This window comes from Scardinius erythrophthalmus, assembly GCF_964197995.2.
Source record: "Scardinius erythrophthalmus genome assembly, chromosome: 1".
Taxonomy (NCBI): domain Eukaryota; kingdom Metazoa; phylum Chordata; class Actinopteri; order Cypriniformes; family Leuciscidae; genus Scardinius; species Scardinius erythrophthalmus.
Window position 1 is genome coordinate 13,962,853 of NC_138221.1, and position 144,179 is coordinate 14,107,031.

Genomic DNA, 144,179 nt, shown 5'->3' on the forward strand with positions numbered 1-144,179 from the left:
GTTTAAACCAATGAGCATGCTTTTGATCAGCGCAGTCGGTGGAGAGCAACTGCGCTAGACTGCAGAATCCGACACGTGCGCCTTGCGCTCGCAAGATATTTTTGACATACGTCAGCATGACATTAGAGCAAGGCGGACCGCACTCGGACACTTTTCTAACCGGCATGCATCTCGCACTGATCACCGGTGATCGCTTCTGCGCAGATTTTGCTCATCTCAAACAAGCCTTTTTTTTTTTTTTTTGCAGATCATCTCCCCCTACCAATCTGCAGTTCAGTCAATGAAGCTCCACCCACAGCAGTCACATTGACAATGAAGCCCCGCCCACAGCAATTACATCATCAGTGAAGCTCCTCCCACAGTAATTCCCCAATAAATGCTGTAAATTCCCATCAGCTGCAAGTGAAGACAAGCATCAGAGCATCAGGAAGAGCTGAAATCTGCAAAGACTGAGTTTATTAAAGAGGACAGTGAGAACATGAGTGATCCAGAACCCTGCAGAATGAAACACACTGAAGATCCTGAAGAACAAAGAGGTTGGTGTTTATTCTTCATTCATTCATGATGCTGAAGAACATTCATGTTAGAAACATTCAAGCACTTCATCACTTTTAAATAAACAGTTCAAGTATCGAACAGGAACTGAATTTTAAACAAATGTTCAGTAGTGGGAGGTTTGAGAAACTTTCATATTGATTGTCAACATGAGGTCAAACTAAGAATAATTTTAGCTCTGGTTCACTTTTCTTTTTCTTTTTTTTTGCAACTATGTTGGAATATACCAAATGTTTTATGAATTATGAATTTCAAAAACCAAATGTATTAACCAAATGTTGGATATTTCTCAGTATAGTTTCAACATTTTAGCAATAAACTTTTTAGCTAATTTTTTTGTTGTTGCAATAAACAGTAAAATTTATCAAGTAAATTAACTTTTCAAAATGGCTGACAGGGTTGTGAGCTTAAGCAAAATATGATTCATAGTTACTGTTAAAGTTGTATTTTCCATAAATTATAGAAGTTATTCTAATTATATTTCCTTAAAAAATAACTTTGAAAGAGAGCAGAGCGGGAAATGAGTTTGCCAAACTCGAACTGGAACACAGGGAAACTCACTTTATTTAACTTTATTTAATTAATAAAAAATAAAAAAAATAAAAACAGAAAAATGGTAATATTTTATAGCAGTTGTCTACTTTAATGTTCTTTCACTTAATTTATTTTCTCTTGTATTATTTTGATGAATAATAATATTTTTGTTTCACTTCAGACCTGATGGAGGAGAGCGAGGAGAGAGAAGAACTGAGTGAAGTGAAGGAGGAGAGAGAAGAACTGAGTGAAGTGGAGGAGGAGAGTGAAGAACTGAGTGAAGTGAAGGAGGAGAGTGAAGAACTGAGTGAAGTGAAGGAGGAGAGTGAAGAACTGAGTGAAGTGGAGGAGGAACATCATGTCAAACCTGGAGAAAAACCTTTGAGTCGCTCAAAGACTAAAAATACATTTTTAAAGAAAAGAAAAGACAAATCTTTCACCTGTACTCAGTGTGGAAAGAGATTTACACGCAAACAACACACTGAGATTCACATGAGGATCCACACTGGAGAAAAGCCTTGCGCATGTGATCAGTGCGGGAAGAGTTTCACACAATCATCATACCTTAAGATTCACATGAGGATCCACACCGGAGAGAAGCCGTTCACATGTGATCAATGCGGGATGGATTTCACACAAAAACAACATCTTAAGTCTCACATGAGGATCCACACGGGAGAAAAGCCTTGCGCATGTGATCAATGCGGCAAAACATTTCTCTGTGCATCAGCCCTGAAAACACACCTGACAGTTCATACGAAGGAGAAGTCGCATTCATGTTCTGTGTGTGGAAAGAGTTTTTCACTGCTGCAAAATTTAAAAGTACATCAGAAAACACACACTGGTGTGAGAGAGTACATGTGCTTTGAGTGTGAGAAGACTTTTACTAGAGCGGACAGTTTAAAACTGCACCAGAGAATTCACACAGGAGAAAAACCTTACAAGTGTTCACACTGTGACAAGAGATTCAGTCAGTCAGGACATCTGAAAACCCATGAGAGGATCCACAGCAGAGAGAAGCCGCACACGTGTGATCAGTGTGGAGAGATTTTCTCTTTTAAAAGTCACCTGAAGCGACACATGAAGATCCATGCAGTGGAGAAACCGGATCACCATGATCCATGTGGAGAGAGGTTCCTTCAGTTGTCTTCAGCGACTCACTCAAATGGAAAACAATCACAGTCTAAGATCACAGTAAGTAGTTCATCTTTATGTGCTGAGCATTAAAGTCTCTTCTGTGTAAGTTAGTTTCCTAACAGCCATGATGAGCAACAGGACATCTTGGTGATTGCTTGCTATTGGATTCACATTTCACATTATTATGAGGCACTGAGTTATTATTATAAGAAAGTATCGGTTTCACTTTATTTTGATGGTCCCTTATTCTGTTGACTATAAGTAGCGTCGCACCTACATGTCTATTAACTCTCATTAGAGTGTTAGTAGAGTATTAGTAGACTGGTAGGGTTAGGGTTAGAATAAGATGACATGTAGTTGCAAAGTTACTTATAGTCAGTAGTGTCTGTTGGAGGAGCATCACAATAAAGAGTTAGTAGATATTAAGCAGACACTGTTTTAATACTCTAATGAAAGTTAGTTGACATGTAGTTACAAAGCTACTTATAGTCAACAGAATGTTCAAAAGGGACCATCAAAATAAAGTGTTACCAAAGTATCTCATCATTACATAAAATTTTCATTATGAGAAAGTATCTCATTATTATGACATGTTGATGCTCACCAGATTTACATTGTTTCATGACCAAACTTGGGACTTATAACACAAATCATCTTCATGACATTAAAGGAACAATTCGACTTTTTGGGACTTTAGCTTATTCACCGTATCCCCCAGAGTTAGATAAGTCCATACATACCTTTTACATCTCTGTGCGTGCTGTAAGTCTGTCTGACGCACCCACCGCTAGCCTAGCTTAGCACAAAGACTGGATGTAAATGGCTACAGCTAGCATACTAATCCCAATAAGTGACAAAATAATGCCAACATTTTCCAATTTACATGTTGTGATTTGTATAGTCACAGCATGTACGAATAACAAGGTCATATGAGACAGCCATTTTATAAACATTTAAATACTGGGAACTATTTTCTCAGAAGGCGAAGCACTGCTACTTGGGCTGAGTGATTAGCGCAGCACCCGAGAAGCGCGCGGTGAGGAGCAGAGAGTTCGCACAGAGTTGGAGTAATAGAGTCAGCAATTACTAGATAGTAAATGCAAAGTTTACAATCATGGGTGTTTGCTGTATTGTAAAGAGCTGCGACAATAAACAGGGGAGACCAGGTAATACCATGATGTTTCATAGAATTCCAACCAAAAACGCTGACCTGATGAATCAATGGCTACTTGCTCTGGATTTAACGTTAGATCCAAACACACCTGTAGACACCATCAAGGACTATCACGTTTGCTCAGAACTTTACACTGAGGACGACTATTTTGAAAAAATGGAATTTGCCACACGGACCATGAAACGTGTGCTGAAGGATACGGCCATCCCATCGATAGTAAAGACAGGACAAAGTGTATCACCTGCGGCTGCGGTAAGTTTTCCGTTATGTTTTTAGATGACTAGCCTACTGTTACAGTGCCATTAGCTAGATGTAATGTAACCTTAGTGACACTACAATTACAGTTGTTCCCGGGCTCCATGTATCCACTGTAATGTTAGTATTGTGTCGTCACAAACGCGCTCTATCGCCCCAGTAACGTAACAAATAAGCGGCGGGGGGGATGAGCAGTTTTCATTTTTGAGAAAATCCTCTGACAATTCCTCAAAGTCAGCCATGATCACGAATCATGTTCGCTAGTTAGTCACGTTGGTTTTGTTGACGGAACGGCGCTTCTCGGGTGCTGCGCTAATCACTCCGCCCAAGTAGCAGTGCTTCGCCTTGTGAGAATATAGTTCCCAGTATTTAAACGTTTAAAAAATGGCTGTGTCTCATATGACCTAGTTATTTGTACACACTGTGACTATACAAATCACAACATATAAATAGGAAAATGTTGGCGTTATTTTGTCACTTATTGGGATGAGTATGCTAGCTGTAGCCATTTACATCCAATCTTTGTGCTAAGCTAGGCTAGCGGTGGGTGCGTCAAACAGACTTGCAGCACGCACGGGGATTAAAAAGGGATGTATGGACTTTGGGGGATACGGTGAATAAGCTAAAGTCCCAAAAAGTCGAACTGTTCCTTTAAAATAGATCATAATCGTGCACAGCAGTTGTTGACCAGATTTGATGAGATTAAAATAACTATTGAACTCATCAGTGATCTTGACTTTGAGCTTCACTTATCATTTCACGTTTGTCTCTCATTTGATTTAATGTTTATTTTAGACGTGATGGACGCGAACAAGAAAGGAAAAACAGAAGCCAAAATATCTGTCACTGCTTCAGGTCTCCTGCCCTCAGTGTAAAAAACACTTCACATGTAATTCAAGTCTGAAGATTCACATTCACATGAGAGTTCACACTGGGAAGAACTTTCGCTCTGAAACCACATCTTCTCATTCTGAAGAAAGACCATTTAACTGTGATCAGTGTGGTAAACTGTTTCATTGGGCGTCAGTCCTGAAGTCCTTTACTACAGATGATGAACTGAAACAGTGCCAGAAAATTCACACTGGAAAAAAAATAAAAAAATAAACATTTTGAAGGTAAAAGTTCAGGAGCTGAAGAAGAAGCCATAACACTTTTAAGAGAGACATGAATCATTGTTTTTTATCAGAACATCTAGTTTCTCTTCCACTTCTACTCTTCCACGCAAACACAAGATATAATTTCATGTACCTTTGAATCTGGACACTTTACTTCTCTTCTTCTCTTGACATGCTTTGGCTCCTATAAGTCAGTAAAGAGAGAGATCTGTCTCATTTGCTTTCACTTGTACATAATGTTTGTAATTGCGTCATGTAATGATTGATTAAACTTTATAATTTTTATCCAACACCTAATTTTTATTGTCTGTTTTTTTTTTTTTTTTTTTTTTTTTTTTTCTGGTGATTCTGTTTAAATCAGGAATAATTCTAGATCTGAAAGTCATGAAACATCCTGATATGATTGCTTTTTGAGCTTTCCATGTTTTAATTTTCTCAAAATTGAATGGCTAATTAATTATATTTCACCGGCACATGACTGGGACGTTTCACCCTTGATATCCAGTATCATATATACATTTCAAAGAGTTTGTTCTAGTCAGTTTTATGTTTCATTCACACCATGAGGCTTCATGAAGTCAGAACAATTACTATGAACTTAAAGGTTAAAAAAAAGGTTGGGAACCACTGATCCATGTGATAAATTGATAATTTGTGATAAATAACGGTTTTGTCTTTCACTAGAGCCGTTTTACAGGCTTTTATCATGTATCCTGACTCAAATAATGTGTTTCTAACAGCAAACACTCAGAATAAAGTGAGATGATCTGCTGATGATCCTGAATGGCTTGTTGAATGAGTGTTGATAGTCTGAGGCTCATCAATATGAACAGATCTGCTGAAAACACTCTTTATTTCATGACAATAGTTCCTGTTTTCACCTCATTTATTATGCTGATGTCTTTAGATCTCCTGTGAATTGACACTTAAAGCTAATTTCATTGGTGTCAGCAGACTGAGGGAATTTGATAATTACAAATACAAATGTATTTTTTTGGTCAAATGCTTTTCTTACAGTTCTTTACTACTTTCTAGATATTTGCAATTCTATATTTAAATAAAGAAACGGAATTATATTAGAAATAGAAAATAAAAATGTGTGAAATTGCATATATATTAACGACAGACAGACAGATAGATACATTATTAATTGTGCCAATTAGCATATGGATACAAGACAAATAGTCTAGAGTATACAGCAAAAAAAAAAAAAAAAAAAAAATATATATATATATATATATATATATATATATATATATATATATATATATATATATATATATATATATATATATATATATATATACACTCACCTAAAGGATTATTAGGAACACCATACTAATACTGTGTTTGACCCCCTTTCGCCTTCAGAACTGCCTTAATTCTCCGTGGCATTGATTCAACAAGCTGCTGAAAGCATTCTTTAGAAATGTTGGCCCATATTGATAGGATAGCATCTTGCAGTTGATGGAGATTTGTGGGATGCACATCCAGGGCACGAAGCTCCGGTTCCACCACATCCCAAAGATGCTCTATTGGGTTCAGATCTGGTGACTGTGGGGGCCATTTTAGTACAGTGAACTCATTGTCATGTTCAAGAAACCAATTTGAAATGATTCGAGCTTTGTGACATGGTGCATTATCCTGCTGGAAGTAGCCATCAGAGGATGGGTACATGGTGGTCATAAAGGGATGGACATGGTCAGAAACAATGCTCAGGTAAGCCGTGGCATTTAAACGATGCCCAATTGGCACTAAGGGGCCTAAAGTGTGCCAAGAAAACATCCCCCACACCATTACACCACCACCACCAGCCTGCACAGTGGTAACAAGGCATGATGGATCCATGTTCTCATTCTGTTTATGCCAAATTCGGACTCTACCATCTGAATGTCTCAACAGAAATCGAGACTCATCAGACCAGGCAACATTTTTCCAGTCTTCAACTGTCCAATTTTGGTGAGCTCGTGCAAATTGTAGCCTCTTTTTCCTATTTGTAGTGGAGATGAGTGGTACCCGGTGGGGTCTTCTGCTGTTGTAGCCCATCCGCCTCAAGGTTGTGCGTGTTGTGGCTTCACAAATGCTTTGCTGCATACCTCGGTTATAACGAGTGGTTATTTCAGTCAAAGTTGCTCTTCTATCAGCTTGAATCAGTCGGCCCATTCTCCTCTGACCTCTAGCATCAACAAGGCATTTTCGCCCACAGGACTGCCACATACTGGATGTTTTTCCCTTTTCACACCATTCTTTGTAAACCCTAGAAATGGTTGTGCGTGCAAATCCCAGTAACTGAGCAGATTGTGAAATACTCAGACCGGCCCGTCTGGCACCAACAACCATGCTACGCTCAAAATTGCTTAAATCACCTTTCTTTCCCATTCTGACATTCAGTTTGGAGTTCAGGAGATTGTCTTGACCAGGACCACACCCCTAAATGCATTGAAGCAACTGCCATGTTATTGGTTGATTAGATAATTGCATTAATGAGAAATTGAACAGGCGTTCCTACAAATCCTTTAGGTGAGTGTGTGTGTATATATATATATATATATATATATATATATATATATATAATTTTCAGCTGCTGCCATGTTCTTTTAATGCCTGCAGGGTTGCATCTTAAGGATCATAGTGCAGACCCAAAAATACTCATTGTCATTTTAAATAACATATTGATGTAATGTATGTCCTTGGAAAAGGTATGATTGGTGTATGATTTTTGTCTAAGGTAGAGTTAGCTTGCGACCTCCTTGTGAGACTTTGACGCTGGCTCTACCAATTTAACTGCAAACTATTCTTTAGTAAATTTTTACTTATTTGATTGAACTTCACGACTCCTGGTCTTCTTTCATCATAGCTGGTCTTTGGTCTTATAACTGTACCCTCCTTACAGTACAATGGGATGGTTCCCAACACAAACGTCTGTGTCCTCGTCTGATTCAGAGATTTCGTCCAGGAGAAATAGGCATCGTTGAAATTCTTTGCTGCAGACGGGTCCCACCTCCTGGAAAAATGAGGAATGAGTGTATGTTCCTCTACAAATATATGGGATTTTTACATCATTATAAGCAGGATCTGTAACACTGAAATAATGAGGGAATAATGCATGACCATTCAAAAACATGACTGGGTTTCTAATGAAGTGTCCCTTTAAGTTTTAAGTGGTCATTGATCCTAAATGCCTGATTGTTTTTTTGTTTTGTTTTTTGTTCTTAATACAATCCTTTACCTCCTTTATAATATAAGGCTTATTATTGGGAAGACTTTTATATTCCGTTTTGGGATCACTGCGTCAGAACAGAATTGTATGTAATCTGTGGTAACTTCTGAGGAAAGGTCCAGGCTTCGCTCACTAGAGAAATGTCCCAGTCTGTGCATAAAAACAGTCTTTCAGTGCGTCTACGCTGTCTTCTGACCATACATCGATAGATTTAACCAGGGGGTTGTTGACCAGCTACCAGTTGTTGACCTGTTTGGTTGCAGCTCAAACAGCTTAGGGCTGTCTTGGAAATAGGGATCAAGTGAACAGTATTATGGTCAGAAATTTGACAGAGGTGATAATATGCCGCTGTAGTTATTTAGCTGTAGTGGAATGTGGTTTTGACATTTTATTTATGTCATTTTGTGAGAAATTACAGTATTTTCTTTCACTAGAGCAGTTTAACAGGCTTTTATCATGTATCCTGACTCAAATAATGTGTTTCTAACAGCAAACACTCAGAATAAAGTGAGATGATCTGCTGATGATCCTGAATGGCTTGTTGAATGAGTGTTGATAGTCTGAGGCTCATCAATATTAACAGATCTGCTGAAAACACTCTTTATTTCATGACAATAGTTCCTGTTTTCACCTCATTTATTATGCTGATGTCTTCAGATCTCCTGTAAATTGACACTTAAAGCTCATTTCATTGGTGTCAGCAGACTGAGTGGATTTGTTGGTTACAAATATTACTTTTATTTTTTGTTCAAATGCTTTTCTTACAATTCTTTACTACTTTCTAGATATTTGCCCTTATTAAAATAAAGAAACAGAATAATATTAGAAATAAAAATGTGTGAAATTGCATATATTGTTCTTCCAGTTTCACCTCTGATATTATAACAAATAGTTATTACTAACTACAAATGACACATTCAACAGTGTAATTAGATTAATGTAATAATGACTATCTTTAGAAAGTATTGGTCTACTTATTACTAATTACTAAATCACATAAACCTCAACCACTTGAACAATACAAGGAGAGACAAGAAACTGCGCTTTTAATGCTTTCACATAAACAATATACAATTGCATGAATTATTCTTGAACTGACCAAAGTGTGTAGAGGGAGAAGGCTACATTAAAAATATACCTTTTAAAAATGTATGTTAAATATACAGAATTGTTCTATAGTCTAATGCAATTACATCAGATTTTACTTTAAATTACAGAAGAATTAAGAGTAATCCCTTTAATTAAATAACAGTATCTAGATTACTTGCTAATTAATTACACCCAACACTGTATAACTAATTAAAATGTAAACGTACGCATTGACTCGAGCAACTATTTTCTCCCTATTTAACTCTCTGTCCTTCACTGCTGGAGCTGATATGTAAAAAATAATAATAATGTTCGTAGTCTCCATATGCTTGCAGAAGCTCATCCAGTTCTGCTGGTGAGAAATATGAAGACCTCTTTTTGTCTGGCGCTGTTGCCATGGTGACTCAATATCTGCGCTCCATTGATAATGGCTTTTTATAGTTGAAAATATATTTTAAACATTAAAATAGACAGTTTACTTGCATTTAATGCGTTTTTTTTTTTTTTTTTTTTTACATAAAAATAAACTTATTTACTGATATATTTTTGGTTTTGGCAGATCATCTCCAACCAAACTGCAGGTCAGTCAGTGAAGCTCCTCCCACAGCAATTGCATCATCAGTGAAGCTCCTCCCACTGTAATTCTCCAATAAATGTTGTAAATTCCCATCAGCTGCAAGTGAAGACGAGCATCAGAGCATCAGGAAGAGCTGAAATCTGCAAAGACTGAGTTTATTAAAGAGGACAGTGAGAACATGAGTGATCCAGAACCCTGCAGAATGAAACACACTGAAGATCCTGAAGAACAAAGAGGTTGGTGTTTATTCTTCATTCATTCATGATGCTGAAGAACATCACTTTTAGATAAACAGTTCAACTATGAAATGGTACAGATTTTCAACAAATGTTCAGTAGAGGGAGGTTGATATTGTCAAATGTTCTAAGTTGCACGGGTCCCACACTTGAAAGCGGTTCCTTACTTCTGAATTGAACACTGGGTTCCACTCACAAGAATGAGACGTAAGTTGCCTTTTCTCAATTTATTGTAGTATTTTCAGTAGGTGAAAAACCTTTAAAACCACACACAACAAAGCAGTGTAAATATTTACAGCAATGCACATGAATTGAACCACCACAATTTCACAATGTACATAATTTATACCGGTTTAATTTAGTAAGCGTTTGCACAATACTATTTATTTTTATTAAAACTATTTTACACCATAGCAAATAAGTTTTCAAAGAGCTAGCTTTTATCACCAGATTTGTATTTCATTTGAAGGGAATTTAACCATGTTTACCATACTAAATATCCTAACAAATGAATTGATTTCACATTAAGACAGTGAATTTTAGACAGAACATTAATTTTAGCAAACTGAATATATTAATCATTTCTTGATAATATACTTTTTTTAATGATTGTTAACAATACTAGGCGTTTAGGTTCAGCAATTTAAACACTAACCTAATCACAGATACCAAAATAACAATGATAAATACCCAAGTCCATAACACGCACATTTACACGAAGCCACCAAACGCAGTTATTAGTGCTTAGATAGCGCAACGCAAACATTTCCTCTTACCGGCAGTCTCTTCAGAATCAAAACCATTTTTGTCATCAAACCAAGTATAATTTTAGCTCTGTTTTATATTTGGTTTGCAAGTTTTTGAGATTTTTAGTTTCTTTAGAAGAAACTGCAGCGCTGTTTCACACAGACACGGCAGAACATACACACTTCATATTTCAACAGCAGTCTTTTTGAGCTTTAATATTCACAGTCACTAGTCTGTATCTATATCTGATTATTTGTACAGACCTACTTTTGATTTATTCATCCCACAATTCTGTGACGTTCTGTTTTTATACAGTAAGTTCATTAGTGACTGGATTCTGTGATTCTGCATCTCGGGAATCAAATGCTCAACATGGTATTTGCAGTATTAAAGAGAGTTAGTTTTGTGAGTTATTTATTGTTGTGTTATAAAGTTGTTAATATTAGTGTAAGAAGGGTATGTATTTAATAGCAGCCCGCTCTCTACACACTCTACATAGCGCTCTTCATGGCCATTGAATAGATACATCAGCTGTTTCAGCAACGCACCGGTAAAATATAATGTAAAGAGTTTAATAGTATAATCAAATGTCTATTTAAACTATGATATAAATGACCAATAATTAATTGGCGTTCCCACTTGAACTGGAACGCAACGAAACTTGTGTTTCTGGTGTCCAACGTTCACATGAGAATGAATGGGAGTCATTGGGATTAAAAGTCTAGTGTGACAGGACTGTAATAATTAAATTGTTTTAAGTAAAATAAATTACATTTTACATTAGATAATTGTGTCATTGATCAAATATATTTAATAGTTCTTTCTACAGAAACATGGGATTTGTGTCTATAATCTTAAAAAAATATATTATTATCAATGTACCTCATTTATGAAAAGTACTTTTTGTTATTACATCAGAGCTCTTTTTATGTCCTTTCACTTCATATTCCTCTCTTTGAATTATTTTTGTTGTACTGAAAAGGAAATAACTCTTTCTCTTTCATGTCAGACGTGATGGAGAGTGAAGAACTGAGTGAAGTGGAGGAGGAACATCATGTCAAACCTGGAGAAAAACCTTTGAGTCGCTCAAAGACTAAACAGACATTTTTAAAGAAAAGAAGAGCCAAGAAATCTTTCACCTGCACTCAGTGTGGAAAGAGTTTCACAACCAAACAAAGTCTTGAGACCCACATGAGGATCCACACTGGAGAGAAGCCATTTAAGTGTGATCAGTGTGGGAAGAGATTCACAGACAAAAAAAATCTTCAGATTCACATGAGAGTTCATACAGGAGAGAGACCGCACACGTGTGATCAGTGCGGAAAGAGCTTTAAACAAAAAGTACATCTTGATGTTCACATGAAGATCCACACTGGAGAGAAGTCATATGCATGCAATCAGTGTGGAAAGAGTTTTACAACCAAACGAAATCTTGAGATCCACATGAGGATCCACACTGGAGAAAAGCTGTACGCATGTGATCAGTGTGGAAAGAGTTACTCAGAAAAACAAACTCTTGACGTTCACATGAGAATTCACACTGGAGAGAAACCATTCATGTGTGATCAGTGTGAAAAGAGATTCTCAAACAAAAAATATCTTAAGCTTCACATGAGAGTTCATACAGGAGAGAGACCGGTCACGTGTGATCAGTGCGGGAAGAGCTTCACTCAAAAAACTAACCTTGAGAGACACATGAGGATCCACACTGGAGAAAAGCCGTACGCATGTGATCAGTGTGAAAAGAGATTCACAGACAAACAAAAACTTCAGATTCACACGAGAGTTCATACAGGAGAGAAGCCGTTCACTTGTGATCAATGCGGCAAAACATTTCTTTGTACATCACACCTGAAGTCACACCTGAAGGCAGTTCATACGAAGGAGAAGTCACATTCATGTTCTGTATGTGGAAAGAGTTTTTCAGTGCTTTCATATTTACATAAACATCAGAAAATTCACACTGGTGTGAGAGAGTACATGTGCTTTGAGTGTGAGAAGACTTTTATTACAGCTGCACATTTAAAACTGCATCAGGGGATTCACACTGGAGAAAAACCTTACAAGTGTTCACACTGTGACAAGAGATTCAGTCGATCAGCAGATCTGAAAAGACATGAGAAGATCCACAGCAGAGAGAAGCCGCACACGTCTCTCTTGTGTAAGTTAGATTCCTAACAGCCATGATCAGAGCCGGACAGTAACGGAGTACATTTACTTGAGTACAGTACTTAAGTACAATTTTGAGGGATCTGTACTTTACTCGAGTATCATTTTTGGGGAGTATTCATGACTTTACTCAAGTACATTTGAGAGGCAAATATTGTACTCTTTACTCCACTACATTTCTATCCATAACCGTGAGTACCCGTTACTTCTAAAAAAAAAAAAAAAAATCTCGGAAACCCTCAATTTGTTGTTTCCCTCTCAAACGTGATTGGATTGTGCAGGCGCCACTGATTGGGACAGCCTATCAGCAATCACCATCAGCTTTCCGCCAAAGTCAACTCCATGGTCAGATTTAGATGAGAGACGAAACCATGGACGAAACAATGGATGAAGACGCAGCAGGTCCATCCCGGGAATGTGCCAATCTGTGGCCCCACCTCGCCAGACTATTTAAATTTTCTGAACAAGTTAATGATAGTTTTCGCTTCAAGTGTTTACCAAAATTGAACTTGTTTTAGCGCCCGCCAAAGTGTCGCTCGCTCGTACAGTTCGTTTTGCTTTTGTCCAGTCCGGCGCCTCATACACATGCGCCCTGTCACAAGAGCAGCAGTTCATCTACTTTACTCACCGATCAAATAAGACTTTGGCGGGACAAAAATTCACTTTGGCGGGCGCTAAAACAAGTTCAATGCAGGAAAATTCATTAATTTAACTGAGTAGTAGGCTACATAACCATGCACTCGCACAAATGCGACCACATAAAATTTTAACTCGCACATTCTCAAAAAATGGTCACAGTCTAGAATCCTGTGATTTGATTGATAAAAAAAAGAGAAACTCACATGTACACACAATTGTAAGCTGAATTTTCTTTTCTGATATTACACATTAATGTAAGCTGAGCATTTGCTTTGATGTTCTTGAGTATGCGGTGTGTTTAACACAGTCAGGTTCAAATGTGGGTGCAAAAAATCCATTTGCCATTTGCGTTGCCATTGTGCTATTGCCTTGTGGGCAAGTGAGAAATGTTAAATAAAGCAACATGGTAAAAAGATGAAAATGACTTGATTTTACTTTCAATTCCTTTACATTCTCCAAGGTATTAACTTTAACATTTTTCATAACTCCATGTAGGACGTTTCTGTACATAAATGTAAGCACTGTGGCAGTTACGCAATATTTAGAAAATGTATTCTTGATACTCAAGTACTTTTAAAAACAAGTACTTCAGTACTTTTACTTAAGTAGACATCTGACTGTTGTACTTTTACTTGTACTTGAGTAAAATTTAGCAAGGGGTATCTGTACTTTTACTCAAGTAATGGAGCTGTGTACTCTGTCCGCCGGACATCTTGGTGGTTGCTTGCTATTGGATTCACATTTTTTACATTATTATGAGATACTGAGTTATAATTATAAGAAAGTATCTCATTATTATGAGATATTAACAGGGTTCCAACAGGTTTCTTCAAGTTAAATTCAAGTCTTTTTAAGACATTAAGACCATTTATATAAAAAATTAATACCTATTTCACGTCCCTACCAGCAAAGAAAAACAAAATCCTTGAACTTGTTTTCATATATTTTTCAAATGTGGAATGGGTAAAAGATAAGCCAAGCAGGTGTGAAAAATAAAAACATTTCAGTAGGCCACAAGAAAGTTTGCCGAACAATGTTAAGTTGTTTTTTAACATTAGCTAGCTACTTATTCCATGTTGGGAATATGGGGAACTGAGAGACTCCTGAACAATAAACATCGAAAATCAGAACTCAACAATAAATTCAATTAAGAAACACAGTCAACTCCTTAGCTCTTCACTCAGGGCAGCAATCTCTTTATCAAGGATAGCCAGTTCCGTCAACTTCTCCTTATGGCCTCTCCGCAGGAGGTTGGATCTGGAGATCAGGTCAACCATCTTGCTTCCTGCCTCCTTTCAGCCTCCGCAGCCAGCCTGTCCGCATCCCTAGCCAGACCCTTACACACCTCTTGTATGCGTCTCCTCTTCACCTTTAGCTCCTGAAGACAGTCCTATGACTCTTTACTCTTAAGAGCCTGGGATTTTGCCTCCCTTTTCTTTCTCTCTGTGTCAAGATGGGCACGATATCTGGTCCTAGCTTTTGATACACTCTCGAGTAGCGCTTTACTGAGTGGAACCTAGGTATAGGATTGGGAAAAGAGAACCAGAGACAGTGACAAACTCAAGAAGCCAACTATGTTGATTCTGTCAACTTTTAAGTCAACAGCATTTTACTAGTCCAGGCAGGGGTCATTCTTACCTGGGTAACACCTGTTTGTTGTGTGATATCACACACCAGCCTCCGTGTGACCACAGTGTCCTCTTGAATATTATCTGACTACACCTCTTTGTTGATAGAGAATCCACGTTCAACCGTAGCTTGGCCGTGGGAAAGGATGAGCAGCGTCTTGCAGAAGCCCCACAGCTCTGGATAAGGTTCCATGGCACTCCTCAGGAAGATGTCCAGCCTCTTCTGCATGGGAGGAAAGGAGAGGAAGCCCTTACTCCTGCTCTCCAAGGATAGGAAACTGTCAAATTGCTGCAGTATGACATCCCCTATGACAAAACAGATGAGAAAAAATATGCATGGAAAAAAAAAAGAAGAAAGAATTAGGCTATAGGGCATTACCAGCCAATGATTTGCCTTTCTTATTCCTACCCACAGAAGTATCAGTTAGCTGTTTGTCCTGGAGAAACCTCTGAACAAGCCCTTTCATGTGCTTCCTGCATCTTTCTGGGTCTCTGTGCATTACTGATGGATCCAGGCACACCATCTGCCTAACAGTCAGATACTAGAGGGGGCTCTTGTCCTACACTTTCCTAATGATGCTACACAGTCCCTGTATGCCCTCTCTCCTGAACTCTAGCACCCTGAGCTCTGCACCTTTAATGCTCTAGAGAGAGGTAGCCATGAATATAGAACATGTCTTCAATGACCTGGTTCAGCCTAACCATTTGTAAAATGACCTTTTAAAGGAGAACTCCGGTCAATTTTAACATTGAGCTCATTGAACACGAGTGAATCTGACTGCAGTAGATGTGAAAGATATGTATAAAAATTATGTTATTTAAGCCAGCGCAAATACCTGTGTTTACATCCTGTTTTCGGTTGAAGTCCAAAGTAATCGATTGCCGCGTTCATGCGCATAGGTTTAGTTACCTATGATCACAACGAGAAAAAGTGATCTGATGGTGTTGGTTGTGATTTTACAATAATTATTTCACAATTATTTGACCTGAATCTTTGAACTCATATAGAGCCACATTTCTGAATTAGGTTTACTTTATTAATTATAGCATGCTTTGACTTTTCGGTGTGCACAGTAATTTAAGTCCAATAAGGTATTTATGACTATTTTTCACATCCTTAAAGGGGGGGTACAATGGTGTTTCATGTATTCAGAGTTGTTTACACTGTTAAAGAGATGGATTCTCATGCTAAACATGGGCAAAGTTTTAAAAAATATATTTTGGACGAATAACGGAGAATTTCTGTGCCGAAAATCTTACTTCCGGGTTGGTGCAAGTTTCGGCTGTTTTTTTTCCGACCGTGGATCTAATGATGTAGATCAGAGTGGAACTCCTTATATGAGCATTTCTCTCGAAAAGCTCGCCCGCGCACACGTCGACCAGAGGAGAGCGAGACCGCGCACATCAACGCGCTTCAACAGGAAATCATCGGCAGCCAGCGCTGCATAGGATTTGTTCAAGAATGTCTCCAAAAAAGTGTGTTTTTGGATGTGAGTGAAAGCTTACCGTGTTCAGCTTCCCAAAGAACCCAGTGTTACAGGAACAGTGGATGCAGTTTGTTTTTCCAGGGCAGCAAGTGTAGGAAGTGCGGTTATGTGTTCTGGTCATTTCAGTGACAATGACGAATGTTTTATTAACAAGGCCCAGGTTGACGCTGGATTTGCAAATCGTTTACTATTGAAACGTGGAGTGGTCCCAGTGATAAAAGACCCCATTCATGTAAGTACAACTGGATCAGATTTCTGTCTTTTGCTGGAAAGAAACCGCTTGACTCTATAGCTCCGCCTCCAGGACCTCGGCTTTTTCCGGAGAGAATCGGAAAGCTGTATTTTTCTTTTATAAATATAATAAAACTAAACACTTTTTGGATATATTAAGGATGCACTACTACTCTATAGGTACTCAAGATTAAAATGAGATTAGGTGAAACTGTGCATGTTATGTACCCTTTAAATTTAGGTTCTAAAGCCAATAATTTAAGTAAACATTTTATTATTATGTTTAACTCTATATTTTACTTGTTCGTTCAGAGGTTAATGTCACTTAGAGTTTCCCATTAACGCGGATCTCATGGGCACAAACTCTGACTCAGAGGTTAGGGCTGCTCGATTATGCAAAAATCATAATCACGATTATTCTGGTCAATATTGAAATCACGGTTGTTTAACGCGATTATTGGTGGGGTCCTCAAAACAGTTACAGAAGACAAGTAAACAGTCAGCAATACAATAAGAACAAATAAACTAATTACAAACAAAACCGAAAAAAATACAATAGAACAAAAATACAAATTAAATAAATAGTGCTTTAGGTTTTTCAGAAAGATGAACTCCGATAACATCAAAATCAAAACAAAAATGTGTCACTGAGCACAAAACCAAGCATCTGCAATGACCATCCCAGTCCCTGACCTGAACCCTATAGAAGAGCAGAGGGCTGAACTGAAGTGAAGAAGCGCCAACATGGATCCGGGAATCTGAAGGATCTGGAGAGATCCTGTATGGAGGAATGGTCTCTGATCTCTAGTCAGGTGTTCTTCAAACTCATCAGGCATTATAGGAGAAGACTCAGAGCTGTTCTCTCTGAAAATAGGAGGTTGCAAAATGTATTTAATAAAGGGGGCAAATAATTGTTCCCAACATGTTTTGGAGAAAATTGAATTACTTCAGTGAAAGGTTAGATTTTTACTAGCTTTTTTTAATTTTTAAGATTTATTTTTTACAGCCATCTTTCATCATATTTACCAAGGGGGCAAATAATTCTGACCAGCACTGTGTATATACAGTATATAATGTGATAATCTGTATGTGTACATATCTCTTTTATAATTATAATTACACAATTACTTTGTTTTGAAAGAAAAGTTGTGGCAATGTACTGTCAGTTAAACTTCAAACTACTTTATTGGCATTAATGTTTCATAATATATAATACACAAAAAGAACTATCATAGAGGAATGATTAAAATAAGTCATATGTAAGGTGCCATTGATGTTTACAGTAATTTTGCAATATACACAGTGAAGTAAAGTGCAGCAGAACGTGAAAATAAACTTTAGATAAATTACCATGTGCAGGACTGAATTTATTTAGATTTTTCAGTGGATTTATCATTGTGTAAATGTGTATTCTAGTGAGGACTTTAATTTTGAAAAGCAGTCACTGACAACCTCTTTGTTCAGCAAGCAGGAAGTACTAGTAGTACTGCAATAGTTCAGCTAAATGTGGTAGCTGTGTGCATTACCTTTCTTTTCATCTGATAGACGCAATGTCTGTAAGTACACAGTGTTACATTTATTGTGTGATACATTTGAGAAGGTTATTTGATATTAAGATATATATTTTCTTAGTTTAATTATCCTTGCGTTATTGTCAATCTGTAATTTTCCAATTTCATATTTAGTGATTGTATCTTTTGTACATTTATACAGTTGAATACATAAATAATATTGTACATAAGTACATAATTGTATAAGTTGTATGATCGTTTTCAGTTTAAGTTTTCAGGGGGAAATCTGCGTGCATATGGTGACGCAAAAGTGTGTGAAATTCAATGTAGTTTGCACTCCAGGCGGCAATGTGAAGCACTGATCGGTGCCTTCACTGTCTAGCAGACTTTTGCGTTCTTACCGTTAGCTATATGGAAACGCGACGGTGGAGCGTTTTTAACCCTTGTGTTATGTTGCTGGTCAATTTGACCCGTTTAGATTTTATAGTTGCTGGAAATACTGGTTTACTTATGTTGTTTTTTTCTTGATATTTTGTGACTTTTTTTGCATTTATCATCATGAACATGCATGCAAAGTTTCAACATGCTGGTGTTTTACTGTTCCTTTCGTGATGTTTGACCCGCATATTTTAATGCTCTAACTGTACGGACCCAAAATAATAATATTTCTTGGTTATACTTTATTTTATTTTTTTACTACCTTATGAAGCAAAAAAAAAAAAAAAAAAAAGGTTTTCCACACTTATTTCAATACAGAAAAATATTTTGTCAGCCACAGATGGTAAAAATGACCTATCATTTCTTTTTTCAAGCTACCTGAAATAATATTAAATCTTTTTTTTTTATATATATTTTGTGACTTTTTTGCATTTATCTTCATGAACATGCATGCAAAGTTTCAGCATGCTGGTGTTTTTTTTTTTTGACATATACAAACAAAATTACTATTACGTTTGTGATGTTCGCAGGTCAATTTGACCGCCATAGGGTATTCAAAAGCAACTGTACAGACACAACATAAAAACATTTATTTTATGTATGTCAGGGCATCAACTCCAGTTCTAAAGTGTAAGTGTATCTAAAAGTGCTCTAACCCAAACCAAACACACTTGAAAAAGCTAAATCATGGTGTTCAGAATTAATTGCAAATTACAAATGAAAATCTTTGACAGACGCAGATAGTAAAATAAGCTCTCATTTATATATTCAATATATCTGAAATATCTTGAGACTTCAAAAATTTGCTCAGATTAATTGATTAATTGTTCAGTTATGATGTTCTAAGCAAAAAAAAAAAAGTATATTCAAATATATATAAATATAATGTATACTCAAAACAGTTTTAGAAAATGGTTAAAAAACATTTTCATTAAATCATATCTTCAGATATATATTTTTGGGAATATTTGACAAATGTTGATATTAAAAGTTTACAGTTTGTACCTGAATCTTTGTTGTTTTTCATAGTGTGATTTTTGAGGAATTGTATTGAATCCAATGCGGGTCAATTTGACCCGGACCATAAGGGGAGTGCACAGAATTCCAACATAACAGAAGGGTTAAGATTTCCACTCTGGAGGGTGGTTTCACTTTTTTGCATTTTTAAGCCCCAAAAAAACGCCGTCGCCGTCTAAACGAAAGGCATATCTGATAAAATATTTTTACGTTTTCACCCACAAGCCTTCTTGTGTTCTCCTGGTTAATTCGGTCCGAGAGTAGAGATAAAACCCCAAGGCACAAAGGTCAAATGCTTTTCTTACATTTCTTTACTACTTTCTAGCTATTTGCCCTTATTTAAATAAAGAAACAGAATAATATTAGAAATAAATAAAAATGTGTGAAATTGCATATATTGTTTAACGATAGACAGACAGATACATCATTAATTGTGGCAATTAGCATATGGATAAAAGACAAAAAGAGTATACAGCCAAAAAAAAATAAAAAATTAGTAGGGGTGTAACGATTCATCAACTACATCGATGTATCGATTTATATTCTTAATGATCCAACTACATCGATCTGTGCTTCTCGCAAGTTATATCGATCTAGACATACATCGATCTAACATCGTTTTAAAAGGTAATGAATCGATTGTATCGATACTAGGAAATAACGCATTGGATTTAAGCACGTCAGACTTTATAAGGATGTTTTTTTCTTAGCACTTTTAATGATAAAGGCGTTAAAAGTTACTCGATTCAGTCTGCCTATCTGTGACGTGATTGCCATGCGTGACGCATCTTTCCCTCAGAAAAACGGACTTTCCTGTCCTCTCAACCGCTATACTGCAGTAGCGCGCACTCTTCCATTGCACACGCAAATGCAGCGGCGCGCGCTGCAGGCTTATATCGTTCACTAGCCTATATATAAAGCACAAAATAAACTACAAGCATGTAACGTCGTTACGTTTTAAATTAGAAAAAAAAACGTGTTGTCCAGATTCAGTATTTGTGGTTAGATGATGTTGTCAGGCTATATGTCCGTGTCATTATTCTATCATTATATATTCGCATAATTAATTGATAGCCTACCTGATTCCCTTTCAATAATTTTTGGCTAAAAAGTCACTGAATCGATTTCAAGTCACTGAATCGTTTCGGATCGCATCGTTCTAAATGAACCAATATCGTCCTTGAATCGTATCGACAATTATAAATCGCGATACGAATCGAATCGTTGTTAAAACGAATCGTTACACCCCTAATATTTAGGCATATTTAGAACAAAAATCATTTGATGACATATTCAAACATTGTATTCAGGGCTTGACATTGACACCCGCCAACCCGCCAAATGCGGGTGGATTTTGCTCATGGCGGCTCATGTTGCTTAATTTTTACACAAGTATATCTGTTACGCTAACATTATTTAACCTATGTTTTGAATTTGTTTAAAAAATATTTGTTAAACATTAAAATGGATAGTTTACCTGCATTGAATGTGTTTTTCTATGTATTTAAAATCACTTTTAAATTTTATTTGATATGGACACTAACATTTGACATCTGGTCTTTGACCCTATAAAAATAAACTTGTTTGAGATGCGCCTTGCCTCGCCTAAAATGTATGCGAGAGTAGGAGCGGCTGCAGTGAGAGGAGGAGTGAAAAAAGCGCAGGCTAGCCGGACAGATCTCTCTTCTCGCAGAGGATCTGACACCTGTGAGATCAAAGGTGGATATCACGGGATTCACGCTCGTGCACATATCGTGTTGCTAATAAACTGGATGTAATTCAAGCTCTGTTGCTTTTATATGAAAATAAATAAAATGAACAAGACACCCATAGTACTTATTTAATTCCATTCCAAATACATGTTTATCAATATTTTTTTCTTTAATACAGACATATGTGTTTTTATTTATTTTTTTTTTTATAAAAATTTAATTGCATAACCCATAGAGATTGCACTAGTTTGGGAATATTCACACATAACATATGCACATAAAACATGAGATCAGAGTTTTAAAATCAAACATTTTAAAAGAGAACAATACATCACGGTTGTTTAAACCAATGTGTTTTGGTTCCCTCCCGGGGACCAAAACACCTGCTATAGGGGACCGTAAGGGGCCGGTGCTAAGTGGATCGGGAGGCAGTCTAAGGCGGGGGCCTAGACAGCCCGATCCCTGGACGCGGAATCTAGTTCTAGGGACATGGAACATCACCTCTCTGGCGGGGAAGGAGCCTGAGATTGTGCGTGAGGTTCAGAGATTCCAACTAGAGATAGTTGGGATCACCTCTACGCACGGCTTGGGCTCTGGAACCACACTCCTCGAGAGAGGATGGACTCTTCACCACTCTGGAGTTGCCCAAGGGGAGAGGCGGCTGGTGTTGGTTTGCTTATAGCCCCCCAGCTCAGCCGCCATGTGATGGAGTTCACCCCGGTGAACGAGAGGGTCGTTTCCCTGCGCCTTCGGGTCGGGGATAGGTCTCTCACTGTCTTTTGTGCTTACGGGCCGAACGGCAGTGCAGAGTACCCGGCCTTCTTGGAGTCTCTGGGAGGGATGCTGGAAAGTGCTCCGACTGGGGACTCCGTCGCTCTACTGGGGGACTTCAACGCCCACGTGGGCAGCGACAGTGGCACCTGGAGGGGCGTGATTGGGAGGAACGGCCCCCCTGATCTGAACCCGAGTGGTGTTCTGTTATTGGACTTCTGTGCTAGTTACAGCTTGTCCATAACGGACACCATGTTCAAGCATAAGGGTGTCCATCAGTGCACAGGGCACCAGGACACCTTAGGCCGGAGGTCGATGATCGACTTTGTGGTCGTTTCATCCGATCTCCGGCCGTATGTCTTGGACACTGGTATTCATCCCTCCTGGGATGGTGCTGCTCTTCTCTCTAGTAATATGGCTCATAGTCTTAGAGCTCAAACATGACAAATTGGGCACCAGGTCAGGAAGCAGACAGACTGGCTAAACCAACCGTCTGCTAGCGGCCTCGCGTCACCAAGGTCAGATAAATCCTATCACATAGAGCCTCTTTCACCTAGCTATCATCATATAGAGACTGTGTCTGTTCCCCGAATTTGGAAATCCAAAAAATGTTTAAACCTATCTAAGGTTAAAAATTTAATTGATGTTCAACAAATAAATAACAGCTATAATACAGATGAGCAAATGCTAAAGCTTGGGTTACTGAATATTCGATCGCTTACTTCAAAAGCACTCATTGTTAATGATATGATTTCAGATAATAACCTAGATGTGCTGTGTTTGACAGAAACCTGGCTAAAACCAAACGATTACATTACTTTAAATGAGTCCACCCTGCAAGATTACTGTTATAAACATGAGCCTCGTCTGAAACGCAAAGGGGGTGGTGTTGCTGTAATCTATAGTAATAGTTTCAAAACCACAAAGAAATCAAGTTTCGAATATAATTCTTTTGAAGTGTTAGTGCTTAATGTAAAAATATATAGTATAAATCATAAATCATGTTTGAGATTTGTGCTGGCTACTGTATACTGGCCACCGGTGCACCATACAGACTTTATCAAAGAATTTGCGGACTTTCTATCATAGTTAGTATTGGCTGCATATAAACTCAATTGTTGGTGATTTTAATATACACATCGATAATGAAAAAGATGCATTGGGTTTGGCATTTAAAGACATTGAAAACTCAATTGGAGTTAGACAACACGTGTCAGGACCTACTCATCGTCGTAATCATACTCTAGATCTAATATTATCACACGGAATAGATGTGGATGCCGTTGAAATTCTGCAGCAGAGCGATGACATCTCAGATCATTATCTAGTCTCGTGTAAATTACATTTAGCCAAGGCTGCAAAGCCGACTCTGTGTTACAAATATGTTAGACCTATCACTTCTGCCACTAAAGATCGCTTTATTAATAATCTTCCTGATCAGTTTCATCATTTTAGCATCCCGGATAGCTTAGAAAAAATTGATATTGCAACAGAAACTTTTAACTCTCTCTTTTCCAGCACTTTAGACACAGTTGCTCCTTTGCGCTTAAAGAAGATTAAAGAAAATAATCCAACGCCGTGGTACAACGAGCACACTCAGGCCATTAAGAGAGCAGCCAGAAAAATGGAACAAAACTGGAAGAAAACAAAACTAGAGGTATTTCGCATTTCACATTTCATGGAAAGAGAGCTCGATTGCATACAGAGAGGCTTTAAAAGCTGCTAGATCTGCTTATTTTTCAACCCTATTAGAAGAAAATAAACATAATCCTAGGTATTTATTTGAAACAGTGGCTAAACTAACGAAAAAGAAAGCTTCAAACACAGAAGTTTCCAGCACAGCAGTAACGACTTTATGAACTTCTTCACTTATAAGATTGATAATATCAGGGAGAAAATTATAACTATGCAACCGTCTACTACAGTATCGCATCAGGCAGTGCATTGTAGTCTCCCTGAGGAAAAATTTGATTCATTCGTTGCTATAGGAGAGGAAGAATTTACTAAACTCGTTAAATCATCTAAATCGACAACATGTATGTTAGACCCTATACCGACTAAGCTACTGAAAGAGATGCTTCCAGAGGTCATAGATAGGCCTGTCACGATAACAAATTTTGCTGGACGATAAATTGTCCAAGAAATTATCGCGATAAACGATAATATTGTCGTACTGAGACCATTTTCATTTAATATAATTATAATGGCATAATCAGAGCCGGATTAACGCAAAGGCAAACTAGGCACGTGCCTAGGGCCCGATTGGCGGGATGGGGCCCAGACAGAGGGACAAAAAAAAAAAAAGTCCTATCTACAATTTATTTCAATATTTATTAGTTAACTAAAAATAGTGACGATGTTTATCTTAACCATAGACTGTTACATTACTGCAGTTAAACCAATGAATGTGTCCGTTACAAAGCGGGTGCCGGCTTCTGAAAGTACAGGTATGTGTAACGAACGCATCCATCAGGTGCTGCGAGGCAAAAGCCTAATAAGCACACAAAGAAGCACTGCTCAAAATGCAGGTGTGTGAGTTGTCGTCATCTATTTTGGAGTGATTGCAATGTATTCTAAATATAAACTTGTACTGTAGATCAGCGTCATTTCTGGAAAAATCATTCACCGCTTTATTACGAGTTTAAAAGAGCGCGAGCGTCATTAACGTGCCCAGACGCGACGCTTTGAATTTGCGCGTACAATGAATAACATAGCTGACTAGTAAAAAAGCTACAAAATTAAAAGACAAGACGTCTGTATTCTAAGTTAAAAAGCCAACACACTACAATATTTTTAAATGTTTCAAATAAAGGATCTCATATCTATGGGTCTATCTTCTAAATTCTGCTGCTGATTAGATTCCTGACATTACGCCAATAATATCAGTTTATATATTTTTTTTCTGCTCAGTAGCGATCGTGTTTTTCTCTTCCACTTGATTTGTGTATAACATATTTAAGGTAGCAATGCAATATAAAGCACATATGCTCATCTACTGAAGTGTGATTCTGGAACTGTGAATAAATTGAACAAAACAGCAAAATAACAACAACAACAACAACAATAACATCTTCATTAAACAAAAAAGAGATTACCTTAGATAAAGTTTGATTAATATGTACATACAGTACCGGTAAAAGTCTGGACCCATTACTATTTTTAATGTTTTTGATTATTATGCTCTACAAGCCTGCATTTATTTGATCAAAAATACAGAAAAAAAAGAAACAGGAATATTCAGCAAGGATGTGTTAAATATATAAAAAGTGATAGTGAAGACTTTTTTAAAACAACTTTTTAATAATCAAAAATCCTGAAAAAAAGTATCACAGGTTATAAAATAAATATTAAGCACCATTTCTAACATTTGATAATAAATCAGAATATTATAAAGTTTTCTGAAGGATCACGTGACACTAAATTCAGCTTTGCATCACAGAAATATAACGTATAGTAAAATAGAAAACCATTATTTTAAATTTTAATAATATTTCACTATATTATTTTTTCTGTATTTTTGATCAAATAAATCCAGGCGTGATGAGCATAAGAGACTTCTTTCAAAAACATTAAAAATAGTAATGTGTCCAAACTTATGTAGTACTGTGTAAGTAAAAATATACTGCTTTTAAAATTAAATGTTGTATAAAAAGGTTAGGAATCATATTTGTTTCAAGTGTTTTTTTATTGGGGGTGGGGGGCCTCCAACATGAATTTTGCCTAGGGCCTCCTAATGTCTAGAACCGGCCCTGGGCATAATAATGCAGGTACACCTTTTCAACGATCTATAAACTTTTATTTCTAAAGAATATTAAACATTGAAAACGGAAAACATTTTAAATATCCAAAAAAATGAACAAAACAACCAAAAACAATGAAAGCAATGGACTCTTAGTGTCTGTTAACAAAATAAATGTCTGTTAATAAAAAAAAAATGAAACAAAATTGCACTTCAAAAAATATTAAATATTAGGCTTTAGACATTATTAAATAGTGATACATTCCATAACAGGCAAAACTGACAGTTAGGACCTTTGTAAACAAATAAAAAAAGCCTCAACAAGCCATATCACCCAAATTTTGCACTGTTACTCCTGTTACTTTGTCAAGTGATTGTGTACTGTCGGGAAGACAGAGACGCACTTTATTGCGTGCATGCTACGCACTGAAAATACTTGGTTAGGATTAGGGGTGAGGAGTGCGTGCGTATTACACGCCATAAAGAGTGTATCATATGCACGCAAAAACTATTTTTGGCATATAAATGGCACGAGAAATAACATTTGTGGTATAGATATGCATTTTCATGTGATTGGGCTCGCTGTCGCAACTCACAACTAGCGTCTTCTCTCTCTCCCGGCAGTAGCCGCAAACAGTCCCGCGGCCGCCGGCGCTTTCCCATACAAAGACCATGTGACTGACAAGCGCCGCCTTCCCACACAAAGACCATGCAACTGACAACAAGAGGGTTCACTCCTCCTATACGCTAAAGAACCGAGCGAGAGTGGTCATCCAGTCTCTTTGGTAGAGAGAGAGAGACGAGGAAAACAAACAAGCATGCAAATGGAATTATCGCGGCCGGAAAAATTATCGAGCTCATTTTTTTTATCGTGCGATTAATCGACTTATCGACTATCGCGACAGGCCTAGTCATAGATCCTCTTCTTAATATCATTAATTCGTCTTTGTCTCTAGGATACGTACCAAAAAACTTTAAGCTGGCTATGATTAAACCGCTTGTTAAAAAACTGCAACTTGATCTTTCAGAATTAGTCAATTACAGGCCGGTCTCGAATCTACTTTTCTGTCAAAGATACTAGAAAAGGCAGTATCTTCACAACTGTGTTCCTTTCTAGAAAGAAATGATATCTGCGAGGATTTTCAGTCCGGATTCAGACCATACCATAGTACTGAGACTGCACTCGTTAGAGTCACAAATGATTTGCTTTTATCATCCGATCGTGATTGTATCTCGCTATTAGTGTTACTCGATCTTAGTGCTGCGTTTGACACCATCGACCACAACATTCTTTTAAATATACTAGAAAACCATGTTGGCATTAGTGGATTTGCACTAGCATGGTTTAAATCATTCTTATCTGACCGTTATCAGTTTGTAGCAGTAAATGAAGAGATGTCTTATCGATCACAAGTTCAGTATGGCGTACCACAAGGCTCAGTACTAGGACCGCTGCTGTTCACTCTGTACATGCTACCATTAGGAGATATCATTAGGAAACATGGAATTAGCTTCCACTGTTATGCTGACGATACTCAGCTCTATATTTCTTCAAAACCTAACGAAACTTACCAATTCACTAAATTAACAGAATGCATAGCTGATATAAAATATTGGATGACTCGTAATTTCCTACTTCTAAATTCTGAAAAAACAGAGATTCTAATTATTGGACAAAAAACGTCCTCACGTAATAACCTAGAATACTGTCTAACACTTGATGGCTGCTCTGTTAAGTCTTCGTCGTCGGTTAGGAACCTGGGTGTGCTCTTTGATACCAATCTTTCATTTGAAAGTCACGTGTCTAGTATCTGTAAAACTGCATTTTTCCATCTTAAAAATATATCTAAATTACGTCATATGCTCTCATTGCCAAATGCGGAACAATTAGTTCATGCTTTCATGACATCAAGGCTAGATTATTGTAATGCTCTACTGGGTGGTTGCCCTGCACGCTTAATAAACAAACTACAGCTAGTTCAAAACGCAGCAGGAAGTATGGCCATATTAGCCCAGTTCTGTCAAAACTGCACTGGCTCCCTATTAAACATCGCATCAATTTTAAAATATTGCTGATTACTTACAAAGCACTAAATGGTTTAGCTCCACAGTACTTGAGCGAGCTCTTAATGCATTATACTCCTTCACGTCTATTGCAATCTCAAAATTCCAGCCAGTTGATAATACCTAGAATATCAAAATCGACTGCTGGCGGTAGATCCTTCTCCTATTTAGCACCAAAACTTTGAAACAGTCTTCCTAACGTTGTCCGGGAAGCAGACACACTCTGTCAGTTCAAATCAAGATTAAAAACACATCTCTTTGACATAGCTTTCACATAATACATTATAGACTTCTATAATTCAATATTAGGCTGCATAGATTAGGTCAGCTGTAACCGGGAACACTTCCCATAAATCCTGATGTACTTGTTACATCATGAGAAGAATGGCATCTACGCTAATTTTAGTGTCTGTGTTTATCCCGAGGTTTTCCCGCAGCCTGCCGGATCCAGGCCGTTTCCAGATCTGACGAAGGCCCTTCGCCTGGACCGATGACAACGCAGTGCTGAAGTGCCAACTAGTCTCTCCCTATGGAGGATCCCTCTCCCACTCTACAGATAAAGCGTCGTCGGGAAAACTCAATTTGCGTATCTACCCCGAATTGATAAAATAAAATAAAATTCTGAATTAAAACTATAAGGAAACACCAGTAATTTGTTTAGGCTTGGTTTGTAGGGAATTCCAAACCTGCACACATATATTCAAACACACATAACTATTTAACCCGTTCTTAATGCGCATCTGAACGCCATCAGCGTTTCTCACAGGATCGCGTTTAAAGTTTGTGTAGAGAGAATGGTGTCGTCTTGGCGGCCCCTAATTTAATAACAAATGATCGTTGCGACGGAAGCGAATCAATCAAAACCAACTTTAGCTGGAAAATAACTTTATTAAAGAACCGCTATAAAGCCAAAACAATCTTACGTTAAATTATACATTTATCTCTGTAAAGCTGCTTTGAGACAATCTACATTGTTAAAAGCGCTATATAAATGAAGATGACTTGACTTGACTTGACACTCGGGTGAAGAGAGGGGTGGAGCTGTCAGCTGATCACCACCTGGTGGTGAGTTGGATCCGATGGCAGGGGAGGAAGCTGGACAGACTCGGCAGACCCAAACCTACTGTGAGGGTCTGTTGGGAACGTTTGGCCGAATCTCCTGTCAGAGAGATCTTCAACTCCCACCTCCGGCAGAGCTTCGACCAGATCCCGAGGGAGTCTGGAGATATTGAGTCCGAGTGGACCATGTTCTCCACCTCCATTGTCAACGCGGCCACTCGGAGCTGTGGCCGTAAGGTCTCCGGTGCCTGTCGAGGCGGCAATCCCCGAACCCGGTGGTGGACACTGGAAGTAAGGGATGCCGTCAAGCTGAAGAAGGAGTCCTATCGGGCCTGGCTGGCTTGTGGGACTCCTGAGGCAGCTGATGGGTACCGACGGGCCAAGTGGAATGCAGCCCGGGTGGTTGTGGAGGCAAAAACTCGGGCCTGGGAGGAGTTCGGTGAGGCCATGGAGAAGGACTATCGGTCGGCCTCGAAGAGATTCTGGCAAACCGTCTGGCGCCTCAGGAGGGGGAAGCAGTGCCCTACCAACGCTGTTTACAGTGGAGGTGGGCAGCTGTTGACCTCGACTGGGGATATTACCGGACTGTGGAAGGAATACTTCGAGGATCTCCTCAATCCCGCCGTCACGTCTTCCATTGAGGAAGCAGAGGCTGAGGGCTCGGAGGCGGACTCGTCCATCACCCAAGCTGAAGTCCACCCTGAGTACCTCAAGTCTCTGGATGTTGTGGGGCTGTCTTGGCTGACACGCCTGCAGCATCGTGTGGCGGTCGGGGACAGTGCCTTTGGACTGGCAGACCTCTTTTCAAGAAGGGGGACCAGAGGGTGTGCTCCAACTATAAGGGGATCACACTTCTCAGCCTCCCTGGGAAAGTCTATGCCAGGGTACTGGAGAGGAGAATCCGGCCGATAGTAGAACCTCGGATTCAGTAGGAACAGTGTGGTTTTCGTCCCGGTCGTGGAACACTGGACCAGCTCTATACCCTCTACAGGGTGCTGGAGGGCTCATGGGAGTTTGCCCAACCAATCCACATGTGCTTTGTGGATTTGGAGAAGGCATTCGACTGTTTCCCTCGCGGCATCTTGTGGAGGGTGCTCTGGGAGTATGGGGTTCGGGGTTCTTTGCTAAGGGCTATCCGGTCCCTGTACGACCGGAGCAGGAGCTTGGTTCGCATTGCCGGCAGTAAGTCAGACTTGATCCCGGTGCATGTTGGACGCCGGCAGGGCTGCCCTTTGTCGCCGGTTCTGTTCATAATTTTTATGGACAGAATTTCTAGGCGCAGCCAGGGGCCGGAGGGGGTCAGGTTTGGGGACCACACGATTTCATCTCTGCTCTTTGCGGATGATGTTGTCGTGCTGGCCTCATCAAACCAGGACCTCCAGCATGCACTGGGACGGTTTGAAGCCGAGTGTGAAGCGGCTGTGATGAGAATCAGCACCTCCAAATCCGAGGCCAAGGTTCTCAGTCGGAAAAGGATGGTTTACCCGCTTCAAGGTTGGTGGAGAGCTCCTGCCTCAAGTGGTGGAGTACAAGTATCTTGGGGTCTTGTTCACGAGTGAGGGAAGGATGGAACGGGAGATTGACAGGCGGATTGGTGCAGCTTCTGCAGTAATGCGGTCCCTGTACCGGTTTGAAGCCGAGTGTGAAGCGGCTGTGATGAGAATCAGCACCTCCAAATCCGAGGCCAAGGTTCTCAGTCGGAAAAGGATGGTTTACCCGCTTCAAGGTTGGTGGAGAGCTCCTGCCTCAAGTGGTGGAGTACAAGTATCTTGGGGTCTTGTTCACGAGTGAGGGAAGGATGGAACGGGAGATTGACAGGCGGATTGGTGCAGCTTCTGCAGTAATGCGGTCCCTGTACCGGTCTGTAGTGGTGAAGAAGGAGCTGAGCCGCAAGGCGAGGCTCTCGATTTACCAGTCAATCTACGTTCCTACTCTCACCTATGGTCATGTGCTGTGGGAAAGCGGCCGAAATGAGCTTACTCCGCAGGGTGGCTGGGCGATCCCTTAGAGATAGGGTGAGAAGCTCGGTCACTCGGGAGGAGCTCAGAGTAGAGCCGCTGCCCCTCCACATCGAGAGGGGTCAGTTGAGGTGGCTCGGGCATCTTTTCCGGATGCCTCCTGGACGCCTTCCCGGGAAGGTGTTCCGGTCATGTCCCACCGGGAGGAGACCCTGGGGAAGACCTAGGACACGCTGGGGAGACTATGTCTCCCGGCTGGCCTGGGAACGCTTCGGTGTCCCCCAGGAAGAGCTGGAGGAAGTGTCTAGGGAGAGGGAAGTCTGGGCATACGTCAGCATGACATCAGAGCAAGGCGGACCGCACTCGGACACATTTCTAACCGGCATGCATCTCGCGCTGATCACCGGTGATCGGTTCTGCGCAGATTTTGCTCATCTCAAACAAGCCTATTTTTGTTTTGTTTTTTTTGCAGATCATCTCCTCCTACCAATCTGCAGTTCAGTCAATGAAGCTCCGCCCACAGCAGTCACATGGACAATGAAGCTCCGCCCACAAAAATTCCATCATCAGTGAAGCTCTTCCCACAACAATTCCCCAATAAATGCTTTAAATTCCCATCAGCTACAAGTGAAGACGAGCATCAGAGCATCAGGAAGAGCTGAAATCTGCAAAGACTGAGTTTATTAAAGAGGACAGTGAGAACATGAGTGATCCAGAACCCTGCTGAATGAAACACACTGAAGATCCTGAAGAACAAAGAGGTTGGTGTTTATTCTTCATTCATTCATGATGCTGAAGAACATTCATGTTAGAAACATTCAAGCACTTCATCACTTTTAGATAAACAGTTCAAGTATTGAATAGGAACTGAATTTTCAACAAATGGTCAGTAGAGGGAGGTTTGAGAAACTTTCATATTGATTGTCAACATGAGGTCAAACTAAGTATAATTTTAGCTCTGGTTCACTTTTTTTTTTTTTTGCAACTATGTTGGAATATACCAAATGTTTTATGAATTATGAATTTCAAAAACCAAATGTATTACCCAAATGTTGGATATTTTTCAGTATAGTTTCAACATTTTAGCAATAAACTTTTTAGCAATATTTTTTTTGTTGTTGCAATAAACAGTAAACTTTATCAAGCAGATTAACTTTCCAGAATGGCTGACAGGGTTGTGAGCATAACTTAAGCAAAATATGATTCATAGTTACTGATAAAGTTCTATGTCCCATAAATCATAGACGTTATTCTAATTATATTTCCTTAAAAAATGACTTTGATAGAGAGCAGAGTGGGAAATGAGTTTGCCAAACTCGAACTGGAACACAGGGAAACTTGTATTTTTTTATTTATTTAACTTATTTAATTAATAATAAAAAATAAATAAAAAACAGCAAAATGGGAATATTTTATAGCAGTTGTCTACTTTAATGTTCTTTCACTTAATTTCTTTTCTCTTGTATTATTTTGATGAATAATAATATTTTTGTTTCACTTCAGACCTGATGGAAGTGAAGGAGGAGAGTGAAGAACTGAGTGAAGTGAAGGAGGAGAGTGAAGAACTGAGTGAAGTGGAGGAGGAACATCATGTCAAACCTGGAGAAAAACCTTTGAGTCGCTCAAAGACTAAAAAGACATTTTTAAAGAAAAGAAAAGACAAGAAATCTTTCACCTGCACTCAGTGTGGAAAGAGTTTCACAGTCAAACAAAGACTTGATGTTCACATGAGAGTTCACACTGGAGAGAGGCCGTTCACATGTGATCAGTGTGAAAAGAGTTTCTCAAGCAAACAACACATTGAGATTCACATGAGAGTTCACACTGGAGAAAAGCCTTGCACATGCGATCAGTGTGGGAAGAGTTTCACACAATCATCATACCTTAAGATTCACATGAGAATCCACACTAGAGAAAAGCCGTTCACATGTGATCAATGCGGGATGGACTTCACACAAAAACAACATCTTAAGTTTCACATGATGATCCACACGGGAGAAAAGCCTTGCGTATGCTTTCAGTGCGGGAAGAGTTTCACACAATCATCATCCCTTAATGTTCACATGAGGATCCACACCGGAGAGAAGCCGTTCACATGTAATCAGTGTGGCAAAACATTTCTCTGTGCATCAAACCTGAAGACACACCTGACAGTTCATACGAAGGAGAAGCCGCATTCATGTTCTGTGTGTGGAAAGAGTTTTTCATCGCTGCCATATTTAAAAGTACATCAGAAAATGCACACTGGTGTGAGAGAGTACATGTGCTTTGAGTGTGAGTCGACTTTTATTACAGCGGGCAGTTTAAAACAGCACCAGATTATTCACACTGGAGAAAAACCTTACAAGTGTTCACACTGTGACAAGAGATTCAGTCAGTCAAGAAGTCTGAAAAGACATGAGAGGACCCACAGCAGAGAGAAGCCGCACACGTGTGATCAGTGTGGAGAGATTTTCTCTTTTAAAAGTCACCTGAAGCGACACATGAAGATCCATGCAGTGGAGAAACCGGATCACCATGATCCATGTGGAGAGAGGTTCCTTCAGTTATCTTCAGTTACTCACTCAAATGGAAAACAACGTGACGTGAACAAGAAAGGAAAAACAGAAGCCGAAAAATCTGTCACCTCTTCAGGTCACCTGCCCTCAGTGTAAAAAACGCACATGAGAGTTCACACTGGGAACTAGTGGCTCAGGCTTTCGCTCTGAAATCACTTCTGCTTCTCTTTATGTAGAAAGACCATTTAACTGTGATCAGTGTGGTAAACAGTTTCATTGGGCGTCAGTCCTGAAGAAACACCTGAAGATTCATACAAAGGAGAAGATTCATTCGTAATATTACAGCAGAAAAGACATGGCAGTGTGTGTTTCAGTGCTGAAGTCCTTTACTACAGAAGATGAATTGAAAGAGTTTAAAAGTTTTAAATAGCCTACATTACTTACAGTTTGCGTCGTCGTTGTTGAGCCCAGAATAGTCCACACGGCCTTATCTTGTACAAAAGTTTTCTGGCAAAGCCAGCATCATACTGCGATTGTTCTCAACTGTCACTCATCCTTGAAATGTGGAGAACACACGCTTGAATTAACACTGCCGTGACTGGGACGTCCGCAAAAAAATAAACTGCATCCATCTTCCCTTGACGTCTGGATCTTTCAGCAGCATATATTATTCAAACATGTTGTTTGTCCACAGCCAGGAACAACAGCACATCTGCGTGATATTGCAATCCTCTTGTAAACAAACCCACTCGCTGCACGTCGACTGAACAACACATGTGAAGCGCGTGACAGTTGCGATGATGAAATGAGGCTGCGCTTGAAGCGTAGCTGTCTACGCTGGATGCGATCATATGCAAACGACTGATACGTCACTTCGTACCGTGACGTCACTTCTTACCATGGATCCAGAAAAGGCTGTATTTAGAGCTTGATTAAATAATTGATTTGTTTATAATGGGGAGGACGTCTTAAGCTATGAAACTTGCAGGACGTTTTAATGGTACAAAGACCTCTTATATACCAAAAGATCAAGGCAAATTTGGTTTCTCATGTCATGACCCATTTAAAATCACAAATGATTTACTCTTAGCTTCTGACCAAGGCTGTATCTCAATATTATTTTTACTTGATCTTAGTGCTGCGTTCGAATACTATAGATCATACAATACTTTTAGATTGACTACAAAATTATACTGGTGTTCAAGGACAAGCATTAAGCTGGATCAGATCATACCTATCTGACCGATACCATTTTGTCTATTTAAATGGAGAAAAATCGATCATAACTCCAGTAAACTATGGAGTGCCGCAGGGATCTGTGTTAGGCCCTCTATTATTCTCAATATATATGCTGCCACTTGGAAATATTATAAGGAAACATGGAATTAGTTTCCATTGTTATGGTGATGACACTCAAATCTATATTTCATCTTGGCCGGATGAAAACGCTAAATTATCTAAATTGACAGAGTGTGTTAAAGATATAAAAGATTGGATGACGCGCAATTTTCTTTTATTAAATCCAGACAAGACAGAGGTACTAATCATCGGTTTTAAAAAAAAACGCCAACAAAACCTCTCACAATACAACTTTAACATAGTAGGATGTCCTGTTACTTTATCCTCTACAGTAAAAGACCTGGGTGTTATACTAGACTGTAACCTGTCATTTGAAAATCATATTTCGTATGTTACAAAAACTGCCTTTTTCCACCTTAGAAACATTGCTAAGCTACGTAATATGCTATCAGTTTCTAATGCAGAAAAGTTAGTTCATGCGTTCATGACCTCGAGACTAAATTACTGTAATGCTTTATTAGCTGGTTGTCCTGCATCCTCAATAAACAAGCTACAGTTAGTCCAAAATGCCGCCGCTAGAGTTCTTACTAGATCAAGAAAATTTGACCATATAACACCAATTTTATCATCACTACATTGGTTACCTATAAAGTTCCGTATTAATTACAAGGTATTGCTACTGACTTATAAAGCCCTAAACGGCTTAGCTCCAGTTTATTTAACGGATCTTCTATCGCCCTATAATCCATCGTGCTCTTTAAGATCACTAAATTCGAGGCTTTTGGTCATACCTAGGATATCCAGATCCACCAAAGGAGGGAGAGCATTTTCACATTTAGCTCCAAAACTCTGGAATAGCCTTCCTGATACTGTTCGTTGCTCAGACTCGCTCTCCCAGTTTAAAACTAGATTAAAGACGCATCTCTTCAGCCAGGCATTCATATAATACTTTTAATCTTACAGTTAATTCCGGTCTCTAGTTCATAAACGCCAGAGGAGAACTGGCCCCCGACTGAGCCTGGGTACTCCCAAGGTTTTTTTTCTCCATTAGGTCACCTGATGGAGTTTTTCGGTTCCTTGCCACTGTTGCCTTTGGCTTGCTCAGTTGGGGATACTTAATTTAATTTAATTAATCAATCAACAATTGATCAGCATTACCAAACGTGGACGTTTTACACTAGAAACAAACATTGATGTACTATTTTAATTTAATACTGTGAAGCTGCTTTGATACAATCTGTATTGTGAAAAGCGCTATATAAATAAAGTTGACTTGACTTGACTATATGACAACCGCGACAGCGACTACAAAAACAGGTATTTCTGTTTTACATTAAGCGGCATCTAATGTCAGGGAATGAATTTGCATGTTCACTCGACTCATCGTCAGTGAAAATCGCTTGGGTGTGAACACAAAAAACGCGTTGAAAAACGCTGGTGAATAACGCGCGCCGATATTCGTCCCAGTGTGTACGGCCCTTAAGGGTATCTGTTGGTTACAAATATGTAAATTTTTCAATAGCCTACATTATTTGTGCTATTTTCTGTATTTTCAGAATACTATATTTTAATTAGCGGTGGGAATCTTTAGGCACCTCACGAATCCGATCCGATTCTGAGAGTCACGATCTGATTACTTTTTTTCTAATTAATTAGTTTACCAGCTTTTTATTTATTTAACCACATGTGTAATTATTAGTACTTTTTAAAATAATTACAATTGAAATTTTAATTGAAATTAATTAATTTAGCTTGAAAGCATTAAAGCAAGTAGTAAATAATAAAGAGGAACAAATAAACATATTACGTACTTTTAGTATGCAAGATTATCTAAACGTTTTCCAGTCAAGATCTTTGAGTGATTTTTCTCTTTCTCAGCTTTACTGTTGTTTGATTGTTACTATGACATCATGGACAGCAGGAGATATTCACTAATGCACTAATGCAATATAAGATGTGGTTTGTCTGTTTTATCCCTTAAAGGTATAGCGGAGGATTTTTTCACTTCCGGGTGGAATGCCTATACTATTGGTCCTCCTAATTGAATTAATCAAACTTTTCAAAAAGTGGAGAGGGCGGGTCTTATCTAAAATTCGGAAAGATCCTCCGCTATACCTTTAAGACATAACTGACTGTCTTTCACTAATTTCGCGTCAGAAATCATTTTGAGATTTAGTCGGACACTTTCTGATTCCCGTAGTAACCGCTCACGTGGTGTTTGCATACTTTATCACAGCTGAAGTGAAATAAATGCAATATTTGCCAAATAATACACGGATGTTTCAGAGACATTTTCATTCAATACTTTATGTACTGCTTCATACAGCGTCTGTTTGAACAAGAATAAAGTTCAACATAAGCTACTCTCAATGAAGTGGAGTCTACGTTTTTTAAGCAGTTTTAATTTGATAACATCTTGTGAAAAGGGGCATAATAGGTCCCCTTTAAAGGGTAACTAAACCCTAAACCAACTTTTTTTAGTTAATGATCTGTAAGAATGGGGCTTTATTAGTGCTGTTCATTGATTCAAGTCATTTGTTTGACATTTGTGTTGAAAGTATTTTAATTTTACTAAATAGGGTGTAAAAACGTCTGAGTGCTGCCCTCCTCAGGTTGAACAGTGGCTACTGCAGTTGAATTTTCCTATTGGAAGTTGTGTTACACTCTGATGTCAGAGGGTACCAGCTAACCACGCCCTTGCCTGCAGAGAGATATGTCTCAGATGCACGCCCCCTCTCCACTGGGCTCTGCCTACTTTTCCAGCATTTTTCAAATATTGCCAGTGGGTGGAGTCAGGCTCTGACCAGGGGTTTAGTTACCCTTTAATAATTAAAGTTTTTTTTGTAAAATAAACGAAATATCAGTCTAAAAGTTGGTGTCAGAATTATGACACTGTTGTATTTTTTTATGTTAAAATTACGTAAGATAATTGTGTCGTTGATCAACTATATTTAATAGTTCTCACTATAGAAACATGGTATTTGTGCCTATAATGCTTTGAAAAATAATAATTGGAATATCAATGTAGGCCTACCTCATTTGTCATGAACATTTTCAGGGATGTATAATTGATTTATAAAAATGCATAAAAGTGGTTGTAATATTTTATAGCAGTTGCTTTCTGCTATTACATCAGATCTCACCTTTATGTCCGTTCCAGGGTTTCCGTTGTCCGGTAATTGCCGGACATTGGCCGGAAAAAAAATTAAATGTCCGACAAAATTAAATCTCTCCGGTCAAATTGTCAGATTAAAATTGCCTAACACCGTGTCCTAACTAACTACATGAGACGCGACGCCGCGACACGCGATAAAAGGTATCTTTTCCATGTTAATCAGAGTTTTTGTCCTAACCAGACGCGACGGCGACATGCGACATTTCTAATTTAGAAACGGTTTCTATTTTCCTGCGACGTCGCGCTGGAACATCAAACACAAAGTGTGGCAAACTGGCAATGATAATCTCTGGTACTGTTTATGTGCTTTATTTAATGTTAAAAGCGTGAAATGTGACTTTGAATATCATTTAGTGCTCCAGCTTTGTAGCTGTAAAAGCAACAATGAATATAATTCACCTCAGATCTTGAAATTAAACAAATGGAAACATGAACGTTAAAACTGTGAACAAACAGGTGTGTTATTTGACAAAGAATGTTTTAGTAACTCAGTAGCCTATGTATTTTTTTAATGGTGTAATATTTGTGAATGTTATGTAGCTACTTATTCATTTTCTTAGGAGTGCCGTCAAGTTTACGCTCTAGTCGGTAGTCGGTTAAAAAAAAATTAATTGCAGATTTTCTTCCCTCAAATCTAAAGCATGCTCACACTACAAGGTTTGAAAATCGCGGTGCACCACACACTACAAAATGTTATTAAGATTATTGTGCCAGAGGAAGCGCCTCACGTGATCTCACGCAACAGATCTGAAGTGGAAAAGCATGGAAACATATGGGATATGCATTGCCATGCCCATGACACACACACACACGCACGCACATACAGTAGCCTACACACGCACAGAGTGAACCTCTGCACTTGAGCACTTTGAACCTACCGGTACTTTAAGTTAAGAGCTTAGATTGGGCCCAAAAAAATCAAGCCCGACCCTACCCGAGCATGTTGTGTACGAGCCCGGCCCGCCACGCCACGCCACGACACGACACGACACGACACAACACAACACGTTTAAGATTTGAGGGAAGAAAATCTGCAAAGATTCTCCTTAAGTGTGTGCTGTAACCAGATTTCAAAATCGGTTAGGATTTTAAAACTCCTGTAGTGTGAGCCAGGCATTAGCCATCTCATTCCAAGATCTTTTTGTGTGAAGTGAACAAATCACTCACACTCAATTTTTCATAACTGTCAAGAACCAGCAAAAGTAATGATTATGAATATGTAAAATATTGCAATGAGACATTTTAGTTGTCTATTAATAAACAAGTGTTTTCTGTGTCGGCTGCAAAGATGAAGTCTGACTCGCAATCTTCACAGTAGTGAACGCGCCGGAGAGAGATACCATACGGATTACATCGTTTTATTTTGTTTTGAAGGGTTCTGTTTAAAAGTAAAGATTTCTGTAGATAATATATATATATATATATATATATATATATATATATATATATATATATATATATATATATATTTATTTTTTTTTTATTTTTTTTTTTTTTTTTAGGTGTGTGAGGCGAGTAGGCTACCTTATACGTTAAATTTCGGTTCATGGATGATAGCTTAACGTTAGCTCCAGTTCAGGCGCTGGCGCCTCCATGTCTTGATTAGGCCTATTTATTGTCTGCTATATTTAATTTTTATTTATTAAATCGAGAAAATTTGATAATGAAACACTGATTAAAATTAAGATACAATTAATACAAAACGAAATTCGTTTTAAAGAAAGGCTTTGTCTGTCATTCTGACAATGTCCAAGGAGGTTCCACTGGATATATACGAAGAGTTCAGATGCAAAAGTGCCATCTGAAATTTTCTTCTAGAATGATCATTTTTATCAAGCTCGTATATTTAAGTTCAGCAATTTCACTTAAATGGCAATGAAAATAACCTATTAAAGGAAATTCACTAAAAAACAAAAAAAACAAAAACATTTTGAAGGCAAAAGTTCAAGAGCTGAAGAAGAGGACATAACACTTTTAAAAGAGACATGAATCTGATATTATTTTAACTCGTTATTCATTGTTTTTCATCTGAACATCTAGTTTCTCAAACTCAAGATATACTTTCATGTATCTTTGAAACTGGACGCTTTTCTTCTCTTCTTCTCTTGAGATGCTTTGGCTCTTATAAGTCAGTAAAGAGAGAGATCTGTCCATTCTCCTTCAGTTTTACTTAATGTTTGTAATTGCATCATGCAATGATTGATTAAACGTTATAATTTTTATCAACACCTCATTTTTACCTCTATTTTCTGTTGATTCTGCTTGAATCAGGAATAATTTGAGATCTGAAAGTTATGAAGTAGCCTGATATGATTGCTTTTTGAGCTTTCCATGTTTAATTTTCTCAAAATAGCTTTTAAATGCATAATAAATTATATTTATATTTATGACTGACACTGAATGAGATTGCTGTCTGTCTACATTATTAACAGTTCAGTGAAGTTGGCAATTCACATATTCGAACTTCCCGGATCAATAACTCATAAAACACAAATTTCAGTTATTTACAATCACAGTAACATAGACAATGAGCTACAACCTAAATTTCCTAAAAATGACCTTTATAATATAAATTGATCTCTATGAGCAGGCGGTTGAGAGAGTCTCTGCAAAGTGCAATCTAACCCAAAAAACGTTAAATAGTCATTAATTTCAATAAAAATCTCAGGCTTCTTCAGTTGGTGCTGTTGTGGTTTCAATCTTTTTGGGAAATCACTTCTCAGAGATCTTTGATTCCAGAAATATTAGATTTTATTTCACAAACAAAGCCGAACAGGTCCTGCAGAAAGACGCTCCAGCTCAGTGGCAGCTTCTCACGTATATACCTACATCCCTTCCAAAAATGGTAATACATTCTATAGATATTTTGAGAAATATTTTGTACCATGTGACATTACTGAAATAGAATTCTCTGTTGCATCAACATTCTGGCCCTTCAGGCTTCCAAAGTAAAACCCAAAGACAAACACAGAAAGGAAATAATAGTGTACAAATATATAGCTAAATTACTTATTTTCGCAATAATAAAATCTTCAACAGTGCGCGCCCGTGATGCTTTGGAGGCCGATCGCGCCGTCTCTTCCCTCATTGAGTTTCAGTGTCAAGTCTTCTGAGGTGAGGAGAGCAGTTCACAGTATTTCTCATATTTACACAACCATCACACACACTTTATACAGTTTGATTAAGCGACAGGCTCATTTCTGTATTGTTTTCATCGATCACAGCGATACTTGTGCGTCTTTTCTGGGGTCTTCCTTCTGAAATAAACATTTAGTGCAGCAGCAGCGAGCATGAGGAGAATATGTTGAGTTCATTCAGACCTGAGCGAGTTTGTGTTCGTTTGTGTGATTGTCTCTGTTTGGAGTGAGAACTGTTACTGAATATCAAGTCAAGAGTTTGAGATCTGTGAGGGGAATTGATAGGAATCGATCCCAAGTGTTGCTGTTGCCTTTTTCATGTTTACCTTTATTTCTTTGTCGACATTTATCTTTGGCAGATTACATTTACTCATTAAAATTGACTTTATATTGCCCCTGTATGAGTAACGAACTAGGGAAATTTCAAATCTATATATCCATGGGAATATAGATACATTTTATTGAAGTTTGACACCAGAAACGTTACATTTTCTTTTAATTTTAAGAGTATTATGATCATTGTCAGTTTCTGTACATACAAATCTGTAACATGTTAATGATTGAATTACTTATTGCAATTAATAGTTATTATAAAGTCAAACTAATTTTAAATGTACATATTATAGTTTTGTAGTTATTTGCCTGTAGAGGTTCACAAAGATTGGTTATTTAATTATTTTGTTCTATTATTGATGATTTATCCATGTTAACACAGTATTGTTTTTCATTAGAGCAGTTTAACAGTCTTTTATCATGTATCCTGACTCAAATAATGTGTTTCTAACAGCAAACACTCAGAATAAAGTGAGATGATCTGCTGATGATCCTGAATGGCTTGTTGAATGAGTGTTGATAGTCTGAGGCTCATCAATATTAACAGATCTGCTGAAAACACTCTTTATTTCATGACAATAGTTCCTGTTTTCACCTCATTTATTATGCTGATGTCTTCAGATCTCCTGTAAATTTACACTTAAAGCTCATTTCATTGGTGTCAGCAGACTGAGGGTAATTGATGATTATACATTTATTTCTGAGTTTAACAGTTTTTCTTATCATTATTTTTTATTTGGACGAATTTACATTAAAATATTAATGTTTTTCTTTATTTCTGCATATTGTAGAATATTTTTCTTGATTATTAACTGGAGTAAGTGAAATCTATGAGAATATTATCAAAGACATTGTACTATTATATCTGGCTCAGGGCAGAAGCATAATAAAAACAAATGTATTGATTACCTTTGAGTATATATGTTTGATACTGGACTCTGGAGTTGCTTTTGCAAAAGCACTCGACTTAGTTAGATTGAATAATTTCTTGGATAGTAACGTTTTTTTTTTTTGGGGGGGGGGGGCATTTTTAATGAAGTGACAGACTCCACAACAATATTCCTATATTTGAATGAAGAAGGAGCATAATTTTTGGGTTATGAATTGAATGAGTATCAGTTACTTTATGATAGACAAAAAGACTTTTTTACAGATGTGTATTTAGTTTAAAAACACTCACTAACTGATATATTTTTTGTATAATATTATTTCAATTTTAATATAATTAAATTTTTATATTTTGGAAGATAAGCTCCTCCCACATCAGTCACATCATCAATGAAGCTCCTCCCACAGCAATTCTCCAATAAATGCTGTAAATTCCCATCAGCTACAAGTGAAGACGAGCATCAGAGCATCAGGAAGAGCTGAAATCTGCAAAGACTGAGTTTATTAAAGAGGACAGTGAGAACATGAGTGATCCAGAACCCTGCAGAATGAAACACACTGAAGATCCTGAAGAACAAAGAGGTTGGTGTTTATTCTTCATTCATTCATGATGCTGAAGAACATTCATGTTAGAAACATTCAAGCACTTCATCACTTTTAGATAAACAGTTAAACTATGAAATGGTACAGATTTTCAACAAATGGTCAGTAGAGGGAGGTTGGAGAAATTTGTATATTGATTGTCAACATCAGATCAAATTATCTCCCTTATTTACACTTATTTTATATCTGGTTCGCTTTTTTTTGCTACTGTTTTAGCAAAATGTCAGACACCTTCTAATATAGTTTACAACATTGTGTTTAAATACAGTGTATATATTTTAGATTATTATTTTTTAAGCAGCAAACAGCAAAATATCAAGTAAGTGAACTTTCCAGAATGGCTGACAGAATTGTAATTAAATTACTTTGTGCACCGATAAGACAGAGCATGCAGAAAACCTCCTTCCACACCATTGGATTCAGACGTTGGGACAATTGTTTTACCTTGTTAAAAAATCCTAACAAATACTGAGAAATAATTTTATTTGCACACCACTAGGCACTATTGTATAAATGTTAATATTACATTAAATAGTACACAAAGTAATTGTGTCATTAATCAAATATATTTAATATTTCTCACTTTTGTGTCTATAATGTCTTAAAAATAATAATTGAAATATCAATATACCTCATTCATGCACTTAATTAATAAAAACCATATTATTTATCATAATATTTTATAGCAATTGTCTACTGGAACTTTCTGCCATTACATCAGGGCTCACTTTCATATTTTTCTCTTTGAATTATTGATGTGCTGCAAATTTGATTATATCTTTTTCTTTCTTGTCAGACCCGATGGAAGTGAAGGAGGAGAGTGAAGAACTGAGTGAAGTGAAGGAGGAGAGTGGAGAACTGAGTGAAGTGAAGGAGGAGAGTGAAGAACTGAGTGAAGTGAAGGAGGAGAGAGAAGAACTGAGAGAAGTGAAGGAGGAAAGAGAAGAACTGAGTGAAGTGGAGGAGGAACATCATGTCAAACCTGGAGAAAAACTTTTGAGTCACTCAAAGACTAAAATGGCCCTTTTAAACAAAAGAGGAGCCAAGAAATCTTTCACCTGCACTCAGTGTGGAAAGAGTTTATCAAGCAAACAAGGTCTTGAGATTCACTTGAGAGTTCACACTGGAGAGAAGCCGTTCACATGTGATCAATGCGGGAAGAGCTTCGCTCAAAAACAACATCTGAACAAACACAAGAGGATCCACACTGGAGAGAAGTCACATATGTGTGTTCAGTGTGGAAACAGTTTCAGAATCAAAGATAGTCTTGTGCGTCACATGAGGATCCACACCGGAGAGAAGCCGTTCACATGTGATCAATGCGGCAAAACCTTTGTCTGTGCATCAAACCTGAAGACACACCTGACAGTTCATACGAAGGAGAAGCCGCATTCATGTTCTGTGTGTGGGAAGAGTTTTTCACTTCTGCCATATTTACAAAGACATCAGAAAATCCACACTGGTGTGAGAGAGTACATATGCTTTGAGTGTGAGAAGACTTTTACTAGAGTGGACAGTTTAAAACTGCACCAGAGAATTCACACTGGAGAAAAACCTTACAAGTGTTCACACTGTGACAAGAGATTCAGTCTGTCATCACATCTGAAAACACATGAGAGGATCCACACTGGAGAAAAACCTTACAAGTGTTCACACTGCGGCAAGAGATTTAATGATTTAAAAAGTCTGAAATCACATGCGAGGATTCACACTGGAGAAAAGCCGCACATGTGTGTTCACTGCAGAACTAGTTTCAGACACAAATCAACTCTTAAGCGTCACATGAGAGTTCACACTGGGTAGAAGTGGCTCAGGCTTTCGCTCTGAAATCACTTCTGCTTCTCATTATGAAGAAACACCATTTAACTGTGATCAGTGCAGTAAACAGTTTCATTGGGCGTCAGTCCTGAAGAAACACCTGAAGATTCACACAAAGGAGAAGATTCATTAGTAATATTACTGCAGAAAAGACACAGCGGTGTGTGTTTCAGTGCTGAAGTCCTTTACTACAGAAGATGCACTGAAAGAGTGCCAGAAAATTCACATTGGAGAAGAAGGTCATAACACTTTTAAGAGAGACATGAATCTGATGTAAATGTTTAACTCGTTCTTCATTGTTTTTCATCAGAACATCTAGTTTGTCTTCCACTTCAACTCTTCAATACAAATACAAGATAAATTTCCATGTATCTTTGAAACTTTTCTTCTCTTTTTCTCCTTCTCTTGATGTGCTTTGGCTCTTATAAGTCAGTAAAGAGAGAGATCTGTATCATTCTCCTTCACTTTTACTTAATGTTTGTATTTGCTTCATGTAATTATTGATTAAACTCTTTACTCTCTTTACTCAAACGCTGTTTTGCCCAAGTGTATGTCGTATTTATCAATCTTTCACTTCCTCGAGTAATCTGCGCCTTTCTACGCCTTTCTCCGCCCCCTACCACAATTTATGAACGTCCACAACTGAACGGCCTACATACAAGTGCAGTTGAATGAAGTTAACTGATGACAACATTAAAAAGAATCAAACGTTTAGCGATCATGAAATAATACAATAAATACATGATAAGATGTCAACAAGCAGGGAGATAATGAAGATCAGTAGTTCTACTCAAACTACTTGTGCACGTAGGCTATGGAAGATTGGTCAAATCTAGCAAGTAGGAAAGTTTAAGTGGGTGACGTGAAAATTTGTAGTGAATGCACCTAGAGAGAAATGCACATAAATACATAATCATAGAGTAGCCTTTTTCTTTTTGTTTTGAATTATTTAGTTTGAAGACATTTCAAGCTTTGTGTATTTGATGTATTTATCATGTGTGTGTGAGGCATACGCTGAGTTTCATTAAGTTAGGAGGATGAGATGCGCTCCAGCTGACGTGCAATGCAAGTCACCGCTCGGGCGCCTCCATGATTAGTGTCTGTTATATTTGCTTCTCTTACTTATTAAATCTAGGCAATTGGTTGATGAAAAATGTATTAAAATTAAGATACAATTTATAGAAAACGAAATTCACTTTAAAGAAAGGTTTTCTACTAAACAAAACTTAATGAAGTGGTCAACATCATGTCTGACCCACTCCATATCCATCTCTTGATATAATGCATCCTATCTTACTCGTGCTGTTCACTTTTCATATTCAACATAGATGGAAAAAAATAACATTATAATATTTTAAGGCGAGACACGGCAGGCAAAAACATCGATTTTCATGCAGTGGTCAATTTTGAGGTTTTGGGCTAGTTTACTCCTTCAATATGTGTTCTTTCAAGCTGCTATAAAGAAAATGTTGAAAATGTACATTAAGATGTTTATTTTATTACATTTTGTTTACTTGCGGCTGTACGTTTCTCCCGAATTTACCAGGAAGTTAGCATTACAACGCGACACGCCGAGCTCCGTCTGTTTACTGAAGTCTGTCATGACCGGTATCACTGTGAAGCTCTGAGTCTCCTGCACAACGCTATGTAACCCAACTATGGGCATTTCCTTTCTATCAGTAACCAATCGTGAATGTCCAAAGGGGGATTTAAAGCTAACGACGATTTCTCATTTAGAGCTATTTAAATCTTTAACTGCCGTTTTCTCAAAATGAGTTTTTGTCATTCTCCAGTAGAAACATCTCAGCCTATGTAGCACCTGTGTACACCAAACTTTCCAGTTATACACTTAGCAGTATTCTGAAGATATTTTCAGAGGGATTTGTTAATAAATCATTCCTGGCCTGATTTATGTGACATTTTAATAAAAAAAATATGGTGAAAATCTATGTTTTATGGCTATGGACAGTATATTTTGATTTTATAGGTAATGAAAGTATATATCCTGAAATCCCTCTGAGTTTTTATTTTCATCTTGTGTGTAAACTAAATGAAAAAATATTTTTTCATCTGGCTTTATCATATGTTCAGATCTATCTACCGAAAATATATGCAAAATCGTGCATATTTAATGAGATAATGCCTAATTTGCATAATTAAACATACAAACTTCTAAAACTTGTAATACATTTTTTTTATATACTTGTGAAAGTAATCAACTGAGGAAGTTTCATGGTGATATCTATTATTTAAAAATGTTACCCTATTCACCTGTAGTGTCTCGCCTTAACAAATATGATACTAAATGAGATTATTTAATGGCTATAACAGTATAGTAGGCCTATAGATTTGTATAGTAACAGTATAGTAGGCCCTTGTGATTTGTAAGAGCACTCTTCCCTTTGATTAGCCTAATTTTGATTTTAGTAAAGACAAGAACAGCTTAATAAAAAATATATTGAGGGGCAGCGCTAGGGCTGGTTTTTAGTAAAGCCCCGAATATTTTGTTCAATTGTCTTTCTCACTGAGCAAAGCAATTAATCAGAAAAACAAATGTGAATAAGATTACAGCGGTCGCGATTACCTAATCATGAACAGTGCATATTAGCCTACATTTTTATTTTTATTTTTCCCTTAGCATTGAAGGTACTTTTGACGTGCTTTTGCAGCGTTGAGCATTGTAGCCAATCACAGACATGTCTGTTGATCACATCGGCCAATCAGAGGCGTTTAAATGAGTCGCTGTGCTGAAGATGTGTTTTGCGCGAGCTCACCGAGTTCACGTTCGCAAACCTGTCATTATTATTGGCAATAAACTTAAGATGCAAATAAGAGATTCACTTGATATTATTATTGATGCTGCTCTGATGCACTACATTACGCAACGCTCTGTTTGTTGTTAGGAAGACTAAAAGTTCAGCGGTCTAGCTCATCAATGTCAAAATGATTAAATAAGTTAACGAATGACTGGTAAATTGTAAGTATAATTTTTTTTTATATTTGACTGTTTTACAATAGAAAAGTTCAACTACCGAGTCAAGCAACGTATATTTTGGGCTTCGTGTGCACATCTAAACGATAAAATATGTCAAAATGGCTGTCTTGGAGATTCACTTAAACAGTTTATTCACTTAAAGTGTAAGTTGCAGGTTAAATTTTTCACGAAGTAATGCGATGTGTTTATTAAACATAAAGATAAGAACCGCCCACCATTGTTTTTTATACCAAAATGCTGATATAATATGCAAAGTTGGCACTTTTAACAGTGGTTTTAACCGCTTCCGCTCCCTTCCACTAGATGGGGCGTGACGTCATAAAAGGAACTCACTAGTAGAGTTACAGCTATATTCGCCTTACATAACTTCAGAAAAGTTGGTTGTATGTTTTATTTGATAAAAAAAAATATGGATAAAATAACTCAACTGTAAACATACTCGTGTGTGCTGACTTCAAGGGGACCGTGATCCTGTCCGAAATGAGAATACGCTATTCGTAAAACAAAAGGGTTCAGGCACGTCAGATCAGCCGGTCGCAGGTCGAGCTGTTCCACTAAACTCCAGAACGCGTTCACCTCACGGCAGCACACACTCTCCACTGCTGATAGCCCACACAAACACAGTGATGGGGACATCGATCTCTCTTTTTCTCTTCTGACAATAAACATCGCTAATTAAATCGTGAGAAGTTGATAACGCGTGGATTGAGGAAGGGTATTACATGACGTTTGAGGCGTCGATGAGACTAGCGATTGGTGCCTATGCAGAGTGTGCATCTCTAACGTTGCAGGCTTGCAGCTCTGATTTGGACTGACTTACTGTAAGTAAATAATGTCTTTAGTCGTTGTCCCTCCTTGCTATTCTACATGACGGCAATATTTTGAAAAGACTAGCTTGTTCCGTTATATTATCCGGGTTAAGTTTGCACCAGACTAGCTCTAACGTAGCTAACGTTACTCACCTGGCCAACCCTCCACTCATTCTCCTCACACCAAGCATTAATAACTCTTTGATTGCCATGGCTCCCCTCTCTCACGCCTGACCAGTTAAAAATTCTAGGGCTGTGGTCCATAAAGAATTTGATGGTTTCCCACTTCCTCAGTCGTTCTCCAAATAGCCATAATACAGTAGGAATCTAGCAGAGTATGGGTTGCGAGTTCCTCTTGTGACGTCATCACCCAGTAACTGAAAAAACACGCTACCTTTGAAGAAACCCCAATAAATGTTATTTTAACGCATTTTAAGACAGAAATAATTAAATATATACATATAGAGCACTTTAATTTACACATTAATTGGCTGTGGTGGTTAACCTGCAACTTACACTTTAAACACAGTTTATGTCTTAAATGGACGTAAATAGTTGGGAGAAAATATGATGCGTAATAATGATTAGATCTGCATTTGGTCTTAAAGGGGTAGCAGTCTAATAAACCTGCTGACGATTGCTCCATTAATGTGAATCAAACAACAAAAGCAAAGAGAAAATCAGTCGCAGCTCTTGAATTAATAATTTTGGCTTTTATAAGCTTTAATCTATCTATGATAAACTATGCAGTGTTGTTTTAAATCTGACTTTATTAGATGTCTTTTTAGCCCATTTTACTCCCGAACAGTAATGCCGACATTACTGAAATTAAAGCACTGGGTATATAATTTGTATATTTGTTTAATTCTATACTTTTTTTGTTTGACCACGTGTTTGTACTTTGTTTTTGATGTCCTATGTCTTCTGAATATAAAACACAAAAGCCTGCACCCTTCTGCATAACATGCATGTTTTATTTGTTTTGTTAAAGCATTGCTTTTTCTTTTGCTATAGATATTTATTTTCATTTCAAAATATAAAGCAATATTAAATGTGTTCATAATAGTTTTTTCCCCCTTTTTTTTATATAACAAAAAGAACCGATAAGAATACCGTTAAAGTACCGGATCGATAAGGAGTATTGGTAAGAGTAGTAATACCGTTAAAACCTTAACGATACACATCCCTATTGGCAGCAACGAATTAAAAGTTATGGCCAATTTAACTGTGATTTAAATTCAGTATATATACTTCTGCCATATGTTGCCACCAGAGCCATAGAGAGAGAAGAGTTGCGACACTCGTTGAACTCACTAGCGGGGTGGTCACGTGGTTCATGTAAGCCTGTAAAGTTCCACACACAGGTCGCGCTGTCATGTTCTTCTATCGGGACTGACAGCAGCGATTGCGAAATTTAATGGTAAATATAAATAAAACACATACACAAGTCCTTGTTTGACTATTATTGCATATTTTTAAATGTCAGTTTTACATTTGGAGTGGTAGGGTGACAACTGAAAGCTATATAGCCTATATACGGTAAGTATTACTTAGATACGTTTTGGAGGGAAAGCTTCACGTTCGTGTTAGCATCGGTAGAACAGAGAGGGATTAAGAAAGCAGGGTAGCTAGGGTGACCACCATCAAACAAACCAAATGTGGGATGATGTTGAACATTTTTCCAACACTAAAACATAAACCACCCCTGTGTTTCTGCACCCTTCCGACTGATTACCTTTATAGTTTTATTATTATTATTATATAATGTCTAACTTAATAAAAACATTTGAATTCTGCCTTTCAGCTGATAAAAATTCTTTGTTCTTCAGTCCTTTCCAGAAAACACCATTAGCCTACATCACAATGTAACATAACATGTCTTTATTTGACATGTCATTTAAATTCAGCATCACTGAGCCCAAAGGCAGCGGCATCATGCAGATCACCATTTTATAAACAGATCTGACCAAGTCCAATTAAAATCCAACAAAATAAACAATGAACAAATAAAATATAAAACAACATGAAATTAGATCATTGACAGTCTTATATATTAAGAATATATTAAACCAAAAACTTTCATATTTTTAGAAAGGATGTGAATTAAAACCACCACAACAAGTTGATAAATTCTGTTGAATTAAATAGTTTAATTTAATTAATTATTAATTATTTAACATTATTTTATTTAATGTTTTCCTGACAGGAAACACGTGGAACGAATCACCGCTCCACATTTTGATTGACAGCTGTCACAACCTACCAGTGACCATGTTTACTCCTTTCCTTTCAACCATTGTATAGGATTTTAAAAAAGGCTGTTGTATTTGTACTTCTGATGAAGCGCTGTTAAATAGCCTATAGGTGAAAAAATACACTGCAAAAAGAAGAAATAAAATGCTTTCTTAAAAAGGCAAAAGAATGCATGCACGTTTTCTTAATATAATAATTAAAAACCAATAGACGGATGAAAATGCGGGACATATTCTCAATATGCGGCGTGTGGGACAACGCAAAGCAGGGCGGGTGGTCACCCTAAGAGTAGCTAGCAACAGTCCATTCAGCATTTAGTGTCCAGTCCTTTTCTTCTGATGAGGCATGAGTTGACCACAAACCAAGATAATTTTAAGACTAACCCATACACAAAGTATCAAATATATGTAAGAACAACAACTCATTACGCTTGGATGAATGAATGCAATAGTATTTTTTTTTATTAAACAACGAGTGAGACAACAAGAAAAAGACAACAAGAAAAAGTGTATGGTCATCAAGTTTATGAATTTCAGGAGAAGTTGAAGAACATCACAACCACTCTCTGTGATGTTCAATGGTGTCATGTTCATTGGTTACAACTAATATTTTATAGATCAGTGGTCATACCATGGTTTGCTGTGCAGCTTTTGGATGCTCCAATCCTTCTGAGAAGGGTTACCAAATGTATGGCTTCCCCAAAGACCAAGAGCGCAGGAAAAAATGGATGGCAATGGTCAGCCGTCAAAACCTGCAAATGACAGGGTCCAGCTACAGAAAACTATGTCATGTAAGAAATGTTCACACAGGTGACATCATTTACTAGCATTTCAAAGGGCATCATATTTGTAAATGTAGAGAATTATGACTTTTCAATGATATTTGAAGTACAATGGAAACTGACCTTACAAGCCTACCATACCATGCTGTGCCAACCATATTCATTCACCGGCCTAAGCCGAAGAGAAGGAAATCCCCTTCAGTGAGGGTGCCTCCAGCACCAATCAAAACTACAATGGACCACACATATTACAAAATAAATTCGGTATAGTACATGCAGCGAACAATATTCTCCATTTCATATAATTCAATGATTATTCATATTAGTAAACCCAGCTTCAAAACAACCAGTGGACAGGGATTCTCCGAGGATTTGCATACAAAATGTTAGGGGTGTAACAATATATAATGTCACAATATATTGCAAGACAAAAATGCAACAATATGTATCGTGGCTAGTTCACCCAAAATAAAAATTACCCTGTGAGAAAAAAATTGAACCTTACTGGTTGCCATGGATGTATTTGGCCTCTCCATTCCCGGCACACCGTCCACAGCCTCCAGTCTCCTCTCATTTCAGCAGCCATCGCCAGCACCAGCCGCCACCACATGCAGCAGAGCACATATCAGTAGACAAGCGCTGTATTGTAAGTCAATGCGTTTCCCTACTCATAGAAGAAATTAGTCACACTGTTTAATAAACATTTTATTCAACCTTAATGATCCTATAGAAGATTTCAGGCAGTTTCTCTTTTTTTTTTTAATAAAATATTTTACAGTCTTTTATTTCACTTTGTGAAAAGTTTCTGGCTTTGTTCAGGCAAAGATGCACCTTACACTTTTCACAGTAGACATGTGAGAAGAGATTGTTGGTGCAGTGCTTGCATATGTCAGGTCTCCCATGTTGGAAAATGATCAATGCCACCCCATCTTACATAAAAAAAAAAAAAAAAAAAAAAAAAAATCACACTGCAGCTTGGCCATTTATGGGATGTTGTTGGATTGATTTATTGAAAGAATATGAAAGTATTTTAAGATGGCATTTCAGGCATTAATTAAATCATCAAAATAGTGTGTGGCAGGGACGTGCACAGGGGGGTTGCTCAGGTTGCCTGGGCAACTGCCCATATGCCCTTCTCGACTCACGTTGCCCTTCCGAGGGGGAAAAAAATCAATAAATAAAAAGTACAATGGATGCAGAATTTCACGTAGGCCTAGATTAAAAAAAAATCGCAAAGCCTCATTCAATTCCATTCGGGCACCGAAAGTGAAAGTCACTAGGGGAAGGGCAAACTCTGTTTACGTGGCTGCAGCGCTGCACGCGACCGGCACCTGAGCTGAGCCTGCATGAGCGGCCCTAGAAGGAGATTGTTGTCGGAAAAGGTGAGTTTGTGATGTATAACAAACGAATGATCATCATCAGGGTTCCAGACTGCGACCATTTTTTGAGAATGTGCGAGTTTTATGTGGTCACATTTGTGCGAGTGCATGGTCATGTACTACTCAGTTAAATTCACGCATGAATTTTCCTGCATTGAACTTGTTTTAGCGCCCGCCAAAGTGAATTTTTGTCCCGCCAAAGTCTTATTTGATCGGTGAGTAATGTAGATGAACTGCTGCGCCTGTGACGGCGCATGTTTAACTGAAAGAACAAGCAGAGAGAGAGACCCGATTGCGCGCGCGCACTCTCTCTCTTCGGAGCCAGGCGAAAGTGTAAACAAGACTTCACCGTCTCCAAACTAAGCGCTGTCTTGCTCTCTCTCCCTCACACATATTAATCAAAATTAATCGATACGGTGGTAAAAGGTCGGAAGACCAAAAGTTTCATGTGGAGCATTCGGAGATTTGTTTTCCTGAATTACCGCTGGGTGTGAATTGTGCTAAATAAGTTTCCTTATCTTCTCTGAAAAGTGTTCTGGACATTCAGCTGACATAAAACAACACTTTAATTAAACGAAAAAAACTATCCAGTGATGAAATGTTTTCTGTGTTGACAGAAATCTTGAATGTCCATGTCCTAACTGCTGGGATAATCACACAACGCGCATGACACGTCCAATTCGCGAACCAATGACTCATTTGAACCGATTCATTTTAATGAATGGCTAAAACAACTGATCTTTCCAACAGTGAACTCAGGAGACGTCTGAATCGGTGTATAACTAATCAGTAACACTTTACAATAAGGTTCTATTTATTACATAAATTACATAAAAAGTACAGTTTGCTTACTCAAGCTTAAGCTTTAACCCTTTGATGCGCAAGCTATGGAAACCCCTTCTAATGCACAACATGGGTCTAAAAAGACCCGTATTCATTTCCTATGTTATTTCATGCATGGCTGGACTTTTTTTTTTTTTTTTTTATCTTTTGAGATCAATTTATTTAAGCATTTAATATTCCATGATCTATAAATTCCATGATTTATAAATATTAAAAATGTCTTGTTTTCAATTACCAAAAATTATTATTTGAATTTTTTCTAGGTTTTGTGTTACTCTATCAAATTTACTTATCAAGCATGATAAAACAAAAGAATAAAGACAACATTTTGTCAAATTAATCATTTTAGCAGTCATTTAGACAACACATTTAACACTTGAAATGTTTATTTGCCACTTTCTCTAACATAGCAATCACCAAAGGTGTAAAGTCCAGGTTCAGAAAGTAAAGGTCCTCCTCAGTATTTTGTTCCAATCACCTGAATTAGCCTAATTACACCACCTAATTAGCAGTTTTTCAGCCAGTAGGTAGAACTAATTAGTGAAATCAGCTGTCTGAGGTCATGGGTGGAATAATATGGCAGGACTTTCTGACCCCTGGACTATACACCTCTGGCATTCACATATCAAAGATAACTGATAACACTGAAATTGAACTGTGTAACTGTATTGAATTGTGGTGAATGTGATCAAATAAAAGAAAATACAACAAACAAAATAAAATCACACTGGTACAGCGGCATCTCAAATTGCCATCTTGGTGCTTACATGCCTCACAAATGACAAATGACACCTAAACTCTTAAAACATTGAATCATTTCAGCATATGAAGGATTATGAACTGTTAGGCCTTCTACATGTAAATAAGCTTTAAAATATAATCTTTTTTTTTTAGTGTAGCTAACATTAGCTAGCTAGAATATGTTCCCAGCTAGCTAGTTAATAGTATTGGACATGTTTCTCCTTCTCACAAGTAATTTCTCAGTAGGATTACAAGGTCAAGGTAACCATAGCCTAATATTCAAATATTATGTCCATCTTTTACAAAATATAAAATATTTTCTGTGGTTAAAATAAAATAAGACTTGCATCAAATATACAAAAGCAGCTGTGTTGAGTTGTGAAATGTGTGGCAGGTGAATAGTATTCTGCAGTAAATCTTCCTACTTGCAAAAATGTGCAAATATCAAAGGTTTATATATGGGTCTTTTTAGACCAATGTATGTAAAAAAATTTTAGAGATACAAAAACTGTGTTTGTTTATAAAGTAAGAAAGGAAACATAAACATAATGATTTGTGGAAATCAAAAACAAGATATTTAATGAATACATGGAATAACAAATGATAAAATACAAATATTTTAAAGATTCAGCAAAGAAACACTCAGCCATCACTGAAATAACATAGGAAATGAATACGGGTCTTTTTAGACCCATGTTGCGCATTAGAAGGGTTGTGATACAAAAACGATTTTTATTCGAAAAGAAAGAAATGAAAAATTTCAATTAGGATTTTCAATAATCTAAAACAAGTTAATTGAGGAATAGCTGGAATACTGAATGATGAAATTAATTTTTTGCAAAGATATAGAAAATGAAAACTCAGTCGGGTCTTTTTAGACCCATGTTGTGCATCAAAGGGTTAAAATAAATAAAACCACTTGTTTTTTTGAAAAGCATATGACTACATTTTTTCCACACAGTGCTATCAAGAAGAACCGTTAAAGAATCGGATCGATAATCAGAATCGTCAGTGGCATTATTATTGATAAAATCTGTGTTATTATTAGTAGTAGTTAAGGTGATTGAGTGCTGTATTTCAGTGTTTTACTTCTTTGTGTATATATATTTTAATAAAGACCCTGTTATTCTCAGTCCTTCATATAGCCCATATGGGGGGGGGGGGGGTGGGGGGGCTTTTTTCAGGTCAGAGCAACTGCCCCTCAAAATTCCTGTGCACGTCCCTGGTGTGTGGTTGTATTGTGGTGGGAAATATGTAGATTTCATTACAGAAATGTTACATGAAAGTTCAGGGATAAAGCACCCATAAACCTGCAGTATCAAATTTGATACACGCATTTTTTGCTTGATTAAACTGTAATATAGATCATGAATTGTTAGGTAATTATGTATTGTTTCATTACAGAAACTATTCATTTGAAATTAGTAACAATAGAAATGTTATTCTTACTGTAACTTCTTGAAAATGAGCAAAGGTTTTCCTGCAAATCGCGTGTGGATGTTTTAATGACGACGACCATATTAAATATATTAAAGGCCAAAAAAAGCTTTTTAGGCCGTGGGCCAAGTCTGTTTTTCTCCTTTAGTTTTCGATTTGATAGATCTCCTCCAGGGAACTGGTTCATTTTTTATAATTAGCTATATAAATTGTTGAGCACATTACTGCTTGTTTCCAACGTCAATTGTTGCACATTAAAAATATAACGTAGATATAATCTCGCTAGCTAACCACAAAATGTTAGCCGATTCAATCAGTCGTCTACCAAGATAAAAAAAATATATAGAATTAAGTTTTGCATATACAAATAAGATAAGTATGCATCATAAAGGGCCTCTGATAAAATATAGACAGTGGACCATTCAACATTGTTAGTAATTTAATAAACTTACCTCAGAAGTTAGCCTACTCCACGGCCAGCAATGGAAATCTCCACGCGTTGAATGAATTGTTTCGAACTTCCGGGAACTTTACGAGGCTGCATACCCCGGAAGTAGGCGGCAAAAAGCTTTACAACGGAGTCCTATGGGAGTGTCGCCACTCTGTTTTCTCTACCACTCTGGTTGCCACCCCTCAAAAATTCCTGCCCCCCTCTCGCCACCCCATAAATATTTTTCTAGATCCGCCCCTGATTATAGGAGAAGACTCAGAGCTGTTCTCTCTGAAAATAGGAGGTTGCAAAATGTATTTAATAAAAGGGGGCAAATAATTGTTCCCAACGTGTTTTGGAGAAAATTGAATTACTTCAGTGAAAGGTTAGATTTTTACTAGTTTTTTTTAATAAGATTTATTTTTTACAGCCATCTTTCATCATATTTACCAAGGGGGCAAATAATTCTGACCAGCACTGTGTATATATAATGTGATAATCTGTATGTGTATATATCTCTTTTATAATTATAATTACACAATTACTTTGTTTTGAAAGAAAAGTTGTGGCAATGTACTGTCAGTTAAACTTCAAACTACTTTATTGGCATTAATGTTTCATAATATATAATACACAAAAATAACTATCACAGAGGAATGATTAAAATAAGTCATATGTAAGGTGCCATTGATGTTCACAGTAATTTTGCAATTTACAGTGAAGTAAAGTGCAGCAGAATGTGAAAATAAACTTTAAATAAAATACCATGTGCAGGACTGAATTTAGATTTTCAGTGGATATATCATTGTGTAAATGTGTATTCTAGTGAGGACTTTAATTTTGAAAAGCAGTCACTGACGACCTCTTAGCTCAGGAAGCAGGAAGTACTAGTAGTACTGCAATAGTTCAGCAAAATGTGGTAGCTGTGTGACATCTCTAAACATTACCTTTCTTTTCATCTGTTAGACGCAATGTCTGTAAGTACACAGTGTTACATTTATTGTGTGATACATTTGAGAAGGTTATTTGATATTAAGATGTATATTTTCTTAGTTTAATTATCCTTGCGTTATTGTCAGTCTGTAATTTTCCAATTTCATATTTAGTGATTGTAAATTTTGTACATTTCTACAGTTGAATACATAAAAAATATTGTATAAGTACATAATTGTACATAAGTGGTATGGTCGTTTTCAGTTTCTGCAGATTTTAATGATATAATTACTTTATTGTAATGAATATATTTATCATAAAACCTTTAAATATAGCAGTTTAACAGTCTTTTATCATGATCCTGACTCAAATAATGTGTTTCTAACAGCAAACACTCAGAATAAAGTGAGATGATCTGCTGATGATCCTGAATGGCTTGTTGAATGAGTGTTGATAGTCTGAGGCTCATCAATATTAACAGATCTGCTGAAAATACTCTTTATTTCATGACAATAGTTACTGTTTTCACCTCATTTATTATGCTGATGTCTTCAGATCTCCTGTAAATTGACACTTAAAGCTCATTGCATTGGTGTCAGCAGACTGAGGGTAATTGTTGGCTTTTAGATGTTTGTTTTTTAATTACAGTTCTTTGCTACTTTTCTAGATATCTGCCATTATTTTAACGAATAAACAGAATAATGTTAGAATTAGAAATAAAAATTGCTGTATGATAGACAGACAGATATAAATGCTCTCTCTCGCTCTCTCTCTCTATAAATATTTATTTCTTTTTTATAATTTTTGTTTTCAGTCATATTTAGAACGAGAATCATTTGATGACATATTCAAACACTGTATATTAGGATCATAGTGCAGCCCCAAAATACTCGTTCATTTTCATTTTAAAGGTGCTGTATGTAGGATCCAGCGGCCTCTAGCGGTGATGTTTCAGATTGCAACAACAGCGCTCGTGCGCGTGCTCAGGGTGCGATTTGCCGGGGGGGATGCGTGGGATTTCCCCCTTTCTGGTCAATGTATCCCTGCCTCTGCTTAATTATTTTTATCCCCGGTGGGGATAAATTTATCCCCCCCTCAAAGTGATCAGTGCTACTACACTAGTGGCGAGGCGGATCACAAAACTTATCACGGATCCGTGGTTTGATTAAAGTCCATTTTATTTTGAAATGCGCTACTTTGACTGCAGGCTCCGCAGCCTCTATTACCACTCTGAAGACTTGCTCAATGTCCCGCCCACGGCGCTATATGATTGGTTACACCTCACGAGTAATAGCCTATCAACACTTGCGAGACGGTTGCAGGTCTTTTTTTACGCCGCATATTCAGCATATTACTGAAGCGGGAATAAAAATCACAATCTGATTATCTGTTTCTATGATGACAAGCAGGGTTAGTGTCCCAGTCACACCACTGAGAATGGCCGAAGTTACACATACGGTGTTTTACTCAATTGAGACTAAACGCAAAGATTTTTTGATTACTCACTCACTCTTGAGTTTCTGGCGCGAGTGATTTCAATGTTAAGTCAATGTAAAGACGCGTTTACGCGCGTCTAGAGGTCCTGCGGCGCGGTAGACGCGAAGCCCGAATGAGGCGAATTGACTTTGTCGGCCCTGCCCGACACGTTAACTGTAATCATGAGCCCGAGCCCGATTTAAACCCGACCAGAGAGAGAAGTTTTACACACATTTTTTTTTTTAATACGTGGGCCGTTATAACCAGGTGGCGCCAGGGAAGTTGAGATGAAGCAAAGATGAAGTTGACGATCGCCATCTCCGTAGTGAATGCACATATAGGCTATATGGAGAAATGCATGAATTACATCAGAGTGTTGCCTATTTCTTTTCGTTTTAAATTGTTTCGTTTAAAGACATTTCAAGTTTTCTTTAGATATATTTCTTAATATTCTCTGTGAGGCATACACTGAGTTTCGGTTAATTTATGATGATATGCGCTCTAGTTAACGTGCAGTGCAAGTGACCGGGGCGCGCGGGCGCCTCCATGATTATAGCCTATAGCCCTATTCGGACGGGACTAGTTTCACAGGGGGACGTTAGAGAAATACCTGTTTCACAGACGTACTTTGAGATTTTAATCCTGTCCGAATCTGCCATGCCTGTCTTTTTCCCAAACGACCTCTGTAAAAATTCCAGAGCAAATTACCTACTGTTTTTCGTCAAACTCGGCGGTCCTCAGAGAAATCTAATCCCGTCCGAATGCGAATGTCTGTGATTACCGGACATTTTTTTTCCAAAACGCTTTTTCTTATGTGTTTTGGTCAACGTGAACTGCCATACAATCTCTCACTATCGCGCCGGTATTCAAGTTTCTGCTTTTTGCGCACCGATAATGGATGTAAATGTGTTTGGTAGCCTACACTGCGAAGAAAAAATTAAATAAAAAATGAAATCAACAAGAAGAGCCAAATCACGTAAACTGTTAAGACTGGCTACTGTAATATCAGTTTCAGGTAAGATTACTTTCATTTCTGCACTTAATTACATAACGTGTAAATTATATTTAACGTGTAAGTTAAAACTTTTTATTCCGGTGGGTTTATTATAAGAACCCAGTTCTATAAAATCATGATGATAAATCTATGTTTAGTTTTTTTTTTATACTACAATTTTTATAAAAGGTTTACAAAACACTAAATACGTTAGGACGTTTTACTTTATATTTCAAAGTGCTTAATTTTAAAAGTACTTAATTTCAAATGACCATACGCAATCCACGCATTCTGAACACGTGATCTTCTGCAATGCCCACATGTAAAACAGACACTCCTACCTCGGTAATAAACACGGAGATGTTAGTCCCGTCTGAATCCGTACATGAAATCACAGACGTAGGTTGATAAGAATTGTAACTCAAACGTCGTTTGGAAAACTAGTCCCGTCCGAATAGGGCTTATGTCTGCTATATTTGCTTCTTAAATACATGCAATTCGTTGATGAAAAATGTATTAAAATTAAGATACAATTTATACAAAACGAAATTCACTTTAAAGAAAGGCTTTCTACAAAACAAAACTTAATGAAGTGGTCAAAATCATGTCTGACCCACTCCAAGTCTCCCGATATAGCCTACTGCAAATCCTATCTTCGTGCTGTTCACTTTTCATAATCAACATAGATAAAAAAAAAACAACAACATTATAATATTTTAACAAATATGAAACTAAATTTATTTAGGCCTATTTATTTATTTATTAAATTTATTATTTAATGGCTATAACACATAGTAGGCCTACAGAATCTCTGTACAAATTTCTGCACATTCATTTACTGCTTCTGAATTTTGCACACATAAGTTGAAAGGCATTTGTTTGTGCATAGTAAAACATATCTGCAACATTTATCAAGTTCACGGATAATTGTGCGTGCATTTATTAATTATTATCTTAATTAATAATGCAACAAGGACAAATCATGTAAACTGCCTTGTTTGTTTATTCAGAATGAAATGGATCGCAAATGGATCCGAATGAAGAAACGTAAAAAAAAAAAAAAAAAAAAAAAACGTGAACAAGGAAGAACACGAAAATGAACATGAATGAACTTTGGATGAACTTTGGATGGCCTAGGAGGAGTAGGCCTAGTAGGCTACAACTCTAATTCAACAAGGTTTTAGAATATAGAATATTTTTTAAACAAAATAAATATTTTTAAAGTTTATTATCCCGGGCCCGGTGTGATGCGAGCGAGTGGAGGGGACGCTGAACATGACAAGTGACGTGTTGCATTTTGTAACACAAGTGCTGGATCAAGGGCCCGGCCCGGGTCGGGTCAAGTTCGGCTCGGGCAGAGAATCTAAGCTCTGATTTATCTGATTCTGTCCATTAGCTTTGATCCATGTACGGCTTTTCAGAATGTCACCAAGTAGCCTACAAATATTTATGTAATTTTTCAGCGCGAAAACTCTAGCTAGCTAGCTGGGAACAATGAAAAGGGTCCAGAGCAGCAAATGCAGTGAATGAAGTTCATGTTCTCATGGTTTATTTTTATGAATAAAAATGTTTCAAAACATCCCCCCCTCTGTTTTTTTCACAAATCGCACCCTGCGCGTGCTCAAACTCAAGAGCGCGAACTCACTACCGGCGGCCACACTGAGACTTTCAACACAACGGAGAAAGCATCACACAACATGCTGGAAACTCTTGTAAACTCCCACTGCAACATTACCATAATAGGCTACTTTTATCAGCTTGACGTAGAACAAATGCTCCATGCTCGTACCATGATAACGTTACATTGACTGTATTTTGCCGACATGTGGTGTTATCTAGCATTATTTCACTAACTATTCATGTATCTTTCACAATCAGCAATGTCAACATAGGTCAATGAATGAAAACGAAAACGGTTAGTCAACTAGACTGGACAATTTCAGTGTAACAATAAGACAGTAGGAAGTAATATTACTGTACTGTACATGTCTGGAAATGTGTATTATAAACAATATGATAGTAGTGGGATGAGTGACGTTAGACAGTAGATCTAGTACATAAAATAAAAGTTACATCCTAAAGCACCTGCTTTTTGTTATCATGGAACAGTCTTTTGTATTCATTTCATGTCTTATGTATGTTATATTTTACCTTGCTATTTCAAAACGGAGGTCTCTCCATAATTCAAACGCTCTGCCGATGTTGATCCGTGTTTTCGTCCTGAGTCGATCCGATTGACGTTTGGCCTGACGAGCTTCAGCAGATATATATATATATATATATATATTTGGAGTTTGTGTTGGAGTCTGTGTTGTGCTGGAGGCAGGTCGTTTTTTGGTGTTATCAGACTCCATGTCGTTAGCTGCAGTGCAGTTGCAATAGACTGTAGGCTCGGGAGCGCGCATGCACGTCACATCCGGTGGATTTCGCAGAAAATCCGACCCGGAGACTTCACATAAAAATAGGATTACTGGCCTTCAGAGGTAATAGCAAAACACGAAAAGTGGATCAATGTAATGTGTGATTACAACCCCTTCACAGACGGCCAATAAAAAAAGGATTCATTTTATAAAAAAAGTTACATACAGAACCTTTAAGTCTTTATACTTATCCTTCTCCCACTATCTTATCCCAATATTCTTCAAACCACTTATTTGTCAGCAAGAAGCTTTTAATCATTTGAAAAATAATGACATTTAGTCTGATCTCTTCAGAAAATAGTCAGAATAATTATGTTGTTATATTTTTACATACAGATGTTACACTGAATGATGATCCAAAATTATTTATACTAAATTCTGACATTTTGTCTCCACAAAAGTTATTTGAACATATACATTACATATACATTACATTGTATACATTACACTTGCATTTACTGTTTTCTATGTATACAAAATCACTTTTGTAAATTTAATATCAATCAGACACTAAAATTAAATATCTGGTCTTTGACCCTATTAAAACAAACTCAGTAACTGATATTTTTTTGATTTTGGCAGATCAGCTCCTCCCACAGCAATTACATCATCAGTGAAGCCCCTCCTACTTCAGTCACGTGATCAGTGAAGCTCCTCCCACAGTAATTCTCCAATAATTGCTGAAGTTGGTCTTTATTCTTCATTCATTGAAACCAGCTTCACCTGCCGTATTAATTGTCAACATCAAACCAAATATAATTTTAGCTCTGTTTTATATCTGATTTGCAAGTTTTTGCAGCCATGTTACAGAAATGTTGGACATTTCTTAATATAGTTTTTTTTATTAATTTTTTAAGCAATAAACAGTAAACTGTATCAAGTAAATTAAATTTCCAGAATGGCTGACAGGGTTGTAAGCGTTACTTAAGCAATATCTGATTTAAGTTGTATTAAGTCAAGTCAAGTCAAGTTTATTTATATAGTGTTTTTCACAATACAGATTGTATCAAAGCAGCTTCACAGTATTAAATTAAAATAATACATCAATGTTTGTTTCTAGTGGAAAACGTCCACGTTTGGCAATGCTGATCAATAGTATTGTTGATTGATTAATTAAATTAAGTATCCCCAACTGAGCAAGCCAAAGGCAACAGTGGCAAGGAACCGAAAAACTCCATCAGGTGACCTAATGGAGAAAAAAAACCTTGGGAGAACCCAGGCTCAGTCGGGGGCCAGTTCTCCTCTGGCGTTTATGAAGTAGAGACCGGATTTAACTGTAAGATTAAAAGTATTATATGATTATTATATGCCTGGCTGAAGAGATGCGTCTTTAATCTAGTTTTAAACTGGGAGAGCGAGTCTGAGCAACGAACAGTATCAGGAAGGCTATTCCAGAGTTTTGGAGCTAAATGTGAAAATGCTCTCCCTCCTTTGGTGGACTTTGAATTTAGTGATCTTAAAGAGCGTGATGGATTATAGGGCGATAGAAGATTGGTTAAATAGACTGGAGCTAAGCCGTTTAGGGCTTTATAAGTCAGTAGCAATACCTTGTAATTAATACGGAACTTTATAGGTAACCAATGTAGTGATGTTAACATTGGTGTTATATGATCATATTTTCTTGATCTAGTAAGAACTCTAGCGGCGGCATTTTGGACTAACTGTAGCTTGTTTATTGAGGATGCAGGACAACCGGCTAATAAAGCATTACAGTAATCTAGTCTCGAGGTCATGAATGCATGAACTAACTTTTCTGCATCAGAAATAGATAGCATGTTACGTAGCTTAGCAATGTTTCTAAGGTGGAAAAAGGCTGTTCTTGTAACATATGAAATATGATTTTCAAAAGACAGGTTGCAGTCTAGTATAACACCCAGGTCTTTTACTCTAGAGGATAAAGTAACAGGACATCCTACTATGTTAAAGTTGTGGTGTGAGAGGTTTTGTGGGCGTTTTTTTAAACCGATGATTAGTACCTCTGTCTTGTCTGGATTTAATAAAAGAAAATTACACGTCATCCAATTTTTTATATCTTTAACACACTCTGTCAATTTGGATAATTTAGCATTTTCATCTGGCCGTGATGAAATTTTAGATTTGAGTGTCATCAGCATAACAATGTAAACTAATTCCATGTTTCTAGGGCTAGTCCGAATACCATTTTTTGAGCTTCGTAGCTTCGGTAGTAATGAACAGCGAATAATCGAAGCTTCGGAGAGAGGGTGCTGAACATATTCTTCTCTCTAATAAAGGCAGGAACCTCTATGTGTCTGTATGTCCGTTTGAATTTTGATTATTTCGAGAACTGTTCATCAAATCGACTTCACAAGAGAGTGCAGTGTCGCATTTGGTGCAATATAGATGGACACGAGACGTGACACGTTCAGAATTAATAAACAGTAAACTACAGAACAGCACGAGCGGGAAGCGGCGCACCTCACGCGGGCAGGGCTTATATACTCCGAGAACGGACACTGCACTAGTGATATAAAACGCACACACACAGGTCTGTTAACTTAAGCAATACTTAAGGTGGTCTAATATTTTTCTGACTAACAAATTACTGACACAATAAAGGGTAGATTTAAATAAAGAAAAACGAAATTTAAATAAAGGAAAAAATGAAATTTAAATAAAGAAAAATGAAATTAAGTTAAATTATTTTCCACAATGTCAAAGCAACACAGCTTAACCCAAAACACAAGCTCAGGCATGCACTTCGGTCCATACAAACTCCGCTGTTCTGCGTTCTAGCTGGAGAACAGTCCTGTTGCTGGAACAGGCGTCGGTTCTATTTCTAGCATGCACGCGTTTTCCGCGTGGCTCGAGCCGCACCTGAGTGTCTCACACAGGCAGTGTGCAAACTCCAACCTGTTAACATGGGAGCCAAAAAACGGACACGCCACTCAGCTGAGACGCTCACACCACGCAGCCAGTGTGTCGCCGGCCTTATTCAAGCGCGAATGAGAACCATTTTGCGGGGGATCCCAGGTGTGCAAAAAAAAAAAAAAAAAAGAATATTTGAATGTCAAATGATCAAATCGAATACCAACCCACCGAACGAATATGCGAATATTCGGGTCCAGCCCTACATGTTTCCTTATAATATTTCCAAGTGGCAGCATATATATTGAGAATAACAAAGGGCCTAACACAGATCCCTGCGGCACTCCATAGTTTACTGGAGTTATGATAGATTTTTCTCCATTTAAATATACAAAATGGTAGCGGTCAGATAAGTAAACCAGCTTAATGCCTGTCCATGAACACCAGTGTAGTTTTGTAGTCGATCTAAGAGTATTGTGTGATCTATAGTGTCGAACGCAGCACTAAGATCGAGTAAAACTAGTATTGAGATACAGCCTTGGTCAGAAGCTGGAAGTAAATCATTTGTAATTTTAACAAGCGCAGTTTCTGTGCTATGATGCAGTCTGAATGCTGACTGAAACTTGTTATTTTCTTGAAAGAAAGAGCACAATTGAGCGGACACAACTTTTTCTTGTATTTTAGACATAAAAGGTATATTTGAAATGGGTCTGTTATTTGCTAGATTATTATGATCTAATTGTGGTTTCTTAATAAGCGGTTTTATAACTGCCAGTGACATACATATTTATAACGTCTTTCCACGCGATTCTAAAGACCTCTAAATTAGTTTGTTTCCATTTACGCTCTAAATTACGAGTTTCTCTCTTGATAACATGCATAGTATTGTTATACCATGGTGCTTTAGTTTTCTCTCTAACCTTTCTTAATCTAATTGGTGCAACAATGTTTAATGTACTAGAGAAAATGGTGCTCATAGTGCTAGTCATTTCCTCTAGTTCATCTGTTTGTTTGGGTTCACTAATCAGCTGAGTTAGATCAGGTAAGCTATTTGAGAATCTATCTATAGTGGTTGGAAGGATTGTTCTGCCTGGTCGATAACGCGGCGCAACGTGACAAATTTCAGCAGTACGTAGTATGCAAGTGACCATGTAATGATCAGTGACTTCATCACTTTGTGGTATAATATCTATATCGGTTGGATTGGTTCCATGTGATATAATTAAATCCAGCATATGATTAAGCCGATGAGTGGGACCAGTGACGTTTTGCCTGACCCCAAATGAGTTTAATAAAACTGTAAAGCAGCCCCTAACGCATCATTTGTGTTATCGACGTGTATGTTAAAATCTCCAACAATTAATGCTTTATCGACATTGACCAATAGATCTGACAGAAAGTCTGCAAACTCTTTTAGGAAATCAGCGTAAGGCCCAGGCGGTCTATATACGGTAGCCAAGGCTAGAGATAATAGGGATTTCTTTCTTACATCTAAGAGAGTAACATTTAGCACAATTACTTCAAACGAATTAAACCTGTGACCTGTTTTCTGAGTAACATTAAGAATATCTCTATAGATTGTTGCAACACCGCCGCCAGAATATCTCAGAAAGTGCACTATCGCGCTGCGCTGGACTTCCCGTATCAGCTCTGCTTATGAAGCCGCGGTCTAATCCTGTTAACATGAAATAAGCCGGCTACGAGCAGGTTTAAGTTTGCGCACATGTTGCTATGACAGCAAGTCCAGGATGAGCGTCGAAGAACCAAACAATCCAAGATCATGCCAAATCGCCAACAATCAAATCCAGCTAAGTGAGTTAGCGCCGTACGAAGAACGGACCCCAGGAATGTGTGTGGAGTTTGGAGCTTATTTTGAGTCTCTGTTGTTGAATTTGGCAATCAGCATCATCTTAACATTGTCCTCGCTTAGGCTTCGTCTGTGCTGTGTCAGAAGAGAAGAATAGTGGGGAAAAAAGTCTCTCCACATCCACTGAAGTAGTGGGGAGATGAAGGTACAGTGGGGCAAGTGTTGGCATTCGATCTTCCCTTGCAGCCCACCACTCCACTGCACTAACCTCGCCTGCACCACTCTTGTCCATACAGGTGTAACGATGTCACTCCTCTGCAGACACCTTGCTCAAAGCAGGGACATATCAGGTTTTAAGCCAGATACCTTGGCTGGATCAAAGATTGGGAGGGCTTTAAATAGTTCAGTGGAAGGATGTCTCTCCATCACAGCCTGAAGCTTGGTAGAACATTAGCCGCTTTCCAACCGGAGGAACCTTTTCACAGTTCCTAGAACTATTGGCTGAAGTACCCGGATGTCGGCGTGTTCACACCGCAGGAACTAGGAACGATTTTAGTTCTAGGAACTCCATTTGGAGGAACTAATTTAGGTCCTACTTCAGAGTAGGGTCTAAACCAGCACCAAAGGAACTACCCGTGACGTTAGTGTACACTGATTGACCGAACACACGTGGAACACCAGCCATTTTTAAAACAGCTATCGTAAACACACAGATTACAGCCTATTTACTCCAGAAACTAGATACAAACATGGAAAACAGTGATAGGTGGATCTCTAAACCTTTATGCTGAAGTGAAAATCCAACACAACTTTGAGGGGACCAAGTCAAACATGATTATGTATTTCTGCTCAGCTAGCAACATTGGACATCAACCACACGGCATAGGCTAATAACCTTTTTTTCATATACTGTCTACTTTCTATAACAGTTCTATCTAATAACAGATCGCTAACTAATAAACACAGAGAATGCGTTGCATGCTCTGTCGTTCTCAGCGCCACCAAAATAAAGGTCCGTCGCGCCGTCACAATAAAAGTCACCGTGCTTGCGTCATTCCCTTACCCCTCCTACCAGTTCCTATGGCCACTTGGTCAGTGCGAACGCAAACAGCAAAACCGAGTTTCGGGGGAGAGTAGTTCCTAGAACTGTTTAGAAGTGGACAGTTCCTAGAACTAAGTTCCTGTAACTACTTTGTCGGAAAGCGGCTATTGTGCCAATGCTTCTTTAAACATCTCAGAACAAGTGTACCGCTCATCGTCATTTAACTCCTTCATCTGCTCTCTGGTGCGGGGACACCAGTCCTCAGCCTCTGCGGTGCGCCCATACTCAAACAACATGTTGAGGTCCTCTAGCTGACTGAAGATGGTGGCAGCCACGGGTCTGGAGGTTTCTTCAAGCTTGACCAGGGTGGCAAAGTATATCAGAGCTATGCTCAACAATAGCCGCTTTCCGACCAAGTAGTTACAGGAACTTAGTTATAGGAACTGTCCATTTCTAAACAGTTCTAGGAACTACTCTCCCCCAAACTCGGTTTCACTGCTTGCGTTCGCACTGGCCAAGTGGCCATACTGTAGGAACTGGTAGGAGGGGTAAGGGAGTGACGCAAGCACGGCGACTTTTATTTTGACGGAGTGACGGACCTTTATTTTGGCGGCGCTGAGAATGCCAGAGCAAACAATGCTCGCATTCTCTGTGTTCATTAGTTAGCGATCTGTCTAACAGTACTGTTTAACATGTTATTAGATAGAACTGTTATAGAAAGTAGACATTATATGAAAAAAAGGTTATTAGCCTATGCCGTGTGGTTGATGTCCTGTGTTGCTAGCTGAGCAGAAATACATAATAATGTTTGACTTGGTCCCCTCAAAGTTGCGTTGGATTTTCTCTTCAGCATAAAGGTTTAGAGACCCATCTATTACTGTTTTCCATGTTTGTATAGTTAGTTTATGGAGTAAATATGAAGAGTTCAGATGCAAAAACCTCTAAATGCCATCTGAAATTTTCTTCTAGAATGATAATTTTTATCAAGCTTGTATATTTAAGTTCAATAATTTCACTTAAATGGCAATTAATAGGTAATTTTCATTGCCATTTAAGTGAAATTACTGAACTTAAATATACGAGCTTCATAAAAATGATCATTCTAGGAGGAAATTTCAGATGGCATTTAGAGGTTTTTGCATCTGAACTCTTCATATATAGGCTATAATCTGTGTGTTTACATTCTAGCTGTTTTAAAAATGGCGGGTGCTGGTGTTCCGCGTGCGTTCGGTCATTTTTATTAATTCAAATAATTATTTGGCGTTCCAACTTGGACTGGAATGCAACGAAACTTGTGTTTCTGGTTTCCCACATTCACATGCGAATGAATGGGAGTCATTGGAATTAAAAGTCTAGTGTGACTGGACTGTAATAATGAAATAGTTTTAAGTAAAATAAATTACATTTTACATTAGATGATTGTGTCAATAATCAAATATATTTAAGTTATTTCTACAGAAATTTGTGTCTATAATGTTTTAAAATAATTATCATCAATGTACCTAATTTATGGAAAGTACTTTTTGTTATTACATCAGAGTTCTTTTTTATGTTCTTTCACTTCATATTCATTATTTTTCTTGTGCTCAAAATGAAATAACCGTTTCTCTTTGATTTCAGACCTGATGGAGAGTGAAGAACTGAGTGAAGTGAAGGAGGAGAGTGAAGAACTGAGTGAAGTGAAGGAGGAGAGTGAAGAACTGAGTGAAGTGATGGAGGAGAGTGAAGAACTGAGTGAAGTGATGGAGGAGAGTGAAGAACTGAGTGAAGTGAAGGAGGAGAGAGAAGAACTGAGTGAAGTGAAGGAGGAGAGTGAAGAAATGAGTGAAGTGAAGGAGGAGAGCGAAGAACTGAGTGAAGCGAAGGAGGAGAGTGAAGAACTGAGAGAAGTGAAGGAGGAGAGAGAAGAACTGAGCGAAGTGAAGGAGGAGAGTGAAGAACTGAGTGAAGCGAAGGAGGAGAGTGAAGAACTGAGAGAAGTGAAGGAGGAGAGTGAAGAACTGAGTGAAGTGAAAGAGGAGAGTGAAGAACTGAGTGAAGTGAAGGAGGAGAGTGAAGAACTGAGTGAAGTGAAGGAGGAGAGAGAAGAACTGAGTGAAGTGATGGAGGAGAGTGAAGAACTGAGTGAAGTGATGGAGGAGAGTGAAGAACTGAGTGAAGTGAAGGAGGAGAGAGAAGAACTGAGTGAAGTGAAGGAGGAGAGTGAAGAAATGAGTGAAGTGAAGGAGGAGAGCGAAGAACTGAGTGAAGCGAAGGAGGAGAGTGAAGAACTGAGAGAAGTGAAGGAGGAGAGAGAAGAACTGAGTGAAGTGAAGGAGGAGAGTGAAGAACTGAGTGAAGCGAAGGAGGAGAGTGAAGAACTGAGAGAAGTGAAGGAGGAGAGAGAAGAACTGAGTGAAGTGAAGGAGGAGAGTGAAGAACTGAGTGAAGTGAAAGAGGAGAGTGAAGAACTGAGTGAAGTGAAGGAGGAGAGTGAAGAACTGAGTGAAGTGATGGAGGAGAGTGAAGAACTGAGTGAAGTGAAGGAGGAGAGAGAAGAACTGAGTGAAGTGAAGGAGGAGAGTGAAGAAATGAGTGAAGTGAAGGAGGAGAGCGAAGAACTGAGTGAAGCGAAGGAGGAGAGTGAAGAACTGAGAGAAGTGAAGGAGGAGAGAGAAGAACTGAGTGAAGTAAGGGAGGAGAGTGAAGAACTGAGTGAAGCGAAGGAGGAGAGTGAAGAACTGAGTGAAGCGAAGGAGGAGAGTGAAGAACTGAGTGAAGTGAAGGAGGAGAGTGAAGAACTGAGTGAAGAACTGAGAGAAGTGAAAGAGGAGAGTGAAGAACTGAGTGAAGTAAATGAGGAGAGTGAAGAACTAAGTGAAGTGAAGGAGGAGAGTGAAGAACTGAGTGAAGTGATGGAGGAGAGTGCAGAACTGAGTGAAGTGGAGGAGGAGAGAGAAGAACTGAGTGAAGCGAAGGAGGAGAGTGAAGAACTGAGTGAAGTGAAGGAGGAGAGAGAAGAACTGAGTGAAGTGATGGAGGAGAGTGAAGAACTGAGTGAAGTGAAGGAGGAGAGTGAAGATGTGAGTCGCTCAAGGACTAGAAAGACACTTTTAAAGAAAAGAAGAGCCAATAAATCTTTCACCTGCACTCAGTGTGGAAAGAGTTTATCAACCAAACAAAGTCTTGAGACCCACATGAGGATCCACACTGGAGAGAAGCCGTTTAAGTGTGATCAGTGTGGAAAGAGATTCAGATGCAAAGAAAATCTTCAGATTCACATGAGAGTTCACACTGGCGAAAGGCCACACGCATGTGATCAGTGTGGAAAGAGTTTCAAACAATCATCATCCCTCAATGTTCACATGAGGATCCACACTGGAGAGAAGTCATATGCCTGCAATCAGTGTGGAAAGAGTTTTACAACCAAAGGAAATCTTGAGCATCACATGAGGATCCACACTGGAGAGAAGTCATATGCCTGCAATCAGTGTGGAAAGAGTTTTACAACCAAAGGAAATCTTGAGCATCACATGAGGATCCACACTGGAGAAAAGCCGTACGCATGTGATCAATGCAAAAAGAGTTACTCAGATAAACACACTCTTAATCTTCACATGAGAATTCACACTGGAGAGAAACCATTCATGTGTGATCAGTGTGAAAAGAGATTCTCAAACAAAAAATATCTTAAGCTTCACATGAGAGTTCACACCGGAGAGAGACTGATCACGTGTGATCAGTGCGGGAAGAGCTTCACACAAAAAACTAACTTCAAGATCCACATGAGGATCCACACTGGAGAGAAGCCGTTCTCATGTGATCAGTGTGGAAAGAGATTCTCAGGCAAACAAAAACTTCAGATTCACACGAGAGTTCATACAGGTGAGAAGCCGTTCATATGTGATCAATGTGGCAAAACATTTCTTTGTATATCACACCTGAAGACACACCTGACAGTTCATACGAAGGAGAAGCCGCATTCATGTTCTGTGTGTGGAAAGAGTTTTTCAGTGCGGTCAAATTTACATAGACATGAGAAAATTCACACTGGTGTGAGAGAGCACATGTGTTTTGAGTGTGGGAAGTCTTTTATTACAGCTGAACATTTAAAACAGCACCAGGGGATCCACACTGGAGAAAAACCTTATAAGTGTTTACACTGTGACAAGACATTCATTAACTCATCATATCTAAAAACGCATGGGAGGATTCACACTGGAGAGAAACCTTACAAGTGTTCACACTGTGACAAGAGATTCAGTCGATCAGCAGATTTGAAAAGACATGAGAGGATCCACAGCAGAGAGAAGCCATTCACGTCTTTATGTGCTGAGCATTAAAGTCTCTCCTGTGTAAGTCAGTTTCCTAACAGCCATGATGAGCAACATGGCATCTTGGTGGTGGCATGCTATCTTATTACATTTTTTACATTATTATGATATACTGTGTTATAATTATAAGAAAGTATCTCATTACTATGTAAAATTCTTATTACAAGAAAGTATCTCATTATTATTAGAACATTTCTCATTATGATGACTATACTTTGTCCCACGGACATCATGTGACTGAAAGTTTTTAAACACAGGACAAGATGTAAATCTCCTTTATGTGAGAGCACTTTCCAATTAAATCCTTGAATCCTTGATCTTGACATTTGCAGATATTTTGATATTGCAGAATAGGAATTATGGGAGGCAGTTTGTCATCAAATATGGGAGAGTAGGCACGTCATCAGAGTCATCCGGTGGGCTCCCTCTTTTTATGTTTCATTGATGAACCCACCACATCACAGGAGGGCTCAACGGTGATACCTGGCGTCCCAGTGATGTTGGCCTGTTCCTGGTAACTTTTACAAATCCAACATCGCAATTGCAACTTTATTTCACGCAATTCTGACTTTATATCTCGCAATTCTGAGAAATAAAGTCAGAATTGCGAGATGTAAACTCGCAATTGTGAGATAAAAAGTCACAATTATCTTTTAAAATGTTTTATTCTGTAGCCGAAACAAAGTTTCCATACCTCCTGGCCTCTTCCTCCCATCCATCCTCCCTGACGCGTACCGTTACGGTAGGGCCGGCCCAGCTATCGGTAGGCGCCGGCGGTGCCGCGGTAGCCTATCTGAGAAAACAGCTGTGTCCCAATGTGAAGGCTGCATCCTTCGAAGGACTGAAGACTTCAAGGATGCAGCCTATGCGTCCTCCGAAGGACGCACCATGTAGCCTCCATAGGATTTCCTAATTGCACAGCCAGGTGTTCCCGATTACCGCTCCTGGCAACGGTGCGAGAGTATGCTGCCATCCTGACAATTCATTTGATATACTATGGAGCCAGAACTGGCTATTGTCATTTTTATGTTTTATATTTTAATGAAGGACATGGCATTAAGGATGTTTCAGGTCATACTTTCGGCTTAGCTGAAGATTCAAATGTTCATTTATATCTTACCTTGATGCGATTTTGTAGGCTAGTGTATTCTTTTTATTATGCACATAAATGGACCATGGTAAATATATTTACACAGGTTTTTAACCCCATTTGAATATAAAAAGTCCAGTGCGAATGTTTCTCCCGCTCTTCATCGGGAGTTTTTCGCCAATGTGGTATTAGTGGTTATTAAAAGTACTTATTAAAAGTATTTATTCCATGAGTCAGCCCTACAAACCTGTTGGTAGACAACTTAGTGGATAGTGAAAATATGCAGTTAAACACTCTGGAGAGCATCCCAGATGATGTCCCACCAGCAGAAGCCTTACCAGGGTCTCTATTGTGGAGCTCATCCCGGTCAAGCAGCAACACCAGGGTCTCCCACTCAGCTGAATAAAAGTCTACATAATTTTTCTTATTTTATGTACTGTAAATTTAAATGTTAATGTTGATTTTGAAATGTTTAACGTATGTTGTAAATAGTTGGGTGGAAAAAAAGGTATAGAATAATTTGTTTAATGTAGAAATTGACTATCATCACAAAAATAAATAATGTCCAGAGCAATGAATTCTCTTTTATTTACACATTTAAAGTTGCATAAAAATAAATAAATGTACAGATTTTTTTCCTTTTAAAAAATATAGGTGAAAAAAAGTTAAACAAGAATATAGATGTATATTTCTCAATAATTCTTTCAAGAAGAGAAAGCCTGTCCATTCTCTCCCTACTCTCCAGTGCTCTCCTCGCCTCTGCAGTCCCATGTCTTCTCTAATCAAGTAAAAAAACTCATCATCTCTGTCTCGCCTTCTTCGTGGTGCTGGTGCGGATGCTGCCCCTGGCTCCTCCTCTTCTTGGTCACACACTGCTGAACTCAGCCCTGGTCTGTCCTCAGGGATTGAGGCAATGAGGACAGAGGGGATGGTGCAATGTCTCTGTCCCAACACCTCATCTATGACGACAAACCAGGGCCAAGTTTCAGCAGTGGGTTTCCCACTCACACCCTCTCCTGTCCCAGGACACGTGCAATCTAAGGCAGAGCAAATTAACCATGGCTTGTTAACAACAACAGCACAATACATTTCAGCAAAGATGTGTGCATTATTATATATAATTAGACCCATATAAAAATGGGTCTGGGGTATGTAGCTCCCATACAGGCACAAAATAATATATGTGCCTGTATGGGAGATACATTCTACAGACCCATTTTTCCCTGAATTGTTCTAAAAAAGCAGAAAAGGGTACTAAACACAGGGGTGCAATCTTAAGTGCATTGTTAACACTGCAAAATATGCTTAATATTTCTGTAGGCCTATAGTCAAATTTGGTTAAAAAACAAATTTGGGGGTTGGTTGTTTTAGGCTTTGGGTGTGGGTGCACTTAGGTTTTAAAAACAAACCAGGGAGCATGGACTTGGATAAAACAAATGAAATATGCAAGCTTTGTCACGCTGCTATAAAATATTCAGGTAACACAACCAATTTACGAACGCCCCTCGTCAGACGCCATGCAGAAATGACATTGAAAGAGAAGCAACCGAAACCTGGCGACCAGAAGCAGACTACACTGGATAACAAACTTCCATCTAACTCAGCTCGAGCTCTAAAACTAACGGAGTCGTTGGTTTTTTCATTTGTCATGATTTGCGCCCCTAAAGAGTTGTTGAAAACCGTGGTTTGAGGTATATGGTAAACACAATGGAGCCTCGCTATGTGATCCCGACTCGCAAATACAATCCCGAGGTAGCTGTGCCCAGGATGTATGAAGAGGTGAAGCAAGTTGTAAATACATCTCTTGGCTCAGCAGAAAGAGTGGCCCTTACATGCGACGGCTGGACATCGAGGGCGACTGAATCGTATGTTACGATCACGGCACACCACATCAATGAGGACTGGGAACTGATTTCTCATGTTTTGCAGATGAGCCATACTAGCAGTAACATCGCCGAGGTGTTGGAAGATGCATTAGAGGAATGGGACATAAAAAGCAAGGACCCCGCCATCGTCACAGACAATGTGTCAAACATGACCTTTGCAGCGCAGCTAGCTGGTATGCTAAATATTTTTAGTTTTGCAGCGTGTACTGCAACTAACACCAGTCGCCCGTTTGCTGGGAAGAGTGAGAAGAATAACCAACTTTTTCAGACGCAGAACCAGAGCCAGCCATGTACTGTGTGAAAAACAAAAACTGCTAAATCTGCCTCACCCACAAACTGCTCACTGACGTAGTTACCAGATGGAACAGTGCACATGACATCCTAGAACAGCAGCCAGCCATCCATGCTGACCTCCTCTCAGCTGACGGGAGGAAGGAACATAACAGCTGCTGAAGAAGTTGTCACTGCTATGAAGCCCATTAAGGTAGCTACACCAGTCATGTCAGAAGAGACCACTCCAACACTTTGATGATCTACAAAACAGTCCAACTAATTCCAACTTGACAAAGGAAATCAAATCTGGCATGTGCCAGGATCTCAACAAGAGGTACTTGAACAAGGAGGCGCTTTATGTGGCCGCAGCTTTGGATCCGAGGTTTAACCCTTAAAGACCGATATAGCCGCCCGCGGCATAAAATAACAATTGTTCTAAAATGCTTAATATCTTTTGAGTCGCTAATCCAATCTGTATGCTTTAAAATGCACCGTAAAGATCTCAGCTGTCCCGTGTTATCACGGTTGTCTCTATTGGTTATTCAGTGGCTCCATAGTGCCGGTTATTGTGTCATCAAAATCTGCAGCAGTGATTCGTCAAGGAAACCCATGTGGTTTCTCTGATGGTGAAGTCTCCATTCCCCGGGCCTCGGCCCCTGCCTCGACAGGATGTCTGCTCCCCGATTCAGATACCCCGGGAGATAAATCGCTCTCAAAGACAGAAGTTTCCCCTGGGACCATAGAAGAATCTGGCGAGCTAGCCTTTATAATGGGCCCGACCGCAGACCCCCCTGATGGTTTATGTAAGAGATGTATGCACACAAAAAAAATAATTTCACATGGTGGCCCCTCAGGTCTGGGAGGAAGTGTTTCAGAGCCTGAAACACGGCCAACATTTCTAGATGAGAGATGATGGTCCTGCCACAGACCCTGAGCTGGGCGACCACTCATGATCGCCCCCCAACCTGTGAGAGAGGCATCTGTTGTTAGCGTTACACGACGACAAGGAGCTCCCAACACAGGACCTTGGGAAAGGGACCAACGATCTTCCCACATAATCTGGGCGCGAAGACACTGTCGCAAACTCATGATCATGAGGAGCGGATTTCCCCTTGGGGAGAATCCCTTGGTTCTGAGCCACCACTGAAGCAGTATCATGTGCAATAGGCCAAAAGGAATAACGTTGGACGCTGCTGCCATAAGACCTAACAGTCTCTGGAACTGTTTCACAGTGAGTAACTGGCCTAGCTTGATCTGATTTACTGTAGCGAGAATCGAAGCAATACGAGCATGGGAAAGTTGTGCCTGCATCGTCGTCGAATCCCACACCACACCGAGAAAAGTGGATCTCTGTACTGGAGAAAGCACACTCTTCTTGGCGTTGAGCCTCAACCCCAATTTCTTGATGTGAGCGAGAACGACATCTCGATGCCGAACCGCCTGAGACTGCGATTGAGCTAAAATCAACCAATCGTCGATGTAATTTAGAGTGAGCATCTTGAACTTGAGCTTCCCTACAGTGCGATTTAACAGACGCAGATCTAAGGTCGGACATAACCCCCCGTCTTTCTTTGGAAACAATGATGTACTGGCTGTAATAACCTGACTCCCTGCTGGGAGGAGGAACCCGCTCTATAGCTCCTTTTTCCAGAAGAGTCATAACCTCCTGTTTCATTAACAGAGCCTGCTCGGGGCCCACCACAGTGGGAAGAACCCCTCTGAATCGAGGCAGATGAGACCTGAACTGTATAGCGTAACCTCTTTCGATCGTGTGCAGGACCCACTGAGACACATTGGGAAGATTTTTCTACTCCACTAGAAAATCTACTAAGGAAACCAGCCTCTCGAGGCTGACCTCTGGTTGAATATTCTGCGTGACAGACACAGCGCCATTTAACGGAGCACCGGCAGGGAACAACTGGTCTGAGCACTCCAGAGCCCTCCTTGGAGGGGACGAGCATCCCACGGCAAAACACTCGCCGGGCCCTTCTACGCCCTGTTTCGGCAGGGTTAGTAGAACAGACCCCTGAGGGCACTGAGAGAGACAGGGCACCTTTAAAGGAGGTGAACACAAGTCTCTCTCGATGGCGATAATGACTGTCCTCAGATCAGCCCTACCCCGCGAAGGTCGCGTCTGAGAGCGACCTGACTCGTCCCTCCAGTTTCTTTGTGGAGGAGCACGAGACACGACGCCCTGCTTTTGCTGCGCTCTCTTAGCTGAAGTACTCGGCGGCTAGGACTGCCCTCGCTCAGCATCCCCAGGAATTCTAACTTTAAGGGGAATAAATTTATGAAAAGCAGCCGCATGCTTTTTCTCCTCTTGAAATCTCTCTGTGACAGAATGTAAAGTGTCACCAAAGAGACCTGTAAGCGACATAGGAGCATTTAACAGAAAAGACTTGTCTTTTTCTTTCATAGAGGTCTGACTCAACCATAAATGCCTCTCCGTGGCCACCAGGGCTGCCATAGAACGGCCGATAGATTTTTCCGTCTCCTTAGAGGCCCGGAGAGTGAGGTCTGCTGACTGCCTTAGCTCATTTATGGTTTCAATAGAGATCTGCCCCCCCCCCCCCTCGCTAGCTTCTTTAAGCAGATCGGCCTGATAAGCCTGCATAATAGCCACAGTATGCAGGCAAGCGGCCGCCTGGCCCGCCGCCGAGTAAGCCTTCCCCACCAGCACGGATGTATTTCTTAATGGTCTGGTGGGAAGAGCCGGTGCTTTAAGCGACGATGCCGATTCGAGAGAAAGATAGCTCGCAAGCGTCTCCTCCGCCTTCGGCATCGTCACATAACCATACGCTTTAGCTCCCATAATGTTACCATAAGCGTTAGATTGATTGGTGTAAATTCTGCTAGATACAGGTCTGGCCCAAGTCTTCGACACCTCAGTGTGAAGATTTGGGAAAAAGGGTAAACACCGGCGAGAAGGCTGTGTGCGTGATGGCATAAATCTTTCATCTAATTTGCTTTTAGGTCTAGACTCCTGCCTATCAACTGGCCAATCGATGCTGAGTTTTTCAACAGCACGGGACAAAACATTGATAAGCTCATCTTCAGCATGAGGCTGGAGTGACGAGTCTCCAGTCTCCTGAGTTCCAACACTTTCAATATCCAGCTCCTCAGAACTGGATAACTGAAGCTTTTGAACCTCATGTGCCTCAGCCTGGGCGGAAGTAACTGCAGTGCGTGCTTCCAAACCCGGGACAGAGGCACTGGATCTCATCGGTGAAAGCTGAGATAGGGCGGGGCCCGTCTCAACATCCTCAGTAAGATCCATCTGCGAACCCCACAACGAACGTCTCCACACTGCCTCGACAGAAGCAGGACCCAAGCCGCGGGGAGCGTGCAGCGCACCGCCCTCCTCGAAGAGCAATCGCCGGAGCGCAATGTTCTTAGGGGAAAACGCTCGCAATGAGCCCCCTCGAGAGCTGACTGGGCATGCTGCTTTCCCAAACAAGCAACACATAGTTGTTGTGAATCCCCACCTGTGATGTAACGTGTACAGGGGGGAACACACTTTCTATAATGCAGCTCCCTCATCACTTTTTCTTTCTCTTGGCTCATTTTTGTTTTTTTAATATATATGGGGATATATATAGTGAAAACTCCTGCCTAGCAACAACTAGAAACAGACAAACACGAAATAGACAGTTTTCAAACACACACGAGCGCTGCTGAAGTACCAGAGGCTGTTTTGCTTGTGGATTCAGGGGTGCTTTATAGTTTCCTGGTCGGTGACGTTCCGTCTCGCCATTGACTGATTTCATTGATGCTTCAGACGCACTGCGCTGAAGGTGTTCCCACCGCGTTACCATGCAGCGGTAGTTCCCTTCAGGGGAACTTTGGTTTTCATGGTAATTTTTTTTTACCAAAATATATAAACATATACAAATATATAATTCTTTTAAAAGTATTTAAATGGTGGCTGTCATTTAACATATTTATTCAAACATACATTAAATATTGAAGAACAGGATAAGTAAAAAATAATAATAATGATGATAATATTGAATACAGTGCGTGTATTTAGCAAAATGTACTTCTCTAATATGGGATGAAAATAGTATCTAAACGATTAACACGTGCAAGCACACTTATCAATGAACTTGGTACATGTTGCAGAAATGTTTTATCCATGCCTTTCAACTTGCGTGTGCAAAATGCAAAATTTAATGAATGTGTAGCAATTTGTACAAATAGAGACATTTTTGTGAATACAAATGTTTTCCTTTGTATTAGTGTATCATAATTTGCGCGTTTAACAAAGAAGATGTGCATGTGTGGATCAGATGACACGCGTGCATTCATTGACGTCTTTTCTGAGTCGATCTCATTTGATTCATTTGGATTTTGAGACTTTCTTTTCGCGGTTTTTAAGCATTTCACAACCCACACACAAACAACTACAAATGAATAGGCCTGGTGCTAATTATTAATGTGTGCACAACTACCCATCTATTTGACAAATTCACAAATGTGCGTCACTACATTTAAACTAATACAATACAACTTGTGTGTGCAAAATCCAAAATCACATGAATGTGCAGCATTTTGTACAAATAGAGACATAGTTGTTAATACAAAACTTCAATTTTGTATTAATGTAGGTCAGAATTTGTGCATGCAACAAGTAAGATGTGTATTTGTGGATGAGGTGACATGCGTGCATTCATTGAATCGTTTCTGAGTCGATCATATTTGATTCATTTGGATTTTGAGACTTTCATTTCACGGGTTTAGCCTTGCATGATCCACACACAGATGTCTGAGAAAACCTGCAACCACTAGATGGTAGTATTCTGCTAAAACAGACAATGGCAGTGTAATCAAGCGTTCTTCCCCATTTAAGACTCTTAATGTGAGTGATATTGAAGCACCAAATTTAGTACACAATATAGGCCTAAACTTATTAATAAAGCATACTTTATAGAGGCAAACAGATTGCATCAGATTATGGACAACACCCATAGAAAACCATTATAAAACGCTTAACGTGCAATAGCGCGTTGCATGTTCAGTAAGGTGTATTGGCTACTGAGTTTAAATATCACCGTCATTACTGCATTGACGTTAAGCTTTTTCTTTATAATATGCTCTATGGGAGGAAAACTATATAGCCTACAGACAAGAGCCTATATGAACGCGACGCGCGACGTTTCACGTTAAGAGGTTAAGATTAAGAGATTCAGGTCAAATGATTGTGACATAATGATTATGAAAAACATAACCAACACCATCAGATCATCTTTTCTCTTTGTTCATCTGGCTGTTATAATTTAGATACAGCAGCCAAACAAAATCTAAAGTAAACGATTTAAGGGTCAAGAGGCCAACTAAAACAAACACCGATCACCATAATGGCGACTTCAATTTTTGCTTTTAAAATTACAATTTTCTCCTTCAGTGTTTCTGCTTGTAAACATCAGGAGTCTTCAATGTTGGGCAATAAAAAATAAAGAGTTATCAATTCATCTTTGACGTCTGTCTGTTATTTAGATATTTTTGTTGAAACAATTTTCATTTGTAAATTTTACTCATTTTAAATGGTTAACTTTTAAGGAATTAATTTGATTAATTATTACTCAATTCTAATTTGTTTAATTTAATTAATAATATTTCTTGTAATCTGTGGCCACAATTTTATTGAGGAAATATTTCTGGTATTTCACGATTATTCTGGTCAATATTGAAATCATGGTTGTTTAACGCGATTATTGGTGGGGTCCTCAAAACAGAAGACAAGTAAACAGTCAGCAAAACAATAAGAACAAATAAACTAATTACAAACAAAACCGAAAAAAAAGACAATAGAACAAAAAGACAAATTAAATAAATAGTGCTTTAGATTTTTCAGACTGATGAACTCGGATAACATCAAAATCAAAACAAAAATGTGTCACTGAGCACAAAACCAAGCATCTGCAATGACCATCCCAGTCCCAGACCTGAACCCTATAGAAGAGCAGAGGGCTGAACTGAAGAGAAGAAGCGCCAACATGGATCCGGGAATCTGAAGGATCTGGAGAGATCCTGTATGGAGGAATGGTCTCTGATCTCTAGTCAGGTGTTCTTCAAACTCATCAGGCATTATAGGAGAAGACTCAGAGCTGTTCTCTCTGAAAATAGGAGGTTGCAAAATGCATTTAATAAAAGGGGGCAAATAATTGTTCCCAACGTGTTTTGGAGAAAATTGAATTACCGTACTGCAGTGAAAGGTTAGATTTTTACTAGTTTTTTTTAATAAGATTTATTTTTTATAGCCATCTTTCATCATATTTACCAAGGGGGCAAATAATTCTGACCAGCACTGTGTATATACAGTATATAATGTGATAATCTGTATGTATACATATCTCTTTTATAATTATAATTACACAATTACTTTGTTTTGAAAGAAAAGTTGTGGCAATGTACTGTCAGTTAAACTTCAAACTACTTTATTGGCATTAATGTTTCATAATATATAATACACAAAAAGAACTATCACAGAGGAATTATTAAAATAAGTCATATGTAAGGTGCCATTGATGTTTACAGTAATTTTGCAATATACACAGTGAAGTAAAGTGCAGCAGAACGTGAAAATAAACTTTAGATAAAATACCATGTTCAAAGGATTTATCATTGTGTAAATGTGTATTCTAGTGAGGACTTTAATTTTGAAAAGCAGTCACTGACGACCTCTTAGCTCAGGAAGCAGGAAGTACTAGTAGTACTGCAATAGTTCAGCAAAATGTGGTAGCTGTGTGACATCTCTAAACATTACCTTTCTTTTCATCTGTTAGACGCAATGTCTGTAAGTACACAGTGTTACATTTATTGTGTGATACATTTGAGAAGGTTATTTGATATTAAGATGTATATTTTCTTAGTTTAATTATCCTTGCGTTATTGTCAGTCTGTAATTTTCCAATTTCATATTTAGTGATTGTAAATTTTGTACATTTCTACAGTTGAATACATAAAAAATATTGTATAAGTACATAAATCTACATTAGTCGTATGGTCGTTTTCAGTTTCTGTAGATTTTAATGATATAATTACTTTATTGTAATGAATATATTTATCATAAAACCCTTAAATAGGCTAGAGCAGTTTAACAGGCTTTTATCATGTATCCTGACTCAAATAATGTGTTTCTAACAGCAAACACTCAGAATAAAGTGAGATGATCTGCTGATGATCCTTAATGCCGGGTGGTGATGGCGCAGTGGATAAGACACATGCCTTTGGTGTGAGAGACCCGGGTTCAAATCCACTGTGAGACACCAATGTGTCCCTGAGCAAGACACTTAACCCCTAGTTGTTCCAGAGGCGTGCGACCTCTGACATGTATAGCAATTGTAAGTCGCTTTGGATAAAAGCGTCAGCTAAATGAATAAATGTAAATGTAAATGAATGGCTTGTTGAATGCGTGTTGATAGTCTGAGGCTCATCAATATTAACAGATCTGCTGAAAACACTCTTTATTTCATGACAATAGTTCCTGTTTTCACCTCATTTATTATGCTGATGTCTTCAGATCTCCTGTACATTGACACTTAAAGCTCATTGCATTGGTGTCAGCAGACTGAGGGGATTTGTTGGCTTTTAGATCTTTGTTTTTTAATTACAGTTCTTTGCTACTTTTCTAGATATCTGCCATTATTTTAACGAATAAACAGAATAATGTTAGAATTAGAAATAAAAATTGCTGTATGATTGACAGACAGATATAAATGCTCTCTCTCGCTCTCTCTATAAATATTTATTTATTTTTATAATTTTTATTTTCAGTCATATTTAGAACGAGAATCATTTGATGACATATTCAAACACTGTATATTAGGATCATAGTGCAGCCCCAAAGTACTCGTTCATTTTCATTTTAAGTCTTTATACTTATCCTTCTCCCACTATCTTATCCCAATATTCTTCAAACCACTTATTTGTCAGCAAGAAGCTTTAAATCATTTAAAAAATAATGACATTTAGTCTGATCTCTTCAGAAAATAGTCAGAATAATTATGTTGTTATATTTTTACATACAGATGTTACACTGAATGATGATCCAAAATTATTTATACTAAATTCTGACATTTTGTCTCCACAAAAGTTATTTGAACATATACATTACAATGTATACATTACACTTGCTATTTAATTACATACTGTTTTCTATGTATACAAAATCACTTTTGTAAATTTAATATCAATCAGACACTAAAATTAAATATCTGGTCTTTGACCCTATTAAAACAAACTCAGTAACTGATATTTTTTTATTTTGGCAGATCAGCTCCTCCCACAGCAATTACATCATCAGTGAAGCCCCTCCTACTTCAGTCCCATGATCAGTGAAGCTCCTCCCACAGTAATTCTCCAATAATTGCTGCGGTTGGTCTTTATTCTTCATTCATTGAAACCAGCTTAATCTGCCGTATTAATTGTCAACATCAAACCAAATATAATTTTAGCTCTGTTTTATATCTGGTTTGCAAGTTTTTGCAGCCATGTTACAGAAATGTTGGACATTTCTTAATATAGTTTACACTTTTTTTGTTAATTTTTTAAAGCAATAAACAGTAAACTGTATCAAGTAAATTAAATTTCCAGAATGGCTGACAGGGTTGTAAGCGTAACTTAAGCAATATCTGATTTAAGTTGTATTAAGTCAAGTCAAGTCAAGTTAGCTTCACAGTATTAAATTAAAATAATACATCAATGTTTGTTTCTAGTGGAAAACGTCCACGTTTGGTTAATGCTGATCAATAGTCAGGGCTCCAGACTAACTTTTTTCACCTCCGTCCTGAAACCGTCCTGTAAAACAATTTGAACCGTCCTAAAGTGAATGTCAACCGTCCCAAAATAAACATGTTGTTTCTGTACTTTGTTATTATCATCTATAGTTGTTAGTTGTAAGTCACATAAAAAAACACCATTAAAATGTTTATGATATATATTATTATTATATTTATTTAGCTCCATTCAAAGTAGTTATCTGTAAACAGGTAAAAAACTGATTTAATAAAAAATAACAGGAGTTAAATGTTTTTTTGTATTCATGCAGGACAAATCTTTTATTTTTTTCCTTTTAATTTTTTTACATATACGAAAATTACATATACGAGAAAAATACATACAGCTCAAAACGTTGAGCTCACAAAACATGAGTTGGTTGGATTAAACAATATAAATACTGGTAACTACATATCTCAAAGTGGTACTGTATTATTAAGAGAAAGAGCTTTAAAAAGTGTAATATGACTTCTCTAGAACACAGAATTTGGGGGAATTTCTGTGTCTCCGTCTCAGTCTTTGAACTGTGGTCTTCGTGCCCTTAAGCCATTACTCCACCTCTTGGTCACTGCTTTCACAGAGTCATAGTGTTGTGCAAGAGGGCCATGAACAGAGATTTGAAGGAGGCTGTTGAGCATCTCATTGGACAGGCAGGACCTCCAGTCTGACTTGATTCTCTTCATGCTGGAGAAGCCACGCTCACAGCAAGAGGAGCTCATGGGGAGGACAAGGCTGATCTCTGCTACCACCTGCATGTGCTGAAACTGGCCATCCCTTCCAATGGCACCCTGAATCAGCTGCTGCCACAGCACCTGGGAATCGAGGTGCCTGTAGTGACGGGAAACAAGAATCTTAAGTTCAAGCCACTCTCGCCTAGCTGCCTCCATGGATTCAAAGTCCTCACATGTCTCAAGTATGGGATGGAAATGCTCCATGAAGGCATTCATCTCAGCTGTGCCAAATGTTGCCAGATCAGTAGTGTCTTCTGGCCAGTTGGACAGGTCAAAGAGTGTGGAGGTTGCCTTCAGAACGCCGGTCTCCAGACTTTTGAAACGCTCTGACACAAACTCACAGAAGCTGTTGGTGAGGCGAAGCTTGAGGTTTTTGAAGTTGTCGTCGTCAGCATTGGTCCTGCTGATCTTGACACCCTGCCAGGTACTTCCAGCCCCAACCTCATCCATGAACTGGTGTAGCCTTGGGCCTGGGTTTGTCTACAGTTTAAAAAGAAGAAAAGAGATAAAAAACATTTAAGTCATTTGAATTACTAAAAGGACCTATGCAAATGTTGAGCTGTGACAATATTACATAGAATTATGTTATTATAAAATAGTTAAATATGTATGTATATGGGTCAATGACAAATAGGGATTTACACCTGACATTTAGCACCTAATAATGCCAAATCTAAAAAAGAATTCTCACCTGCATGGCCACAAGAGCCAGGGATGTTGTCTGCAGTCCATCCGAGACCATCTGCAACGTGAGGCCTTCTTGCTGGAACAGGAGGCTGAGGTGCTTCAGTTCTTGCAAGACATCCAGCATGAGGTGGATGAATAGCAGCATATTGTACTGTTTCAGGGTGTGCTGCACAAGCTTTGCTCTCCCCTTCATGGCTGCACTTGCTTCCCTGTCATTAGGGTCACTGGCATGGTTCTCAAAGTGTACCAAGATGGGCCTGTAGTTCCTCATCAATGCCTCCAATGCATGCGACATGTGTGGTAGCCAGCGAGTACCTTCAATGTTGCCTGGCCTCACAATGGAGATCTCCATCGCCTTGCTGATCTCCTGAAGCTCCCGTGAGGCCTTCGCAGAGCAGGTGTAGTGCTTGTGGATGGCAGGTAGTGTTTGCTTAATGTCTTGCAGCTGAGGAACCTGTTTGACACAGTCTAGAGCAGCTAGCTCTAGACAATGAGCCACACACCAGATTGAGACAAGGGACGGGCACAAACGCTGAAGTCTGGCGGTCACTCCGTTGTTCACACCCAGCATTACGGCAGCACCATCACACCCAAACCCAACCAGACGTTTTTTCAGGTACTCCTCACCCACTCCAACCTTCAACAGTCCAGCCAGAATGGCATCCAAAATGCCCTGGCTATGGGCATGGTCCAGGGCAACAATCTGGATAAGCTGGTTCACTGGTTTGCCATTCTGGAGGTAGACGCAATAGATTAGCTCTTGGTCCTTTACTGATCGGTCAACTGAAGAGTCAGACACGATAGAAAAGAACCTGGCTGATTGCAACTTTTCCTGAAGCTCCTCAATGAAAGTCATACCGATGGCTGTGATGAACATGCGGCATGCCTGGTCATTGCTATATGTATTGCCGAGGTCCAGGCCATTGATGTGATGAAGAGCCACCAGCTTGGGGAACATGGTGAAGGCCGCCTCCTCTTTGGCAATGAAGTAGGCTATGTTGAAGAGTTTTACCATCTTTTCCTGTACTGCCGCATCCATTCTGTCAAAAAGTGCCACCAGTGCTCCTCTTTCTGGGTGAGCTCTTGCTTGTAGGGCATCATCAGCTGATTTGTGTGCAATCGTGGCTGCATGCTCTTTGATGCTCCTCACTCTGACTTTCTGTCCAGTTACCCCATGGAACAGGGCGTTCCCCATGGCCTGAGCTGGGCAGCTCCTGCATGTTTTGCAGTACATCAGTTGTGCAGGTTCATCATATTCAATGAAAGAATAGCACTTTTTCCATTCAGGAAGAAATTTTCTTTTCTGTTTTGTTGCATTGCCAGAGCTTCCTTGTTTCTGTAAAGAAGAAGAAAATTTATTGATTTGCCTCAGCCCTCCCTAACTATGCACAGCTTCAGGCCAATTTTCACGTCATAGCTCATGCAGGCAAGCTTCAGGCCTATGATGGGTTTAGTTCAATTGTAATGCATTAATTTTAATTTAGAATTTCTCAAAAATTTCCAAACCAACATACTTCCGGAGAAAACATCTATTAACCTGTTAATATGAATGATTTTAAAGTTTGAACATGCAATACAGATACAGATTTAACTACTGAGGCTTAAAAAATATCGAAGTAGAACAGTCTTCTTTTCAATGAATGATATATGCATTCTTTATAACTACTTGCATGTACATCATTCTTTATTCTTTCAAGCAGCAGACATATTTATTTGTATGAATTAAATATAATGAATCCTTATTAAAGCTATTAACGAGCAGTAAATGCTTTTCTCTTTTTCTTTTGTTGCTGGATCAATATTAAGGACACAGACCACATTAGGTTTAATTACCCACTGTCACTTTAAGACATCGGATCATGTCCAATGACATGCAGATCCAATTGCACTGATGCACATACGATACACTCACAACTGTTTAAGACATAACCAACAGTTTACGACGTGAATACTCTCCAAAACGGACATTTCGACATAATGTTGTGTGTATTTGTCCATTCAGACATGAAAGAGAGCTCAATTCAGTACTCGCGCGCTGTATAGGTGTCTGCACGCTTCGGGTCGGGTGTGTGCGCACAGAAAACCGTACCGAATAGAGCTCTTTTTTGCGTCGTCACTCTTATTCAGATCTATATGTCTGCTCTACTCATTCTCCCAGACGTTTACATGTTTTAACGTTTTATGAGACATGCAGCGCATGGCAACCCGTGTGCTGCAGGGTAGATCAGCACGTTAACATAAATGTGCGCATCTAACACAAACGCAGGACATCAGTTCTGACTGGATCGCTTCCCAAATCGTCACTATCTAACGTTAGCATTTTGTCTAGACAAAAATTATTCGTCAACGACATTAACACTGCACCAATAACAGGGACTGTCCCCAGAAAACGTGAAAGTCTGGTCACCCTAAATTAGACTGACTGAGAAAAAGTTAAATAATTTTAAATCTAAATTTATGCTTTAGCTAATATACACACACACAGCCGGGGTTGCGCCCGTTAGCTAGCTAACGTTAGTAGGTTAGTAGCAAGCAGTTAGACTTAGTTTAGTTAGTTTCAATGACAAAAAAAAAAAAAAAAAAAAATCAATTTAAATTGTACTCACATCAAACTCGGGGATTGTAGGCCTACTCGGGTTCGATGGAGGAGATGCAGGGCCATCTTGCTGCTCAATCTGTTTGACCTTTTCCTTACCGTTTAACCAACGCAACATATTTGCGATGTCAATGTCATTAAGCCATGTGATAGAAGTACCGCGAAACAAGTCTCCGGGACGGGTGAGTAGCCGGCCAGTGATAGTAACTATAGTAACAGCATGAGAAGACGCGCCCCGTTGTAGTCAGCGCTTGGTCGGTTAATTTTGGCATTTTCTAAGCAAGTTAACTTACCCTAATAGGCTAGTAATAAATAAACACACATACAAAAATTTATTTCGTCCTGTAGGCGTCCTGGAGAATATTTCTGTTCGTCCTAAACACATTTTCTATCGTCCCCAGGACGATAGGACGCCGTTAGTCTCGAGCCCTGATAGTATTGTTGATTGATTAATTAAATTAAATATCCCCAAATATCCCCAACTGAGCAAGCCAAAGGCAACAGTGGCAAGGAACCGAAAAACTCCATCAGGTGACTTAATGGAGAAAAAAAAAACCTTGGGAGAACCCAGGCTCAGTCGGGGGCCAGTTCTCCTCTGGCGTTTATGAACTAGAGGTCGGATTTAACTGTAAGATTAAAAGTATTATATGATTATTATATGCCTGGCTGAAGAGATGCGTCTTTAATCTAGTTTTAAACTGGGAGAGCGAGTCTGAGCAACGAACAGTATCAGGAAGACTATTCCAGAGTTTCGGAGCTAAATGTGAAAATGCTCTCCCTCCTTTGGTGGACCTTGAATTTAGTGATCTTAAAGAGCGCGATGGATTATAGGGCGATAGAAGATTGGTTAAATAGACTGAAGCTAAGCCGTTTAGGGCTTTATAAGTCAGTAGCAATACCTTGTAATTAATACGGAACTTTATAGGTAACCAATGTAGTGATGTTAACATTGGTGTTATATGATCATATTTTCTTGATCTAGTAAGAACTCTAGCGGCGGCATTTTGGACTAACTGTAGCTTGTTTATTGAGGATGCAGGACAACCGGCTAATAAAGCATTACAGTAATCTAGTCTCGAGGTCATGAATGCATGAACTAACTTTTCTGCATCAGAAACAGATAGCATATTACGTAGCTTAGCAATGTTTCTAAGGTGGAAAAAGGCTGTTCTTGTAACATATGAAATATGATTATTGAGTGATTGAATTTTGATTATTTCGAGAACTGTTCATCAAATCGACTTCACAAGAGAGTGCAGTGTCGCATTTGGTGCAATATAGATGGACACGAGACGTGACACGTTCAGAATTAATAAACAGTAAACTACAGAACAGCGCGAGCGGGAAGCGGCGCACCTCACGCGGGCAGGGCTTATATACTCCGAGAACGGACACTAGTGATATAAAACGCACACACACAGGTCTGTTAACTTAAGCAATACTTAAGGTGGTCTAATATTTTTCTGACTAACAAATTACTGACACAATAAAGGGTAGATTTAAATAAAGAAAAACGAAATTTAAATAAAGAAAAAACAAAATTTAAATAAAGAAAAACGAAATTAAGTTAAATTATTTTCCACAATGTCAAAGCAACGCAGCTTAACCCAAAACACAAGCTCACGCATGCACTTCGGTCCATGCAAACTCCGCTGTTCTGCGTTCTAGCTGGAGAACAGTCCTGTTGCTGGAACAGGCGTCGGTTCTATTTCTAGCATGCACGCGTTTTTCGCGTGGCTCGCGCCGCACCTGAGTGTCTCACACAGGCAGTGTGCAAACTCCAACCTGTTAACATGGGAGCCAAAAAACGGACACGCCATTCAGCTGAGACGCTCACACCACGCAGCCAGTGTGTCGCCGGCCTTATTCTAGCGCGAATGAGAACCATTTCGCGGGGGATCCCAGGTGTGCAAAAAAAAAAAAAAAAAGAATATTTGAATGTCAAATGATCAAATCGAATACCAACCCACCGAACGAATATGCGAATATTCGGGTCCAGCCCTACATGTTTCCTTATAATATTTCCAAGTGGCAGCATATATATTGAGAATAACAGAGGGCCTAACACAGATCCCTGCGGCACTCCATAGTTTACTGGAGTTATGATAGATTTTTCTCCATTTAAATAGACAAAATGGTAGCGGTCAGATAAGTATGATCTAAACCAGCTTAATGCCTGTCCATGAACACCAGTGTAGTTTTGTAGTCGATCTAAGAGTATTGTGTGATCTATAGTGTCGAACGCAGCACTAAGATCGAGTAAAACTAATATTGAGATACAGCCTTGGTCAGAAGCTGGAAGTAAATCCGTAATTTTAACGAGCGCAGTTTCTGTGCTATGGTGCGGCCTGAACCCAGACTGAAACTTTTCATAGGTGTCATTTTCTTGCAAGAAAGAGCACAATTGAGCGGACACAACTTTTTCTTGTATTTTAGACATAAAAGGTATTTTGAAATGGGTCTATAATTTGCTAGATTATTATGATCTAATTGTGGTTTCTTAATAAGCGGTTTTATAACTGCCAGTTTAAATATTCTTGGAACATGACCTAAAGATAGAGATGAGTTAATAATATTTAGAAGAGGTTCTTCCACTAAAGGTAACACTTCTTTCAGTAGTTTAGTTGGTATTGGATCTAATAAACATGTTGTTGGTTTAGATGCAATGATAAGTTTATTTAGCTCTTCCTGTCCTATAGTTGTAAAGCGCTGTAGTTTTTCTTGAGGAGCGATAATTGAGGCTGAATCATAAGACACCATTAAAGATTGTACATTTACAATTGTGTTTCTGATGCTTTCTATTTTCTCAGTGAAGAAATTCCTGAAATCATTACTACTAAACTGTAACGGAATATTTTGCTCAGGTGACGTCTGTTTATTTGTTAGTCTGTTAGTTAAATAAAAACCTTGGATTATTTTGGTTATTTTCTATTAGTTTGCAGAGATGCTCAGCCCTGGCTGCTTTTATTGCCTTTTTATAACGTGACATACATATTTATAACGTCTTTCCACGCGATTCTAAAGACCTCTAAATTAGTTTGTTTCCATTTACGCTCTAAATTACGAGTTTCTCTCTTGATAACATGCATAGTATTGTTATATCATGGTGCTTTAGTTTTCTCTCTAACCTTTTTTAATCTAGATTTGGTGCAACAATGTTTAATGTACTAGAAAAATGGTGCTCATAGTGCTAGTCATTTCCTCTAGTTCATCTGTTTGTTTGGGTTCACTAATCAGCTGAGTTAGATCAGGTAAGCTATTTGAGAATCTATCTATAGTAGGGCTGTCACTTTACGTTCGAAAATAGATTGCACAATCGATCGGACCAACCAACGCAAGTTTCGAAAACGAAAATAGGCAATCGATTTTAACGGTCTTTTCTCGGAGCGCGTCCAGCTCGTCATGTTATGTCCGCAGCAAACGCGCGTCATTTGCAACTGCAGGCTCTGACAAACACGCATAACAGCAATGATCCTTCTGCATAATGTGTCTCTTTTTACTACAAAACTGTGAATTTTCCCGGTATTCAGATACAGATTCGGGCTACGGTCTATCGCCTACGTAGGCGAAATTTGTTTGACATTTCTAATCGTAAACACAGCCATGTTGAAGACTGAGGTAATGTTTTTCATATATGCTGCTATGGCAGTCCACTCTGCTTATTGCTTTTCGAGAATGTTGCACTAGTCATTGTGCTCGAAACTTCATGCCAATAAATCATCAGAAATATTGCTGACTTGTGCGCGTCAGGCGCGGCGCGCCCTCTTTACGTTCGTCCTAATGCCTGTTAGTTGTCCGTGGATTTGCCCATATTTGGCGTTTTATTTTTCAATTTTCGATTTTACAATCGATTCAATGAACACTTATGTCTCAAAAATGGAACAGGATTTTTTCACAAAAGTGACAGCCCTAATCTATAGTGGTTGGAAGGATTGTTCTGCCTGGTCGATAACGCGGCGCAACGTGACAAATTTCAGCAGTACGTAGTATGCAAGTGACCATGTAATGATCAGTGACTTCATCACTTTGTGGTATAATATCTATATCGGTTGGATTGGTTCCATGTGATATAATTAAATCCAGCATATGATTAAGCCGATGAGTGGGACCAGTGACGTTTTGCCTGACCCCAAATGAGTTTAATAAAACTGTAAAGCAGCCCCTAACGCATCATTTGTGTTATCGACGTGTATGTTAAAATCTCCAACAATTAATGCTTTATCGACATTGACCAATAGATCTGACAGAAAGTCTGCAAACTCTTTTAGGAAATCAGCGTAAGGCCCAGGCGGTCTATATACGGTAGCCAAGGCTATAGATAATAGGGATTTCTTTCTTACGTCTAAGAGAGTAACATTTAGCACAATACTTCAAACGAATTAAACCTGTGACTTGTTTTCTGAGTAACATTAAGAATATCTCTATAGATTGTTGCAACACCGCCGCCAGAATATCTCAGAAAGTGCACTATTGCGCTGCGCTGGACTTCCCGTATCAGCTCTGCTTATGAAGCCGCGGTCTAATCCTGTTAACATGAAATAAGCCGGCTCCCGAGCAGGTTTAAGTTTGCGCACATGTTGCTATGACAGCAAGTCCAGGATGAGCGTCGAAGAACCAAACAATCCAAGATCATGCCAAATCGCCAACAATCAAATCCAGCTAAGTGAGTTAGCGCCGTACGAAGAACGGACCCCAGGAATGTGTGTGGAGTTTGGAGCTTATTTTGAGTCTCTGCTGTTTAATTTGGCAATCAGCATCATCTTAACATTGTCCTCGCTTAGGCTTCGTCTGTGCTGTGTCAGAAGAGAAGAATAGTGGGGAAAAAAGTCTCTCCACATCCACTGAAGTAGTGGGGAGATGTAGGTACAGTGGGGCAAGTGTTGGCATTCGATCTTCCCTTGCAGCCCACCACTCCACTGCACTAACCTCGCCTGCACCACTCTTGTCCATACAGGTGTAGCGATGTCACTCCTCTGCAGACACCTTGCTCAAAGCAGGGACAACTTGGACATAACTCTTCATATCAGGTTTTAAGCCAGATACCTTGGCTGGATCAAAGATTGGGAGGGCTTTAAATAGTTCAGTGGAAGGATGTCTCTCCATCACAGCCTGAAGCTTGGTAGAACATTAGCCGCTTTCCGACCCGGAGGAACCTTTTCACAGTTCCTAGAACTATTGGCTAAAGTACCCGGATGTCGGCGTGTTCACACCGCAGGAACTAGGACCGATATTAGTTCTAGGAACTACATTTGGAGGAACTAATTTAGGTCCTACTTCAGAGTAGGGTCTAAACCAGCACCAAAGGAACTACCCGTGACGTTAGTGTACACTCATTGACCGAACGCACGTGGAACACCAGCCATTTTTAAAACAGCTATCGTAAACACACAGATTACAGCCTATATATTTACTCCAGAAACTCGATACAAACATGGAAAACAGTGATAGGTGGATCTCTAAACCTTTATGCTGAAGGGAAAATCCAACACAACTTTGAGGGGACCAAGTCAAACATGATTATGTATTTCTGCTCAGCTAGCAACATTGGACATCAACCACACGGCATAGGCTAATAACCTTTTTTTCATATACTGTCTACTTTCTATAACAGTTCTATCTAATAACAGATCGCTAACTAATAAACACAGAGAATGCGTTGCATGCTCTGTCGTTCTCAGCGCCACCAAAATACTGGTCCGTCGCGCCGTCACAATAAAAGTCACCGTGCTTGCGTCATTCCCTTACCCCTCCTACCAGTTCCTATGGCCACTTGGCCATTGCGAACGCAAACAGCAAAACCGAGTTTCGGGGGAGAGTAGTTCCTAGAACTGTTTAGAAGTGGACAGTTCCTAGAACTAAGTTCCTGTAACTACTTTGTCGGAAAGCGGCTATTGTGCCAATGCTTCTTTAAACATCTCAGAACAAGTGTACCGCTCATCGTCATTTAACTCCTTCATCTGCTCTCTGGTGCGGGGACGCCAGTCCTCAGCCTCTGCGGTGCGCCCATACTCAAACAACATGTTGAGGTCCTCTAGCTGACTGAAGATGGTGGCAGCCACGGGTCTGGAGGTTTCTTCAAGCTTGACCAGGGTGGCAAAGTATATCAGAGCTATGCTCAACAATAGCCGCTTTCCGACCAAGTAGTTGCAGGAACTTAGTTATAGGAACTGTCCATTTCTAAACAGTTCTAGGAACTACTCTCCCCCAAACTCGGTTTCACTGCTTGCGTTCGCAAGGTTCCTCCGGTCGAAAAGCGGCTAATGAAGGTGGCCTGGATTTTCATGAGTTTTCCGTTCTCCTCTAACAGAACTCTAAGATCCCGCACAGCTTTAGAGGACAGTGGCAGCGTTTGGATGAAGCCATGCAAAATATCAATGTTTTCTGCCAGATATTGCACAGCTTTTATCATCTTGTCTGGTCAGCAAACACTGGCATGAGAGGAGACAGACCCTGCTGGATCATGAAGGTCCTCAATTCAAGACGACGGCAGAAAACACGCTTTACCAAACCACACATCCGGTTCAGTTCTTCAAATGTCTCTGGAAACACTGCTAAAACTAACTGCAGAAGATGTGCAAGACAGGTGACTTAAGGCATTGGGAAAGAGGCCATAGAGAATCGTGTTATATGCTTTTTTCATATAACTTGCAGAATCTGTGACAAAAGCCCATACATCATTAAACTCAACGATGTTGGAGTTAAGACAGGAGATGACAGCCTGGGATACGGTGCTGAAATTAACCCGGTCCAAAAAAAATGAGATCTGCTGCAACAGGTGGCTTGCCCACTGGCTCGAGGAGAATAGCAAGAGCACAACGTCCGCAAGCATCTGTTGTTTCATCTACAATTACATAAACAGGACTTCCATGATGTCCTCCAAATACTGAGGAGATAAGTGTGGAAGATAATCAGAGCGTAGGTGAGATGGAGCTGGAATCGAGCCTCCCTGTTTGCAGTTCTTCTGTAAAAATTAGGATTTTTTTTTTTTCCAGAGGGATGTCAGCTTCAATGAAGGTCTTTATGAAATCATAAATGAACTCCTTTCTTTCAGCTGTAGATGGAGTCTTAGATATACAGGAGGCCAATGTATGTGTTCTGAATGATGCTGGGGGATAAAAAAGTGTTTTGTTATTTTAGGGGGCTATTTTAATTCCAAAGCCAAGGGAACTTTATCAGCATGCATAGTATCCGGAGAACATTTATTTATTTACGATACGTTATTCATTCACAAAGAGAATCGATGTCCTTGAATGTTAGCGCTTTTCTCATTTTATTGATTAAGGCATTAAGATTTTCAAAAGATGATTTTGTATTCCTCTTTTAAAGCCCCATTATGTAGGATTTCCGTTTTGGTCAAACAACAACCCCTAGAGTCGCTGTGGACTACTTGTATTTAACGTTACTGTCGTAAATACCACTCACGCAGCAGTCTCTTCACTCACTGATCCTGAGCCTGATGCCCCTGTATTGAGCATCACAGCCGGTGCCGGAAGTAAAAATTCAATACAATTTTTCCATTGACAGTTGGGGTATAAGCCATAAAAACGTAACCATACATGGTAGACTTAAAACCAGCTACGGCAGTACTAAGTGATTGTATATGCTCATATAACCGCCAAAAGTTCATGGGGCACTAACCTTGTTTTGAGATAAATGCCTTTTATTCGCGATGTCTTGGAGAAGTACTTCATTACCCACAATCCTAAACAATCCCACAATCCCACAGTGATGCATCTGATTGTTTGAGCTCGTGTAAACCCCGCGAAAGTTCGTGAAGACTCAAGATAAATAGAAAAAAAAAACTGTTGCGTTTTTTTGCACGGTATCACTGATGTGACATTTGAACCGAGGTGTCTTCATATATGAGTCATATCAAGCATTTTATGATGCCATGCACTGTCAAAACAATATTTAGCTTAGGCATACCCAGAGCCATAGAGAGCTCTTCATGCATTTACTGAACATTTGTGTAATAATTCATGGCAAGTTAATAAATTGAATATGATGCACTTTCTGGTTTGCTGACCTTCACTTTTTAATTTTCACTGTTTAACTGACTCGGCACAGTCTGTATTGTATGTGCGCCTCGAACACACCGTAAGCAGATTGTTTCTGTTTGATGCTCATTCTTGTCCTATTTTTGTCTATCAAGTAATGCTGTGGACTGTAGAACGTGGTGTGACAGACAGTTACACGAGCCTCCGAAGATGTCTACTAATCCATCAACAAGAACGCCAGGTGCTTTTTAGCTCACACCAACGAGTAAAAAGCTTGTCCGAGTGATATACAGTATAAGCAATATACTTACAAGTCCAACAGCATGTGAGGACGTGTTGGGGGAAGTGAGGTAGCCTATGCCGTAAAGCAGTCGAATTTTGTAGTTCTTTTTGTGCGCAGGTGTTACTACCCGAACCCCAAAGTTTAAAAGTACGATTAAAAACTATAGAAACCCCATCAGGCTATGGCAGACGCGTCATTCAACCTATTTTAAGTCGATGTACCATCACAAGCATTTTGGAAATATATTATGAAGGTTGAAAAGTTACATAGTGTCGCTTTAAGTCAACTTTAGCATGGGTGTGTTCACTAATGCTAAGCACTGTATGTGTATGTGTATGTGTGTGTGTTTGTGTGTGTGTGTGTGTGTGTGTGTGTGTGTGTGTGTGTGTGTGTATACCGTTCAAAGGTTTGGGGTCGGTACGATTTGAAATGCTTTTAAAAGAAGTCTCTTCTGTCTTTACAAGTCTCTTCTGCTGTGTTTACTGGTTAAATAAAATAATGTGAAATGGTTTGATTTTACTTAAAACATTTATAATAAATAAATATAGTACTATTAGCCTATCAATATTACTTTGAGAAGTACGTTCGATTGTACAAAAGTACAATAGTAAAACTATTTCTGTGATCATTTATATTCATCAAGTTAAACCAAACTTTTATTTTGACGGGTTTTTGAGTGTATCTGATGATGAAATGCTGAACGTCGTGTAATCAAATCTGAGGCACTCATTTACAGAGACTCGCAAAACTATCAGACTTTAATAGCAGTCTTTAATATTCACATACACTAGTCAATATAACGTTAGCAATTTGATATTATAATCGGCAGTGAGGCAGAGTAGTTATTTCCGCTTTGCGCTGACCATTGCGGTAGCAATAAACACAAATAAACACCACCCAGCACTGTTCTCATCATGATTACTTTTTATTATTTTTCAACACAAAGAAAATAAAACTTTAAATAAACTTGCCAAGAGCACTCCTCTTTCTATTCGTGTGGCGAGCGGATTTGAGATGTTCCAGTGCCGTCTGTCGTCTCAGGTAATCAACGGAGTGTTGACAGGCTTTACAAAACATAACTCCGCCATATTCATAAAAATCGTTTGCAAATTCTTTTGCTCTGTCCTGTGCCGTGATTTTTACAGACAAGTGACGTTTCCTTAATTCCTCCGCGTTCAGTTTTATTTTAGACATTTTCATTTTTCACTCCCTCATAAAATGTAAACATCAATCAGCGCAGCCTACTACCCCCTCACAATCGTGTGCGCACGCGGGTTAGCCTGTCAATGACGGACACTACAATCCAGGGAAAACTGCGTATATCTGCGGAGGTTTCTGCGGGCGCGGATTCCGTGCGGGCCTGGTCATAACCTCCAACTAATAATCAGACTTATGAGTTTGTGACCGTGAGATCAGCATTATTGGCCGGGGTGAAACTCTAAGTGACACTGGAATCCAAATGAAGCAGTAAAATAAAATGTAAAGAGTTAAATTGTATAATCAAATGTCTATTTAAACTATGATATAAATGACTAATAATTATTTGGCGTTCCAACTTGGACTGGAATGCAGCGAAACTTGTGTTTCTGGTTTCCCACATTCACATGCGAATAATAATGAAATAGTTTTAAGTAAAATAAATTACATTTTACATTAGATGATTGTGTCAATAATCAAATATATTTAATAGTTATTTCTACAGAAACATTTGTGTCTATAATGTTTTAAAATAATTATCATCAATGTATCTAATTTATGGAAAGTACTTTTTGTTATTACATCAGAGCTCTTTTTTTATGTTCTTTCACTTCATATTCGTTATTTTTGTTGTGCTCAAAATTAAATAACCGTTTCTCTTTGATTTCAGACCTGATGGAGAGTGAAGAACTGAGTGAAGTGGAGGAGGAGAGTGAAGAACTGAGTGAAATGGAGGAGGAGAGTGAAGAACTGAGTGAAGTGAAGGAGGAGAGTGAAGAACTGAGTGAAGTGAAGGAGGAGAGTGAAGACCTGAGTGAAGTAAAAGAGGAGAGTGAAGAACCGAGTGAAGTGAAGGAGGAGAGAGAAGAACTGAGTGAAGTGAAGGAGGAGAGTGAAGAACTGAGTGAAGTGAAGGAGGAGAGTGAAGAACTGAGTGAAGTGAAGGAGGAGAGAGAAGAACTGAGAGAAGTGAAGGAGGAGAGTGAAGAACTGAGTGAAGTGAAGGAGGAGAGAGAAGAACTGAGAGAAGTGAAGGAGGAGAGTGAAGAACTGAGTGAAGTGAAGGAGGAGAGTGAAGAACTGAGTGAAATGGAGGAGAGAGAAGAACTGAGAGAAGTGAAGGAGGAGAGTGAAGACCTGAGTGAAGTAAAAGAGGAGAGTGAAGAACTGAGTGAAGTGAAGGAGGAGAGAGAAGAACTGAGTGAAGTGAAGGAGGAGAGTGAAGAACTGAGTGAAGTGAAGGAGGAGAGTGAAGTGAAGGAGGAGAGTGAAGAACTGAGTGAAGTGAAGGAGGAGAGTGAAGAACTGAGTGAAGTGAAGGAGGAGAGTGAAGAACTGAGAGAAGTGAAGGAGGAGAGTGAAGAACTGAGTGAAGTGAAGGAGGAGAGAGAAGAACTGAGTGAAGTGAAGGAGGAGAGCGAAGAACTGAGTGAAGTGAAGGAGGAGAGCGAAGAACTGAGTGAAGTGAAGGAGGAGAGAGAAGAACTGAGTGAAGTGATGGAGGAGAGTGAAGAACTGAGTGAAGTGGAGGAGGAGAGTGAAGATGTGAGTCGCTCAAGGACTAGAAAGACACTTTTAAAGAAAAGAAGAGCCAATAAATCTTTCACCTGCACTCAGTGTGGAAAGAGTTTATCAACCAAACAAAGTCTTGAGACCCACATGAGGATCCACACTGGAGAGAAGCCGTTTAAGTGTGATCAGTGTGGAAAGAGATTCACATGCAAAGAAAATCTTCAGATTCACATGAGAGTTCACACTGGCGAAAGGCCACACGCATGTGATCAGTGTGGAAAGAGTTTCACACAATCATCATCCCTCAATGTTCACATGAGGATCCACACTGGAGAGAAGTCATATGCCTGCAATCAGTGTGGAAAGAGTTTTACAACCAAAGGAAATCTTGAGCATCACATGAGGATCCACACTGGAGAAAAGCCGTACGCATGTGATCAATGCAAAAAGAGTTACTCAGATAAACACACTCTTAATCTTCACATGAGAATTCACACTGGAGAGAAACCATTCATGTGTGATCAGTGTGAAAAGAGATTCTCAAACAAACAATATCTTAAGCTTCACATGAGTGTTCACACCGGAGAGAGACTGATCACGTGTGATCAGTGCGGGAAGAGTTTTACAGAAAAAACTAACTTCAAGATCCACATGAGGATCCACACTGGAGAGAAGCCGTTCTCATGTGATCAGTGTGGAAAGAGATTCTTAAACAAACAACATCTTGAAATTCACACGAGAGTTCATACAGGAGAGAAGACGTTCTCATGTGATCAGTGTGGAAAGAGATTCTCAGACAAACAAAAACTTAAGATTCACACGAGAGTTCATACAGGAGAGAAGCCGTTCTCATGTGATCAGTGTGGAAAGAGATTCTCAGACAAACAAAAACTTAAGATTCACACGAGAGTTCATACAGGAGAGAAGCCGTTCTCATGTGATCAGTGTGGAAAGAGATTCTCAGACAAACAAAAACTTAAGATTCACACGAGAGTTCATACAGGAGAGAAGCCGTTCTCATGTGATCAGTGTGGAAAGAGATTCTTAAACAAACAACATCTTGAAATTCACACGAGAGTTCATACAGGAGAGAAGCCGTTCTCATGTGATCAGTGTGGAAAGAGATTCTCAGACAAACAAAAACTTCAGATTCACACGAGAGTTCATACAGGAGATAAGCTGTTCACATGTGATCAATGCAGCAAAACATTTCTCTATGCATCACACCTGAAGACACACCTGACAGTTCATACGAAGGAGAAGCCGCATTCATGTTCTGTGTGTGGAAAGAGTTTTTCAGTGCGGTCAAATTTACATAGACATGAGAAAATTCACACTGGTGTGAGAGAGTACGTGTGCTTTGAGTGTGGGAAGTCTTTTATTACAGCTGAACATTTAAAACAGCACCAGGGGATCCACACTGGAGAAAAACCTTACAAGTGTTCACACTGTGACAAGAGATTCAGTAACTCATCATATCTGAAAACGCATGAGATGATCCACACTGGAGAGAAACCTTATAAGTGTTCACACTGTGACAAGAGATTCAGTCGATCAGCAGATTTGAAAAGACATGAGAGGATCCACAGCAGAGAGAAGCCATTCACGTCTTTATGTGCTGAGCATTAAAGTCTCTCCTATGTAAGTCAGTTTCCTAACAGCCATGATGAGCAACAGGACATCTTGGTGGTGGCTTGCTATCTTATTACATTTTTTACATTATTATGATATACTGTGTTATAATTATAAGAAAATATCTCATTACTACATAAAATTCTTATTACAAGAAAGTATCTCATTATTATTAGAACATTTCTCATTATGACTATACTTTGTCCCACGGACATCATGAGACTGAACGTTTTTAAACACAGGACAAGATGTAAATCTCCTTTATGTGAGAGCACGTTCCAATTAAATCTTTGAATCCTTGATCTTGACATTTGCAGATATTTTGATGTTGCAGAATAGGAATTATGGGAGGCAGTTTTTCATCAAATATGGGAGAGTAGGCACGTCATCAGAGTCATCCGGTGGGCTCCCTCTTTTTATGTTTCATTGATGAACCCACCACATCACAGGAGGGCTCAACGGTGATACCTGGCGTCCCAGTGATGTTGGCCTGTTCCTGGTAACTTTTACATATCCAACATCGCAATTGCAACTTTATTTCACGCAATTCTGACTTTATATCTTGCAATTCTGAGAAATAAAGTCAGAATTGCGAGATGTAAACTCGCAATTGTGAGATAAAAAGCAATTATCTTTTAAAAGGTTTTATTCTGTGGCCGAAACAGAGCTTCCATACCTCCTGGCCTCTTCCTCCCATCCATCCTCCCTGACGCCTACCGTTACGGTAGGGCCGGCCCAGCTATCAGTATGCGCCGGCGGTGCCGCGGTAGCCTACCTGAGAAAACAGCTGTGTCCCAATGTGAAGGCTGCATCCTTCGAAGGACTGAAGACTTCAAGGATGCAGCCTATGCGTCCTGCGAAGGACGCACCATGTAGCCTCCATAGGATTTCCTAATTGCGCAGCCAGGTGTTCCCGATTACCGCTCCTGGCAACGGTGCGAGAGAATGCTGCCATCCTGACAATTCATTTGATATGCTATGGAGCCAGAACTGGCTATTGTCATTTTTATGTTTTATATTTTACTGAAGGACATGGCATTAAGGATGTTTCAGGTCATACTTTCGGCTTAGCTGAAGATTCAAATGTTCATTTATATCTTACCTTGATGCGATTTTGTAGGCTAGTGTATTCTTTTTATTATGCACATAAATGGACCATGGTAAATATATTTACACAGGTTTTTAACCCCATTTGAATATAAAAAGTCCAGTGCGAATGTTACTCCCGCTCTTCATCGGGAGCTGTCAGTCACTGTTGCTAGGCGACAAGAACAATCGTCCGTAGGCTAGACCGGTCCGAGTGCTTCAGATGCGCCCTTTGAAATGGGACGGAGCTGTAGTTATCAACAATTTGTTAATATTGTGACAATAAGCCTACATTTTGTTACTTTAATTTTCAAAATAACCAATGGTGGTATGTAAGGAACTACATACTTCATTAATACTCAAAGTAATTTTCCCACACGGGACAGCCACACTACAAAATTGTTATTTTACAATATGATGCATTGTTTTACATTAAACTACACAAAAGTATATAGTTTAAATGTATCAACCTTGAAAATATTCAGAAGTAAAATGCAACATGCAGTAGTAGAAAAACATCATGATGCAAAACATCATAAAAATCCTGACAAGGTTTTTTTTTCCTGCAGAATTCCTTTACTTTTACTCTTGATACCTTAAGTACATTAGAGTATGCAAGATAATGAAAATAATAATAATAAAAAACTTGCTTAACTAAGGTTTAAAATATATGACTAGTAGTTTTTCGCCAATGTGGTATTAGTGGTTATTAAAAGTACTTTAGTGTAATAAAGTATCTCAATATTTATTCCATGAGTCAGCCCTGCAAACCTGTTGGTAGACAATTTAGTGGATAGTGAAAATATGCAGTCAAACACTCTGGAGAGCATCCCAGATGATGTCCCACCAGCAGAAGCCTTACCAGGGTCTCTATTGTGGAGCCCATCCCGGTCAAGCAGCAACACCAGGGTCTCCCACTCAGCTGAATAAAAGTCTACATAATTTTTCTTATTTTATGTACTGTAAATTTAAATGTTAATGTTGATTTTGATATGTTTAACGTATGTTGTAAATAGTTGGGGGGAAAAAAAGGTATAGAAGAATTTGTTTAATGTAGAAATTGACTATCATCACAAAAATAAATAATGTCCAGAGCAATGATCTCTTTTATTTACACTTTAAAGTTGCATAAAAATAAATAAATGTACAGATTTTTTTCCTTTTAAAAAATATTGGTGAAAAAAAGTTAAACAAGAATATAGATGTATATTTCTCAATAATTCTTTCAAGAAGAGAAAGCCTGTCCATTCTCTCCCTACTCTCCAGTGCTCTCCTCGCCTCTGCAGTCCCATGTCTTCTCTAATCAAGTAAAAAAACTCATCATCTCTGTCTCGCCTTCTTCGTGGTGCTGGTGCGGATTCTGCCCCTGGCTCCTCCTCTTCTTGGTCACACACTGCTGAACTCAGCCCTGGTCTGTCCTCAGGGATTGAGGCAATGAGGACAGAGGGGATGGTGCAATGCCTCTGTCCCAACACCTCATCCATGACGACAAACCAGGGCCAAGTTTCAGCAGTGGGTTTCCCACTCACACCCTCTCCTGTCCCAGGACACGTGCAATCTAAGGCAGAGCAAATTAACCATGGCTTGTTAACAACAACAGCACAATACATTTCAGCAAAGATGTGTGTATTATTATATATAATTAGACCCATATAAAAATGGGTCTGGGGTATGTAGCTCCCATACAGGCACAAAATAATATATGTGCCTGTATGGGAGTTACATTCTACAGACCCATTTTTCCCTGAATTGTTCTAAAAAAGCAGAAAAGGGTACTAAACACAGGGGTGCAATCTTAAGTGCATTGTTAACACTGCAAAATATGCTTAATATTTCTGTAGGCCTATAGTCAAATTTGGTTAAAAAACAAATTTGGGGGTTGGTTGTTTTAGGCTTTGGGTGTGGGTGCACTTAGGTTTTAAAAACAAACCAGGGAGCATTGACTTGGATAAAACAAACGCAATCTGCAAGCTTTGTCACGCTGCTATAAAATATTCAGGTAACACAACCAATTTACGAACGCCCCTCGTCAGACGCCATGCAGAAATGACATTGAAAGAGAAGCAACCGAAACCTGGCGACCAGAAGCAGACTACACTGGATAACAAACTTCCATCTAACTCAGCTCGAGCTCTAAAACTAACGGAGTCGTTGGTTTTTTCATTTGTCATGATTTGCGCCCCTACAGAGTTGTTGAAAACCGTGGTTTGAGGTATATGGTAAACACAATGGAGCCTCGCTATGTGATCCCGACTCGCAAATACATTACCGAGGTAGCTGTGCCCAGGATGTATGAAGAGGTGAAGCAAGTTGTAAATACATCTCTTGGCTCAGCAGAAAGAGCAGCCATGTACTGTGTGAAAAACAAAAACTGCTAAATCTGCCTCACCCACAAACTGCTCACTGACGTAGTTACCAGATGGAACAGTGCACATGACATCCTAGAACAGCAGCCAGCCATCCATGCTGACCCCTGAATCCACAAGCAAAACAGCTTAGGATCTTACTGAAGCAAGCGATCCAAGGGGATGCCGGGAGCATGGCAGGACACGCAGCGTCCGTCCCTTTGGGGAACTAGGGACGTTTCCCTTCAGGGACTACCACTGTGTGTAATCGCAGTGGGAATGCAATACCCACGTCCCCATGCGAGCAAGTCTCCGTCTGTGTAATCAGGGCGGACAGGCTGACGAAAGAACTTGCGCCCCAGGAGTGGAGCTAAAATCGAGACTATAAAATCTGACGAATGTGTGCAGTGAGGACCAGCCTGCCACATCACAAACATCCTGAAGAGAAACTTCTGAAAGGAGAGCTTTAGAAGCAGCCATACTCCGGGTAGAGTGAGCCCATACAGCCAAAGGTGAAGGCTGACCGGCCGACAAGCAAGTGAGATGGCCTCAACCACCCAGTTGCTCATTCTTTGCTTAGATGTGGGGCACCCCCTATTGGGCAACCCAAAACAAACAAACAGCTGTTCAGACTTCCTCCACAGGGCAGCTCTGTGGACAGAAGCATCTAGAGCCCTAACTGGGCAGAGCAAATTAAGTTTCTCCTGGTCCGACATCAGAAACGGAGGACAAAAAGCCTGCAGTATGACAGGTCTAACTACAGTAGTTGGAACCTTTGGAACATAACCTGGCCTAGGATAGAGGAAGGCCTTAGCCATGCCAGGTGAAAATTCCAGGCACGAGGGAGCAACCGAGAGTGCTTGAATGTCTCCAATCCTCTTGAGAGACAAAATAGCAAGCAGAAAAACTTAAGTACTTTTGAGAGTAAGGAACTTCTCAGAAACCTCTTCAAGGGGCTCTAAGGGAGCCAGGGAGAGACCCTCTAGAACAGTGGCCAAGTCCCAGGATGGTACCCTCGTGTGTACTGCTGGCCTCAGCCTCAAGGTGCCACGAAGAAAGCGGGATATAAGTGGGTGTCTCCACTCGAAGGAGCGTGGTAAGCAGCCAGGGCCACCACGTACACCTTCAATGTGGAGTGGGATAACCCCGTGGAGAGACGGGCCTGCAGGAACTCCAGCACTGTACCAACCGGGCAGTCAACTGGGTCCTGTTGGCGCTCTCCACACCAAGCGGTGAAAAGTTTCCACCTCGCAGCATATAACTTCCTCGTAGCGGGAGCTCTGGATTGGAGAATGGTCTCAACGACCTCAGTCGAAAGACCGGATTCTATGAGCTGAGCCCCCTCAGAGGCCAAGCCCATAGTCTCCATAGCTCTGGGCGGGGGTGATGGATCGACCCACTCGCCTGAGAGAGCATTCCTGATTGGAATCTCCAGGGGAGAGCCGTCGAGGAGGGACACAAGGTCCGAATACCATTCTCGGGCCGGCCAAAACGGGGCTATCAGGAGTAGGCAGAACTCCTGGGAGCAGAGTGATCGGGAAAAAAGCATACCTAGGCCTAGGCCTAAAGACCTAGGCCACGCCTGTACCATAGCGTCCAACCCCAGTGGGGCTGGATGGCTGAGAGAGAACCACAGTGGACAATGTGATGTCTCCCTGGAAGCAAATAGGTCTACCTCGGCACGACCGAAATGTTCCCAAAGGAGCCCCACCACCTCGGGGTGAAGTCTCCATTCCCCGGGCCTCGGCCCCTGCCTCGACAGGATGTCTGCCCCCCGATTCAGATACCCCGGGAGATAAATCGCTCTCAAAGACAGAAGTTTCCCCTGGGACCATAGAAGAATCTGGCGAGCTAGCCTTTATAATGGGCCCGACCGCAGACCCCCCTGATGGTTTATGTAAGAGATGTATGCACACAAAAAAATAATTTCAAATGGTGGCCCCTCAGGTCTGGGAGGAAGTGTTTCAGAGCCTGAAACACGGCCAACATTTCTAGATGAGAGATGATGGTCCTGCCACAGACCCTGAGCTGGGCGACCACTCATGATAGCGTTACACGACGACAAGGAGCTCCCAACACAGGACCTTGGGAAAGGGACCAACGATCTTCCCACATAATCTGGGCGCGAAGACACCGTCGCAAACTCATGATCATGAGGAGCGGATTTCCCCTTGGGGAGAATCCCTTGGTTCTGAGCCACCACTGAAGCAGTCTCATGTGCAATAGGCCAAAAGGAATAACGTTGGACGCTGCTGCCATAAGACCTAACAGTCTCTGGAACTGTTTCACAGTGAGTAACTGGCCTAGCTTGATCTGATTTACTGTAGCGAGAATCGAAGCAATACGAGCATGGGAAAGTTGTGCCTGCATCGTCATCGAATCCCACACCACACCGAGAAAAGTGGATCTCTGTACTGGAGAAAGCACACTCTTCTTGGCGTTGAGCCTCAACCCCAATTTCTTGATGTGAGCGAGAATGACATCTCGATGCCGAACCGCCTGAGACTGCGATTGAGCTAAAATCAACCAATCGTCGATGTAATTTAGAGTGAGCATCTTGAACTTGAGCTTCCCTACAGTGCGATTTAACAGACGCAGATCTAAGGTCGGACACAACCCCCCGTCTTTCTTTGGAAACAATGATGTACTGGCTGTAATAACCTGACTCCCTGCTGGGAGGAGGAACCCGCTCTATAGCTCCTTTTTCCAGAAGAGTCATAACCTCCTGTTTCATTACCAGAGCCTGCTCGGGGCCCACCACAGTGGGAAGAACCCCTCTGAATCGAGGCAGATGAGACCTGAACTGTATAGCGTAACCTCTTTCGATCGTGTGCAGGACCCACTGAGACACATTGGGAAGATTTTTCTACTCCACTAGAAAATCTACTAAGGAAACCAGCCTCTCGAGGCTGACCTCTGGTTGAATATTCTGCGTGACAGACACAGCGCCATTTAACGGAGCACCGGCAGGGTACAACTGGTCTGAGCACTCCAGAGCCCTCCTTGGAGGGGACGAGCATCCCACGGGAAAACACTCGCCGGGCCCTTCTACGCCCTGTTTCGGCAGGGTTAGTAGAACAGACCCCTGAGGGCACTGAGAGAGACAGGGCACCTTTAAAGGAGGTGAACACAAGTCTCTCTCGATGGCGATAATGACTGTCCTCAGATCAGCCCTACCCCTCGAAGGTCGCGTCTGAGAGCGACCTGACTCGTCCCTCCAGTTTCTTTGTGGAGGAGCACGAGACACGATGCTCTGCTTTTGCTGCGCTCTCTTAGCTGAAGTACTCGGCGGTAGGGGTGGGAATCTTTTACCATCTCACGATTCGATTCGATTCCGATTCTTGAGGCCACGATTCGATTCAAAATCGATTTTCGATTCAAAAAGATTTTCGATTCAAAACAATTCGATTTTATTCATAATGATTTCTAATCAGGTTTCTGATCATGATCTACTCTCATCTGCTTTGCTATACAGAATGACAAACATAATGACAGACATTAAAGTGTCTTTTTCACATTTATTAAGTTCAATTCTCAGGGAAGTGCCTTTTATCAAAAACATTGAAAAAATGTTTTTACTTGGTACTTTTAAAGCAAAGTATTTATGATGACCCATAACGAACTTACTTCTAATACTTCCTATATTAATTGTATTAATAAAACAAATGGAAGTGATTTGGCAAGTCAACTGTAAGGTTACATTTGCCAGCATATGTCCCAACATTGCTGAGAACCAACAGGAAAATAAATGTGTGCTTGTACTAGCAGCATACTTGTAGTAAATTAATACAAACTTCAGCATATTCTGAATCTCTAGCATAGTAGCATTTAATAATAGACTTCTAACCAACATCCTCTTGTTATTTCCAATTAGCAATATAATCCTTCATACAAAAAAAAAACATTTTGCTGTAGCAAATTCACAAACGGTTTTCGTTCAAAAATATAGAATTATGTACCAGAAGCTATCATAACGTATAATGCTTGTGGACTTATGCATATTCTGAATAATTAGTAACATACAAAGTCGCTCTTGACTTATAGTACACAACTAAATAATAAAGAGTTATGACTTGAAATGTTTGCTGTATACCACAATCAAAAACAGCTTATACAAAGAAAGTGAATGAACATCTGCAGAGAGTAACTTACAGTCAAAATGTAACTTTTTGTGACTGGCATTGCACATTTGGCGCTTAGCCATTATGCGTCCGTTATGTGCGCGTCTCTGCTATGTGCACGCCATAGACTGTCCGCGCACGTGCACGTCCGCTTCAGAGTTCCGCCTTTTGCGTTCCGTCAATGTTACGTTATTAGAATTTTTTTTTTTTTTTTTTTGAAAATCGATTTTTGACATTTGTGAATCGATTCAGAATCGTCCACGTCCCGAATCGCGATTCATCTAAGAATCGATTTTTTCCCCCACCCCTACTCGGCGGCTAGGACTGCCCTCGCTCAGCATCCCCAGGAATTCTAACTTAAAGGGGAATAAATTTATGAAAAGCAGCCGCATGCTTTTTCTCCTCTTGAAATCTCTCTGTGACAGAATGTAAAGTGTCACCAAAGAGACCTGTAAGCGACATAGAAGCATTTAACAGAAGAGACTTGTCTTTTTCTTTCATAGAGGTCTGACTCAACCATAAATGCCTCTCCGTGGCCACCAGGGCTGCCATAGAACGTCCGATAGATTTTGCCGTCTCCTTAGAGGCCCGGAGAGTGAGGTCTGCTGACTGCCTTAGCTCATTTATGGTTTCAATAGAGATCTGCCCCCCCCCCCCCCCTCGCTAGCTTCTTTAAGCAGATCGGCCTGATAAGCCTGCATAATAGCCACAGTATGCAGGCAAGTGGCCGCCTGGCCCGCCGCCGAGTAAGCCTTCCCCACCAGCACGGATGTATTTTTTAATGGTCTGGTGGAAAGAGCCGGTGCTTTAAGCGACGATGCCGATTCGAGAGAAAGATAGCTCGCAAGCGTCTCCTCCGCCTTCGGCATCGTCACATAACCATACGCTTTTGCTCCCATAATGTTACCATAAGCGTTAGATTGATTGGTGTAAATTCTGCTAGATACAGGTCTGGCCCAAGTCTTCGACACCTCAGTGTGAAGATTTGGGAAAAAGGGTAAACACCGGCGAGAAGGCTGTGTGCGTGATGGCAGAAATCTTTCATCTAATTTGCTTTTAGATCTAGACTCCTGCCTATCAACTGGGCAATCTCAGTTTTTCAACAGCACGGGACAAAACATTGATAAGCTCATCTTCAGCATGAGGCTGGAGTGACGAGTCTCCAGTCTCCTGAGTTCCAACACTTTCAATATCCAGCTCCTCAGAACTGGATAACTGAAGCTTTTGAACCTCATGTGCCTCAGCCTGGGCGGAAGTAACTGCAGTGTGTGCTTCCAAACCCGGGACAGAGGCACTGGATCTCATCGGTGAAAGCTGAGATAGGGCGGGGCCCTTCTCAACATCCTCAGTAAGATCCATCTGCGAACCCCACAACGAGCGTCTCCACTCTGCCTCGACAACAACTAGAAACAGACAAACACGAAATAGACAGTTTTCAAACACACACGAGCGCTGCTGAAGTACCAGAGGCTGTTTTGCTTGTGGATTCAGGGGTGCTTTATAGTTTCCTGGTCGGTGACGTTCCGTCTCGCCATTGACTGATTTCATTGATGCTTCAGACGCACTGCGCTGGAGGTGTTCCCACCGCGTTACCATGCAGCGGTAGTTCCCTTCAGGGGAACTTTGGTTTTCATGGTAATTTTTTTTTACCAAAATATATAAACATATACAAATATATAATTCTTTTAAAAGTATTTAAATGGTGGCTGTCATTTAACATATTTATTCAAACATACATTAAAAATTGAAGAACAGGATAAGTAAAAAATAATAATGATGATAATATTGAATACAGTGCGTGTATTTAGCAAAATGTACTTCTCTAATATGGGATGAAAATAGTATCTAAACGATTAACACGTGCAAGCACACTTATCAATGAACTTGGTACATGTTGCAGAAATGTTTTATCCATGCCTTTCAACTTGCGTGTGCAAAATTGAATGAATGTGTAGCAATTTGTACAAATAGAGACATTTTTGTGAATACAAATGTTTTCCTTTGTATTAGTGTATCATAATTTGCGCGTTTAACAAAGAAGATGTGCATGTGTGGATCAGGTGACACGCGTGCATTCATTGACGTCTTTTCTGAGTCGATCTCATTTGATTCATTTGGATTTTGAGACTTTCTTTTCGCGGTTTTTAAGCATTTCACAACCCACACACAAACAACTACAAATGAATAGGCATGGTGCTAATTATTAATGTGTGCACAACTACCCATCTATTTGACAAATTAATTTACCAAGGGGGCAAATAATTCTGACCAGCACTGTGTATATATAATGTGATAATCTGTATGTGTATATATCTCTTTTATAATTATAATTACACAATTACTTTGTTTTGAAAGAAAAGTTGTAGCAATGTACTGTCAGTTAAACTTCAAACTACTTTATTGGCATTAATGTTTCATAATATGTAATACACAAAAATAACTATCACAGAGGAATTATTAAAATAAGTCATATTTTGCAATATACACAGTGAAGGAAAGTGCAGCAGAATGTGAAAATAAACTTTAAATAAAATACCATGTGCAGGACTGAATTTATTTAGATTTTTCAGTGGATATATCATTGTGTAAATGTGTATTCTAGTGAGGACTTTAATTTTGAAAAGCAGTCACTGACGACCTCTTAGCTCAGGAAGCAGGAAGTACTAGTAGTACTGCAATAGTTCAGCTAAATGTGGTAGCTGTATGCATTGCCTTTCTTTTCATCTGTTAGACGCAATGTCTGTAAGTACACAGTGTTAAATTTATTGTGTGATACATTTGAGAAGGTTATTTGATATTAAGATGTATATTTTCTTAGTTTAATTATCCTTGCGTTATTGTCAATCTGTAATTTTCCAATTTCATATTTAGTGATTGTAAATTTTTTACAGTTGAATACATAAAAAATATTGTATAAGTTCATAAATGTACATAAGTTGAATGGTCGTTTTCAGTTTCTGCAGATTCTAATGATATAATTACTTTATTTATCATAAAACCCTTAAATATAGCAGTTTAACAGTCTTTTATCATGTGGGACATTCTACCAGAAACGTACATTTTCTATCCCCCAAAAAAAAAAAAAAAGTATTATTAACCTTCAACTTTAACCCTGACTTTAACAAAGGAGATAGTGAATAATTGTAAATTATTGAAATCCCACCTCGGCACATAATAATTTTTGAATAATAAGCATTTTAATATGCAGTTACTCTTTAAAATGTCAGGCTCCGTCACAGACATGGCTGATAATGTAAGTGTGTTAAAGAATATGCTCTCTTCTGCACAAATATCATCATTTTAATGAGGATCTGTCCCTTATTGAAGGAAACATATAATTCATTAAAAAAAACACAGCTATCAGGCTGATTTTGCTTGTTTTGTGGGCTCTTAGATAAAGAATGACCATCAGGTTCACATAATGTTGTTGAATAAGGGGCTTTTGGGGTAAAGTTTGTTACCAACGCATTATTGTAAATATATAATCCAGTCTTTACTATCACTATATACCCATTTCAATAATTGTTATAATCAAAATAGCCATTTTTGGACTAAAATATACTTTGTGACAGGACTGACCGTGGTGTGACAGGGTTGACAATGTTGTGACAGGACTGACATTTTTTCCATCAAGCATTACGAATTACATTAAAATGACCAGATTTTCTCTGAAAAACTAAAAAAAACAAAATGTTTATAATTTGTAGTAATATACTAAAAATCTGTATTTAAATAGTGGATAAGTCTTTATTAATAAAATTAATCAAACACAATTAACAATGGGAAAAGATAGTCTCGATTTTAAAGAGTAAACAGTATTTTAATTCTCTAATAGGCCTATTATGAGCCACTTTAAACCTGTGTAGGCTACAAGTAAAATTCATTAGTATATCCTATATATGTTGTCATATATCTTTACCCAGATTCCTTATTGAATCAGTAACTTAAGAGCTGTATAATAGAAGAAACAATACACACAGCACACTTGTCTTTGGTATTATTGTATTAATTAATATTGTTGTACAAAACCATTTTTTAACAGTTGAATCTTTTTTATTTAAAAATGGAATAATGATGAGCAAGTAGCAACACATAAAGCACATTTTTAAATGAGTTCAAGATATATTCTTTAAATCATTAACTATTAAAGGGACAGTAAGTATCTAGTGGTGAATTTGTATTTTGTGAATTTTGCAATCAAACTAATTTTGCTCTGAAATTGAATCTGAATTGAAATTAGGCGTTTATTAAAAATAAATAAATAAACAAATGTTAGCAGTAGTCAACATATTCATCTGCAATGAAACAAGAAGATTACCTGTGGTATTCACTACAAACAAGCAATGTATCAGGCCCCGTCACAGAATGTCAGGCCCTGTCACAGTGAAATGTGACAGAGCCTGACGTGACAGGGCCTGACAGTCAGACATTTTAACAGCTATAACTCAGCTATTTAGCATGCTAGCATAAAAACTGACAACATTTCAGAGAGTATTTACACAAAAGATTTAATTTGTTCCAAATCTAAACCTATTGACATACATTTTCTGGGACATTATTGCGTGACAGGAACTGACGTAGTAGCTCGACCTCAGGTAAAAACATGCAGAAAGGCTTAAAATTACAAAATTCAAGGACAGAAATTACCTCTGGTTGGTGTCAGTGTGTGATGAGAGGCAAATGAGGTCACTTCCTGTGATTTGGGACCTTAAAGACATATCACACCCTTTTCTTGGAATCTTTTATGCAAGTGTGACAGGGCATGACAGAAACCCGGGGACACTTCTAAAAAATCTATTTATTTATTAATAATTCATTTTACTGAAGATTTTAATCGAATAATACAAATTATAACATCTTAAATGTGCTATGGTATTGTTTTTTCTATGAATTTCAAATGTATAATTATTATTTATATGATGTATAGAATTGAGATTTGACCTGGGACAGTACATTTTAGGGGTTCTTAATTTTAAAAACTGTTTTTTAAACAAAAATAAAAAACAATTTAATCAAATACATAACATATTCTGTTGTAAAACCCTCTAAATTAATTCACTGTATGACAGTTTTGGGAAATATGTGGATTACACCAGTTTTATAAAACAATAGTAGTGCCAGGACAGCAAATGTACGTTTCTGGTAGAATGTCCCCTGTATCCTGACTCAAATAATGTGTTTCTAACAGCAAACACTCAGAATAAAGTGAGATGATCTGCTGATGATCCTGAATGGCTTGTTGAATGAGTGTTGATAGTCTGAGGCTCATCAATATGAACAGATCTGCTGAAAACACTCTTTATTTCATGACAATAGTTACTGTTTTCACCTCATTTATTATGCTGATGTCTTCAGATCTCCTGTAAATTGACACTTAAAGCTCATTTTTAATATCAATCAGACACTAAAATTAAATATCTGGTCTTTGACCCTATTAAAACAAACTCAGTAACTGATATTTTTTTGATTTTGGCATTTCAGCTCCTCCCACAGCAATTACATCATCAGTGAAGCCCCTCCTACATCAGTCCCTTGACCAGTGAAGCTCCTCCAACAGTAATTCTCCAATAAATGCTGAGGTTGGTCTTTATTCTTCATTCATTGAAACCAGCTTCACCTGCCGTATTAATTGCCAACATCAAACCAAATATAATTTTAGCTGTTTTATATCTGGTTTGCAAGTTTTTGCAGCCATGTTACAGAAATGTTGGATATTTCTTAAAGGTCCCATGACATGCTATTTTTTGTAGGCTTTAATATAGGCCTTAGTGGTCCCTAGTACTGTTTTTGAAATCTCTTTTCAAAAATTCAGCCTCGGTGCAGAATTATAGCCACTACAAGCCAGTCCCAGAATGAGCTTCCTTCAGACAGGCCGTTTCGGTGTCTGTAGCTTTAAATGTTAATGAGGAGGAGAAAGGCATCGCAAGGTGGAGGGTGGGTGTGGCCTTGACCATCTTGCGCAACGGTACCGTGGCATGCATGTTAACGTTGGATATAGCAATGGCACGAAGACACGCAGTCGTTCAAGCATTTCAGTTTGACCCAGAATCTGATCCGGATGGAGAAGCAACAACTCAGCGGTTCCAGCAGGACATTTCCGAATGGTTAGTTTAAAATATTATGTCTGGATACGGTACTTTATTCGGATGGTTTACAGTTATTATCATGTAGCTAACGCTAACCTACTGTTGCCTTTTCATGAGAGATCTGTAACATCTGTAATTTATCTTATTACAATTACATCAAGCTCTGCGATCTTGAAATGCGGATATCGCGCGCGCCGTATAACCAACAGGAAAACGGTTATCCAAATAACAAAGAAGTGTACAACACTCGCGTTACAGTGTGTGTATTCACACACATAAACTGCATGGCTGCATAGCTAATGTGACAGCCACATTCTACGTGTAACAGTCTAGGCAAACATAAACAGTAAAGCAACACACTTATATCATTAGTTGACTTACTGTTCCGAGGTGTGTAGCTGAGCCAAAGAGAGTGATCTAGACTTTAGTTTCAGACGTTCAGCAAGCCCATCTCTGTATTAACCCTTCGGTGTTCATTTGTACATCCAATTATTGAGCAATTGTTATGCTTCGCTCGCTCAAAAGCCATGATATCTCTCGTGGACAAACTAAAATAGCGCGTGCGCGTTCCTACTTCCTTCCTAGCTCATTTTCTCATGGGCGGAAATAAACCGATTGAAATTTCTAGAAACTTGGGGACCATATACAGGCTAGGGGAACTCATATTAATGTTAAAAAACCTCAGAAAGTGAAAATTTCATGTCATGGGACCTTTAATATAGTTTACACTTTATTATTATTATTTTTTTAAGCAATAAACAGTAAAATTTCCAGAATGGCTGACAGGGTTGTAAGCGTAACTTAAAGGGTACATAACATGCACAGTTTCACCTAATCTCATGTTAATCTTGAGTACCTATAGAGTAGTAGTGCATCCTTAATATCTCCAAAAAGTGTTTAGTTTTATTATATTTATAAAAGAAAAATACAGCTTTCCGATTCTCTCCGGAAAAAGCCGAGCTCCTGGAGGCGGAGCTATAGAGTCAAGCGGTAGCTTTCCAGCAAAAGACAGAAATCCAATCCAGTTGTACTTACATGAACGGGGTCTTTTATCACTGGGACCGCTCCACGTTTTAGCCTAATAGCAAACGATTTGCAAATCCAGCGTCGACCTGGGCCTTGTTAATAAACATTCGTCACTGAAATGACCAGAACACATAACCGCACTTCCTACACTCCGTTGCTGCCCCGGAAAAACAAACTGCATCCACTGTTCCTGTAACACTGGGTTCTTTGGAAAGCTGAACACGGTAAGCTTTCCCTCACATCCAAATAGACACTTTGAAGAGACATTCTTGAACAAATCCTATGCAGCGCTGGCTGCCGATGATTTCCTGTTGATGCGCGCGGTCTCGATCTCCTTTGGTCGACGTGTGCGCGGCCGCGCTTTTCCGAGAGAAATGCTCATATAAGGAGTTCCACTCTGATCTACGTCATTAGATCCACGGTCGGAAAAAAAACAGCCGAAACTTCTACCAACCCGGAAGTAAGATTTTCAGCACAGAAATTCTCCGTTATTCAGCCAAAATATTTTTTTTTAACTTTGCCCATGTTTAGCATGAGAATCCATCTCTTTAACAGTGTAAACAACTCTGAATACATGAAACACCATTGTACCCCCCTTTAAGCAATATCTGATTTAAGCAATATCTGATCAATAGTATTGTTGATTGATTAATTAAATTAAATATCCCCAAATATCCCCAACTGAGCAAGCCAAAGGCAACAGTGGCAAGGAACCGAAAAACTCCATCAGGTGACTTAATGGAGAAAAAAAAAACCTTGGGAGAACCCAGGCTCAGTCGGGGGCCAGTTCTCCTCTGGCGTTTATGAACTAGAGGTCGGATTTAACTGTAAGATTAAAAGTATTATATGATTATTATATGCCTGGCTGAAGAGATGCGTCTTTAATCTAGTTTTAAACTGGGAGAGCGAGTCTGAGCAACAAACAGTATCAGGAAGACTATTCCAGAGTTTTGGAGCTAAATGTGAAAATGCTCTCCCTCCTTTGGTGGATCTGGATATCCTAGGTATAACCAAAAGCCTTGAATTTAGTGATCTTAAAGAGCGCGATGGATTATAGGGCGATAGAAGATCCGTTAAATAGACTGGAGCTAAGCCGTTTAGGGCTTTATAAGTCAGTAGCAATACCTTGTAATTAATACTGAACTTTATAGGTAACCAATGTAGTGATGATAAAATTGGTGTTATATGATCATATTTTCTTGATCTAGTAAGAACTCTAGCGGCGGCATTTTGGATTAACCCTCTGAGGTCTGAGCTGTTTTCTGGGCCCTGGAGGTGTTCTGACATGCTCTGACATTTGTGGTTATTTCTGTTACTTGTGACATTTTCATGGCTAAAGTCTAATTACACTGTATTCAGCACAAACTCTGCTACAATAATATATCAGCAGCATGTATGTAAAAGTTTGTAGTTTTGAGATAATGACATTTATGCGTGGTTTGTGAAAATACAAAAATAAATTCTCACTGAAATAAGGTCATGAAACCCATACTGATTATTTCTTCACAAGACTTTTGAAAATTGTATCACGTAGCCTAGAATATTTGCTCCAAAACGATGTGAGAATCACCCTGACTGCTCATTCAGAGAAGACAATATATTGATTTAAAAATTTTACGACGTGTTTTGTGTTAGAAAGCAATATGCGAAGGGGCGGATCACCTCATTAATATGAAAGCTTTCCACACCTGAGAAAGACAAAGAACCTCCCTAATGGCCCTATTAGGAGCTTATCAGGGCCCATCATTCTGACCAACCTTGCACAAAGAATGAGGAGATTTAAAAAAGAATGGCTTTTAAAATTGTTTGGATTTATTTACAACACAACATAATCTAAAGATACACAACAAAAAAGCACTTATTGAAGAAAGAGACCTTTGTGCCATTCCTAAAAACATTGTACATACCTTTCATTTTCTAAGGTGTTTGATTTTCACTTTACCATGTTCATGTACAGAGACATGTACTGTGAATGTTGAAGTCAGCAGGACTCAGTGGCATCTGGGCCCTGAAAAAAAAAAAGTGAACATACTGATATCAAGAGAAAGGCCTGCACGATTTTGGGAATACATTTTAGATTTTTCTTGTTAAAGTTGCTTTTTAAAATTCACAGAATACACACACTCACACAAATGTTTCCAACAATATATAATGAACACCAGGTTTGTTGTGCCTTGTAGGTATAGGCTATGCGCAGTGCTGCATAAAATAATAACAATATAGCAGCCTATATATATTTTCAAAAAGATTTCAGTAACAACTAAGCTAGAGAAAAATATATTGATTATCATGTTACTTCAAATGTTTCCATTCGTTATGATAATATGAAATGAGATAATAGTAAAAACATGAAGCCGTTTGGAGCGTTTTGCTTTTCCAAAATATGATACATTCAAACGCGATCGCGATCAAAAATATGATACATTAAAACGCGATCGCGATCAAAAATATGATACATTAAAACGCGATTGCGATCAAATATAAAACATTATGGTTAGGCCTACCATATACATAGCCTATCTACGTTTGAGCAGATATCCACAAACACAGTAACAGTAAACACGGGTCTAAATATTATAATATTCACCATATATCTAGCAACAGTTCAACTGCAATGTGAAATTTATGCAACAATAGCAAACTAATATGTAAGAATTTCTTACCTTATCTTTCTTGTCTTCAAATATCGTTCTTCTTCTTCTGATGTAAATCCAATGTAAGCTCAGGCACGTCTTTCAAACTCGACGAAAAGTGAAGTGAAGTGTTTTGTTGTTGAGGTAATGAGGGCGATCGCGTTCCATGTGGAGATTTGCATGTGAATATCTTTTGCGCGAGTGGGCGTGGCCGAATTAAAAATAATTAGGAAGCGTTTGAGAAGCTGGAAATCTTGTTGGTTTTATACAAATTACTTAAACAGAGAATATTTGTTTTCGTTTTGAATCCGATCATTTAAAAGTACACACTTAAATGTTTATAAAGGTGTATGGCTCATAAATGTGTAACAAGTATTCGCTGAGTTTTGTTTCAGTTTATAGACGTGCTCAAGAAAAAAAAGTTCACCGCGACGGAGAGGCAGAACGCACACACTGTTTTTTTTCCTTATTTTACAAAAGCACAATGTTTTGATTTGATTGGAAGTGGACACATACAAAAGTAGAAATACCACAGATTCTTTTTTTATATTTATTTTTTCTGTATGACCATAAATGACGGAGAAATTTAAGTTTAAAGTGCTACAATGTGGAGAAAATCCAGCAAAACGCGCCGGCGCGTTTGTCGACCTCAGAGGGTTAACTGTAGCTTGTTTATTGAGGATGCAGGACAACCGGCTAATAAAGCATTACAGTAATCTAGTCTCGAGGTCATGAATGCATGAACTAACTTTTCTGCATCAGAAACTGATAGCATGTTACGTAGCTTAGCAATGTTTCTAAGGTGGAAAAAGGCTGTAACATACGAAATATGATTTTCAAAAGACAGGTTGCAGTCTAGTATAACACCCAGGTCTTTTACTGTAGAGGATAAAGTTACAGGACATCCTACTATGTTAAAGTTGTAGTGTGAGAGGTTTTGTGGGTGGTTTTTTAAACTGATGATTAGTACCTCTGTCTTGTCTGGATTTAATAAAAGAAAATTTTTATTAAAAAAATCCAATCTTTTATATCTTTAACACACTCTGTCAATTATATAGATATACACACTCTGGGCTTATATACTCCGAGAACGGACACTGCACTAGTGGTATAAAACGCATATACACAGGTCTGTTAACTTAAGCAATACTTAAGGTGGTCTAATATTTTTCTGACTAACAAATTACTGACACAGTAAAGGGTAGATTTAAATAAAGAAAAACGAAATTTAAATAAAGAAAAAACGAAATTTAAATAAAGAAAAACGAAATTAAGTTAAATTATTTTCCACAATGTCAAAGCAACGCAGCTTATCCAAAAACACAAGCTCAGGCATGCACTTGGGTCCATGCAAACTCCGCTGTTCTGCGTTCTAGCTGGAGAACAGTCCTGTTGCTGGAACAGGCGTCGGTTCTATTTCTAGCATGCACGCGTTTTCCGCGTGGCTCGCGCCGCACCTGAGTGTCTCACACAGGCAGTGTGCAAACTCCAACCTGTTAACATGGGAGCCAAAAAACGGACACGCCACTCAGCTGAGACGCTCACACCATGCAGCCAGTGTGTCGCCGGCCTTATTCTAGCGCGAATGAGAACCATTTCACGGGGGATCCCAGGTGTGCAAAAAAAAAAGAATATTTGAATGTCAAATTATCAAATCGAATACCAACCCACCGAACGAATATGCGAATATTCGGGTCCAGCCCTACATGTTTCCAGCAAGTGGCAGCATATATATTGAGAATAACAGAGGGCCTAACACAGATCCCTGCGGCACTCCATAGTTTACTGGAGTTATGATAGATTTTTCTCCATTTAAAAAGACAAAATGTTAGCGGTCATATAAGTATGATCTAAACCAGCTTAATGCCTGTCCATGAACACCAGTGTAGTTTTGTAGTCTATCTAAGAGTATTGTGTGATCTATAGTGTCGAACGCAGCACTAAGATTGAGTTAAACTAATATTGAGATACAGCCTTGGTCAGAAGCTAGAAGTAAATCATTTGTAATTTTAACGAGCACAGTTTCTGTGCTATGATGCGGCCTGAACCCAGACTGAAACTTTTCATAGATGTCATTTTCTTGCAAGAAAGAGCACAATTGAGCGGACACAACTTTTTCTAGTATTTTAGACATAAAAGGTATATTTGAAATGGGTCTGTAATTTGCTAGATTATTATGATCTAATTGTGGTTTCTTAATGAGTGGTTTTATAACTGCCAGTTTAAATGATCTTGGAACATGACCTAAAGATAAAGATGAGTTAATAATATTTAGAAGAGGTTCTTCCACTAAAGGTAACACTTCTTTCAGTAGTTTAGTTGGTATTGGATCTAATAAACATGTTGTTGGTTTAGATGCAATGATAAGTTTATTTAGCTCTTCCTGTCCTATAGTTGTAAAGCGCTGTAGTTTTTCTTGAGGAGCGATAATTGAGGCTGAATCATAAGACACCATTAAAGATTGTACATTTACAATTGTGTTTCTGATGCTTTCTATTTTCTCAGTGAAGAAATTCATGAAATCATTACTACTAAACTGTAACGGAATATTTTGGTCAGGTGACGTCTGTTTATTTGTTAGTCTTGTTAGTTAAATAAAAACCTTGGATTATTTTGGTTATTTTCTATTAGTTTGCGGAGATGCTCAGCCCTGGCTGCTTTTAGTGCCTTTTTATAACGTGACATACTGTCTTTCCACGCGATTCTAAAGACCTCTAAATTAGTTTGTTTCCATTTACGCTCTAAATTACGAGTTTCTCTCTTGATAACATGCATAGTATTGTTATACCATGGTGCTTTAGTTTTCTCTCTAACCTTTCTTAATCTAATTGGTGCAACAATGTTTAATGTACTAGAGAAAATGGTGCTCATAGTGCTAGTCATTTTCTCTAGTTCATCTGTTTGTTTGGGTTCACTAATCAGCTGAGTTAGATCTGGGGTGCATTTCCCGAAAGCATTGTTGGCCAACTATGGTCGCAAGTTCCGTCGTTACCAATAGAGTTCAATGGACATTGCGATGAACTTGCGACCATAGTTGGCCAACGATGCTTTCGGGAAACGCACCCCAGGTAAGCTATTTGAGAATCTATCTATAGTGGTTGGAAGGATTGTTCTGCCTGGTCGATAACGCGGTGCAACGTGACAAATTTCAGCAGTACGTAGTATGCATGTGACCATGAAATGATCAGTGACTTCATCACTTTGTGGTATAATATCTATATCGGTTGGATTGGTTCCATGTGATATAATTAAATCCAGCATATGATTAAGCCGATGAGTGGGACCAGTGACGTTTTGTTTGACCCCAAATGAGTTTAATAAAACTGTAAACGCAGCACCTAACGCATCATTTGTGTTATCGACGTGTATGTTAAAATCTCCAACAATTAATGCTTTATCGACATTGACAATAGATCTGACAGAAAGTCTGCAAACTCTTTTAGGAAATCAGCGTAAGGCCCAGGCGGTCTATATACGGTAGCCAAGGCTAGAGATAATAGGGATTTCTTTCTTACATCTAAGAGAGTAACATTTAGCACAATTACTTCAAACGAATTAAACCTGTGACCTGTTTTCTGAGTAACATTAAGAATATCTCTATAGATTGTTGCAACATCGCCGCCACGACCAATCAGACGGGGCTCGTGCTTATAACAATATCCTGGAGGAGTAGACTCATTAAGACCGAAATAATCATTAGGTTTAAGCCAGGTTTCAGTAAGGCAAAGTACATTGAAGCTATTATCTGTGACCATTTCATTTACAATAACCGCCTTAGGTGTGAGCGATCTAATGTTAAGAAGACCTAGCTTTATAAATTGTTTTTGTTCACTAATATTGAGATTTTCTGGTTTAATCACAATTAGATTTATCCTGGATCCTACAGTAGATTTAAAGTTTGACCTCACTAAACGAGGAATAGACACAGTTTCAATATAATGTTCTACATTGGTACTTATATCAATTAAGTTTGGACAGCAAAGAGTGTGATTTGGACTTTGACTTACTAGTCATATGGTGTGTGACGTTGGAGATGGTTGTCCGACAGAAGAGCCGATCCGATTCTGCTGGGGTGAAGGCCATCAGCACGGAAGAGCCTAGGTCGCTCCCAGAACAGATTCCAATTATTTACAAAGAGCAGTTTCTGTTCATTACACCATGACATTAACCATTCATTTAGAGCAAATAATCTACTGAACCTTTCTTGTCCTAGTCGGTACGTGGGAATCGGTCCAGACACAATGATCGTTGTTTCAGGGGATGTGTTGAGTACCGTCTCGATCAGGCTCCTGTAGTCCTTCTTCAAAACCTCCGTCTGCCGCAACCTGATGTCGTTCGTTCCCGCGTCCAGCACGACAGCTCCGACACGCTTGTCACTGTTCAGGATCTTGGGGACCTGCGCAGCGACATCAAGAACACGAGCACCAGGAAAGCAGTGAGTGCACACCTTACCTCTACCTGAGGTAGCGTGGACATGCTGGATGATGGAACTGCCGATGATCACAGCGTTGCGTTCCGTCTCGCGTAGAGGGGAGAAGCGGTTCCTGGGGGAGATCTCGAAGGCCGGGAGGGGCGGAGAGGTCCTAGCTCTGGTCCTGGCTCGCGTCTTCCGCTGTGGAATAACCCAGGGTCTATGGTGTTGTGTCGGTGCCGGAGTGAACGAAACCAGGGATGATCGCGTCCTGGCTGCTTGGGTCCTGTGCAGAGAAACACACGGAGTAGACGAGGTCGGAGTCAAAAGGTTACTAACCACTGACTTGTGAACATCGGTGCGTGATGTTTTAAGCGCGGATTGCCGATCTCGCAGCTCGGCCTGCCTCTCTTGTAGGTCGCGGATCTGTCTCTCCACCGACTCAAGCTCTAACTGCACAGCATGTAGCTCGAGGGTGTCCTCACCTGCACTCAAAGGTAACGTTAGACACACATCCGTTATATTCGCCATTATAGCAGATGTGCTACAATGCCGAATTATAGCTTTCAGTGATACGGGTGTAGATAGGCGCGGCCACGGGTGCAATGCTAGCGGGCTAAGGCTAGTTGTGGAAGTTTGGAAGGTTGGATATAAGTAGTGATATCAAAGCGATCCGATTGTTTTTTAAAGAGAATAGTATTCCAGATATGTTCACACTAGTGATCGACCGATATTGATTTTTTAGAACCGATACCGATTATTTGCATGTTTATGTGCCGATTACCGATATGCTGAACCGATATTTATTTACTGTTATACTTCTGTTTTTGACACAATTATTACAACACAAATGAACTGAACAAACAATTTTATTTATAACAATCACTCCCTCCTTGCATACATAAAAAAAACTTTATATTTATACACAAATAAATAGAGGGGTCTGAGTCCAAAAAATAAAGTGCACTGTTACTAAGTGTCTTTGTTTAAAAATAAAAGCTTTGATGAGGTAAAAAATAAAGCACAAAAATTATTCTAACATATATTCAAAGATAGTTGAATGATGTATTTTAAGTGGTTCCACATGTTGGAGGTATTTTTTGTATTGTATTTTGTATTGAAATGTAATTTATTTTAAACAGTTTTAGAAGGTTTATGTGCCGTTTAATAGGTTTAAAGAGTGAGGAATAATTCACTGGGTAATATTAATTCACTGAATAATATTAGCTGGAATATAACATTGTCAGGAAAGTAACAAACAAAACAGCATATTTGCATTTTCCAACTAGTATGTTATTAATGAAATCCTTTCTAAAAAAAGTGCTATGCATTTACACAGAACTATAACTTAGGCTACTCAACGCGATCGTGCGTGGAGATAATAAATAATTAATTTCCACAGAGCGGTATTTATTTAGATTTGTATTAGCGAAATAATGGTTATGTATTAAATGATAATACAATTTAGGGTGTTTAAACGAGATAATCTTGTCAAAAGTTTCATGCAGTAGCCGTGCTTGAGCATTCCTGTCATCAACCCAGTGAGTGCGCAGCAATATCAACAAACTTTTTTTTTTCGAGACTATATAAACAGCACTTTGTCAGTTGGCATTTCATGATCTAGATTGAATCATAAGAATCAATCATTGAATCAAAGTAGTCGATTGCCGAGTTCACGCGCGTGATCATAGGTATTAAACCTATGCGTGTGAACTCTGCAATCGACTACTTTGGACTTCACCCGAAAAACAGGATGTAAACAGGTATTTGCGCTGGCTTAAATAACATCATTTTTATACATTTCTTTCACATCTACTGCAGTCAGATTCACTCGTGTTCACTCAGAAGGAATCACTCACATTTTCTGTGCACTTGTAATGACACATCAAGGATGTTAAGAGCCTAAAAGCAGGTTTAGTACTTGCCCCATTGAAGTCAACAGGGTGCAAATTTTAAAAATAGAATAACTCAGTGTAGGCAACACCGATTTTTGTAGTTGTTCTCTGTATTGACAGCACTCCAAATGTACAATAAAATGAGCTCAATGTTAAAATTGACCGGAGTTCTCCTTTAAAACGTTTATAATAAATATAGTACTATTAGCCTATCAATATTACTTTGAGAAGTACGTTCGATTGTACAAAAGTACAATAGTAAAACTATTTCTGTGATCATTAATATTCATCAAGTTAAACCAAACTTTTATTTTGACGGGTTTTTGAGTGTATCTGATGATGAAATGCTGAACGTCGTGTAATCAAATCTGCGGCACTCATTTAAAGAGACTCGCAAAACTATCAGACTTTAATAGCAGTCTTTAATATTCACAGACACTAGTCAATATAACGTTAGCGATTTGATATTATAATCGGCAGTGAGGCAGAGTAGTTATTTCCGCTTTGCGCTGGTATTGTGGTAGCAATAAACACAAATAAACACCACCCAGCACTGTTCTCATCATGATTACTTTTTATTATTTTTCAACACAAAGAAAATAAAACTTTAAATAAACTTGCCAAGAGCACTCCTCTTTCTATTCGTGTGGCGAGCGGATTTGAGATGTTCCAGTGCCGTCTGTCGTCTCAGGTAATAAACGGAGTGTTGACAGGCTTTACAAAACATAACTCCGTCATATTCATAAAAATCGTTTGCAAATTCTTTTCCTTAATTCCTCCGCGTTCAGTTTTATTTTAGATATTTTCAACTTTCACTCTCTCATAAAATGTAAACATCAATCAGCGCAGCCTACTACCCCCTCACAATCGCGTGCGCACGCAGGTTGTAGCCTGTCAATGACGGACACTACAATCCAGGGAAAACTGCGTAAATCTGCGGAAGTTTCTGCGGGCGCGGATTCCGTGCGGGCCTGGTCATAACCTCCAACTAATAATCAGACTTATGAGTTTGTGACCGTGAGATCCGCATTATTGGCCGGGGTGAAACTCTAAGTGACAATCCAAATGAAGCAGTAAAATAAAATGTAAAGAGTTAAATTTAATAATCAAATGTCTATTTAAACTATGATATAAATGACTAATAATTATTTGGCGTTCCAATTTGAACTGAAATGCAGCGAAACTTGTGTTTCTGGTTTCCCACATTCACATGCGAATGAATGGGAGTTATTGGGATTAAGTTTAGTGTGACTGGACTGTAATAATTAAATAGTTTTAAGTAAAATAAATTACATTTTACATTAGATGATTGTGTCAATTATCAAATATATTTAATAGTTATTTCTACAGAAACAAGGGATTTGTGTCTATAATGTTTTAAAATAATTATCATCAATGTACCTAATTTATGGAAAGTACTTTTTGTTATTACATCAGAGCTCTTTTATGTTCTTTCACTTCACATTCATTATTTTTGTTGTGCTCAAAATGAAATAACCTTTTCTCTTTGATTTCAGACCTGATGGAGAGTGAAGAACTGAGTGAAGTGAAGGAGGAGAGTGAAGAACTGAGAGAAGTGAAAGAGGAGAGTGAAGAACTGAGAGAAGTGAAAGAGGAGAGTGAAGAACTGAGTGAAGTGAAGGAGGAGAGTGAAGAACTGAGAGAAGTGAAAGAGGAGAGTGAAGAACTGAGAGAAGTGAAAGAGGAGAGTGAAGAACTGAGTGAAGTGAAGGAGGAGACTGAAGAACTGAGTGAAGTGAAGGAAGAGAGTGAAGAACTGAGTGAAGTGATGGAGGAGAGAGAAGAACTGAGTGAAGTGAAGGAGGAGAGTGAAGAACTGAGTGAAATGATGGAGGAGAGAGAAGAACTGAGTGAAGTGAAGGAGGAGAGAGAAGAACTGAGTGAAGTGATGGAGGAGAGTGAAGAACTGAGTGAAGTGAAGGAGGAGAGAGAAGAACTGAGTGAAGTGAAGGAGGAGAGAGAAGAACTGAGTGAAGTGATGGAGGAGAGTGAAGAACTGAGTGAAGTGAAGGAGGAGAGAGAAGAACTGAGAGAAGTGAAGGAGAGAGAAGAACTGAGTGAAGTGATGGAGGAGAGTGAAGAACTGAGTGAAGTGAAGGAGGAGAGAGAAGAACTGAGAGAAGTGATGGAGAGTGAAGAACTGAGAGAAGTGAAAGAGGAGAGTGAAGAACTGAGTGAAGTGAAAGAGGAGAGTGAAGAACTGAGTGAAGTGAAGGAGGAGAGTGAAGAACTGAGTGAAGTGAAGGAGGAGAGAGAAGAACTGAGAGAAGTGAAGGAGAGAGAAGAACTGAGTGAAGTGATGGAGGAGAGAGAAGAACTGAGAGAAGTGAAAGAGGAGAGTGAAGAACTGAGTGAAGTGAAAGAGGAGAGTGAAGAACTGAGAGAAGTGAAAGAGGAGAGAGAAGAACTGAGTGAAGTGAAGGAGGAGAGTGAAGAACTGAGTGAAGTGAAGGAGGAGAGAGAAGAACTGAGTGAAGTGGAGGAGGAGAGTGAAGAACTGAGTGAAGTGGAGGAGGAGAGTGAAGAACTGAGTGAAGTGGAGGAGAGTGAAGATGTGAGTCGCTCAAGGACTAGAAAGACACTTTTAAAGAAAAGAAGAGCCAATAAATCTTTCACCTGCACTCAGTGTGGAAAGAGTTTATCAACCAAACAAAGTCTTGAGACACACATGAGGATCCACACTGGAGAGAAGCCGTTTAAGTGTGAACAGTGTGGAAAGAGATTCAGATTCAAAGAAAATCTTCAGATTCACATGAGAGTTCACACTGGCGAAAGGCCACACGCATGTGATCAGTGTGGAAAGAGTTTCAAACAATCATCATCCCTCAATGTTCACATGAGGATCCACACTGGAGAGAAGTCATATGCATGCAATCAGTGTGGAAAGAGTTTTACAACCAAAGGAAATCTTGAGCGTCACATGAGGATCCACACTGGAGAAAAGCCGTACGCATGTGATCAATGCAAAAAGAGTTACTCAGATAAACACACTCTTAATTTTCACATGAGAATTCACACTGGAGAGAAACCATTCATGTGTGATCAGTGTGAAAAGAGATTCTCAAACAAACAATATCTTAAGCTTCACATGAGTGTTCACACCGGAGAGAGACTGATCACGTGTGATCAGTGCGGGAAGAGTTTCACACAAAAAACTAACTTCAAGATCCACATGAGGATCCACACTGGAGAGAAGCCGTTCTCATGTGATCAGTGTGGAAAGAGATTCTTAAACAAACAACATCTTGAAATTCACACGAGAGTTCATACAGGAGAGAAGCCGTTCTCATGTGATCAGTGTGGAAAGAGATTCTCAGACAAACAAAAACTTCAGATTCACACGAGAGTTCATACAGGAGAGAAGCTGTTCACATGTGATCAATGCAGCAAAACATTTCTCTATGCATCACACCTGAAGACACACCTGACAGTTCATACGAAGGAGAAGCCGCATTCATGTTCTGTGTGTGGAAAGAGTTTTTCAGTGCGGTCAAATTTACATAAACATGAGAAAATTCACACTGGTGTGAGAGAGTACATGTGCTTTGAGTGTGGGAAGTCTTTTATTACAGCTGAACATTTAAAACAGCACCAGGGGATCCACACTGGAGAAAAACCTTACAAGTGTTCACACTGTGACAAGAGATTCAGTAACTCATCATATCTGAAAACGCATGAGATGATCCACACTGGAGAGAAACCTTATAAGTGTTCACACTGTGACAAGAGATTCAGTCGATCAGCAGATTTGAAAAGACATGAGAGGATCCACAGCAGAGAGAAGCCGTACACGTCTTTATGTGCTGAGCATTAAAGTCTCTCCTGTGTAAGTCAGTTTCCTAACAGCCATGATGAGCAACAGGACATCTTGGTGGTGGCTTGCTATCTTATTACATTTTTTACATTATGATATACTGTGTTATAATTATAAGAAAGTATCTCATTATTATTAGAACATTTCTCATTATGACTATACTTTGTCCCACGGACATCATGAGACTGAACGTTTTTAAACACAGGAAAAGATGTAAATCTCCTTTATGTGAGAGCACGTTCCAATTAAATCTTTGAATCCTTGATCTTGACATTTGCAGATATTTTGATGTTGCAGAATAGGAATTATGGGAGGCAGTTTGTCATCAAATATGGGAGAGTAGGCACGTCATCAGAGTCATCCGGTGGGCTCCCTCTTTTTATGTTTCATTGATGAACCCACCACATCACAGGAGGGCTCAACGGTGATACCTGGCGTCCCAGTGATGTTGGCCTGTTCCTGGTAACTTTTACATATCCAACATCGCAATTGCAACTTTATTTCACGCAATTCTGACTTTATATCTTGCAATTCTGAGAAATAAAGTCAGAATTGCGAGATGTAAACTCGCAATTGTGAGATAAAAAGCAATTATCTTTTAAAATGTTTTATTCTGTGGCCGAAACAGAGCTTCCATACCTCCTGGCCTCTTCCTCCCATCCATCCTCCCTGACGCCTACCGTTACGGTAGGGCCGGCCCAGCTATCGGTAGGCGCCGGCGGTGCCGCGGTAGCCTACCTGAGAAAACAGCTGTGTCCCAATGTGAAGGCTGCATCCTTCGAAGAACTGAAGACTTCAAGGATGCAGCCTATGCGTCCTCCGAAGGACGCACCATGTAGCCTCCATAGGATTTCCTAATTGCGCAGCCAGGTGTTCCCGATTACCGCTCCTGGCAACGGTGCGAGAGAATGCTGCCATCCTGACAATTCATTTGATATGCTATGGAGCCAGAACTGGCTATTGTCATTTTTATGTTTTATATTTTACTGAAGGACATGGCATTAAGGATGTTTCAGGTCATACTTTCGGCTTAGCTGAAGATTCAAATGTTCATTTATATCTTACCTTGATGCGATTTTGTAGGCTAGTGTATTCTTTTTATTATGCACATAAATGGACCATGGTAAATATATTTACACAGGTTTTTAACCCCATTTGAATATAAAAAGTCCAGTGCGAATGTTACTCCCGCTCTTCATCGGGAGCTGTCAGTCACTGTTGCTAGGCGACAAGAACAATCGTCCGTAGGCTAGACCGGTCCGAGTGCTTCAGATGCGCCCTTTGAAATGGGACGGAGCTGTAGTTATCAACAATTTGTTAATATTGTGACAATAAGCCTACATTTTGTTACTTTAATTTTCAAAATAACCAATGGTGGTATGTAAGGAACTACATACTTCATTAATACTCAAAGTAATTTTCCCACACGGGACAGCCACACTACAAAATTGTTATTTTACAATATGATGCATTGTTTTACATTAAACTACACAAAAGTATATAGTTTAAATGTATCAACCTTGAAAATATTCAGAAGTAAAATGCAACATGCAGTAATAGAAAAACATCATGATGCAAAACATCATAAAAATCCTGACAAGGTTTTTTTTTCCTGCAGAATTCCTTTACTTTTACTCTTGATACCTTAAGTACATTAGAGTATGCAAGATAATGAAAATAATAATAATAAAAAAATTGCCTAAAGGTGCCCTAGAATGTGAAATTGAATTTATCTTGGCATAGTTAAATAACAAGAGTTCAGTACATGGACATGACATACAGTGAGTCTCAAACACCATAGTTTTCTCTTTCTTATTTAAATCTCGTTTTTGAAAAACACCCCTGAAAAACAGGCGAATCTCCACATAACACCAACTGTGACGCAACAGTTGGGATCATTAATATGTACGCCTCTAAATATTTGCATAAGCCAGCCCATGCTCAGTGCCAGGCGAAACTGCACAGCCGAATCATCGGAAGTTCTGCAGGTGAAGAAACAAGCGAGGATCATAGAGAAAATGGCAGATCTATCTATAATCTATCTATAATCTATCTATAATCGGATACCGCTACAGTTTAATTCGAAGTTGTTAGTCGCTCTGCCCATTTCACCGCGGACTGTTTTTCTAACCTGGAACAATATCAAGCAGCCAGGCTTCTCTCGGCGTCTCAAACGGACGAAGGGGGCAATTTCAACTAACGTTATATTCCCGCAAGCGGCAAGTAGTGATTTTATTAACGATAATTTACACTGTGTTATCTAGATCCAGCGCGATATTGTTTTTTCCTCGAGAGACATCGTGGCTTGCAGACGAGCGAACGAAGCATGGCAGTTGTTCAGTGTTTGGATGTAACTACAAATGAACACAAAAACATTTTTTTTAGCTCCTTCATCCGAGCCTCTGGAGAACCAGTGGGTTATGTGAATTTCTGATGTGTAATTGTTCAAGTCCAGAGAGATAATCTTTCTCTCAAAGTCGTTCAACACTGTTTATGCATCAGTAAATCGCGTTGCAGTGATAAGATCTTCATTCACGCGATCGACAGGCTGTCATCTGCTCAATGCTGGAATAGATCTAAATACTAAAAAAACTTATCATGATTCGTTAATCCCGATAGCTGTAATAGTAAAAACGTATAATCGCTGTAATAGTAAATGTTTTGCAGATAGCTCTACATGTAATGCCAGATATTTCATATGCAAGCATGTCAGCCAATCACAGCAGTGGGCGTTTACACTGAAGTCTCACAGCAGACACGCCCCTTCAAACAGAGTGTCCAGATCAGGGTATGAAATCAGGCTAGGAAATATGCCTTTTATTTCTAAATTATAACAAATTTTGATCTAATAAACATACTAACATTATAAGGGCACCCCAGGAAACATTATAAAATAATAAAATAATCCATTCTACGGCACCTTTAACTACGGTTTAAAATATATGACTAGTAGTTTTTCGCCAATGTGGTATTAGTGGTTATTAAAAGTACTTTAGTGTAATAAAGTATCTCAATATTTATTCCATGAGTCAGCCCTGCAAACCTGTTGGTAGACAATTTAGTGGATAGTGAAAATATGCAGTCAAACACTCTGGAGACCATCCCAGATGATGTCCCACCAGCAGAAGCCTTACCAGGGTCTCTATTGTGGAGCCCATCCCGGTCAAGCAGCAACACCAGGGTCTCCCACTCAGCTGAATAAAAGTCTACATAATTTTTCTTATTTTATGTACTGTAAATTTAAATGTTAATGTTGATTTTGATATGTTTATACGTATGTTGTAAATAGTTGGGGGGGAAAAAAGGTATAGAAGAATTTGTTTAATGTAGAAATTGACTATCATCACTAAAATAAACAATGTCCAGAGCAATGAATTCTCTTTTATTTACACATTTAAAGTTGCATAAAAATAAATAAATGTACAGATTTTTTTTCCTTTTAAAAAATATAGGTGAAAAAAAGTTAAACAAGAATATAGATGTATATTTCTCAATAATTCTTTCAAGAAGAGAAAGCCTGTCCTTTCTCTCCCTACTCTCCAGTGCTCTCCTCGCCTCTGCAGTCCCATGTCTTCTCTAATCAATTCCAAAAACTCGTCCTCTCTGTCTTGCCTTCTTCGGGGTGCTGGTGCTGGTGTGGGTGCTCATGCTGGTGCGGATGCTGCCCCTGGCTCCTCCTCTTCGTGGTGCTGGTGCTGGTGTGGGTGCTCGTGCTGGTGCTGGTGCGGATGCTGCCCCTAGCTCCTCCACTTCTTGGTCACACACTGCTGAACTCAGCCCTGATCTGTCCTCAGGGATTGAGGCCATGAGGGCGGGGTTGGTGCAATGCCTCTGTCCCAACACCTCATCCATGAGGACAAACCAGGGCCAAGTTTCAGCAGTGGGTTTCCCACTCACACCCTCTCCTGTCCCAGGACACGTGCAATCTAAGGCAGAGCAAATTAACCATGGCTTGTTAACAACAACAGCACAATACATTTCAGCAAAGATGTGTGTATTATTATATATAATTAGACCCATGTAAAAATGGGTCTGGGGTATGTAGCTCCCATACAGGCACAAAAATATATATGTGCCTGTATGGGAGTTACATTCTACAGACCCATTTTTCCCTGAATTGTTCAAAAAAGCAGAAAAGGGTACTAAACACAGGGGTGCAATCTTAAGTGCATTGTTAACACTGCAAAATATGACACATCAAGACATGCAAAATATGCTTAATATTTCTGTAGGCCTATAGTCAAATTTGGTTAAAAACCAAATTTGGGGGTTGGTTGTTTTAGGCTTTATAGGGTGAGTGATATTTCTTATAATACACAAGTGAGATAGACTAGTGCAAATATTACAAATAGGTCGTTAATTTTGCTCGGACTGCAATGCGTGCAGCTCAAATGTGTCCTCACCTGCACCAAAAGGTAGACTACTTACATCTGATATATTCCCCATTTTAACAGATGGACAGTAAGTTAGCAACAACGCTACCAGTGATGCTATCAATATTAATAATAATTTATGACTAAACTCTTGGATATAATCCGTCTTTTTAGTGGTACGGGTGTAGACGCACGATAGGCGAAAAAATATGTTTGTTTATAAGTGAGTGTGGAGAAGACGCGTTCAGCTGTGATCCACGGACATAACCTATAAGAGTATCCGGCGCTGGATCACTAATAGGCTTGAGACGCGTCTTCTCAACAGTCCGCGTTGTAACTATGAGGTTTGAGCAGTAGTGCTTCTTAGTGAGGAAAAGTGGAAAATGTTCGTTGTAAGTGAGTTTAAAGAGAAAATCAAGAATTATAAATCAAATCGATAGAGCTCCAAAGACAACAACTATTGTCTTTAATGTCATGGTGCAATGAGCAGAAACTGCTCTTTGTAAATAATTGGAATCTGTTTTGGGAGGGTCCTAGGCTTTTCCGTGCTGATGGCTTACACCCAAGCAGATTCGGAGCGGATCTTCTGTCGGATAACATCTCCAAAATGTTAAATACCTTTTGACTAGTAACCAAAAGTCCAAGTCTCTGCTGCACCAATTTAATTGATATTTAATACTAGTGTAGAACATTGCATAGAAACTGTGTCTATTCCTCGTTTAGTGAGAATCAGATCAAATAATACATTTACTGCAGGATCTAGGAAAAATCTAATTGTTATTAAAACAGAAAATGTTGCTATTAGTAAGCAAAAACAATTTCTAAAGCTACAGTGTAGGTCTTCTAAACATTAGATCACTCACACCTAAGGCAGTTATTGTAAATGAAATAGTCACAGATAATAGCTTCGATGTGCTTTGCCTTACTGAAACCTGGCTATAACCAAATGATTATTTCAGTCTAAATGAGTCTACTCCATCAGGATACTCCTATAAGCATGAGCCCCGTCTGATTGGTTGTGGCGGCGGTGTTGCAACAATCTATAGAGATATTCTCAATGTTACTCAGAAAACAGGTTATAAGTTTATTTAATTTGAAGTACTTGTACTAAATGTTACGCTCTTAGATGTTGGAAAAACATCCCTATTATCTCTAGCCTTGGCTACCGTATATAGACCGCCTGGACCTTACGCTGATTTCCTAAAAGAGTTTGCAGATTTTCTCTCAGACCTATTAGTCAACGTCGATAAACCATTAATTGTTGGAGATTTTAACATACACGTAGATAATCCAAATGATGCGTTAGGGGCTGCGTTTACAGATTTATTAAACTCCTTTGGGGTCAAGCAAAACGTTACCGGACAAACTCATCGTTTTAACCATACACTCGTTTTAATTATATCACATGGAACCGATCCAATCGATATAGATATCATTCCACAAAGTGATGATGTCACTGACCATTACATGGTAACTTGCATATTACGTACTCCTTTACATATTACATATTGCATATTACGTACTCCTTTACATATTACACTCCTTTACATTACATATTACGTATTACTGTAATATATCATGCTGTGCCGCATTATTGATCAGGCAGAACAATCCTTTCATCCACCATAGATAATTTTTCAAATTGCTTATCTGATCTGTCTCAGCTGCTCAGTGAACAAAAAACAAACAGATGAACTAGAGGAATTAACTAGCACTATGAGCTCCATTCTCTCTGGAAAATTGGATATTGTTGCACCCATTAGATTAAAAAAGTTCAGAGAGAAAATTAAAGCACCATGGTACAACAATACTACGCATGTTCTAAAGAGAGAAACTAATTTAGAGGTCTTTAGAATCGCATGGAAAGACAGTATGACACGTTATAAAAAGGCCCTAAAAGCGGCCAGGGCTGAGCACCTCCGCAAACTAATAGAAAACAACCAAAACAATCCTAGGTTTTTATTTAACACCATGGCTAGACTAACAAATAAACAGATGTCACCTGAACAAAATATTCCGTTACAGTTTAGTAGTAATGATTTCATGAAGTTCTTCACTGAGAAAATAGAAAACATCAGAACCAAAATTGTAAACGTTCAATCCGTTTATAATTCAGCCTCAATTATCACGACGCAAGAACAATTACAGTGCTTTACAACTATAGAACAAAAAGAGTTAAATAAACTTATCAGTTCATCTAAAACAACAACATGTTTATTAGATCCTATACCAACTAAACTACTGAAAGAAGTGTTACCTATAGTGGAAGAGCCTCTCCTCAATATTATTAACTCATCTTTATCTTTAGGTCATGTTCCAAGAACATTTAAACTGGCAGTTATAAAACCTCTCATTAAGAAACCACAATAAGACCCGCATAATCTAGCAATTTATAGACCCATTTCAAATCTTCCTTTTAATCACAAATTTACTTAAGTAAAAATTTACTTTTAGCTTCTGACCAAGGCTGTATCTCAATACTAGTTTTACTTGATCTTAGTGCTGCGTTCGATACTATAGATCACACAATACTCCTAGATCGACTACAAAATTATACTGGTGTTCAAGGACAAGCATTAAGTTGGTTCAGATCATACTTATCTGACCGCTACCATTTTGTCTATTTAAATGGAGAAAAATCGATCATAATTCCAATAAACTATGGAGTGCCGCAGGGATCTGTGTTAGGCCCTCTACAGTAAAAGACCTGGGTGTTATACTAGACTGCAACCTGTCTTTTGAAAATCATATTTCATATGTTACAAGAACAGCCTTTTTCCACCTTAGAAACATTGCTAAGCTACGTAACATGCTATCAGTTTCTGATGCAGAAAAGTTAGTTCATGCATTCATGACCTTGAGACTAGATTACTGTAATGCTTTATTAGCCGGTTGTCCTGCATCCTCAATAAACAAGCTACAGTTAATCCAAAATGCCACCGCTAGAGTTCTTACTAGATCAAGAAAATATGATCATATAACACCAATTTTATCATCACTACATTGGTTACCTATAAAGTTCTGTATTAATTACAAGGTATTGCTACTGACTTATAAAGCCCTGAACAGCTTAGCTCCAGTCTATTTAACGGATCTTCTATCGCCCTATAATCCATCGCGCTCTTTAAGATCACTAAATTTGAGGCTTTTGGTCATACCTAGGATATCCAGATCCACCAAAGGAAGGGAGAGCATTTTCACATTTAGCTCCAAAACTCTGGAATTGCCTTCCTGATACTGTTCGTTGCTCAGACTCGCTCTCCCAGTTTAAAACTAGATTAAAGACGCATCTCTTCAGCCAGGCATTCATATAATACTTTTAATCTTACAGTTAAATCTGACCTATAGTTCATAAACGCTAGAGGAGAACTGGCCCCCGACTGAGCCTGGGTTCTCCCAAGGTTTTTTTTTCTCCATTAGGTCACCTGATGGAGTTTTTCGGGTTCCTTGCCACTGTTGCCTTTGGCTTGCTCAGTTGGGGATATTTGGGGATTTAATTTAATTAATCAATTAACAATACTATTGATCAGCATTACCAAACGTGGACGTTTTCCACTAGAAACAAGCATTGATGTATTATTTTAATTTAATACTGTGAAGCTGCTTTGATACAATCTGTATTGTGAAAAGCGCTATATAAATAAACTTGACTTGACTTGACTACAACCCAATTTTCCTCAAAACAAGCTTTATAATATAAATTGATCTCAATGAGCAGGCGGCTGAGAGAGTCTGAAGGTACCGTCTGCAAAGTGCAAAACGTCAATGTTAAACACTATAGTGTCACCAAATTCAGTTTACACGTCAATGGTCTCCCACTGGTCATGCTACAACACTTAGTTCGATAAAATGTGCTTTTATGAAAAATATTCAATAACTTAACTGTAACAGACCAAATCCAGTTCACACATCACTGCTCTAATGCTGGTTATACAACACTTAGTTTGGCATGCTCTGTAATACTCTGTAAATTCTTATCTGGTATAATTCTGAAGGAGATTTTGTGTAGCATTACATTTTATCTATTGTATCATTTTCTGGTGCCCCTGCTGGCAGATTTTTTTTTATTTTCTTACAATGCATGTTAATTCCCATTGACTTAAATTGTATTTTTGTCCATAACATAAATCATAAATCAGTGAAGATTATTATCATTGACAGAATGGATAAAGTGTTTTGAGCAAACTCTCTTATGACGGTTTCTCTGATGTTTCAAATGTTTCTCTGATTCTGTCTGCTGTTTTCTTGCAATAGACTTGTGTTTCTCATTTCTGTATTCAGTGTTTCAGGCTGGTTTGATCAGAAAGCATTAGTTCCTGTGTTTGGTGTGAGGTAAAGTGAGTTTGATCAGTGCTGTGCTTAATACGACCTTACGGAACAAAAATATATGGGATTTTACTGCAAAATATAATGCAATATTACATAAAACATTTCCATATATGGGAAACTGGTTATATTTTTCAATATACTGCAATATATGCATTGCCCATTTATGGCTATATATTAATGAACATAAATTTATACATGAAGACAAAAATAGCATTACATGTAATATTCACAAAGTTTTATCCTTTATTGTGTAAATATATTGCACATACATGTTGCCATATAAAAGTGAATGTGTGTTCACACACACACACACATATATATATATATAGGGGAGAGCGGGCCACAAAGTAACGCTTTTTGACTTTCTCAGTTTGTGTAAATCTACTTATGGTTCAGAGTATTTATTTTTTCCCACATTAATTTCCCACGTCTACTACAATTATGTGTTTTTGTTTTATTAATACAGTATATACTTTTTTCTTGATATACCCCGAAAGAATGGAAGTGAAATGTGACAACATGCCCCATAGGTGGGGTACATTGTAACATGTCGTGGGGCACATTGTAACATGACCATATGACAGCTTGAAATGTTATCTGATCTAATAAAAAATATATACAAGACAAACTAAAATATTTTCTAAATATAATACAATTAAAAAACGTTTTCATATAAAATAATGGCAATTTTTAATAATTAAATATAAACTATTTTTTGAGCTTTGACTACGAACACATGAAAACACAGCTATACAACATAGTTCAAAACAAATAAATTAGTCATTTCTGAAAATTGACTCAGTCTTTTTTCACCCTTTTATCACGTTTTCTCAATAAAATTAATAAAAGTATAGAATATAATAGCATATTTCTAATAGGGGCACATTGTAACGCAGTGTTACAACATGCCCCCGCCTGCACAATGGGAGGGGGGAGGGGGAGGGGGAGGGGGAGGGCGTTTTCACATTTAGCTCCTAAACTCTGGAATAGTCTTCCTGATATTGTTCGAGGTTCAGACTCGTTGTCCCAGTTTAAAACTAGATTAAAGACGCATCTCTTTAGCCAAGCATTCACATGATTACCTTTTATACTACAGTTAAATCGGATCAAATGCATTAATATTATGAACAGCAGCTATGCTAATTATTTCCCATCTGCTTTTCTGTTGTTATCTCGGGACGCTAGTATCCAGCTTGTATCCAGCCTCTCATGGAGACTTCAGATGCCCCAACACCCATGAAGAGACAACTCAACGCCTGTGAAGAGACGACTCGACGCCTGTGAAGAGAAGACTCGACGCCAGCGACGTTATGCCCTAAATTAATACATGATTAACTACAGGGCTCTCAAGTCTCACGCATTGGGCGTGAGACACACGCAATTCAACCAGTTCACACGCTCACACGCCACACCGTGTATTTCTCACGCTGAAAAGGCAATGCCAACCAAGTTGTCCTGCGAGCTTTATATATAACGTTGTATACGAGGCGCAGGCACACAAAGTGAAGTTTCCTGCCGCCAGCACGTATCTCGGCCAGATTGCGTTCGTTACAAGGCAACACAGATGCACGAACACACGGAAGATGACGGAACATTCTCGGCCACCGTACGTTCGTTACTAGGTGTGATGGCTAAGGCCACACTGAATGAGCACTTAGTTTACTTTGAATATGAAGTGATATTTTGTTTGTTTTAGAGGATTCATGTTTTTGTCTGTTTATTTATTAATTATTTTGTTTCTTTAAATGTTATCTACCCAAACACATGTCTCTTTGGTGCTGTAAATCCCAATGAGCAACAAAGTCAATAATCATTTATTTCTAGAGTGCACGCTAGTGAGTAAATGAGACCACAACCAAGTTATGGGTTTAACATTTTATTTAAGTCTGTTTAAATGTGTACATCTTACCCGTGGTTCCGCCGGGCTCCATGACTGCAGCATGGAACAAAGGCATGGAAGTAAAAGGGCGCGGCCTTTCCTGGTGTCCCTTATATATTCAGTTGGGAATTATGGGCAGTGTAGTTTTTGGGATAATGTTCTAGGGGGTTGTGTGTTAATTTGAATGTTTAAAAGATGTTTTGTGTGTGTATGTTTAAGTGTATTTTCATTATGACTTTATGATAAATGTGATTTTTATTTTGTTTATTTGAGTTTGTGTATAGAAGTATTTATTTCTTTCACCCTTTTAAGTTTGATGTAATTGAAAACTTGTGAGACCCCTGTAATCATGAGAATGGTTTGGTCCAGCTTGTTAAAAAGGCTTCATTTTCTGTGGCTGAGTTAGTTCGGGTGAGGGATCCCTGAGTAAACATCTGAGACCCAGAACTCAGTTGTGTGCTGATGCACAACTTATGAATCAGTGTTGGTTTTTTCTCCCTGCACAAAGTGTTAAGTAAGTGTTGCAGTCAATAAAAGTACACTTTGTTGACTCCATGCGTGTCTCCTGAAAACTTTATGGAAGAACCCTTACACTAGGTAACCAACAACATCGCGTGAACACACGTCGTGATGGAGAAGGTAAGTTGGAAGAAAGCTCGTCTAACATTTTTAGGCTAGAACATTTAATATATAGCCCATCGTTTACATTATTATTGATGCCGTCAAAAACTCTACAACTACTCTGCAACCAGGCCAGAAGCTTTGGCTCAGTTTGGCTAGCTTACGTTTTCTTAAACTAAGGGAATGTTAGTGGGTATGGGAAGGAATGAAGATGTATTTCTTCATTTTATTTTAAATACATTTAAATTTGTTTATTTTATTTTAAATTATATATTATACTGTATTAATAGTCTTTCTAGTTACATTAAGGCTACATGTATTAAAGCAGAGTGCTCTGGGTAATATTTTATATCCTGTCAAAACATACATTAATCATTGCCATTGCATTTGTATTTTTCATAATAATACTCTAATATGTCATTTGTTCACAATGTCCCATGCACCACACAATAAATAATTATACCATTTTGACTAGACACATTCAAAATGCAAAAAGATTTGTTTTTCCAAACTGTTTGGAGCAATTTGTTATATTTTTGTAATTTTTGTATAACTTAATTGTAATTTTAAAGAGTATAGTTGATGTGATGAATTGCTCTGTCATTTATCAGATTTACCAATTGTTATAATTTCAATTTGGGCTGGTTAATTATGAACAATGGGTAAAATTGGGGGACGGGGACATATGGTGGCGGGGCTCCATTAGGGCTCCTCCCCTAACCGCGTGTGATCTCACTCCAAGCTTTTGGTAAAACTTGAGAGCCCTGTAACTAACTTTATTTTTCTATGTACATTTATGAAATGCACTTTCTGTAAAGCTACTTGTATTGTGTGTATTGTGTATTGTGAAAAGCGCTATACAATTAAATTTGAATTGAATTGAATAATTTGACCTGAATCACTGAACTCATTTAGAGTCTAATCTCTGACTTAAATGTATATTGTTGATTACAGCATCATTGTGATTCTATAGCAAACGATCCAGAATTTTCTAAATAATCTAAATGATTTGTTAAAAGTTGTTCTGATAAATAAAAAAGTAAATCTTTCTTTTAGGCACTCACAGACATCAAGAACCAGTGTATGAATCTCAACAATGGTGACAAATAATATTCAATTAGAAAAAGGATATTCAGATCATAATTTATTCATACCACAATGCATGATGGGAGTAATGAATGAGTTTTGATTGGTGGCACCCAGAATGCACTGCAACATGCTTTTTTTATTGTCACCATTGTTGAGATTCACAGGCTGATAATTGATGTCAGTGTGTCTAAATAAAGTAATTTGCAAAGTATTTTGATCAGAACAACTTTAAAGAAAGATTTTTAATTATACTGAAAATGCTGAAAATTTGTTGCTATAGAATCACAGGGCTGCTGTAATCAACTACCGACACCACCTATTCACCTTTTCTCTTTGTTCATCTGGCAGGTATAACTCAGTTACAGCAGCCAAACTAAATCTAATGTTAATAGTTTAAGGGTCAAGAGTCCAACTAAAGCAAACACTGACCACCAAAAAATTTGATTTTCTCCTTCAGTGATTCTGCTTGTTATCATCAGGTGTCTTTAATAATGCTCAAACATCACTCAATTAATCACTTAATTAGCTCATTAACTTTAACACTCTTGAGTGTTAATTTAACACATATTTAACACTTTAACACTCTTGAGTCTGGAGCCAAATAAACAGAGTTCATTTAACACTGGAGTTTTTGCAGTGTAGATCCTTATTTTTGCTGTTTTGTGCTTATTTTTGCTGTTATTTTATAACCGGTGTGATGATCCAAGGGGCTGTGGTGCTTTGTTTTGCCAGTAGGTGTCTCTGGGTAACACTTTTGTGTCTTTAGGTTAATTGATGTCGCAGGTGTGGAGAATTGGTTGATTAACAATGCTGCTTATAAGATGCTGGCTTTCTCACCCTCGGGAAGGAAAAACAATTGGGCTTGGTCTCTGCTGGTCTCGTTGCTTGGTGGACATGCTGACTTTTCACTCTCTCCAGTCCAGGGCTTGATGTTGTTGTTTGTATCTTTAATTTTTGTCTTCTACTTTAAATGTAGTTATGTCTGTTTTTTCTTGATTAAATATTAAATATTTCAAATTTGATTATGTGTTTGGCCTCCCCATTCATGTTATTGCTCCTTGAGCCAAGGGGTTGTAACATATGGGGGCTCGTCTGGGATTAACTAAATTGGCTTAGGGTTTGGATAATTCTTTAATTAGAATTATGATTTTGACAATTCTTTAATTAGAGTTGTGATTTGGATGATTCTTTAATTAGAATTATAATTTGGATGATTCTTTAATTAGAATTATAATTTGGACAATTCTTTAATTAGAATTGTGATTTGGGTAATTCTTTAGAATTACAGTTTGGTTTATTCTTTAGGTAAAATTATTGGTTGGGTAAAATAAGTTTTGGGGAGTGCCATATGAAAATTTTTGTTTTGATTAGTGGTTTTTGGACTGGAGAGAGAGTTAGAATTGTCCAATAGTTGCACTAAATTGCTCAGATGTTGCGGTTTAGACTGCATAAGCCAAAAATAACCCCGTGTTAGGCTGAAGAGCGCTTAACGCTTTTTGTTATTTTAGTTTGTTATTTTAGTTTGTTGTTTTTGGTGCGTCGGACGCGGGTAGACTGGTTAGCAGTTGGGCTGCATGTGGGCGTGCCGAAGACCAGGGTTGAGCATAATTAGTTGTGTGTGTATTATTTAGATACGGGGTGGCTTTAACGAATTTTTCTGGCAGTTGAAGTGTGATCTGTTGGCTTTGGTGAGTATTACGTACTTTATTGTTCAAACGTTCTTTTTAACAAAGTAAAATTAAAATGAATTTGTTACAGGATTTTATTGTTGCTCCTACGATGGGTAAATTAGAACGTCTTTCAAAAGAGCAACTATTTAACCCTCTGAGGTCTGAGCTGTTTTCTGGGCCCTGGAGGTGTTCTGACATGCTCTGACATTTGTGGTTATTTCTGTTACTTGTGACATTTTCATGGCTAAAGTCTAATTACACTGTATTCAGCACAAACTCTGCTACAATAATATATCAGCAGCATGTATGTAAAAGTTTGTAGTTTTGAGATAATGACATTTATGCGTGGTTTGTGAAAATACAAAAATAAATTCTCACTGAAATAAGGTCATGAAACCCATACTGATTATTTCTTCACAAGACTTTTGAAAATTGTATCACGTAGCCTAGAATATTTGCTCCAAAACGATGTGAGAATCACCCTGACTGCTCATTCAGAGAAGACAATATATTGATTTAAAAATTTTACGACGTGTTTTGTGTTAGAAAGCAATATGCGAAGGGGCGGATCACCTCATTAATATGAAAGCTTTCCACACCTGAGAAAGACAAAGAACCTCCCTAATGGCCCTATTAGGAGCTTATCAGGGCCCATCATTCTGACCAACCTTGCACAAAGAATGAGGAGATTTAAAAAAGAATGGCTTTTAAAATTGTTTGGATTTATTTACAACACAACATAATCCAAAGATACACAACAAAAAAGCACTTATTGAAGAAAGAGACCTTTGTGCCATTCCTAAAAACATTGTACATACCTTTCATTTTCTAAGGTGTTTGATTTTCACTTTACCATGTTCATGTACAGAGACATGTACTGTGAATGTTGAAGTCAGCAGGACTCAGTGGCATCTGGGCCCTGAAAAAAAAAAAGTGAACATACTGATATCAAGAGAAAGGCCTGCACGATTTTGGGAATACATTTTAGATTTTTCTTGTTAAAATTGCTTTTTAATTCACAGAATACACACACACACTCACACAAATGTTTCCAACAATATATAATGAACACCAGGTTTGTTGTGCCTTGTAGGTATAGGCTATGCGCAGTGCTGCATAAAATAATAACAATATAGCAGCCTATATATATTTTCAAAAAGATTTCAGTAACAACTAAGCTAGAGAAAAATATATTGATTATCATGTTACTTCAAATGTTTCCATTCGTTATGATGATATGAAATGAGATTATAGTAAAAACATGAAGCCGTTTGGAGCGTTTTGCTTTTCCAAAATATGATACATTCAAACGCGATCGCGATCAAAAATATGATACATTAAAACGCGATTGCGATCAAATATAAAACATTATGGTTAGGCCTACCATATACATAGCCTATCTACGTTTGAGCAGATATCCACAAACACAGTAACAGTAAACACGGGTCTAAATATTATAATATTCACCATATATCTAGCAACAGTTCAACTGCAATGTGAAATTTATGCAACAATAGCAAACTAATATGTAAGAATTTCTTACCTTATCTTTCTTGTCTTCAAGTATCGTTCTTCTCCTTCTGATGTAAATCCAATGTAAGCTCAGGCACGTCTTTCAAACTCGACGAAAAGTGAAGTGAAGTGTTTTGTTGTTGAGGTAATGAGGGCGATCGCGTTCCATGTGGAGATTTGCATGTGAATATCTTTTGCGCGAGTGGGCGTGGCCGAATTAAAAATAATTAGGAAGCGTTTGAGAAGCTGGAAATCTTGTTGGTTTTATACAAATTACTTAAACAGAGAATATTTGTTTTCGTTTTGAATCCGAT

At 38.8% G+C, this 144,179-nt stretch overlaps 7 protein-coding genes across 10 annotated transcripts; all 7 read left to right on the forward strand.

Annotated features, from left to right (window-relative positions):
• The first annotated feature begins 367 nt into the window (after nt 1-367).
• LOC308686960 (uncharacterized protein) lies at nt 368-5,058 on the forward strand. The gene is made up of 3 exons (XM_081359096.1): nt 368-536; nt 1,271-2,283; nt 4,451-5,058. Exons 1-3 carry the CDS (start codon nt 479-481, stop codon nt 4,454-4,456), a joined length of 1,077 nt encoding a protein of 358 aa, XP_081215222.1. The 5' UTR covers nt 368-478; the 3' UTR covers nt 4,457-5,058.
• A 4,705-nt stretch (nt 5,059-9,763) lies between these two features.
• Nucleotides 9,764-12,849, forward strand: LOC308698238 (uncharacterized protein). Its single transcript, XM_081378160.1, has 2 exons — nt 9,764-9,892; nt 11,649-12,849. The coding sequence occupies exons 1-2, from the start codon at nt 9,835-9,837 to the stop codon at nt 12,815-12,817; spliced, it is 1,227 nt and encodes a 408-aa protein (XP_081234286.1). The 5' UTR covers nt 9,764-9,834; the 3' UTR covers nt 12,818-12,849.
• Nucleotides 12,850-18,256: 5,407 nt separating this feature from the next.
• LOC308693909 (uncharacterized protein) lies at nt 18,257-36,140 on the forward strand. The gene is made up of 3 exons (XM_081371058.1): nt 18,257-18,349; nt 31,535-31,823; nt 32,566-36,140. The coding sequence occupies exons 2-3, from the start codon at nt 31,790-31,792 to the stop codon at nt 33,714-33,716; spliced, it is 1,185 nt and encodes a 394-aa protein (XP_081227184.1). The 5' UTR covers nt 18,257-18,349; nt 31,535-31,789; the 3' UTR covers nt 33,717-36,140.
• A 6,611-nt stretch (nt 36,141-42,751) lies between these two features.
• Nucleotides 42,752-45,341, forward strand: LOC308693914 (uncharacterized protein). The gene is made up of 2 exons (XM_081371068.1): nt 42,752-42,974; nt 43,792-45,341. The coding sequence occupies exons 1-2, from the start codon at nt 42,917-42,919 to the stop codon at nt 44,796-44,798; spliced, it is 1,065 nt and encodes a 354-aa protein (XP_081227194.1). The 5' UTR covers nt 42,752-42,916; the 3' UTR covers nt 44,799-45,341.
• Nucleotides 45,342-57,360: 12,019 nt separating this feature from the next.
• On the forward strand, nt 57,361-73,954 carry LOC308693922 (uncharacterized protein). The gene is made up of 2 exons (XM_081371079.1): nt 57,361-57,458; nt 69,600-73,954. Exon 2 carries the CDS (start codon nt 69,605-69,607, stop codon nt 72,299-72,301), a length of 2,697 nt encoding a protein of 898 aa, XP_081227205.1. The 5' UTR covers nt 57,361-57,458; nt 69,600-69,604; the 3' UTR covers nt 72,302-73,954.
• Nucleotides 73,955-82,227: 8,273 nt separating this feature from the next.
• LOC308693929 (uncharacterized protein) lies at nt 82,228-103,130 on the forward strand. Of its 4 annotated transcripts, XM_081371105.1 has the most exons (4): nt 82,265-82,337; nt 82,688-82,884; nt 83,815-83,917; nt 98,481-103,130. In XM_081371105.1, exon 4 carries the CDS (start codon nt 98,486-98,488, stop codon nt 100,949-100,951), a length of 2,466 nt encoding a protein of 821 aa, XP_081227231.1. In that variant the 5' UTR covers nt 82,265-82,337; nt 82,688-82,884; nt 83,815-83,917; nt 98,481-98,485; the 3' UTR covers nt 100,952-103,130. The 4 variants fall into 4 exon arrangements, with proteins under 4 accessions (XP_081227232.1, XP_081227233.1, XP_081227231.1 ...); XM_081371107.1 differs by lacking the exon at nt 82,688-82,884 and having other exon boundaries at nt 82,247-82,337; XM_081371104.1 differs by lacking the exon at nt 83,815-83,917.
• An 8,019-nt stretch (nt 103,131-111,149) lies between these two features.
• On the forward strand, nt 111,150-130,106 carry LOC308693313 (uncharacterized protein). Its single transcript, XM_081370138.1, has 3 exons — nt 111,150-111,248; nt 113,988-114,085; nt 126,075-130,106. Exon 3 carries the CDS (start codon nt 126,080-126,082, stop codon nt 128,390-128,392), a length of 2,313 nt encoding a protein of 770 aa, XP_081226264.1. The 5' UTR covers nt 111,150-111,248; nt 113,988-114,085; nt 126,075-126,079; the 3' UTR covers nt 128,393-130,106.
• Nucleotides 130,107-144,179: the final 14,073 nt, after the last annotated feature.

Excerpts from the sequence above, each read along its gene's own strand:
- LOC308693909 (XM_081371058.1), top strand. The coding sequence starts at position 31,790 with ATGAAACACACTGAAGATCCTGAAGAACAAAGAG. Across the intron at positions 31,824-32,565 it reads AGATCCTGAAGAACAAAGAG|ACCTGATGGAAGTGAAGGAG; the intron begins GTTGGTGTTTAT and ends GTTTCACTTCAG.
- LOC308686960 (XM_081359096.1), top strand. The coding sequence starts at position 479 with ATGAGTGATCCAGAACCCTGCAGAATGAAACACACTGAAGATCCTGAA. Across the intron at positions 537-1,270 it reads AGATCCTGAAGAACAAAGAG|ACCTGATGGAGGAGAGCGAG; the intron begins GTTGGTGTTTAT and ends GTTTCACTTCAG.
- LOC308698238 (XM_081378160.1), top strand. The coding sequence starts at position 9,835 with ATGAGTGATCCAGAACCCTGCAGAATGAAACACACTGAAGATCCTGAA. Across the intron at positions 9,893-11,648 it reads AGATCCTGAAGAACAAAGAG|ACGTGATGGAGAGTGAAGAA; the intron begins GTTGGTGTTTAT and ends CTTTCATGTCAG.
- LOC308693914 (XM_081371068.1), top strand. The coding sequence starts at position 42,917 with ATGAGTGATCCAGAACCCTGCAGAATGAAACACACTGAAGATCCTGAA. Across the intron at positions 42,975-43,791 it reads AGATCCTGAAGAACAAAGAG|ACCCGATGGAAGTGAAGGAG; the intron begins GTTGGTGTTTAT and ends CTTTCTTGTCAG.
- LOC308693313 (XM_081370138.1), top strand. The coding sequence starts at position 126,080 with ATGGAGAGTGAAGAACTGAGTGAAGTGAAGGAGGAGAGTGAAGAACTG.
- LOC308693922 (XM_081371079.1), top strand. The coding sequence starts at position 69,605 with ATGGAGAGTGAAGAACTGAGTGAAGTGAAGGAGGAGAGTGAAGAACTG.